Source organism: Phyllostomus hastatus, unplaced genomic scaffold (assembly GCF_019186645.2).
Source record: "Phyllostomus hastatus isolate PE091 unplaced genomic scaffold, TTU_PhHast_1.1 phas_contig_58, whole genome shotgun sequence".
NCBI classification, from domain to species: Eukaryota; Metazoa; Chordata; class Mammalia; order Chiroptera; family Phyllostomidae; genus Phyllostomus; species Phyllostomus hastatus.
Window position 1 is genome coordinate 23,465,938 of NW_025333916.1, and position 144,179 is coordinate 23,610,116.

General features: G+C 44.4%; 1 protein-coding gene and 1 non-coding gene across 5 annotated transcripts; both read right to left on the bottom strand.

Moving 5' to 3' along the window:
• Window positions 1-327: 327 nt before the first annotated feature.
• Window positions 328-94,223, bottom strand: MAP1B (microtubule associated protein 1B). 4 transcript variants are annotated; one of them, XM_045847741.1, is made up of 7 exons: window positions 93,965-94,223; window positions 85,911-86,012; window positions 26,304-26,386; window positions 23,726-23,866; window positions 9,298-15,805; window positions 6,134-6,372; window positions 328-4,872 (listed from the first exon to the last, which is right to left on the bottom strand). In XM_045847741.1, exons 1-7 carry the CDS (start codon window positions 94,146-94,148, stop codon window positions 4,717-4,719), a joined length of 7,413 nt encoding a protein of 2,470 aa, XP_045703697.1. In that variant the 5' UTR covers window positions 94,149-94,223; the 3' UTR covers window positions 328-4,716. The 4 variants fall into 4 exon arrangements, with proteins under 4 accessions (XP_045703697.1, XP_045703698.1, XP_045703699.1 ...); XM_045847742.1 differs by lacking the exons at window positions 85,911-86,012; window positions 93,965-94,223 and adding an exon at window positions 29,461-29,530; XM_045847743.1 differs by lacking the exons at window positions 85,911-86,012; window positions 93,965-94,223 and adding an exon at window positions 29,381-29,461.
• Window positions 94,224-101,861: 7,638 nt separating this feature from the next.
• On the bottom strand, window positions 101,862-101,971 carry LOC123825078. The gene has a single exon (XR_006786844.1). It is a non-coding gene; the product is annotated as a U6 spliceosomal RNA (small nuclear RNA).
• Between the last annotated feature and the right edge of the window lie 42,208 nt (window positions 101,972-144,179).

Below are 144,179 nucleotides of genomic sequence, written 5' to 3' on the forward strand. Positions count from 1 at the left end.
GCAGCCAGGTGTGGCAGAGCTCAGAGGGACACCTGGTTTGGGGTTCATGTTGTGGTTCATATAGGAAGCCCTTTCAATACCGCCCCTCCAACCACTCTGGTACATGTTATTTTTCTTTTTAAGCAATGTTCACTGTCTCTTTCCCTCACTTCCTAGTTTCTGTCCTAAGACCCCAAAGTCCTCTAGGGCTTCGTTATACAAGATAATGAGGTAGCAGTTAGAGAAATAGTATCAGGACCATCTCCAAGGTTTGCTACTTCCCCTGCACCCCATGGGCAGCAAATCCCAAATCAGTAACACAAAACATAAGACAGCACATACATGAACTTTTGCCACTTTTGTATTTTATTGTGGAACTGAGTTTTTTTTTCTTTTACATCAAATATCCTCAATGGAAGAGGGGATATTGCACACAAATATCATAAAAGCACTACATATTACTTTCACTGGAAACTAATTTTCTACATTAGATATGACTGGATAGGATAGAAGTGATGCAGGATTATAAGACATAATACCATACACAGCTGCAGACTGACACAAACACCGTTCAGAACAAGAGAGAGGAGTGGGAGGTGCCTCTCTGCTGGGCTCAAGGCCACTTCTTTCCAGGGCCGGAAAGAGAAGGCTGCATTCAGCGTGGTGAGCGCACTCAGACCTGCTGCAGGGTGTTCTAGAAAAGGCAACCTGGTCTTGATGTCTCATCTCGATGGTTCCTACTTGGGGAGCTCCAAACGAGTGCAGAGAAGCTATTTTTTTTCCCATTTTAGTTTTCGATGTTGCCTTTTAAATCAACTTAAGAAAGTCACAGAATTTTAAAACAGTAAATCATTTTTAATACCAGGTGAATAACCTAATTGCTTTCAAAGAAATGCTCATCCCTAGGCTGCTTTTGGTGTGTTGTTCAGTTGGGTAGAAGAGAAAAGCTTACAGTTCCTTTCAAATGGAAACAGGATCTTTTCTTCTAAATCTGAGCACAAAAAAAAAGGTTATTAATCTAACTCACAATATCATCACTGAGCAAGAACCTCCTGTGACTAAGAGAGGCAATTTCAGAATCACAGAACAGCTCCTGAGAGCTGGGATTTGGTAATTCAGGAAAAATGGAAGGTGGCAAAATTTCCAATTAGCAAATGATTTAATCTTATTAAGTGAGTATTGAAAAGCTCCTAAACTGCATAAGCTATTGGAGACACTTAAAACATTCATATACACTGGGGAAACCATTCACTATGATATGTAAGGTTAAGAAAAAAAATTTTTTTTAACTCCATGGAAATGGCATTTGGGGGAGGGGGGTTAGTTAGTCATTGTACCCAGTCCCACCACAAGACTGAGAAAGCATGCACAAGGGTTGGGTTTGAGAAAGGGGAGAGAATTAGTTCAAATTGAAAATGGAGGATAATCTCTAACATTTAGTCTCTGTAGAATTTTGCTTAAGAATACTACCAAAAAGGTCATGATCATGAATGCTATCTTGATGGAATCCCATCACTTAAACAGAGTGTAAATTCTTTCCACTCAAATATTCAATCTACGCAATTGGATTAAGTAACCGGTATGAATACAGCTCCTCGAAGTCTGTGTTAATCTTTAGCTCTCACCATGAATGCACACAGTACGTTGTGATGGCTGTTACTAAACTAATTGTGTGTTTATGGAACTAGTAAAATTAGGTTAGTCACCCAGGTAGAAAAGGTTTCTGGAAGGTCAGGAACAACCTGTAATGCAAATATTGGTTTTCCTGGTATCCTCAGGCTCTGTGGTTGTCACTGAGAACAGTGGATGGGGAAGAGGACTGATATGTTTCATAGGAAAAAGAGCCAGCTGACCAGTAACAGCTTTTGTATATTTTCCCTATTAAATCCAAAAGGAAGAGAAAGAAAGAAAGAAAGAAAGAAAGAAAGAAAGAAAGAAAGAAAGAAAGAAAGAAAGAAAGAAAGAAAGAAAGAAGAAAAGAAAGAGAAGAAAAGAAAAGAAGGAAGAAAGAAAGAAGTGGGATAGAATCATAATTGAAGACTGGCTATAATTCTCCTAAAATGTTTGCATTTTCTAAAAGCAAAAGAATATACATGTTAAATAAGTTGAATTTGAGGAATTGGAGAATAATTTCATCTTCTATCAAGGAAAAATCAACCAGAGGTCTGGATTTGGCAAAAAGACTGGAAATCTGTTTCTCTTTCCATGCATTATGTAGGCTAACTCAACAACCAATCATTAGATAATTATCTTGGGTATCTTAGGTTGTCTAATTAAATAAGTTTGAAGTAGACAAGTTTATACTCAATGAAATTCAATGTTGTCACAATGAGTTTTCATCATGTGATAATTTTTTGTACCCTTAATCAAAGTGTTGTTCTTAAGGACTTGAAAAAATGGAGTAATAAATAAAAGCTGAATTTCTAGAGAAACCTAAAAAAATAGAATATTAATTTTTTTTTAAAATTAAACATTTGAAAATGTAATTCACAGCATTAAATAGACTGCATAGGTCCTCAGTGAAGGGACCCCGAAGAAGCATTGGTTAAACCCTCATAGCAGTTAGCAGTGCAAAACATACACTTTATCAGACAAAAATAAACTAAAATGTTAACTTTGAAATAAATAACTAACACAGAAAATAAAATGAGGTCATTGTTCACTACTCCGTGGATCTTAGAGTCTGCAGGAAACGTGACGTGACAGCACAGCACAATCGTCACTGAGAAGTTTGCCACATCTGAACGCCAGGTGCACTGGTCTGTGGCTTGCGACTTGCCATAAATTTTGAATCATGATCTGGCTTCCCAGATTCATAGTTCAATGATGACAATGATGGGAATGGTATCTGAACTCTACATGATGAACAGTAGGAGTTGGAAATTCATTTTCTTTCAATGTATTATGTCTTTTATTTTTTTTTCCGGGGAAGAAATCCCAAAGCAAATTTTCACTAGGGTTCTTTGAACTTGACTTGGCCCTTTTACCTCATGGTTGAAGATCTTGAAAGAAGAATGTAGGATATCACTGGGTAATGTAAAGGCCTGGAAAAGTAGCCTACCACGCCATTCTCCCGCACTCTCAAATAGCACATACTCAGATTTTTACATTATGGGAATCAAGGGGTGGGAGGTATCAGTCTATTCCTGGTAGTTATGGGTTTTAATAAATATTATTACTGCATTATCAGACTTCAATCTCACCAGAACTTCAAAAAACATTATTCATTTTTTTGTCTTAGGAAACACTTAAAAAAAAAACTGTCACTTGAAAATTTTCTTTGCATTTTCCTGCAAATGAAAACATTTGTTAAAAAGTTCATCTATGAAAAGTTCTGACAAATCTAAAAAAAAATTCTTCTGTACACTTGTTCCCATAATTATACTGAAATTAATGGAAAATTTAAAAAAAGCCAATGTAAGACAAAGGAAGCTAAAGACTGTACACTTGCTGCGAACCTCTTCCACCATATGATTCACTGTTTTCCCAGTTCTGATCATAGAAGCCATTTCAATCTTGAACTTGCGGTAGTGAAGAAGCTATGAAAGGCTCAACTCGTTTGGCTGAGGGGCCAGAGGGGCACCAAGGTGGCACTCCGCAGGCATGACCCAGCATCAAACCGTTGCACCGTTCAGGTCGGCTTCCAGCACCCCACACGCGCACACACATGCTCCTGTAACTGGAGTAGCTATAATCCTACATGGATGTTTTATAAACTTGCTGTCTCACATTTAAAAATAATAAGTGCATCAAGAATCTTTGTACATTCAAGTCACTTTCTAAGGCAAATTGTCTACCATATGTACTCCCAACTGCTTTGGTATTTGCTTGTTGATTGGGGTGGACTTGGGTGTTTCCGCATGCAGGTTAATTGACTCAGAGTGGGCTAACTGGGTGCACAGATGCTGGGAGCATGCCTTAGATCAACCTACTCATGTGTTTGAAGAGTCTGAGAGTTCTGAATGGGGTTCAAACCACTTGTGTGTCCAGCCTACACTCACTATGTTATATGTCAATGTGCGGCCTTCACACTGAGGGCGCTTAATTAAGGCGTGAAAATCTCACACACCCTCATAATAAGTTTTGTTCTTTTTGTGTTCTTCCAGCCAATTTGTTTTAGAAAATGAAGACCTTTTTTGACAACTCAGACTGACACCAGTTGAAAACTTTGCCTGTGTGGACTACAGAATACAGATTGGCTGAGAAGATGCAGCCCAAATTATTGTTTCTTTTCTCTTCCTTACCCCACCCTGTTCTCTCCTTTTCTCTCTGGGTATCTCACCAGCGCTCTCTACCATTACATCTCCTTCTTTTGCGTTCGTCTTCCTTTTCATTCTCTCTTTCTCTCTCTCCTGTGTTCTCCCTCTTTGTGTGCGCACTCTCTCTGTCTCTCTCTCTCTTGCTTTCTCTCTCTCTCTCTATAAGACAAATGCCTCTACCTAGCAGAAGTCAGTTGGGTTTGCTAGTGCTTGTTTTCCAAATGGTCAGCAGAGATGAACTGGGGTAGGTCATTTTGCAGTAATTTGAACCCTATTGTGGGAATGCTGTTACTTCCCTTAGCAATCAGCAAAAACTGAGAAGTGTTAGTGACTCGCACCACCATGACAGAGTATAGCTTTTGGCAGGTGACAGTTCAGCAACTTATTTAGACTAATTGACTTTTTAGAAAAGGTAGTTTCAAATTGAAGAATTTCTGGAAACAAAGTTCAAAGCCTGTGGTGTGGCTGGCCTTGGTCTTTACAGTTCAATCTTGCATGCAGGGAAGGATTCATCTTGCATAACCACAGTGCTGCTGCTTGCCAGGACCATGATGTTGAGGTCTTGCTGTTTCTCGTGGGTCTCCTGGTACCATTCCCTCATCACCTCTGAGTCATGAGTCGGGATCAGAGTCACCTGCAGGGACGGAGAAAACAGCTGTTTAAGGGCAGAGCCAGAAATCAGATTAAAAAAAAAAGAACAACAATAAGGTATTAATTAGACAATTAGAAAGAAGAGTAAAGAATGGAAAATTTATCTTTTCCTCAAGAAATGGACAGGACTTTTCTTCAACTTATAATTTCTAGGAACCAGAATAAAACTGCAAAAAAAAAAATCAAGTGTTTTGCGGGGGCAAGTTGAAGACTGGAACCAGAAACAACCAATGACTAGTCAATTGGTTCATCCATATTCACCGTCAGTTCGGTCCTTTAGTTTTAACAGAAGTGCCTCAGTTAAGGTGGAATTTCTTGTATTTCCTTTAACACACCTGGTACATTTTGCATCAAGGACACTGCATATTTGACCCAAAGAGCACTGGTTATTAATGCAGCTCACAGCTCTCTAGTGTGTGTAATTCACATTCTGTTCTGAGCACAAAGATCTGTAGCTTTAATTTGTACATGTGGTTAGGGGTAGAGGAGCGGGGTGGATGGGCGGGTGGGTACTGGCTTGAATAGTAAAAATTCCATCCAGTATTCATTAAGAGTCCTCTGGGGCTTCTTGTGAGATTTCACATGATTAACAAGTCTTTCTACTTAGTGTTATGCAAGTACAGTTTACTAGGTGACTCTGCAGACAAACAGAACTTAGATAAGCAAGGATCACAGCCCAAGTAATGAGTGGCTGGTGGCCTGTCATGTTTGTGAGCTGGGGACATCCTCTTGGGGACCATCTTCAGTAATGCCCCTCCTGTAGAATTCCACATTGACAGTTAATATCTAAACAGCCATACTGCTAGCTTTGGTTTATTTGTGAAACAAAAAGGCGTAAAGGCAATCCCTTAGCAGCTCTCACACAGAAATATGAGAGCTTTCATATTTCATATGCCCTTCCTGCATATTGTCAAGAGTAAGCACATTGTCATGAATGTGTACTTTCATTTGTACACATTTATTCTTGATATATTAGCAGGAATGGCAGGTAATCTTGGGCTGCCTGAGGGTGGTAGAGTGGCTTTCCTCCCAGGCCATGGCTGTTATTAGTACCCAGAATGACATTTTAGGCTATCTCCTGTGTGTGAAATCCACTTTGTCCTCGAGGTATTTCACGTGTGACTGGCCCTCAGGCACCTCATGTGGATGCACAAGCACAAGGATGCCTCTGGAAGCACAATTCCTGCCCTCCACCTGCAGGCACGGCCCCCGGTGCAGTGCAGATATTGTCCTGGAGCTCTTACCTGCATGTTGCTGCCCCACTGGGCCTTCCCTTCCAACAAGGCATCCAGGACAGCCCGGCTGGGCTCCTCAGCAGCAGGGTCATTCCCACTCACCACATAGTAGGACGACCTTACTCTCTTGAAAAATTCAACATCGACATTCTTACTATTGCTGTGGTTGGGGATATAGCACAGGTCCAAGTACACAGGGGGGCCAGGAGGCACAGCTGAGGGTTTGGCCGTCTTGGTGGTTCCTGGTCCTTTGGTAAACGAACAAAGAGAAAGCCAGGGTCACAAGAATGCAAAGAGATGCCCAGCTCCAGTACACCTCCCTGCCCATCCACAAGAAGATCCACAGGACTTGCAAAGGAGAGATGGGACACTTCCCTCTGGTAGCGGGCATTTCACACCAGCGACTGAGAAGATGTAACGTTTGCTGTCTCACCAGAAGAAATGAGAATGGAATGGTTTCCCTCTGTAGACAACCAACCCATGAGGAAATAAGAAGAGTTTCAAGGCCTTTCCAAAAGATGGAACTAGATGACAATAATACTCCTAGTCAACTGCTAATATGCGTCTTAATTTGAAAAGTGATGTAAGAAACAGATTTTAAAAGTCAAAAGGAAGCATCTTCACTTGTAAACCATAGTTAAGTGATGCTAATAATCCATGTCAGAATCTCATTTGAGAGCAATGTTGCTCACAGCTGAGCATTATACCCTAATATTTGATCTAGAAACTGGTTCAGATCTGAACTTCATATGATTTCCAAGGCGTGTGGCACCTTAACCTCATTCACAAACTGATGGAAGGCTTCTTTCTCTCCTCAGCACAGTAGGCTGAAGGTGAAACACCTCTTGCTAGACAAGACTGTATACCAAACTGAAGTGAGAGGAAGGCTATGAAAGACGGTGCTTTCTCTCTGGCCAACCAGGACATACCAGACTGGAGAAAGGGGCGCCTGGTTGCCAAAATCCCTGGTCTAAATTAGAAGAAGCCTGGGCAAAGCAAAGATTCAGATGACCCCTAAGGTTTCTTGGCACCTTGTTTGGTGAGCTGACTTTCTGACTTGTTCTAGTTGAAGGTTTAAACTTTTTGAAACATTAATAGAACTAGCATTCTAAGGCAGTGGTTCTTCACACTGACTGCATAATGAGAATCTCTAAAACTTATTAGTACTTAATGCTTAATACTGATGCCCAGGCCCCACACCCCAGAGCTTCTGACTTAATGGGGTTGGGGCGGGGGCCTGGGCACCATCATCTTTTAAAAGCACCCCAGACAATTCTAATGTGCAGCTGGTTTTAGACCACTGCTGTTAAGTCATTTATGATAAAATACCAGCTGGATCCCGTATGCTAAATCCTATTTCCTTCTCCACAGGTTGTTTAAAGACTGGCATCCCAGAGTCAAAACCACCAGTGAACTCCCTCACCTGTCCAGTTTTTAGGGTCTGGGGGATTGATGAGAATCGGCCAAACTGATATTTAGATAATAAATATTATTATCTAATATTGACTCATAAAATGACTCATTTTACAAGTAGGTTAACCAGCCATTTGAATGAACTGAGCTGAAAGCCCTCAGATATCCATGTGTAGGCCTCCCAAAGAACTATGACTGACAGTAGAAGCTTGTGAGTTACGTTGTTTTAATCATTAAAAATGCCTGCAATTTTCCCTTATAAACTAAATCACTATCATCAACACCAACTGAGTATCTCTCATACAGAAGCATAAATTGAGGAAACTGCCAGAAGTTAACCCAGCTTTGTTTTAAAAATCAATTAATAGTACAATTCTGTCTTTTGAGAAATGTATTGGAAAAGCATCTTCTAAGTACATTCTAATTAATTCATCTTTATTTATTACTTTGCCTTAAAATTATTTCTTCAAATGACAAAAATGTTTTTAAAAAATCAATTATGTGGGCTAGAGTGTGTGTGTTTGGCAAGATGGGTAGCAAATTTCAGTTGGTTATTATCTCTTTGAATAAATTTCACATTTTCTCCCAAGTTCCATTAAGTCTAAGCATGAATGCAATTCTTCCATTTGCATGTAAAAAAAGGAAATCTGATGAGGAGCCTTGGTATTGATCTTCCATGTTGCTTACAGTAAAACTTTGCAGTTGTAATACTTAATAAAGTGCACTGAATTTGAGAGTCCCAAGGTCTATCTATCAAATTTTCCCTTATTGAACTTATTATTTTGCTTTATATATTTGAGTCAATTCATATTATTTTATGAACTATAGTCTAAAATCCTGGAATATCTACATAAAGCAAGTAAAATGTATTCATACAAATTCCTGTGATTGGTTTAAAGAAACAAAATAAATCTGGGCTGTCAGAGACCTGTTCCATCAAAACGCAGGTACTGCTGAGGATGTGATAAGTCTGGGAATTGGGACCAAAACAGGAATGATCAGGAGCTAGGGACATTGCTCCTGATGGGCGACTGCAATCTGAAATAGGATTCTGAGTCTGTTAGTGAGGCCGTGGGTTAAGAGGGGTGTGAGAAGAGGCTCCGATGCCCTTCTCTCAATTTGCTCAGAATACCCACTGGACAACTCAAATTACGGTATTTGTAGGCCAATTTAAAAAAAAAGCACAGAGCATTGCCTTTAATGGAGATATATAGCTCTAGCATGGTAACTTCTTAAAAATTAAAAATGTCATACTTTTTAATTTTAAAATGTTCTAATTTTATTTTTTAAAATTTTATTTAAAAAATGAAATCTAAATTTTGGGCCCTATAGTTGTCATTCCAGGGTTGGCTTGGCATTCTGGCTCTCCCCAGGCCTCTGGGAGCTCCTGGACTGTGTCACCTGAGCTTCGTTCTGGGGTCAGCGTGGCTGAAGCCACTGCCACACAGTCTTCCAAAGGAGCTTGAAACACGCCTCCTTGGTTCTGAAGATTTAGAACACAGCTGCAGTTGCTGTGTGCCGAATGGGCCCACCTAGGAACCTCATCTGGTGAATCAGAGCTGCTCTGGGCCACATGCTGAGCTATCCCCACGCCTGTGGACAACACTGAACTGAAACGGAAACCTTTTGGCAGAAGAGAATAGTAAAAGGAAGGGAGCGCACCAGGTGTGCCCTCTCAGTTCCCCGGGGCAAAGTCAAAAGGAAACTCAAAGGCTCCAGGTAAAAGTGTAACCGCTGTGGATACTGGCCCCAGCACCTACCTGCAGTTGCCGTCTTGACCGATTTGGATGTGGAGGCGTTGGTGGCGTTCTTGGTCTCCTTGTCTTTCTCTTCCCCACGTGCAGCTTTGACCTCAGGTGTGGTGGTAGGTTTTGTTGCTTTTTCCACAGACTCCTTCTTCTTAGGAGAAGCCACTCTGGACACCTTATCTGAGGATTCTTTCAAGCCCCCTGGTTTTGGTGAAGCAGCAGAGGGCTTGGACTTCCCATCGCTCTTTTTGACAGGTGAAGAGGATTTGGTCTTCGTACCTGGCTTTTTGGTTTTGGTCTTCTCTTTCAGGTCTTTCTTCAGAGCTTTGCCCAGGTTCTGCTCAATGGCCAAGGCCTCCGGGTCCATCATGGACACGTCAGGGTGACGTGGAGAAGGGCTGCGGTCCTGCATAGGGGCTGGAGGTGGGTCCATGTGTTTGTAGGTGACAGTTTTGTCTGTGGGGATGGTTTCAGATTCATCTTCAGAGTCGATGTTCGCATCGGCTGTGATGGAGGGGCACTCTTCAGTCTCTGGGGGAACATCGGAGTCAGTCTGCGATGGGGCCGACTCACTGACTGAGGTGGGAGGGGTTTCATCACATTGTCGCCCCTGTGGCTTACCTCCGGGAGGTGGTGGGGCTCCCCCAGACTGGGTGAGGGGCTTCTCAGACTCTTCAGTGGGCTCTTCACTGGCAAACCACTCAAGAGGATTGGGATTGATGAAGGAGGGTGACAGCTCTGTCTTGGGGTGCTTGTATTCACAGGAGGACACAAGGCATAAGTCGACATCCTGGCGAGCCTCTGAGGGGGACTTCTTCTCTGTGGTGTAGCCCTGGTCTGAAGACTCATAGGAATATGTAGACCCCTGGGGGGTTCTAGTGATTTTTTCTGCAGTCTCATAACAGTATGTGGAAGCATCGGGGCTTCGTGTCGTTTTTGTAGAAGTCTCATAGGTGTAACTTTCAGATTCAGGGTAACTGGCAATTTTCTCCGTGGTCTCATAAGAGTAGCTGGAGTCTCCAAGACCGCGGCCACCATCTTCAGAGTCGTCATAGCCGTTGCTGATGTCATCCAGCAATCTTCTAGACCTCTCGGTCTTCTCGTAGCTGTAACCACCCATTTCGGGGGTTCTTATCGTCTTCTCACGTATCTCATATGAGTACCCACCCTCTTCGGGGGTTCGTGTGGTCTTTTCAGTAATTTCATAGGCATAGCCACCATCTTCAGGGGTCTTGGTGGTTTTTTCAATGGTCTCATAGGAGTAGCCACTGTCACACGAGGATTTAGTGGCTCTTTCTGTCTTCTCATAGTAATAGCCACTAACATCCGGGGTTCGGGTGGTTTTCTCATATGACTCATAGTCATAACCTTCTTCTTCTGGGGACCTAGTTGTTTTCTCAGGCTTCTGATAGGCATAGCTAAAGTCACCAGGTGTCTTCCCTCCATTGTCCTTCTCCACACTAGATGTAGTCAAGTCTCTATTCAAGGCTAGATGGTGTTGCATTGTATCAAATAGCATAGAGGCACGGAAGCTGTAGGGCTCTGTGGATGCTGCTTCTGCTGGTGGAGGAGCAGAAGTGTGGCAAGCTGCTATGTTCTCTTTGACTGCAGAGGTAGAATCTGAAAAACTGGGTGAATATAAAGGAGAGGTCTCTCTTGGGGTGAGTGGAGAGATATCAGATTTTGGTGATAGTTTCTCTCCTTCCAGACTTCGTACTTTTTCAGAGGTGAGTGAGGCATATAAGGATATATCTCTGGGAGGAACAACATCGGATAGAGTATCTTCTTGGAGAGGAGAAGCTATCTGAGAAGGGGTATGTGCAGAAGAGGTGGATGGGGAGGCCTCGACCTGAGATACTGAGATGAGCTCAGAAAGATCATTATCTTGGGTGTAGGATGGCTCCTCCATGGGCGGTATCTTATGTGATAAACTAGAGTCCTGCATGTCAGAAGGACTGTAGTCCACCTCAGTTGGCCCGTTCTCAGTGATGTGAAGCACACTTGCACCCATCGTAGGGTGATCTGGAGACTGTCGACTAAAGTCCATAGCAAGGGAGTGCTCAGGGGATTCTTGACCAAATTCAATAGACATCGAGGATTGTTCAGATCTATGATCTTGAACTGGTGTCCTGGATTTGGCTGTTTTAGGGGAGAAGTCTGGTGGAGAAATTGACATTGGTCTTGGGCATTCTTCTTTCGATGGAGACATTTCTGTTTCCTGAAAAGTGGTAGGCGTTTGCACGACAGACACGGAAAGGGAGTCGTCTACTTCTGTGGAATGGGGGGAGCCAACCTCAGCATGCAGAGAAGGAGACACATCATCTGTTGTTGGCTCTGGAAATGAGCTTGTAGCCACAGAAGCTGTGGAGACTGAGGCCACACCCTCCATATGAGAATATGTGTCCTCTGCTACACCTTCATCAACAGGAGTAGCTGACTTGTCTGAAACAGTTCCTTCAGAGATGGACATCTTCGTGTCTTCTTTAAAAGATCCAAACTGACTGACATCTATTTGTGTAGGAGAAACATCTCCTCCCAACTTCCTTTCATCCAAAGCCAGTCCTGGCTGAGAACTCATGGCTTCGACATCGTCAGTTTTCTTTTGTTGACCAAATCCTTCCTTTATTGGTATAAAGTCTGTGCTTTTCCCGTCCTGTTTGTCTTGGAAAAGACCAGTGGAAGTCATGTCAGAAACTGGGCTTATTTGTTCTGGAAAGCCTTGTTTTCCATCTTTTCCTTCAAAGGGGCTTTCGGTACATCTACCAGGAGCCTTGTCATCGGCACTTAGAAAACTTTCGTATGCAGACTCGGATCCAATTAGGGGAGGGCTCCGTAGAGGAGACAAAACTTTTTCAATAGGAGACTCCGAGTCAGGAACAGGTTCATCCATGGGGCTTACGGAGGCCCTTTCATTCTCATCTTTGGCTTCACCGAATTCAAAGCTCGCTGGAACCGCTGATGATTTTCCGGTGACTTCTGTGGGGAGGTGACTAGACTTCTCCTCGGTGGGAGATTGGTAGTAAGGGGTGTGGCCAGCACTGCCAGTCACAGACTGAGATGGGGACACCACTTCCAGGGTCTTATCCTCAGGACTCGCGCAATGTTCCTCGACTATTTCCTGGGTCACCTCGGGAGACACTGGGGCTGCTTCTGCCTTTTCTGAGGCTTTAATCTCATTGGGTGTCAGAGAAAAGTTCACACTGCGTTCACCCAGGGGGGTCTTTTCTATGGGTGATGGTGGAGATGGACTCAGGGACGGGCTCTTGGATGGACTAAGTTTTTCATCTGAAACCGCTGTGACAGTGTCTTTGATCTCCAATGTGGCACTGGCTTTCCTGTCTTTCTCTTCCGTGCTGTAAGCATCACGTAACACAGATTTGCTAAATTTGTCTTCCTCCATGGATGACGGTGGTGAGATGGTGGAGGCTGAAGCATTGTAATCTTTCCCATCAGTGGCATCTGTTTTGGACCCTTCAGACAAGCCATTGAGTGACGTGACAGCAGGTTTGGCATATTCCTGAGAATACAGTGAAGACTCGTATTTGGTGATGTTTACAAATTCTTGGGATGGGGATTCTGTCTCTTCATTGTTGGTCTCATCACTCATCACATCGCGAGGAGTAGACATCTCATCCATTGGGGTGGGCTCACTGGATATCTCAATGGTAGACTGAGTGTAGCCAGATGTGGCAGTGAATTCTTCAGGCTGGTCTTCTCGATTCTCCTCATCAGAAGCAGTGGCCTCACTTTCCGAGCCTCCAGGTAAAGTTTCATCATGAATTGAAGATGCAGGTTCCCGGGCAGGAGACTGGGCTCCCAGTTGCTTGGGTGAAGTGGTGAGGAATCCGTACTGATCCTCAGCACCAATGGCCTCTGCAGCCTTGTCCACCACGGCCATCACATAATCTTCAGCCTCAGCTTTTTCAGGCTCATATTCTTCCTCTCTGGCATCCTCCGCTTTGTCCTCCTCATCACCCTCCTCCTCAGACTGTTCAGTTTCTCTCTCCACTGCCTCATCCATGTCTTCCTCTGCTCGGTCATCGCCACTGGCCACAGACTCCCTCTTCTCCTTGATGTGCACGTCGGCCTCGGCCTTGGCACTTTCCTCGTCCTCCGCGAGGCTGTGCTTGGAGGTGCTCACACATATGTTTTCTTCACCATCCTCTTCTGGCTCCTCAGCCTCCTCAGTTTCTGCCTTCTCTTCGTAGTCTCCGGTCTCTGAAGATTCTTCAAAACCTGCTCCTTCGTCTTCAAATTTTTCAATGTCATCCACCCCCTGCTTCTCAGCTGGCTCCAGCTCCTCGGGTGTTTGCTCACATTCACCCTCCCCTTCAGTGGTGGTGATTCCCTCATCCGGGGACTCGGCAGGGCCTTTGATGACTTCTGTCTCTTTCTGGATGACATAAGCTTCGACTGGCTCAGATGCCTTCAGTTTCTCTTCATCTTCAATCAGCTCCAGCTGAGGCTTGATGTCTTTTGCTACATCGACCTCTTCAGCCTTCAGCTCTTCAAAGTCCTTGGTTAGATCCTCAGGGGATGACATAAGGGACCTCTCAGCTTCCAGTTCTTTGGCAGGGCCAGTGGTTGCTATTCCAGCTGCTGCCACCGCAGCTGCTGCAGTGGCCACAGTGCCAATGGCTGCCGCTGCAGCCTCAGTTGCCTTGCCTTCCTTCTTTACGACTTTAATTTTTCCCTTCTCCTTTGGCTTTCCAGCAGCAGCAGAATCTTTCTTGACAGATTCTTCCTTCTTGGGTACTTTTGGTTTTAATGCAGCAGGTTTTTTTGCTTCGGATAGAGGAGTAGATGATTTCTTTGTGTCTTTAGGAAGTTTCTTAATTTCTTTTTTGGGTTCTTTTTCTTCCTTTTTCACTTCCTTCTTGTCTTCCTTCTTAACTTCCTTTTTGGCTTCCTTCAGTGGTGTTTCTTTCTTAACCTCCTTCTTGGATTCTTTTTTCTCTTCTTTCTTGATTTCTTTTTTGACTTCCTTTTTCACCTCTTCCTTTTTTGGTTTTTCCTCCTTCTTGATTGGTGTCTTGTCCTCCTTTTTCACCACTTCTTTCTTTGGCTTTTCCTTCTCCTCTTTCTTCTCTTCAGACTTTGCTTTTGTCTCCTTCTTCACCATCTTCTCCTTGGTGACTTTGGGTTTGACATCTGTGGCTTGCTTTTCAGCCGCCTCAGCTTTGACCGGAGTCTGTTCTTCTTTGCTGGGCGTTTCCTTTTCCGTCACTGGAGGTTTGCTCTCTGTTTTTACGGGCTTGTCTTTTTTCACGGTTACTTTTTCTTTGCTTTCAACCTTGGGTGGCTTTTCGACGTGGTTGGCTTTTGTGACCTCAGGGGTTTCTTCTTTAGACTCCTTTCTCACAGATTTGCTGGCAAGTGTTTTCGTGGCTGGTTTCAGGCTTTCTCGGCTATCAGCCCTCTGTTTCAGTTTTACCTGTTTCACAGCAGGAGTGGCCCCCTGGCCAGTTAGATCCTTCTGGGTGGCCAGCGGCTGTTTCAGGAAGTCTAAATGTTTGAGCTTCTCTAGTCCTTCCAGAATATTGTATTGGGTGCTGTTTCCAGGAAACAGGACTCGGATGATTTTCTCTGCAGGGTTTGCTGGATGCCACACGATCAAAGATGAGACAGAGGTTAAGTAGGAAATCGGAATATCTATTTCTTGACCATTAGGCAGGATCAGGTCAGCCTTGTCTTTGTTGGTGCCAGTCCACTGCTGCATAAAGTACTGCATTTCCTTGCTGCTCTTGACTGGATTAAGCACGTACATCTCAAGTTTACCAACTCCCATTTTCTGGAAAAGAATGACAGGATCGATAGTATTGCCCACACTTCTGAACAGAGGTTCTGGTTTCATGGACAATTTGTTTAGGTACTGGAGGGTGAAGCAAGCCTCTTCTATGCTTCTCTTCATCTTGATGTTTGGCTCTGGGTTTTTCAGATTTTCCGGGATGTTGAGAAACACAACTCCTAAGTCAGGGGAGATGAGGTTTTTCATCCAGTCGCTGTTGGTGGTGGAGCCCTGGGACTGTTCCTCCTCCAGCTCTGCGATCTTCCGCTGCAGCATGCTGTTTATTCCAGGCAGGTTGTCGTCCCCGACGTGGGTGAGCAGGATGGAGTCTACTCGGTCCAGGTGTCTGATGAGCTTCCAGAAGCAGGATTTTCTTTCTGACCCTCCATTGATGAGCATATTGAATCCGTTCACCGCAAACAAGGCAGAATCGCCCCTCCCTCCTGGAAAAATGTAGCAACAGGGCTTGGAGAGCTTTAGAAAGCCCCCCGATGTGGGAGGTTCCAGGATGTCAAAGGGAGAGGGGACTTCCACGGATTCGGAGAGATACTCAGTAAACTCGGAAAGTCCTTCCATTTCTGGCAATATAGAAGCTGAGTTGAGTTTAATATTGATGAAGTCTTGGAGGTTGTGTCTGTCAAGATTGGAGTTCTTCCAGTCCCCTTCTTCGGGGCAGAAGAGGGTTAAACTAGCTTTGTTGGCAGGATGGGTGGTACTCAGTAACTCCCCAATCTGGGATTTAAAAAATAATCACAAAGAAAGAAAAGGTTTAAGTGAATGTAATCACTGATTCATCATCTCCATCTATTAGTAGGTATCATGGGACCATTGGATGACAAACGGCTGATTTCAGAGATACTGGCAGGTACATAGCCTCTGTCCTGACCGCCCCCCACCCCACACACTACTCCTTTACACCTCAGCCATCACCCCAGCACCTCTCCATTCTCTGTTCTTGTCCAGCAGGAGAGCTGCAGAACTCTGCTCTAAGCCAGTAACCATTTGGAGGATCAGGGCCTGTGCCACGGCACTTATAAAATACTTTGAATAGTACCCCTAGGTACCTGCCATGCAAAAAATGCCCTTTAAAAAATATTAAATTGTCACAGGGGAAGGTGATGTGAGTCATTTTACCACTGATATAAAATGTTTTCTGTTATTCCACTGGGCCTGGCAAAAAGGCCTGGCTGATACACTGGAGGAATTTAGTACAAAAGGGCAGCTACCAAATAGTCACAGGGATGTAAATAAAGTACAGCATAGCAGTAGAGTCGACCAAACTGTAATAACTATGTATGTTGTCAGGTGGCCACTGGAAATACTGAGGGAGCACTTTGTAAAGTATGTGAGTGTCTAAGCACTCTGCTGTACACCTGGAACTAATACAAAATAATATTGAATGTAAACTGTAATTTAAAAATAAGTTTTTCCAAAAAAATAATAGTCAAGCATAAACCAGAAAAAAAATTGGTTCAGACATTGTTCAATACATTGCTCAGTACTTCCCATTGGACGGGAATGCAGAAGAGCAAACCAGGGCCAAAACAGACGGTGGCTCGTGGACAGTGCTATTTTTGTCTCACTCCACATGATGGCCACATGTTTCATGGTCTCAACAGTGAGGAAGAATCATGCCATCAACTCCAGGCTTCTTTTGGTCGCAGCAAATCTCATAAATCAACCCAGACATTCAACGGACCAGAGCTTTGTCCTTGATGGTAAAGGATGAAGGGGCAAAAGCAAAGACTTCGTGTGGTCCAGGCACCCCTGAGCCGGCAGGTCTCCACTCAACTTCTAGTTTTAGAGTGGCTTCCTCTGTCTCATACAGCCTTCGGCTACCAAACTCTGAGGCCACCAGTGCGTGTGCTAAGGGTCATCTATAGAATCTGAATTTTTCTACCTGAGATTGCAGGAAAACAGACATTTTTGTTTTGTTTGCCTATTTGTCCTACGTTTCATGTGAAGACTCACAAAACAGCAAAATAACAAGTCTTGGGTTTTACTGTTTCCTCTGACTTGACAATCTCCTAGAAAGGGGATAAGAATCAACTATTTTGGAAGCTAAGAAAACTGAAAAAGCAAATGGTAACCATCCCTGGGTAGTTGTTGCTCAAATTGTTTTCTGACCAAAGCAAACATGACCACTTAGCATGGTATGTTGTACAATAATTAGCACGGACCTTCATCACCACCACTATAGCGCATTTAGGGCTCTCTCAGTGTAAACTATTCATGTTGTATAATCCATTTTGGAGAAGAAATCTAGGACAACTCAACTGCCAAATTTTTAATAGCAAAATTTTTAATTTTAGTCTATTTTAATTTTTGAAATTCCGCCCCAAGGGGCATGGCAGCCAAGCGTGTGATCCCGCTGTGTGTGCTTAGTCACAGGCTCTTTATGTGGCAGGCGCAATCACCAGGTTCAAGGAGAAGGTGAAAAAATTGGAGGAATACCTCCCCACTTTCCATCTTTCCACCGGTATCCGAAGAGTTCTTTTGAAATGAAGAAAATGACCCCAAAAGAAAACAAGGTTGCAAAGAATTCTGAGGAAGTCAAGGTTAATAAAAAATAGCAAGGAGGCTGATGACTGGAAAATTATGATTTATGGGGAAAACAAAGAAAAAAGTCAGCATTGCCAGGCAGGTTTCTTCTCTGGGAGGGAAAACCTGGTCCCCCCAGATAAAGAGCAGCCAACTGTGCAGGATGAGACAATGCAGGGACAGGCTGGAGAGAGCCCTTCAAGAAGGAGAGATGAATGGAATGGAGAAGGGGAACAACTGCCACAGCCTTGCAGCCATAAAGAGGAAACAAACCTCCCCACTTAACCACCCCGCTGTCTCCAGGCCTCTACTCCCACACACACCCTAGACACTGATCACCTCAAGGGCACGGACTGGCTCTTACAAGTGTCCAGCCCGCAGTGGCACTTAATCAACATTCATTCAACGAACAGATGTGAACAATAAGGAGGATCTAACAAGGGAGCAGTGCCAAGGAAACTTGCAACTAAGTCTTAGACTTGGAAACTGGGGCTTCTAAAAATGTTTGGAAATTATCATCACACTAAATGGTAGCTATTTTAGCCCCTTAGACTAAAAGTTCCTAAATAGGAGGAAACACATCTTCTATATCTCTGTATCGTAGCTACCTCTGTTTCCCCAGCCTCCCACCAGGCTCCCTGACGTTTGCGGAACTGCACTGAACTTGATCAATTCAATACGTGCTGTCCTGCTAGAGTGGGCACTTGGGAAGTGACCTGCGCCTGCTCATACTTCTCAAGCACATGGATTGCTACCCTCCCCTATTCTTTTTTTTTTTAAGATTTTATTTATTTATTTTTGGAGAGGGAAGGGAAGGAGAGAGAGAGAGAGAGAAACATCAATGTGCGGTTGCTGGGGGTCATGGCCTGCAACCTAGGCATGTGCCCTGACTGGGAATCAAACCTGCGATGCCTGGTTCACAGCCTGTGCTCAATCCACTGAGCTACGCCAGCCAGGGCCTATTCTTACAAAGATGGAAAAAATATCGCTCCAGGCAAAGACAGCCTTTTTTGTCAATTTATTTTTCTAATTAAATGCAGTCAAACTGGAAGAGGAAGGAAGATAGGGGAAATAAATGGCTTTATTGCAGATACCATTAATGAAATAGGATTTGAATTTCTAAGCCACAGCCTACCAACTGCATTTCCTTTTTTGATTAGGTTACTCACTTGGCTAATGAGGGACTACAGTAAACAGCATTATCTCTGGGTTTTAGCAAGACATTGAGCAGGATCTCTGAACAGTGTGATAGCAGAAATGGGTTGGTATGTAGCAAACCACGTACACAGAGCTGCTTAGTGTCAGCCTGGGAAGGGGTCTATGGTGGGCTGCCTCAGGGTCATTTATGTCCTTGGACAAACAAAGACATGATTATTGAATCTGTGAAGGCATGAACACGAGAGGCACAGCAAAATGAAGACATTTACAAAAGCTCTGGACGTTGGGGTGACAACGGCTAAGGCGACTCTAACAGAAAGAACCAAGGGTAAGGCCCAGTGAACCAGCTGGGCAAAGGGCAGGACCTGGAGATGCGGCTCAACAACATCCATAGGAAAAACTCAGGGATTTTATTTGACATTCAAATGGATTTATCATAAAGCTAAAGAAGCTTCAACTTCAAGGTCCCTCACTGGCATGGGTGTCTCTCAAAGCCCTGCACTTAGCTGTGTATTAATAACTTTGTTTTCTTTTACTTAAAGGGAGCCCCCAAATTATGTAAATTATGGAGCTCCTCAAAGCCTGCATCCTCTCTCCACTGATATCTAATTGTGAATGGTAATAGTCAAAAGTTACTTTTAAACCTACTTAAGAAAACATAGTAATGAAAACTATAGAAATCATCGACTCTCACAGTCCTAACCTGGTCGATGATCCTGGAGTCTGGTGTCCAGTGTGAGTCACGACATTGTCAAGTAACTAGACCATAAACAAATAAGCGAATGTATTGAAATAAGTGTCCTTGCTGGCTCCTTTTTCTTGGCCTTAACCTTGAAATGCTAGACCCGAAGCCTTTCCTCTTCGAATACATTGCTCTTTCTAGACAACTTCATCTTGTTCTCATTTACACTAATATGATAGGATATATTGATTTGGAAGCTGATGACGGCTTCTGAATTAATATATCCAGCCAACCCTTAATTCCCTGAACCCTGGACCTGTATATCCAACTTGATATCTGGTAAGAAAAGCACTAAAGCACGACCAAGACTGAAGTCCTGAATTTTCCTCTCACCCATTCCATGTGCCCTTCCCACCAATGAAACACATCTAAAGGACAGTGACCAGGGACTGTAAGGAAGCTTTAACATCTTGGTCTATGAAGAACAGTGGGTGGAACTGAAAATAGTTAAACTGGAAGAAAAAAAAGTTGGCAGCATTAGGGAAGGGTACCTAAGACACTGTCAGGTGGGATGGAGATCACATTTCTTCCTTGAAGATACAATGAGACAAATAAGGAAAAATTTTCTAACAGAAAGACTAAAAAATGTCCCCAGGAAATGGTGATTTCAGCATCCTCAGATTTCAGGGAGGGATGGGTTTGCCAGATGACTGTTTTAACTCTAAATTCTAGTTTTGTAGATGACCTCCAGTGACTAAGATCCCCAAAAACCTAAAGCTCAAAATGCAGTGATAATTCTATTTTTAAGTTCATTTTTTTAAGATACTCTCATCCAAAAATGTATCATTTTTGTGTTTCAAAAGTTGTTTTCTAATTTCTCTGGAGTGATGAGTATGCACTGAGACAGGATAGTGAGAAGCTAGGAAAATTCCTCAGCGAGTAGAATGGGGAAACTGAGACAGATAGCCGAACACTATGGCCAATGGCCGAGCAATTTACAGCCAGGTGCAGATGGTCACCAGGCAACCTCCGCCCAAGGCCAGGCAGGGGGCAAAAGTGGGAAAGCAAGGACCTCACCTCCAGGGCAACCTCTCCTCCCCTGGGCCTTTCCTCCCTGGAGATAACATCTAGGCCTCAACTATATTTCCGCTCCAGGCCCAGAAAAGCAGCAAGATCAGATTATGCCAGAACTGCAATGACTAAAGACCCCCTGCCCTGTCACTGACCAATCAGGGGACACCATGACCCTAAAAGAGCACACCTGGAACACTGATGAATATTCTACTGAAACCCTCCCCTGAGACCTCCTCAAAGATTCCTGCCTGCAAAAGAGAAAGAAAAGCCCCAAGACATGGGACCCAGCGAGCTCTGCCTCTGGGCAGCAGCCTGCCCCATTCCCTTTCCCTTCTTCTTCCTCCACTTCTTTCCCCACAGGCACGTCCCCCCTAAACTCTAAGGCAGTGGGCAGCTGGCAGCTTGTCCCAGGCTGATCCCCTGAACCTGTCCCCAAGGCCCCCTTTTCTCTGACTTCCCAGTGAGCTCAGGCAGCCCAGCCCAGGCTCTCCTGTTGCTTCCTCTGTGCTAAGCCCTTCCTTGTTCCACCGCCCTCAGCTCTAATAAAGGTACCCTCACAGTCACCTGGACTCACGCTGTGAAATCTTTCCTACACAAAGTCAAGAACCCACACACTCCAGCTGGCCCTGGGCAGCCCCACTCAGGGCCAGGCCCCTGTCTGGTAACTCATATAAAGGACTGGATAAAAGGAACAAAACTGGACACCAAATGGCCTTTAAGGTCCCTTGGTTACCGAGTCACTCTGTACTCAAGCCCTTCTTCCAATGCAATCACTGGCGATCGTAGCTCTAAAAGGCTGGTAACTGTTGGCCGTGTCCAGCGATTTTCTACCCGTTTTAGCTGTGCAGCCCTTCTTCAAAGTCCACGATACCAAAGGGATAAAGACTGAGTTGGGCTGGTTGCGGCGAGAGGAAAAGAATGGTGAATCCGACCCAATGTTCTCCCCTTCTCTTGCCCCCCCCCGCCACAGATCTAGTCCAGCTGGGCGAACCCCAGAGATTCTTTCCCACATGTGTTGGATGGACATCACTTTCCCCAAAATATTTGGGTGGGGTTATGGGGTGGGCAGAGGAGACCGTGACAGAGTCTCTGGCCTACCCAGTACCAGGCTGAGTATAATGAAGGTACATGCTCTTCAGGGATCCACCCCAGGGATTGCAAGCTCTGAGGCATCTGCCCTTCTGCTTCAGTTATGTGCTCACGTGCTTCAGTTACGGCCAGTTCTCTTTCTTAGGGGTAAATTCCGATAGGCACACCATCCATTGAGCTAAAAGTCTACTTCCGTGGGCTAATAAAAAATTATTTAAGCACAATTTCACAACATTATGCCCTACTTAAATAGAGAGAGGGGTATTATTTGGAGTCTGGATGGATGAATTGTGATACCTCCTTATTTAAAATTTGGGCAATGACAAACCCTTTTCTTTATATTTATCCTCTGTTCGGTTTTACTGGGGGGTGGGGGTGGCAGAGGTGGAACAATGACATGGGACAGAAACTAGTCACTAGAAACTAACTGCAGAACTGCACAGGAATGTAGGGGAAGCAACCATGCATATAAATGAGCTGAGGGTTCAAGGCTGAACTCAGAGTCTACCAGCAGGCCAGCTAACCACCCACCAGTGTTACTAGGCCACAGGGCAATTTCCAGGCCTCTGCAGCTCTCTCCCTTCCCTGGGGAAAGGCGCTAATAGTGTGTGTGACCTCTGAGCTAGCAGATTAACCCCCACCTGCTCTCAGGCACAACATGCACATGGGGACACAAGATTTTGACTTTAAAGTGGTCACGCACCAATTTTCCGGGCAGTGGGTAGAGTGAGCATTGTAGTTCTACCTTGGGAATTTCAATGCCAATGGACAAAGGTTTCCTGGGCCTTCACAGTGTGAGGGCACAGTGGACTTGAGATGGAGGATGACAGGCCTTAGAGGAAGACAGACCCCGGCTCCGGAGAAGAAGGCCCTAGGGCCCCTTCTCACTGTGAGCAGCCAGGACCACATGTCTCAGGACCCAGGTGACAATGCTAAGTAGAACGTTCTTTTTTGCAGGTTTTCATCCCCGCACCTCCAGTGCGTGGAGAGTGAAACGTGGTGATGTCACCTGACCAGTTTTTTTTAGAAGCTTCCAGGTGAGCCGAAGGGAGCTGGGCAGTTTATTTACAGCTCTTGCCAGTGACGAAAGGTGCACAGAGACCTCTCGGGAAAGCACAGTCTGGGGAAGGTTACGTGCAGAAAGACAGATGGCCCTTCACAACACCCCTGAGACCGAGAGGCCGCCACCTCAGGAAGTCCCCAGGAAGATGGCTTTAAATAGATGTGGCGATGCGTCCTGTCGGCACCTCCCTCAGCCTCCCCATGGAAGTATGCTATCAGCTCCGGGCAGGCCCCAACCTGCCATGGGGACAGCCCTGAACTGCCTCTGTAACTACTACAAACAAATCACCAAAACGAAAGAGACACATTAGTTTGCAAAGAGAAGTTGCCCAGCCAGAATAAATTCTCAAGCAGAAATAACCAAATTAAAATCTTGATTCTGACATTCCCAAACACCACTACTGTCATCTAATTTTCAGCACTTCACACATATCATCCTCGATAAGATGAGTTCCTTAGAAACATGAATGATCCAGCTCAGTCCAGCTACTTGAACCCTCCTTTTGCTGGGGGCATGAATGCGAACCATGGATGCACTCCTTCTCCTGCAGGCATCCCTTCCTCGAGCCCTCTCTTTTTGGAGCTGTTCACACAGCCCAAGTTCAAACACTGGGACCAAACACGAGATCAGGAAAAGTATGCTCCAGTAATGAAAGAGAGAAGGGCGATTAAATCCAACCAAACCTCTAAGAGAATTTTAGAATATTCTTTCAGGAAACAGGAAACTTGAGTTTTCTTTTGGGCACTTCTTTCAAGTGTTTCCATCATTTTTGCCATCTGTAAAATGCTGACTGTTCCAACCCTCCTCCATCTATATCTTGGGCCATTAAAAATGCTTCCAATTAATTATAGATGAAGGCTCTGAATTCTTTTGGTGATGAGCCACAGAATTATAGTGTGCTGGGTCCCGGGTTTGCTCATTTCAAAGGCAGCGTGACATTCCCTCCCCTTCCTCCATCTCCCCCGAGCGCCTTCAAAGAGCAGCCTGAGGCTACGACAGTAACAATGCAACTGTAAAGCTTAGACACTCCCAGGCAGGAGCCCACCTCTTGATCTGTGAAAATCTCTATGAAGTTCTGGAAGGAGAAAGAGCCGGACTGCAGAATGAGCTCCCCAGTATTTTCAAAGCACTGGCCCGTCAGCACGAGCAGCTTGTGTCGGGCAGCATCCGTGATCATTAAGCGCACCTGAAACAAAGCACAGGGTACAGGACATGAGTCACAGCAGCACCACCACACTGCCCCCAGCACAGGGCGCGCCCTCGGAATGCCTGACGTTTATTACCAACAGAAATCACTCGTTCCCTGGTTATTCAGATTCCCCCTGGGGAAGGGGACAGAGCTGATGACTGTGGTCATCTGATTGCCCACGAAGGCCATTTTCCAAGTTTGGTTACAACCAAGAAAGTAGTGGAAGTTGCCTTTCTCCCTTTACTTTCCTTGTCTTTTTCAAAGCTGTCTCTGTAACTGGTGATCATTTGTTCCACAGCTGTGTCTGCTAGCAGCATGTGGGCTGGGACTTCATGAATATCTCACAGGCTGAGTCACAAAGTACAGTCCAGGTCCCCCCAGCTGCTGCCTCAGGAAACAGAGGTTTCCAACTAGGGTCCCCAGTCAGCCCCTCCCATCCAGGATCCATTTCCTTCCAAGACACACACCCAACACACAGCTCCAGTTGCAGCTACAATGGGATCAGCCACGTACCTAACACTGAACACGAACAAAAGGCTGCCCCTGAATGGGAATCTTTTCAGTAGAACTGTAAATGGTTTGCACTAAAGAACCCTGCAAACTTAACGTGGCAGGATGCCAGCCTGTCCTTAGCAGAAACCCTGCTCTAAGCACCAAGGTATTCATTCTGCCCCGGTTCCGCTCAGGGAGCACACAAACGTAAACAGGCGTGAGGATCCACCGCTCCAACCACCCCACCACCCAAGCAAGCAAACACACAGAGGCTGAAGTAGCTGTGCCAGCCCCACCTGCTGTAGAGGCAAAGCCTGGATTCCTTAAAGAAATTCCTTTTTTTTTTCTTTTTCATTTCTCGCAGCTGTTCTAGGCAGTCTGGCTGGATACATATTCATCCTCCCGCTTTCTTCACATCATATTTACTTCCTGATTCTGTTAGTCACAGAGACACGCTAGCCTATCACTTGCCTCAACTGAGTACCTTCAGGGACTGTCAGAGAGGTCGAGAGGTCCAGAGGTCCTGCTGATCTGAAGCAGGAGGAAGTGGGATCAAAACCGGCTACACAGCGACAGCCAAAAAGTGGAAGCAAACCCAGTGTCCATCAACTGATCAGCAGAGAAACAAAATGTGGTATATCTATATAATGGCAGCTTACTCTGCCATAAAAAAAAATAAAGTACTGATATGTGGATGCTACAATGTGGATGGATCCTGAAAACATTATGCTATGTAAATTAAGCCAGACACCAAGGGCCACATATTGTATGATTCCCATTACCTGAAATATTTAGAGCACGCAAATCCACAGAGACAAAAAGTAGGTTAGTGGTTGCCAGCTGCTGGGGGGAATGGGGAATAACTGCTAATAATTTTAGGGTTTTGGGGCGGGATGTTTTGTAATTAGTGGGGATAGCTGCACCAGTTTGTGAACATACTAAAATCCACTGAATTACATACTTTCAAAGCATGGATTTAGCGGTATGTGAGTGGTGTGGTATGTAAAATATCTCAATTTAACAAAAGAGGCTACAGTCACAGAGATGCCCAAAGCATGGGCAGAAGAGACTCTCTAGGTAAGGGAGGCCCCCAGGGACTGTGGCTACTTCAATGTCCAAGAAGCAACTCAGTCACAAAGGTGCTAAACTGTAATGAAGGAAAGGGTAAATGGAGATACACCATCTCATCTGGCCTGGGTCAGAGACTCCTGGCTTCAGCCAAGTCCCTACCTGACAGTGGACTCTGGATTACCCTGTTGCTCTCTCTGGCAAAAATCTCATTTGGTGGAAATAGTAACATTAGCAATAAGAACAGCCAACATTTACATTCAGTGGCTATGTGCCATGCTGTGGTCTAGGTACTTCATATTCCCAAGCACAACATGGAACATAAGAATTAAATGTAAGCGCTGTATGACCTCCATCTCACACAGGCAGAAATGGAGACAAAGAGACAGTAAACACCTTGCCCAAGGCCACCAGCTAATGAGAAGAACCCGGGCAGTTGGGCCCCAGAGGCCATGCCCCTGACCGCCATGCTATCCTGCATCCCACTGTGATCTGTTGGGCAGGATGGGTCTGATGGGGGCTTGCGTCTGAGATGCCCTTCCTTTCAAATTTGGGTCCTGGATGTCCCGGCCCAAGGGCTTGCATCTATATTTCCCCTGCTACTTCCTAGCAGAATCCAGCCCAAGAGAACACCTTCCACATACAGCCAAGATTTCTACCCACTAGCCTGGATAAAATATCCCAGTTCTGGAATATTCTTCCATTTTGTCCTTATTGGGAAGGGCAGTCTGGGCTGGTGCTGATAAAGAGAACAGCCACCGACTGGACCCAGCACCCTGGACCAAGAACCCTTCTCTCCCGAGCCCCTCTCCGCAGCTGGGTCCTGCCCACGGTGTGAGGCTCGGCCCGAGACGCGGCGGTGCTGCACACATACCTCGGTGCTGACTGCTTCATCTGAAGGGTTGATCAGGACCACTGTTTCTAAAACGTCACTTCGGTGATGAAGGATCTTTTGTCCTGCAGGCACAAAAACACAGACAAAAGAGGAGGCCTTTAGCTTTGCCAGATTAAACCCTCCCCGACAGCTTCTGGGGCAGCCGAGGCGTTTCTGCTTCTGCTGAGGCACCGGGCACCAGGACTCTCCACCTCATCTCGGGAAACACAACTGCTGTTACTAAGCAAGAGTGTGCAGAGCTCAACAGGTTTCTCCAGCAATCGGGTCCGTGTGGTCCGGGGCTCCTCACGCTCTCATAACCCCCTCGTTTCCACGGTCGATCTCCAGGCTGTCTGAGGGTTAATGGCGGCTTTCATCTGAGACAGGGGTGGAAGCCAGGAAAACTCCACGGGGCTCTTGACATTTCCTTTCTCATGGTAATCGGGGATGTTTCTCCCTATCAGCCTTTCTTCTGGTGAGAACGGTGCTGAGATTAATTAGGAGCCTTATTGTGAAATGAATGACATCCAGAAACCCAGCTAACAATTAGCCCAACAACCAGAATGGCTGTCTGAGGCAGGCTTACAGGCTGTCGGGGTATTCATTAATTCATTCACTTGCTCATAGAGAAGTGGAGAAACTGTGAGAAATGCAAGGTGGAGAACAACTCTCCTGCTGGACAGGGAGGCCAAACTGGCCCCTAAATACAAGCCAAGTGGAGGGAGAACAACAAAGCAAGGTGTGTGGGAAGGAAGAAGCCTGTCTAAGGAGGGCTGGGATTCTGCAGTGATTTTGGCTCCACGTCCCTGACTTCCCACGCCTTCAAGACTAGGGACATCCTGAGCCGAAAGCACCTCCAGATGCAGTGGACCAAGGCCTATGGATACCCCACAAAGGCTCCCCCCACCTGCTCAGACAATGAGAGGACAGGGATCAGGCGGTGTGTGGCCAGAGTGGGCGATACAGGCTCTGCGGGCGGACGGACAAAGAAGACGCGTGTGGGGGACGCCTGGTTGGGAGGGGAGATAAGAATGTGTCTGCTGATTGGAAGCACAATGGAACTGGGATAACGGGAGGAAATGGGATAGAACCTAAGGAAGACAGGCACCAAAGGAGAGAAACACAAAAAGACAGAATGACCAACGAGCAACTGTTTCCCAGGAAAATAGTTGGGCATTTCTTGAAAAAGCTAAAAGAGAATTACTACATGACCGAGCTATTCCACTCCTAGGCGGACTAAACGTGGGCACTTGAAGAGACATTCGCATGCCAGCATTCACTGCAGCACTTGTCACAACAGCCAAAAAGTGGAGACAACCCCATGCCCACCTATGGATGAAACAAACTGGTGTGCCCGTGCAGTGGGTGTCATTCAGACACGGAAAGGAGTGAAGTTCTGATACATACAACGGCACGGGTGAGCTCTTAAGGTATTATGCTAAGTGCGATGAGCCGGACATGGAAGGACAAACACCGTACAATTCCACTCCATGTAACATCTAGAACAGGCAAGGTCACAGAGTCAGAGAGCAGATGAGAAGGAATCAGAGGCTGGGAGGGAGGGAACAGAGGCTGGCCGCTCCGTGGGCACAGAGTTTCTGTCTGGGGCGCTGAAAATTCTGGAAATTGAGGTGATGGCTGTACAACACTGTACATGTAATTTATGCCCCTGAACTGTACACTTAAAAATGGCTCAAATGGCAAATTTTATGTTTTCTATATATTTTACCAGAACTTAAAAATTAATAATGTAATATACCAAAACCTATCGAATAGTCCACTTTCAATGGGTGAATTGTATGGCGTGTACATTGTAATCTCAATACAGAGGTTTAAAAAAAAAAAAGCAGTCCAGGCACACAGCTCAGGGCTTCTCTCCTTCACATCACCAAGGACCAGAACCGCTACAGCCCTGCCCCACGCTGAAATACCACCACTGCATCATCAAGCCTGTTCTCTTCCATTGTCTCACCTTTCCCAACAGCCAATGTTTACCAACAGACCCCACGTGAAACGTGGCAGAGGCCCAAACAAACATGAATGGTGCCGGGCACTGTTCTACGCACCGCACATGTACTGCCTCACTTACTCCCCGGAAGAGCTCAGTGGCTGAGGTACAATGTTCCCTTTTACTATGACAGCAGCGAAGTCGACCAAAGACCATTAACTAGCCCTAGGTCACACCACAAGTCAGAGCCAGGACTTGAACAAGGCTCACACATTAAATGCCAAAGAAGAGCTAGGGGAAAATCCAGAGGAATAAAATCAGAAATGTGCTTAAAGAAGCAAGAAGCCAGAAAACATCAGGAGAAGAATATTAACAAAACTAACAAAGCAAAAACAGAAGAAGAAAAGCACAGGTGGCAGAACACCCACATAAAAGAGAGTAAATTTAAGAGAAGGTGTGTGATTCTTTACTCCCAAGGCCTGAATATGAAGAAACCCCAAAACAAAATGACGACACTCCACTTGAGCAGGCGAAGGACCGAGCCTCGGGAAAAATAATTCAACTCAGCCAAAGGAAAAAATGTTCGTGTATGAATGCTGGAGTCTGTGGTTTGCTGAGCACCGCTTTTTGGCTTGGCTGTGTTTGCTTTTGACAACCATATACATTTAAAGCTCAAGCAAAAGAACATCAGATGAAATAAGCAAATGATAAAAGGACAACCAGCCAAACACAGAAAACAAACTGTCCCCTAAGTCCTTTTATTAGTAGCCTCTGGGAAACAAAGACTTCAGGGGCTTCGAGAGCACTAAGTTGAAATAAAATTAAACAAGAGCCTAAGACCAAGAAACAAATGGTCATTTCCTTGATCAAACTACTGGCCTGACTGTTTCTAGGCAGCCTAATGCCACAGTATGGCCGTCATCACTACTACGTTCTGTGGGAGCCCACAAAAACAGACTTGGCTCCTTCCCCAAGAGATGGTAAAGAAATCAGAGCCCCCTCTTCCCTGCATGGTCTGCACACTGCCCCAACCCCACTAACTGCATCCTTCCAGAGGCAGCACCTAAGCAACAGCCTGGCCAGCGCAGCGGGCCCTTCCCCAGACACGCCCTGGCAGGGGACTTCTTACCATCCACAAGAAGTTCCTTTTGTCTGTGGTTTCATCACTCACACAAACAAAACAAACGCCATGTGACAGCGGCCATGTACCTCTACTCCTTCCAAGTCAATTTTCAGACCTCTTTGCTCAGGAATTCAACTGAGGATGTTCTTCTTGTCCATCTTTGGAAATACTGACACAGCCGTGCACCAAGATGCTGGGGCTGCTCCTTCAACAAAGGCCTTTTGATAGGAATGGATTTGAATGAAGGAGGGGATTTAAAGAGAGAGAGAAACTTCAAGCTCTTGTCACAGCCAGGCCGTGGGCCAGATTCTTCTCCTGACGACGTAACCAGGGGCTGGGCCTGCCTGAGGGGCCCAAACGCCGGGCCCGTCCCTGGCGTCCCCGTGGGATGCCAGCTCTTCAGGCAGCAGGCTGCTCTGGGCCCTGGCTGCTGGGACGCTTACAAAGTTGCATATTTGGGGAATGTTTCACACTGGGACACAGGCCAGGCATTCTGAAGGAGAGGCCACCACCCTCGCCTGCAAAGGTCTCATTCAGTTGCTTCAGAAAATAAGTTCCCAGGACAGAAAGACAACACAGGGGCAGCCTCTCTCTCCACCATTATGGATTGCGGATTGCATTCTGCAGAATCAGCTCTCAGGGGAGGCATCAGGCAGCCCGATGAGTAGGTGCCTCCCCTCAGCTCTGGTCGGAGGGAAGCAAAAGCTGGGCTCTGAGATGGAATGACTGTCACGACTGCTTGGATAAGACAGTCTTTGAGGGCTCCCTACAAACTCGGTGTAATTGCGAAGGCTCCACCTTGGGGAGGGTCAGGGGGACTGTTATGTGACACAGAAAAAGGGGTCTTACTCCACCTTAGAAACAACAGACGGTGGTCTGGGGACCCCCTGAGGCAGCAGGGTCCTTGCAGACAATGAGACTTCTGTCTGCATATTCCCAAAGGCCATGCTTGAAATTCAAATAAGCCTGTGATTTTCAATTATTGCTGGGACTGTTTTCCTTTTTGAACGTTGCATCTATGCCTTTTAGGGTTGGGCTTGTCTGGGGACTTATGTTTTACTATACTATTCAGGTGACTTGAACATTGCTTGAAACAAAATGTTATCTGCTGGGTGTATAATTTGTAGGAACCTTATGGGCTCTCTTTTTCACAGAGTTTACTATTCATTTCTCTCTCTCTCTCTCTCTCTCTCTCTCCTGGTTTATGAAGAGGCTAACCACAGCTACATTCAAAGACCCAGTGCTGAGGCACAGCCACAACCAAACCTCCGTAAAACTGCACACAGCTGACTCTTCCCTCTGACACACACCAGCACCAGAACACGCTGCCTGGGAGGCTGTAACGTCTCTGCCGCGGCCGGAGAATGCCCGAGCCAGCCAGCCCAGCGAGGCAGCTGCTGAAGGAAGCAGCCTGGCACACAGGAGAGAGCGCTGGGCCTCGAGTGGCGACTGGGCTCAGAAAAAGGGAAAACCCCGGATGAAAATAGTAACTAATAATGCCGGAGCCTTTTAAAGTGTCTTTAAGTGAATGATAACTCTGTATGTCTTAAGGATAAATATTTAACTTCTGTTTCTATTAATGATCACAATCCAGACATTTATTTGTGGAACTCCCTTTTCCTGAAAAGTGAACACGGTGCAAACATAACCCAGAAGTAGAAGCTGAAGGATGAAGAAGATCTTTGATGTGCATTCGGTGTGGAGGGGGGGACGAGGAGGAGGGCCCCGCGCCGCTGACATGGATGGAGTGGGGACCAGAACCGAGGCAGGGCTGAGGCCTCCCGCGGAAGGGCCGCTGCACCCACCTATCTCCGCCCCTCCCTCCGCCAGCTCGCAACGCTGCTGCCCATCTTCACCCACCCCCTCCTCCAGCCCCTTGCCCAGGGGAAACCACAGAGGATTCTTTTCGGAAAAGGCATTTAACATTGTGGCTCAGCACTTGAAAACCTTGTAATGTGAAGAAGCAGAAATCTTAAGAGTTAAAGAAGTTTCTAGAGTTAGAAAGGGAAATGCATGGGGTAAAGAGGACTAGGATTATTTAGCTAAAAGTAAAGTAAAGGTAGATCAAGAAAGGCCAGAAGCACAAAATGTCCGGACATGAAAGTCTGTCTTCATTGGGAGGGGGGAGGAGGGAGGGTGGCAGGGAAGAAAAATGAGAGCAGTGAGAGTTCTTCAACTCTCCCTCTTCACCAAAGTGCCCGTGCAGAGGAAACAGCTCACCTCCAGCCCTACATGCAAAGAGCACTCCCCAGGCTAAAATTTAGATCAACAGATGAAGGCAAGAAATGAAAAGTGCTCAGTGCTGGAACTAAAATTAATTAGCAGCAACTCTCCCAGCAGCTTTTCATAATAGCGTTTTGTCTGGAATAACATCCAGGCTTCCTTTCTGCAGGAAAGCCCATAATCATGTCAAGCCAATGTGCTCAGAGGTGGGTGAAGCCCGAAGAGAAAGGATGCTGGTGTGGCGGGAGGAGAAACGCCAGCACCAGCAGTTTTCTGGTGATCCCCTCTTCTCCCAGAGCCCTCACAGATGTCCCCTCCGTCCCTCACAACCAATGCTGGGCGCAGGGCAGGCCCCAGGCCCAGCCCCCACCAGCAGGCCTCACAAGTAGCACCAAGGGCTGTTCCCAAGAGCCTTTATAATTCTTCCCTTCTCCTTCTACCCCACCTCATCATTTCTAAGCAAGAAAAACAGAAAAAGAGAGAAATGGGGGTAAAACTGGCTTGTACAAGGCCACAATTAGCAGGTCTTTCCCAGGTGCCCAGAGTATCCTAGCCTAACAGAAGCGACCTCTGGTTCCTTTGAACATGAGACCACCTCAAACCTGGGGGAGAATGTGACCATGAGGCAGGGCCAGACAACTTAGTCCCTGGTGCCTGCCGCTAAGGCACTCTTGAGAAAACACCGGGGCTGCAAGACTTGGTGTCTCCTGGTTACACAGGTCCCCAAAGGCTTGGTGTCAACAGAAAGCCAGCTGTTACCGGGAGACGGTGCGGCGTCCCCCTCCGGGAAGTCAAACTCCTAGCTGGAGGGGGTTTGACTTCCCATCACCCCTCACACATCAGAATCAACTCGTTATCTGCCACATCTCTCGGTCCTCTTGGCTCTCAGCCCGAGACTGGGATAAGGCGCCTTTCTAGGCTGTCAGAGGCAACAGGGAACTCGGGGAGGAAGATGGCAGAAATGCCCTGGTTTTCAGGTCACGCACATGCTGGGGCACCTTCCACATGCTTTGTGTTCTTCTACCTGGACCAGAATAACATCTAAGTGCCAGGTGAGTGCCTGGAGGTGGTGTGACAATGCCCAGTTCTTTGAACACCTGAGGCCTATCACAAGAACACGGCAGGACACCTGACTGGTGTGGCTCAGTTGGTTAGTGTCCTCGTCTTGTAAACCAAAACTTCACAGGTTTGGTCCCCAGTAGGGGCACATGCAAGAGGCAGCTGATGGATGTTTCTCTCCCCCACTTCCCCTCAAAACATGTCCACAGGTGACAATTAAAAAAAAAAAACCAGCAGGAAACCCTTCCCTGCGTAGACAGACTGCTTTAGACTGATCAGTGCATTTTGTCCCTTGGGTGCTACCTTGTTTAATCGTCCTGACATCCCTGTGAAGTGGTGGGGACAAGAACTATCGCCCCCTCTCCGTGGACCAAAGTTCTGAGATCTAGTGACGTGCTCAAGGCCTCATAGACGGGGTGAGAGAGCAGACGTGGCTCATGGCCAAGGCCATCATGCTATGCTTTTCTGTCTTTTCCTGACCCACCCTCATCCAAAACTAAGGTTTTCAAGGTGTGATGCCAAGACTCCCCTTTGTGAGAGGCACACATGCAGCCGGGGTCAGCCACTGGTCAGCCAGTGCCTGCTGAATCACTCGCTACCCCGTCCAGCGGGCACGCTGGCCTCCCACGCCCACCCCGAAGCCAATTCCCTCTTTGTTTCTGCTGAACAATCAGAGCCCAGTTCCCTCCCACTTTCCCCCTAATATTCCTGGAAATGGCGTATCTTTTCTGTTGGAGATAAACGCTTTTTTATTTCTGCATTTGTTTCATCCCTTGATGTATGTCCCTGTGTGCCACATCACTCTCCAATTTTCAGTGCTTGTTGTTTTAAGAGGATAAAAACTTGAGTTGCATTATAAACAAGTTCAGGAGACTCTGTGAATAATGTGTGTAATGTAATAACTCAATCACTGCTTGAGAGTTCAACTTTATTTTGTACCTTAGATATCTTTTTGTTACAGAGAATTTAGTTGTTACAGAATTTGAGCCTGTGAACTATTTTCCCTTTTTGTTGTCACTGCTTGGGTTTTTCAAGTGTCTGCTAGCTCTTCCACCCCATCCTTCTCTCAGTGTCTCTGCCACCCTCTAATTTACATTTCCCTGTCTTGCCCCCAAAAGCAAACAACTAAACACCCCAGACCTGTCCTCAATGTGTTCACTGCACACAGAGAGGAACCAAGCCTTCGGCTGCCAGGCAGGCTGGCTTTGCTCGAGGTGGTAGAAGGAGGCTCTTTTGCTTTCCACATCCCCCCTGCCCTACCGCTCACCCTGGGAGAACTGTGGGGGGTGGGAATGCCAGGTGACAACGGGTCTGAGGCCTTTTGCAGGGCTCTCATTGCACCCTCTTTATCCTCTCTTCTGGGTTTTTCTCCCACCTAATCTTATTCGGTAGGTTCTCCTCTTCCCTTTCCCTCTCCCTTTCTTAAAGTCCTCAGGGCAGAGGGATGACCATGCAGGCCATCACAGTTTGGAAGTGGAAGAGAGTGGGAAAAAGAAGTTTTGAGAAATGTTTTTTAATCTCACTGGTCTTCTCCTGCCTTTCTAAAAGATGCTGTATTTCCTGTTTGTTAAGACAATGTGAATTATTTACAAAGGACACAGTCTTCTGGAGTTTAATACAGGTAAATTAGTGCTACCTTCATACACTAGCGTCAAAATTAAAAAGTAAATACAAGGCTCTCCCTATGAAGAAAAGGAAGTTTAATGGGGGGCTGAGAGTTTTGACAGTTACCTCATTTGAGAAATGCAAGTGGGAAGTAGCATCTGATACACAGCAGGAGCTCAGTCCATATCTGATAAAGAAATGACTAATAAAAATGGCTAAGGTATATTAAATACTGGGCCCTGGGTCAGGCCCCAGCCCATGTTCTTAATGGACGATTATCACATTTATTCCACACATTAACCCCATGAGAAGAGCACTAGTCCCATTTCACAGGAGGAAAATGAAGCATAAGGCAGTTAGGCAACAGCCCGGGGGGCATGTAGTGGGGCTAGGATGGAAGCCGGGTGGTCAGTGCTCAGAGCCCCGGCTCTTAGCTAATAAGCCATTTTAAAAGGGAAGATGGTAGACAGATGAGGGTAAGTTCGATTTGGGGCACACTGTGTTGGAGGCCCCTGTGGGAGAGAAGCCGGTGGCTCTGTCCAATGGGCAGGCAGAAGTGTGGGCTGATGCCAGGGCAACAGGCCGGGCCAGAAGCTCCGCTCTGGGAGGCATCAGCGTGTTTTTAGGTGGTGCTCTAGGAGAACACAGGAAGAGCCTTTTGCTGAGAACAGTCTTGGGAAACACTGTTATTTAAGGATGGACAAAAGCCGGGAAAGCCCCTGAAGGTGACAGAGAAAAAGCAGAAGTGACGGAGCCACGCCTCCTGTGTGTACCTTCACCCCGCCCCCTGACGTGCTGCCTTGGAACGGCAGTGCTGTGCGGATTTGCAAACTTACACCACCTCCGCACACAGGAGGGTCCAGGCAGACTATTCCAAAGACATTGTATAATCCAATAATAATTCTTACCTGCTTTTCAAATTCAACCCCAAACCTACTCACTTTGACCTACATATCCCGCTGCTCTGAAACACTGCTTAGCCTGTGGACACGGCTTTATTTTCCGTCCGGGAGATGTCTGCCTGCTGGGAGAAAAGTACTAGAGACCGGCAGGTCTCAGAAAGTAACAAGCCCCACAATCCCTGGTCCCCGGAGCTCCTCACTAAAGTACGGATTGCAGGGTCACCCTCTGACCAGAAGGTCTGTTTGATTCAGGAGGCGGGGGTGGGGTCTGAGACTGCATTTCTGCAACCTCTCAGGCGATATTGATGCTTCTGGACCCTTCTTTGAAAAAACGAGACAGTGTGAATGATGAATACATTACCGATCAATAACAACACAGTAAGTCACCTTATTTCAAGTCATCCTCACAGTGTTTTTTATGTATCACCATCCTAATGTCTGAATCTACTGCTAGAATTATTTCCCTCAGGAACAATGTGGTCATTAAGGGCTCGAACAACTTTTCCCGCTAAGTATCGATTCTTGACTCATTTGACAGTTTTTTATCTGACATTTAATTTGCCATCAAACTCCTGCCATTGATCAAATCCAGAAAAATGGTTGACCTTTTTCCTTCATCCGTGACTGTTCAGAACCAAATCATCACACTATTCATCCTCAAAGCCAGCTAAAAATCAAATTAATCCTTTTGGCGCTGGCTATTGAAAAGAAAAAGGGAAATGCAAACAGCTGACATAACAAGTATTACACCTCGTATCTAATAAGTACCAACCCCCTGGAAGCCTTTAGCCCTAGGCCAGAGAAAAATGTCACGAGTCCCAAGGGGCAATGCTACCCAACAGTGGCCACGTCAGGCTGGGGCACAGCAACCAGCCTGGTGATCTGCCAGGAAGGGGTTTCCTAAGGTCGGGATTCTGACCTGGGAGGATGAGGCTCCAGGGACCCGAGATCTGGTCTTTGCTGAAGCGGTGCCTCGGCTGCCACCCTCTGTAACAAGTAATGGGAAGGTGGATGGCTACTCAGGTCCCGTGTTCCAGCTGGTATGAGTAAACCTGATATCCCTTCAGGTATTTGGCAAAAAGCCCTAGCTCAGCCCAAGGGAGCTGTGATTTTTACTGTTTGGTTTAGTTTCGTTTATTTATATACCGCCTCATTCAGCAGGGGGAGGTGGAGATGGCTCATTCGCACATGCTACCGGCACCAGCACATGTATGTTTCCACTTTCCACTGTGCCGAGTCCTCCAGTCACCGCTCGGTGCTTGGAGCACACCAGTCCTCACTGACCTGGGGCTTGCCTCTCCTAGTGCTGAAGAGCAATTCAACCCCCACCAGGACCCCGATTTCTCCTTACTTCCCCGGTCTTTGCTCAGTTATGTGCACTGTCTGCTGACCCAAAGTGACGTTCTACTTAGAGGCTGGCCGTCGAATCCAGAATACATTCTTTCCATTTTTGAGGTCTTTTCTTACAATTCATGGTTCCGAGCCAGTCTTTCACGTTCTCCACCGCAACCTGATCCCTTGCTGTCCTCTGACAAATGGCCCCAGAGGAACCAGCATCCTGGCTCACGTGTTTTCCTGCTTGGTAGGCTCCTTCTCTTATTCTAAGCAGAGAGGTGAGGCTCTCCAGCTTCTACTGCATCACCCTTCTCTACCCTCCATGACCCTCAAACAGGAGAAGGGTGCCATTGTTGAAGACTGGGGAAGATGAAGGAACACAAAGCTTTGGGTAGATATTTTCGCCCTACTGACTAAAAACTGAAGACCAGGCCACAAGGTCTGGCAGGCTAACTGCTCTGGCTGGTCTTCAAAGACTGCCACAGACCCCGAGCCCGTGCTTGGGCAGTTCCAGCTCCTCTCGGTGGGCACAGACGCAGGGAAATTCACCAGAACTTTCTCCAACCAAACTTCTCATCTCTCCTTCCTCAAGCAAATCCAAACCCTGCATTTCAGTAGTAAAATATTTATTAGAAGGGCAAAGTAAACTAGTTCAGTATTATCTGAGGAACACCATCCACAGAGCTGACCCTCTAACTATTTTTCATACTATTTCTTGTTTTTAGAGAGGAAAGAGGTATGGAACCCAGCTCACTGCTGACTCAGACCCAATGCAGACTTGCACTTCGAAGGAAGGATGCAGGCCCTTGGCGTTCGAGTCAGCCAAAGTGCTTTTCCATTTCACCTAATGACACTCAACTTCAATCAGTCATACTGTTACAAGTTTACATGAAGTAAACTGGTAATTTACAATAGTGATGTGTTCACTTAACTCACACTAAGTAACCTAAATTTTCAGTATCTCAGATATTCAAGTTGGCCTAAAGGTTTTTTTCACTAAAGGGTGTTGTTTGATGATACCATTTACTGTGCCATAAAATAAGGCATCATACTTAAATTGAATCCATTCCTTATAGGTCCAGCTCACATTTTTATTTCCTCTAGGGAAATTGCCCTGTCTACTTCAATTCTGAGTTGTCTTTTCCTCCAAAATTCTGATAGTGATTCATGGTCCCTATACCATATAACTCAATTAGCAGAAGTGCATAAAATTTATATGAGCTATTGCATCCAATTAAATTAGAATGTCTTAGTTACTTTCACATACAATATCTCATTTGAATTTTCTGTGAAATTGGCAATTTCTATGTAAATCTCACAGAACCTTCTACCTATAGGCATTCAGGTGCTGACGGTTTTACAAAATAGGACAACTGAAAATATAGATATCCACAGTTACACACAAACAGCCATTCAATTTCTAAGTAGGATTTAACATAATAGTGTGTACTGAAATTCAGCCTATAGCAATGAGCAAATCAGGTATCTGCTTTCAGGATCTGAAAAATACATGCTGGCGACATCACTATCAGGAAGCCTACTGCCATATATAAAGAAGCAGGAAACACTGTTTAGCTCTTTTTATGTAATTAGGGGGGAAAATGTCCACAAGTGTTAGGAGTTATGTTTGATTTTGCACAAGAACATTGAATTTGCCTCTGGTCATCCAGCATTTATTATTTTCATTTCGATTTTATACTTAATTACAAGGTCTTCACAAGGTCATTAGGAACGGGGTGCCCGGCACGTCCCCACACCACACTTGACCTCTCCTGGGAGACTGTGACTGAAGGACTGCATCTGCAGACTGAGGGACACTTAATGCCGGAAGCCAGGGAAAGGTGCAGAGCCATATATTTGATTAGTATTTGTGTAACAAGCAGAGATTTCAATCAAATCTGACTATGGGACGTTTTCAAGGCATTGATAAATGTGTTCTGAAACGTCTAGTGTAGCTCTCCTGAGGAAAAAAGTCCAAAATCTATGATGCAGAAGTGATTCAGATGAGCAGTCAGGTAAATTCCACCCTCTTTTATCTTCTACGAAAAACTGAAATTCCAGTTTAGAAGGAGTTTAGAGAGGAAGGCAAATAAACTGGGGACTCTGGAAAAACTTGCTCCAGTGAAAACCTCCAGATTTTAATTTCCATGGGAAGTAATAGAATCTCATAAGAAAATCAGCATGCATAAAACCACTTTCTATGTTCCTATCCTTCATTATTCTCTATTGGTTATTTTTTTATGTACTTATGCACTTAGGATACATGCAATTATCCATACGTCTGGCAAGCAAAATTGTTATGATGCATTATTCTGTGCTCTCTCACAAATAAAAGAATGTACATTGGGAGTATGTTTTGTTTCCCAGTAAAAATGCCAGCAGGTAAGGAAGGCAGCTCTGGAGAACCAACCGAAGCAGGCTCCGCTGTTGGAGTTCCGGAGTATTAGACAGAAAGGCAGAACACCCGATTCTGCTCCGGAAAGCAACACTGAACGCTTTCCCATTTATTTTGGAGCAGAGGCTGTCACTGGAGAAGCTAGAAAGATGAGACAGCACACTCAGGTTGTAGCAGGCACTCCCAACTCGATTAAATGCAGCTATCAGGCAAATGCAAGGAGAGGCAGGATTGGGACCCCCTGAGTCCTTGTCGGCAGGAGTCAAATGGGGATGGGAGCCACACGGAGGTGGGCTTGACGTGTTTTCTAAGGTCCAGTGTTCTAACAAGAGCAGAATCTAACCTTGTTCCTGACTGCCAGCTCCTTCAAGGACAAAAGGACCCCAAACCAAGGAAACTGTGATGTGGGTCCTGGGTCAGGTTTCAGAGAATCTTTTCTAAAAGAGTCTAGAACACTCTGCTATGATCCTAATCATGAGGCTGGCGTGCACATGGCCAGAGCTCGGAGTGTGCCGGTCATGAGCAGGTTCCTGGCTCTCTCCCCAGTTTGCTTTTGGGAATCTTCAGTACAAAGTTAAACTAGTTGCACAGCCAGGTATCAAAGGGTCTGCTGTACTCCAAAGAGTTATTGTGCAAACCACACTGAAGAAAAGGAGCACTGTCCATCCTGTCTTCAGGCAAATCCATCACAATCCTCTCTTTAAGGCCTGGCCTTTTTCCAGTGAAGAAGGTCCAGAAAGGGTAGGACACCTCCCTCTTCCACAGGACTATTCTTTTTAAAAAATATATACACACATATATTTAATTTTCATCTGAGGAGAGATAAGGGAAGGGCGAGAGAGAAAAACAGATTTGAGAGGGAAACATCGATTGGCTGCTTCCCTAAGTGCCCTGACCAGGGATCGAACCCACAACTCATGTGTATGTCCTGACCAGGAATCAAACAGGCAAACTTCCGGTGTGCAGGATGATGCTCCAACCAACCGAGCCACACCCGCCAGGGCACGGAACTATTCTTTATCAGGCTCTGGACATAGTTCCAGAAGCAGCTTCCTAACTGAATTCTGACCAAAATTCCAGCTCCAGAAGAAGTAGATGCTCTTTTTCTTACAACTTCAGGCTTCACAAAAAGAATCTGCCTTCAGACAGCTAGGACTTGGGTAGGAAACAGGCCAGGAGAGGATTTTACAATATGAAATAAGGACTTCCCTTTACTGGCACTTGATTATGTATTCAGTATCTTCTCTGTAGTGTGGCTAAATGTTTGCTCTGGGGCAAAACGTTATATAGGAAGCTTCAGACATCTGGAAAAGAAGCTTAAAATTTATATTACTTTTTTCTCATTATTTGTAAATGATATAAGCTGATGCTTTAATGTGTTTTTTTAAATACTGTTCTGGAAAATATCTGCATCACCTTTCTGTCAGATCCAGTCAAATTCATTATGAAATTTCCTAAGTATTTCATGTCTATAAAATTGCTTTAAAAATAAATTACATCTTTTTTAATTATAAAAAAATTAAGGGTTATCAGGATAACGACAAGAAATCCACTTAGCAATACTTCAACCCTTGGGATTTTGAAGTCAAAATCGCAGAACAAATATATTTTTCTTCCTTGGCCCATTTTTTTTCCAATATAAAATGTCTGCACACTTAGATAAGCTTCATCAGAGAAGCCATTATTTTAATATGTTAGTCTGTTTTTATTTGATTTAAACAACAGTCGCGCAAGAGTAGCTAATGGAAGGAGCCTGAGTTATATGATTTGACAGGTAAAGAAGATATGCTGAGCGAGTCTCTCCTGTGAATGGATAATTATGTTTAATGGGCCCAACTGTGTGCCCTCCTCAGCCTGCATCTGAGTCCTCCTGTGTCTGGTCCAGAAGAGCCCTCTCACCCTTTCTTATTAACATTTACTGGGAGCTCTGATAACTGTTCTGCAGTTTCATCTTGCTTACTTTGTAGTCTTTCCAGAGGTGGAATTTTGCTTCTAGTTAAAAAAAAATTGGGGGGGGGGGTAGGGGAGGTAGGAAATCAGACAGCTATAATAGCATAAACAATAAAGCATTTACAAAAATAAAATCAATACATTTAAATACATTTTTAAAATTCCACTAACCAATCTCAGACTAGGGGACAGATGCTGCAGAGAGCATCACACATCGGAAGCCACACCCTCTGCTCACTGCTTTTCTGGAAGGTTTGCATGGAAGAGAGAGGTGCTGATTGAGCTGAATGCTAAGCCATTTTGTAAATTCAGATCCCACATTTCCCTTTGTTTCTCCTCTCTTTTTGGTAATGGCCACATTTTGGCCTCTTCAGTTTCAGAGCTTTACTACAGAGCATTTCCCGTGGAGGAAAAAAGGAAATAGAGCAATTAGCATACATTATGTTGCTGCACCAAACCAGTCTACTCGCAAACACGTCTGTGTGACAGGCAAGTCGGCCCTGTTTTGTCTGGTTTCCTGGCCGGCCCCGCCCTGCTCACAGCCTGCAGTTTGCCAACTAGAGATGCTGCCCCTTCCCTTCCGCTGCTTTCCGCTTTCCCAGCCCCTGCGCAACCTGCCAGCTTTACTAGCTCAAAGAATTTAATGAGTTTTTAATTCAGTTTTGGCTCTGGAACCCAGCCAGCTGCTGCCGCCTGGGGCTTGCATCTCCCCTTACACATCATCAGAGAACAGCCATAAAGACAAGTCATGTCACTGCTGGACTTTTCCAGGAGGATTTGCTTGCCCTCCGGTTATCACAGGTCTTGTTGCCTGCAGACAATGGAGGAACTAAAGGCAGTCACCTCAGAGTGCCGCAGGCAGAATGAGAGAGGTTCCTCTGGGTGCTCGAAGCAGCTTCTAGGGAGTGAACACTGCTCTGTAATCACTGCGCCTCAGTCCAGCAGGAGAGAGAGACCACACTGAATGCACTTTGGGCCAAAATTACACGCATTTTTACACCTAGGTGCCCATCATATAGCAAGACCCTGGAATACTCTTTGCCACCACAATTCCAATGGCCACGGCTCTCCTCTCAGGCACTGGAAATGGATCCCCATGGTGTCCTCGCCTCCCTGGACGCATGTGTGGACCACGAAACAGAGGCGCTCCTGGTAGGGAGGCTCTGTAGGAGCCACAGCAGCTATTACTCTAGGAGAAGACGTTAAGAAAACTCTCTGAGACTTAAAGTGCTGGGACATACCTCCTAAATTATGCGCTTTTCCCTACATTAGCCAAACCAAGGATGTTTCAATCTGTTCTACCCAGCCTTTCTGGGTCTTTGCATATGCTGTTCCCTGTGTCTGGACACCTGCCCTGTCCTATGTACCTGGCTGCTCCCTATTGATCCTTCAGGTCCTGGTGCGACACATCACCTCTGCAGGGTCTTCCCAGAATGCCCTGTCCCCAGAGCAGCTGGTGCTCACTGCCATGGTCGCAAACACGGAGCTGCTGTGCACGGCCAGCGCTGAGGCCGCTCTGATGTCAGAACTCAGGTTTCAGGGTGGAATCTGTCATTTCCTTGCAAATGAACATTTGGCGTTTATTTATTATTCATCCGTGGAGATGGCTGAAAATGTCTCCCTCGTTGAAATTGTAGTTCGAGGTTTTGAGAAGCGCTCAGTAATATTGATCAAATGGGTGCAGAAGAGTTGAAAGGAGGCTTTGTAAATGCAGCAGACAGGAATAGAAACTGATTTAAACTTACAGTCAGATATTTTAAAATAGCTGCATCAATGTATCCCCCCAAGCTATGATTCTACCTACTCATAAATACCAAGAGCAAGATGTTAAAAATAGGTACCTGATTCAATCTAGTCATTAAATAAATGACTACATTTTACCTACAAATATGGGTTTTAAGTCCCATCAACTGATAATTTAAACCACTTAAGGGCCGAGGCACATTCCCAAAGACTGACTAAACAGGGATGGTTATCTCACGAGCCAGTGAGGCTCCCGCTGAGGAGGTGGACAGGAACCCAGGAGCTGGTGGCGCACCTGTCAGCAGCTGTAGAGCACTGGTTCCTTATCCTGGCTGAGCGGCAGAAGCACGGGGGGTGGGCATTAAAATTGCCCACGGCTGAGCCCGATCTAGACCTAAGGAATCGGAATCTCGAGAGTCAGGACTGAAGTCTGTGACTTAAACTCTGTTGATGATTCTGATCACTAGGCAGATTTGGGGACCTCTGTTCTACTGCTGGGTGACCTCCCTAAAAGCTTCTTGAGGGACCCCTTTCACACCTAAGTTTCAGTGATTTATAACTACATTTGACATTGTAATAACCAACTACATTGAGAAAACTCTTGTCAACATATCAACATAGTGATCTCTAGGATTTGAAATGTGAGGTAATCATAAGGGACTTTCACAAGTTAGAAAATAGGAAAAGAAAGAGGTGGTGTCCCAGAAGGAAAGAAAAAGATCTCCAGCCAGGAGGAAGCCAGGAGAAGGAAGAGGAAACAAATTATGAAAAGGAGCTGGAGGCCAAGGTGAGAACAAGAACAAACCACTGGGCAGAGTGGTCTTGCTTTACTTCATGACTGGGTGTAATTCAACCACCAAATACCAGCAGACGGTTGCCATGGGCATGTCACTCAGAACTGTTGTTGGTGGTCAGCAAAAAAAAAGACGGCCCCTGCCTTGTGGGTCCATACACACCGTGGCAGGACAGAAAGTGTGTAAGAGAGCACAGAAGACAGTCGTGGGGTGACAGGAGAGTGCAGGAAGTCTTCCCGGTGAGATGGCATCGTGAGGACGGTAGATAAAATGAGGCAAGAAGCCACACAACAGGGACGCCACAAGCCTGCGAAACAAGCTCTCAGGGAAGGCCCAGAGCCTGTAATCCAGGTTGACAGAAATGTGAATTTGGACGGATCTATTCCAAATGTTTCACAGACACAGCCATGAAGGTTCAGAAGGCTAAGTGGCCTATCCAAGTCACACACGATGGTGGCAGGAACAGGAGTAAGGCGTGGACAGCCAGACACGCAAGCCTCTTCCTCCCCAAAGGACCACCGCAGAGGCCGGGGTGGCTCCTAGAGGGCCTCGTGGCCTTGCAGCTCTGGGACCCAGAGGCCTGCACCCATGAAATGGTATCCTCTCAAGAGACAAAAAAGGCGTCTTTGATTCTTGATCTAGATATTGCTCAGATTCCTTATTAGAAGCCAAAGATGGGCTACAACAAAAGAAGTAGTTTAAACTTAATTCTTAGGTTCCTTATTTGGGTCAGTGATGGCAAAAATATGGAATCTCACCCATTTAGGCTAAAATTGTTGGCTTACAGCTGGTCACCCATTCTCCCTTCTTTTAGAAAAGGATTAGACTAGAAAACATAACTGTTTTATTCACCAAACAATTAGAGTAGAAGCAGGGAATTCTAACACAAAACGTCCAGTAAGTCACCTCTCTTTTAGCTCTTCTAGGTTTTGCTTTTACAGAGACCCCTCGTGGCTAACTCTAATGGATGGATAAAATGAAAACCCTTACCCTGACCAAAGTGGCCCAGTTGGTTGAGCGTCCCACAAAGCAGAAGGTCGCTGGTTCGATTCCCAGTCAGGGCACAGGGCCAGGTCCTTGGTTGGGGTTGTGGGAGAGGCAACCAATGGATGTTTCTCTCTCACATTGATGTTTTTCTCCCTCCCTCCCCACTCTCTAAAAATAAAATAAAATAAATGAATGAATAAATAAATAAATAAAATCTTAAAAAAAAAAGAAAATCCTCATACACCATACTGGAAGGCTCCACCTGGGCGGCATAATCACCGCTGGGCAACGCTCACTGTGCTGCAATAAATATTCCACCCCGTGCACTCATGAAAGGTCTCAAAGTACAGTGGAAAAAGTGTTTAATGATAACGATTTAATATTTCCAAACCCCCTACTGTGTTGGGTCCCTCACAATACATGTGAACAGCAAAGCCCGTGGGCTCTGCTGAGGTGACAGAACCTAAGGAAGGAGACGAAGATGATGTGAACAGCCTTACATTTCCTTAGAAAGAGCTCAAAGCACAGCCATAAAGCAAAACATGCCGCTTTAGGAAATCAGGCAGTACACTGTTTATAAAGAGTGATTTCCTTTAAGTTTTTTGTTAACTTTCTTTTTTCTAATGACATTTTTTTTTATTCCGCACCATTTTATTTTCATCTCTCCTCCAAGGACTAAGAGAAAAGTGGGGTGCAGGGGGGCGGTATAAGATGCCCTCCCCATTTTTCAAGTTAGTCACCACAGAAAGATCGCAGAGAACATGAAAAGGTCTTTAATTATGAGAGCTACGTTGACAATGACTTTCATAGGGAAAACAATCCTTCTGCCTCCAGTTTTGGTCCTTCCCTTTCTCCCCCGCTCAGACACTCAGCGTGTCAATCACACTGGATTTGCCAAGAGACACACCGTATCCTTGATGACGGAATGTTAGGTCTTAAACGCTGAAGAATCAGTCCAGTGCCTCAGCACCTGGGATGGCGTGATGTCGCCCACGGTGCTGCTGCCCAGACTTGAAGGCCCTTTTCATTCCTGCTGATAACTTAGTGCTAGTTCATCATAAGGCCTCTGCCCTGGTGACCTGTCAATTCTGGTTTGCCACACCTATTTTTTTTTTGCCACACCATCAGCAGAGCCTCAGGCATGAGCTGAGGGTGCAGAACTCACTAGAGGCAGAAAAGAAGGGCATAGGAAGCCAGGAACATCACCATTACTCTTCACTAACGGCGACTTATCCTGCCCGTTTGTCCGTCTGCCAGACTGCTGGCTGTGGCGGGTAAGAGAGTGTATTAGTTGAGAAGACTGTCAGAGAGAGAGAAGCGTTGTCAGTTAATCCATCCCTTCCCTGTAACACCAGTCCTGTGCTGGTGTCCAGAGGAACCACACAGCCACCACTTACTGACTGTTCATTGTATGTTCTTTGGGGATAAGATTAAATCTAACCCTCAACAAGAGCTGTATGATCAACTTCATTTTATGTTCAGAACTACAAGGAGAAACTGGGTACAGAGACATCAAGTGACTGGCCCAAAGCCATGGCTGGTGAGTGACAAAGCTGGGATTCACACCCAGATGCATCCAACACTGCAGTCCACCTCTCCTTGGCCCCCTTGGTACCGCCCTGGCCAAATCAGGGCTGTGCTCTTCCCTGTCCTCAGACCCAGACCTGAAATTCTTGAAGATGGAGATACCGAAGCCCAAGGAAGAAGCAGTATGTTCTCCCCAGGGCCACTGTGGTGCCAAGGCCCAGGAGCACAGTTCACTGTTCACAAGGTGAAAATGGTGTGCTCTGCAGATAAGACACCCAGGTATGTGCTCTGCAGCCTTACTGGTCTATGAAATCCCAGATCTTTCTGGGCCTAAGGCCAGACTCACTCATCCACCCAGGTACTACTTCAAGGCCCAGGACCGATGAACACTTACTGAATTCTGTGGTCAGTCTAGCATGCTCTTGAAGCTCTCCAGGGACAAAGACTCCACAACGGCCTCTAGCAAGTCACCCAGAGGATTCTGGCCCCTGAGGTGGAGAGGACAGGAGTCCTACTGTTTGCCTGTTCTTCACTTTCTGAAAATTAAGAGATTTCTTACAAGCCTTTCTGAGGCTGCCAATATATAATACTTGTCTCAAGGAATAGGACTAGCCCTGTTCTCTCTATAACAGACTTAAAAGAATATAGTCTAGAATAAAATGATTGCATTATGAGGCTACTGAATTGATATAAAAGAAGGCACCATGGAACATAGGCCACAAGAACATTTATAAACCCTCTTACATGAAGAGATTGCAAAACAAAACAAAACAGGGCTTATTTCTAAGCAGTGTAATCAGCCAGGCTATTCCCAGCCTACACTCAGTTTCTAGACAATAGTCATGGTTGCTAAAATAACTTCAGCTATTTCTAGTCTAGCAAAATAAATATTGGCTCCAAGAAAATTATAACTTGTAGTAAAAGACTAATACTATTGCTCTTGATTAAAGATGTTATATCCTTCCTTTTCAGAGTCTTTTCAAAAATAGCTGAGTCATGGCTGCAGAAAGTTTTTAGGGGGGGTCAGTTCTGAACTTGCCACTGACCACCCCCCTTTTCCCCTGTCTCTAATCCACAGTAACATCTTCTTCCCTCCTGCTTCCTGATTCTCATTCATGCTCAAGTGAAAATGGAAATACAAAGGAGATAAATGAATGGGTGAAACCTTCCCTTGCTCAGTTCAAAAACACATGTTTGCCCTCCTCCAGCAAATCTGGAACAGTCATCACATGCTGGCTCTAGAAGACACCACAGAGACTAAGGCAATAGAGAAGGAGCAATTCAGGTATAATTCTGATGGAGCCCCATCCTCTACTGAGTCAAAAGTATAATTTCATGTGGACAGAGAAAGGATGCACTTCTCAAGTTTAAACAACCACAAGTAAGGCCTGGATCTCACACTATTTGTGGAAAACTGTTTATGAATTTGGTATGAAACTGGAGGGCCTCTGAAATCCCTGCTGAAACTTAATAAACGTTCCTTTCTTTATTTCCATGACTCAATAACTAGATCCATCAATGTCAATGTTTAATGAACATTAAGGGTCTGGGAAGCACTTCTTCCTCCAGGCCATAAGCTAAATCACTGGAATAATGGTGTTTATCAACAATATAACACAATATGTCGACTTAAGCAAATAATTTCATATACACAGCCAAGCTAGGAAATGGCCTATTGTTAATTACTTGCCAGTCCTTAGGAAGTAAGCACTTAGTAATACTCTTCAAGGTGTTAACATATATCTTAACTGCCTTTCCAGGAGCTTCCAGATACTGAACACATTCTTTTTCCAGTTTTGATTGCATAGAGCTCCTTCTCTCCTAGAGGCAGTGAAAGAAGCTATGGAGACAGGCAGACCTGGATTCAAATCCCAATCCCGCAGTTTGCTGGTGATGACCTCGAGTAGATTATTTAATCTCTCTGACCCTCAGTCTCCTCATCAGTAAATGGGAATGACAGGACCCACACCTTGCAGAGCTGCAGTGAGGATCCAATGAGGTCTTGTTTGCAAGGAGCCTGGTGTGCAGATGCTCAGTAAATGGGTGTAGCTATAATGACTATAATAGTGAGACGTGGATACCTTGCCCAAATCCCTAACTTCCTGCACAATGAACCCTTTCAAAAACTGAAGTATAGACACTTATATAAAACCTCCCTGATCCAAATCCCTCTCCTCCTCTTGGACATGCCACCATGGTCTTCGTTCAATGTTGCCAGCAGCGCTTACTCCTAAACCACCCGCCGTAGAGTCCTAGAGCAGAGATAGCACAGTGCTTTGGACTACCTCAGTGGTAACTGCGGTCTTCCTTTCTCATGTCTGCGTGCAGCAGTTCAGATCTCAGCAGGAACTCACTGAAACTCTCAGCTGTCATTGCTTTACCAATCAGCACACTGGTAGCCCTGTCCAAATTAGTCATCTACGAGCCATAAAACCAAAACACCATTGAAAGCTTCCCCCATTCAGCCACATGACCTTTCCTTTGTGTTCCCATATCTCGAAGGGTATTTGGTCACATTTTCTAAAAACCTCTTTCTTCTCTGCAATTGCTTTAGTCATCTAAATAGTTGTGTGAAACTGGGACAACATTGAAGGTCCTTTTAGTTTTGCACCATTTTAGAATTTCCCACTATCCCTTACTAACACATCTATACCATAATAGAAATCAGAGGCAGAGTAATAAGAGCCAGCATTTGGTAACTGCCTTCTTTGAGATAGGCATTGTTGAAAACACCCTGCATACATTAGTTCCTTTGCCACGGTCACTTCCCATAGTCCAGAAGCAATTACTGGAAGGCTGGGATTTTGCTTCTCCAGCAACATCTATTAGAGGTTGGCCATGAATCTTATCAGGCAGGTATGGGCTACCTAGTCATTTTTCCCACTTTCAGGGACTGAGATAAGTAATTCCTTATAGGTTCTACTGCCCACTTGCCCCAGACCCTCCTCCCTTTCCTATAATCAAAGCTGTCCTTCCCAGTCAGTCCTGAGGGAGGGGGGAGGCTGTGAGAGCCCAAGCTGGCTGTCCCCAGGAACCCCACCTCCATCTTGTCCCTGGCTCCCACGTCTGCTGACCTGTGTTTGCTGCTATATGCATTTCAAATAAGTTAATAAAAGCAATGAACTAAATAATAAAATGGAGATTTGTGTCTAAAACAATGATAATAAAGGCCTCTGATTAACCCCACAGTACCACAGAAGAGCAACTCAGTTATACCACTAAAGGTGCTTTATACGCATACAGAGCCTCTCAGCTGATTGTCTCAGGATTTTTATAAATACTACCTTCTCATGCAGAGTGAAAATATCATCTTTGGGTAGGAAAACTAGGTCAAGATAGATATAAAAATGATTTGCATATGGTTACAATTAAAGTCAGTGAATCATTCACACATCTGTTTAACACGCATTGACTAAGCACTCGCTAAGCGCTGGTCCCTGGGCCTCCAGCCATTAGGGAGGTGTGGGGAGCTGACAATACATTGCTCCATTCATGTAACCGTACAGTGGTTAGGGGCTGCAAGGACTACAGGTCTGGTACATGATATGCTGCTTCTCAGCTCTGACTCACAAGCTCTCCCTGGGCCTCAGTTTCCTCATCTATAAAGTGGGGACAGAAGGGGAGGGAGTCGGGACTGGCTGCTCTTGAGAGTCCCTTTCTGCTCTGACACTCAAAAGTAACTCAGGTCCTCCGGTCTTGCTCTGTGTCCCTGTGTATCCGCACATAACGTTGTTTCCCATGTTGTGCATGGAACCCGAAGAACCATGCTGGAGTCCCTAAATCTTACCAGGTCCTGGTGTCCTGGTATACAAAATACAGACAATGACAATTCTTATCTATGGAGCTGATCCGGGACGGCAGGAGAACCGCATCAGAAAGCCGAAATTTAACAGCCATCTTCAGGACCAGGAATGGAAGGCTCACCCTTCTACGGTGCTCAGGCATCTCTCTTATTTTCAGCTTTGACTACGCAGTGAGCACACAGCGGCTTTTATTATGTGGCCACTTCACCCCACTATCCAGTTGCCTGTGTTTTTGTTAAGATTTTAAAATTTCCTGCCTTCATCTATTTTCTTTGTGGTCTCTAAGTAAATGCTCCATTTAGCCTGGCAGACTTCTGTTTTCTCTCTTAAAATGTATGATACCAGGGGCTTAAGAAATTCTGTATGAAGGTAGAATGACCAGCAAGGAGTGGTGGGCGTCTCGGGCAAAATCCGTTCCTTCCAGGCTGGCGCTCTTTCCCTGCCTGGAGTTGCAAGCGGGACGGCAAACGCCATGAAGAAAACTCAGTGTTTCAGGAGCAGAGGAAATAAAGGCAGGGGAGGGAGGGCAGAGGCGCAGCCTGGGGAGCTGGACGTGTGTTCAAAATGAAAATCTTACAATCCCCTCTAGTACTCTTCCTATCGGATGCTCTACCAAAAGCCTACTCAATAGTGTGGGGAAAACTGTGAAGAAATGAAGTGATTCAGGACATGTTTCAGAAACGGCCACCACAGATCAGAACACCACTGCTCTCTCCCAACACTGCTGATGCTGGGAACGCTCAGGCGTGGAGACCGTGAAGGTGGCCGTGGGACCCCGTGATGCAGGTCATTGCCCTCGGAAAGACTTGGCCACTCTGTCCTATTTACAGAGAGATTTTCATTTACTCCAGCGCATATTTTTGTTGTTCGTGTGTCTAACTGCCAGCAACTTCCAAGGACAAGAATACACAAAATCACAACCTCTTTGTTTTCGAGCCAACACGCTCTTACTAAACCATATTCTCAGTCACTGCTTTTGTTCAGTTGGTCCACAGCTCAGGAACCACCAATGGTTCCCCAGGTTCCTCAAGATTAGATCCAAGCTTCTCAGCCTAGAATTTAGGCCCTTTCATAAACTGGCTGTTCACTATATTCTGGGGGGGCAAGATGTACATAACACAGGATTACCACTTTTGAGCAGTTCACATTCTAGTTGGTGAGGCCAGATTTCTGTATATAAAATGTTTAGAAAATAATATGCACTAGTGTGTAAGCGAGTGCTAAGGCAGTGAAGGGACACAATGTGTACGGACATGGATTCACTTCCAATTCACAAGACTGTCCAGCCTTCCATTTCTACTCTTTTTAGAAAAAGGCCTCTCTCATTAGCCAACCTGGAGTCTAAAATAATCTTGGCTTTGGAGCATCCTGATAACATTAAAAAATTTCTAGCCCTGGCTGGTGTGGCTCAACAGGTTGAGCATCAGCCTATAAACCGAGGGGTCACAGGTTTCATTCCTGGTCAGGGCACATTCCCCTGTTGCGGGTTCAGTCCCTGTAGGGGTGTGTGCCAGACGCAGCCAATCGATGTTTCTCTCTCACATCGATGTTTCTCTACCTTTTTCTCTCCCTTGCCCTCTCTCTAAAATCAATCAATAAATGTTTTTTAAAAATCCAGTGCACCTGGATTTGTCAGGGCAAAAGTTCCCCAGCTAAAAGATTCCCAGTTTAGAAGCCACTCTCGAGATGGGTAGAGGCTGACAGGAGCAGTTAGGATGCCCGTTTACAGCGCATGGAGGAAGACACCAAGGGGAAGGAGTGGGAAAGCTCAATTCCTACTGGAATCCCCAGAACCAGTGGGTCTGGGGAACAGGGTTTCTGATGAACAAAAGCGGCTTCCAGTTCCCCAAGTGTGGTCACACAGAATGGTACACAGACTGGGACAACCGCTAGGCCTACAGGCCTTGTTCTACAATCACCTCTCCATCTGCTAGGGGCCCTGAGTTTACTTCCTCGGGAAAACCTTGCCTGGCAAAGATCAGGAGCTCAGCTGGGCAGGACGCTGGGCACAGCTGAGTGGGTAAGCCCCAGTGCTCCCACATTTCCCCCGACTGCCACCTGCCCGCGGCCATCTGCATTGGCCAAATTAACTAAAAGTTGTCAAACCTCCCCTCATGTTGGACAGACACTACCTCTGTGTTTGCTTACAAATAGAGAAAGTTGTTAACAGCAAACTGGAATGGGACCAGAAGCATTCAATAGGTCCAAAACTCATCAGCCTAACACGTACTTGGAGGAAAGTCCTCGAGTCTGGGTGGCCAGCCAGGGGCACTGAGTGGGAGCCATCTGGATTCCCTGGTCCTAAACCCCGTCCCTTCTAGTCATAAGAACACCTCATGTACACACTATTTCTAGAGAATCTGAGGGTGCCATGTCCATCGTGACAAACACACAAGTGTGAGCTAGGAATAGGAGGCAAGTAATAAAGTGGAAATAGAAGCAAAACAATGAAAGTAAAAATAATCCCATAACACTTGTTTTCTTTTTGCTGGTGTTCAAAAAACATGAGGGATTTGCAGGGCATTTAAATCAAGAACTGCTTTCTAACTCTAGTTCCAACCTGCAAGTTTTAGTCAGAAATTGTGTTTTGAAGATCATCTTGTCAACCAAAAGAAAAGAGGTTTTATTCGTTGTTTTTTGTTTGTTTGTGTTGTTTTTTTGCAATAGCACAAGGTCTGGGGAGGGAACTGGTACAGCACGCTGTCCGTAAGGGCCCACAGCTCAGCAGAGCTCACCCCCGGTATGTCCACGGAGGGAAAGGAGTCCCTCCTCTCCCCTTGACTCACAACCAACCCAGGGAATATAAAAGGGAAAGCAGACTAATTTGGACATCTTCAAGGATTTATATTCCTAATACAAAATACAAAATACAAAATACCAAAATACAATACTATTGCATCTAACAAGTATTTCCAGATTGGAGCCCATTAAAAGACCTTCACACGACCAAACTTCACTGAGCGGTTCTTGCCAAGTGAGAGGTGGTCCCCACAAACTTGAGAAACAGTTTCCAGTGGGGAAGATGACAAGGGCTGGCACATCCACAGCCCTCCCAGCCCCTCACGTGAGCACCCGGCTGTGGTGGGCAGCAGAGCCTGTTGCCCTGTAACACAGCAAAGCTAACATGTGGCCTCATGTGTGCAAAAGGGAAGGAAAGAAAGACCAATCTGTGCAAAAAGATTCAGCAAATACGTCTCTGAGGTGAATGCAAGGTAACTCAGCAAATACTTGTCTATCGTCTGGTCAGAATTCATAAAGCCAGACGACAGACCTAGCCATAGAGCAATTTCCTGAGTGCGTTTTGTTTCCTTATACATACTCCTGGGACCCTAGACATCCTTCTTCTCAGACTTCAGACGGCCTCGGTTCCCCTGTGGCTGCTCTTGTGGAGCCGTGTTGCTGCTTCCTGTTGCATCAGGCCGGCCAGCAGCCGGGGCCGCGTGGCAACCACATTGATTCCAAAAGCCTAGCTATACAATGCTCTCACTCAAAATGGTATTTTTCACCAAGAACTCTATACATATATAAAAAACCCAGTTGATTTATAAGAAAGGCCATAAAAGACAGCATGGGTATCTAACGTTTTCCTGTAAATCTAAAACTATTCAAAAATGAAAGATATGTCGAAGTGATTAAACACACACTCAGTCTAGACAGGTTATTTCCTACCTGAAAGGCAAGGGAGGGAGTTGTGAAGACCAGAGAGGGACAGAACCAGGACCCTGGGGTCAGGCCAGCCCATGCTGCGGGTCTGGGAGCCCAGCTGCAGGAGCAGCCAGACCACACCCCATTCTGTCTCACAGAGACGGTTTTTCTTAACCTTTAACGAACTAAGGAAGTATCAAAGAATGCATGCCTCTTATGGATGACACAAAGGAAGCAGCAGCTAGCACTCACCTATAACCGCCTTCCCCCAAAACAATCATTACTATTCACCTTCCACCATATTTCTCCTTTTGTCTCCACACATGCATCTTTCACAGAGTTGAGGGCATACTGCAAACACAACTGTGTGGTCCTGCTTTCTTCACCTAAAGGCCTACCATAAATGACTTCCCCGCGCCAACCCCAAACGCTGCAAACACAGAGTTTAACGGCTGCCCGCCTCCCCTGTGTACCGGGTCTGCAGTCCCCCACCCAGACAGCGAGAGCTGGCATGAGGGCACAACGAGGTTATGGCTGTCTGGTTGATGCCACAGGATGGCTTAAGGGAAAAAACCAGCTCTGTAGCCACTTCTCTCTGGGCTTCCGTTACTCCTCACTGGTAAACTAGGCAGAGGAAATTGTTCCAAGAATGTTTCATAATACTGACATAAAATCTTAAATGGATTCTAAATCAGTAATTAGTGTATAACAGTGATTTTCAACACCTTTCATCTCAGGGCACACATTTACTCGAATTCTACGACACACCAAAAAGTATATTTTTTGCTGATCTGACTAAAAATAGGTATAATTTTGATTCATTCACACTGGACAGGTATTTTTTTGTTTGCTGTTGTCATTTTTTTTTATTTGACAGTCTAGGGGAAGAGAGGTCAGTGCCCCTGACTAAACAGTCGGGTATTGCACATTTTAAAAATTCTTGCAGCATACTGGTTGAAAATCACTGGTGAATACTAAAAATAGCAGACATCAAGATCTAGAAAACTATGGTGTTGTCTTAACAGGCCACACTGCTTGTGTTGAACACTAAGTCAATGTATTCATTTTTGTAAAAATTAAGTGGGAATAAATACAGCCCAATATTAAGACTGAGTGAACACTTAGGATGTAAAAGATGCAGGAATAGCCCAGGCCTAGGTTCTACTCGGGAAGATGGGATCCCACATGATACTCTCAGTCAGACACACACACACACACACACACACACACACACACACACACAGCCAAATCCTCACATAAACCTAATCCTGCTAGGATTTTCCTCCCCATGTAGCACTCAAGTGGCTACAATATTCAGGAAGAAAAGCCAAACATACTCAGAAATATTAGCTCTCAAAAATAAATTTAAATTACTATTTGAATTTCATTTTCCTCATTCCTCTGTTCTGGCAACTGGGTGTATCCAGAAGTATAAGACTTTCCTTTTGCTCGGTCTCCTGTCCTCACCCCTATCCCATTTTCAGTCCTAGCCCACTTGTCTCCATGGTTCTGAATAAAAGTACAAGGGAGTTAACAGGAGAGGACAGAGGCATCCCCACTGGGCAAAGACTCTGTCCATGGGGCGTCCTAGAAGGCTTTCAACAATCCGTTGGGAAAATCAGGATCTCCAATCTTAGGAAGCTGCATCAGTCTTACTAATGAGCTAACAGTGTTTTCAACAAAGGCAACAAACCACCAAACGCTTCTTGTCCTGTGTAGTGTTCATCAGATATACGAGGTCTGTCTGGAAAAAATTCAGTCATTGTTAATATAATGAGAACTGTTTGCACAGCACCAATGTAACCTGGCAGCCAAGGACAGTGGACTGGAATGTGCATGCATGAACAATGACGACTTCACTGTACTGGTCAGTGGGGGCAGTAGACACCATTGAAGGAGCACGTGTACTGTGTGGCCATTGCTTTCAACATGACTGAGCAAGTAGAGCAATGAATCTGCATCAGATTTTGCATTAACCTTGAGCATTCCTCCACAGAAACTATTTGGATGATTTAGAAGGCCACAGCTATGGGCAACTGGTGATTGGCAGTTTTATCACAACAATGCACCTGCTCATGCATCATGTCTCATACAGAGTTTTTTGGTGAAACATCAAATCACCCAGGTGCCTCAGCTCCCCTACAGCCCAGATTTGGTGCCCTGTGACTTCTGGCTTTGCCCAAAACAAAAATCACCTTTGAAAGGGAAGAGATTTCACACCGTCAATGAGATGCAGAAAAACATGATGGCAATTGGGAGAACTATGTGAGGTTCCCAAGGTACCTGCTTTGAAGGGGGCTGAGGCGTCCTTGTCCTATGTACGATGTTTCTTGTATGTATCTTCTTTAATAAATGTCTCTATTTTTCATTTTACACGGCTGGATACTTTCTGGACATACCTCGTATGTTGAGAATATATAGTGAAACAAATGTCAAGTTTGAAATAAGAGAAATTAGATTCTACTTATCACCTCTTCTATATCTCAACATGGTTTAGTAGTACATTTTTCCAATAGGAGATAACTCATTTGGTGAGAAACAAGACATTTCTTCCAAGTTAATTTGAAGGAACAGTGATGCTAAAGACCTTAGGGTTCATCTACTACATTCTTGACTCTGTAGCCTTCTCCAGTCCAGAAAGAGCTGCAAACGAGCAGGATAACACTGAGGGCAGGCGGCTGGTCCTCTCTTTCCTAGAAGCTGCCAGCAAAGGCCTCCCTTCGTGTGTGCCCTTCTTCTGCAGGACTCCCCACTGGTCTCTGCGAATGGAGCGTTTGGGGTGTCCTCTGAGTTCTCAGGGGACAGGAAGGAGGGAGGACTGACTTTCGGGAGCCCTGTGCAGCCTCAGGGTGAAAGAGAAAATCCCATGGAATGAAACTTCAGAAGTGGCTTAACTAAGCTGGATGTGTTCTTTGGTTCCACAGCAGCATCGTGAAAGAAATGTTTTATGAAATAATTTGTGTTTAAAAAATCTTTATACCTCTGGCAACTACCATCAAATTTATTTATAATTAATATGGATCATTTGCTATAAACTGGGTGACAGCTTTACCACCAACTGTTCTTATGTTTAAGGAAACCTTCCATCTCCCTAATGTGGGTGATGTCCCCTCATCTGCAGCCGAGGGGAACGCTGGAAGCCGCTGCCCCAAGCCCACTTTGTGCAGACTCCTTCAACTTCTCACATCAACTTCCCCTTCGGGTCTGGGAAGGAGGCCTTGCTCTTCAGTCTATAAATCTGTCAGCGAACACAGAGAACTGGATCCTCCTCGGGCTTACTTTGTAGTTGGCAGCGTCTCCCAGGCAACGGCCACCAACCCCAGCCCATTGAATAGTCACCCATTTCCTCCCTTGACATCTCCCCCGAGTCCTCCCCTCCCAGCCGGCCAGCCACACCACACCACTCATCTTCTCTCCGCGGTGGGAGGGGAAGAGGGGCAGTGCTAGGGAGGACACGTGAGTCCAGCCAATTCATCACCCAGCCGGTGTCCTCTGGGGTCCTCACCCTGGGCTTCCAAGGATGGAGCAGCTATGCCAGGGGTCTGCCTTTCCCTCCCAGACATCTCCCCCCATTTCTTTTTTAATCACTGGAAGGGATTCCTGCAGTCATATAACCTGGAATATAAATAGTACAGAGCAGGTGATAGGTTTTTTTCAAGATCTTGGCCCAGGTACAAAGACATGCCTTCCTCTGATACAGCTTTTTTGGGAAAGGTGCCAGCAGTAGTATTGATTCTAGGCCTTTTCTCTTTTTTTTTGTTGCCGTTAAAGACTTTTTTGTTTGTTTGTTTGTTTTTATGGTTTACATTCAATATTATTTTGTGTTAGTTTCAGGTGTACAGCATGGTGGTTGGGAAATCATATACTTTACAAAGTGTTCCCCCTGATATTTCCAGTACTCACCTGGCACCATACAGAGCTGTTACTGTATTTTTATGCTGTACTACATTATTCTTCTTTATTAAATTTATGGGGGTGACATTGGATGCTGAGACTACATAGGTTTCAAGTGTACACTTCTATCACATGCGATCTGCATACTGCACTGTGCGTCCCCCACCCAGTCAAAGGCACAAGTTGTGAAGTGTATGACTGTCGAACTACTATGCTGTACACATTACTCTTTTTTTTAAAGAACATTTTGAGAAAAGACATCTTCCATCAGCTGTGTGTGACAGTATCCTTTAGCACTTCCCATTGACAGTCAGGCTCTGCTTTCAGAAAAGGTTTTAGGTGCCCCAGAAAAGGGCCGATGCTACATGTCAAAAGCAAGTTCTTCCTTGTGCTTGGATTCCATCTGCCCTGGACCGACAGGGTCCTCAGAAACTCTGCCTGGGAACAGTAGCTCTTTAACTAAGGAACGCCTTCCACTGGTAATTGAGGGTCCTTAGAGCAGAATAGCAGGTCTGGAGCCTGGCTGCTGGCGTCAGCCCCACCTCCACCACTCACCAGCTGTGTGACACAGGGCAGGCTGCTTAACCACTCTGTGCCTCCATTTCCTCATGGTTACATGGGGATAACAACAGTACCTTCCCTCCTGGAAGGCTGTGAGGATTATAGTAGTTAGGACATGTAATGTCCTTAGAACAGTGCCTGGCACACGATGAACATTCTGAAAGTGTTGGCTATTGAATGTTACTATTATTAGCTCTCATCAAGAATGCAGATCCAGGCAGGCAGGCTTCATGGAGGGACAGAGAACAGCCCAGACTCAAAAGTCACTGGCTCCAACGAAAGCAAGGATTCTTCTCTAGAATGTGATTCATCAGAGAAATCCCTAGGAAGGTGGCCTCCCTGAAATTATTTTTAGATTTAATAAAAAGAAGCAATCTAGTCCAAATTAGATGAGCTGGTGACTGAGATCCAGCCCTGGGGCACTATTCAGAGTTTTGGCTCTGGTATCGTGCTGAGCTAGAATAAATGGATTTAAATGAGCTAATGCAAAATCTAGTCCTTCTCTCTGCCTCGAGTCTTGCCAGAGCTTCTAAAACAGCTCAACCGAACAAGCTTCTTTCTTGTAACACAGACTATCTCCTTCAAAAAGAAGAGTGTACATTTAGTTTATGTAGCTCTTCCCAGTACGTCCCTGACTTGGCCCATCCCTTTATCCAGCTCAGCCTTTCAGGGAGGATTCCTGGCAAATAGCCCATGTTTCTGGGTCTGACGTTACTCCTGAATGGAAATTAATGGATCTGGCTGGTTCATTACTAGATCCATGCGGAACAATACAGTATCATGCTTCATGCATAATAAATAAATGACATCCCTAAAACAATAGGGATAACTATATCTGCCATCTAGAACAAGACCTTCTAAGTGCTCCACTGGGCAGCCCCATAATCAGCTAGTGATTTAGAATAACTCTATTTCCCACTGCTAACGCCTCGAGCTTGTTTTAAGGAAATCCACTAACATGTCATTGTCTCTTGGAGGGGATGCTTGGAGACTGAACGTAATAAGGTCAGGTGAAATCAGGCTTCTTCTGAGTTGTGCAACATTCCCCTTCCAAATCTTGCTGATTATACAAACACTGAATAATTACTACTGAAGCATGCACTCTATTTCATCAGAATGACAAAGCGTTCTCATTGGCACCCCGTTCCCTCTGCTAATGAAAAGCCCCAAGCAGTTAAGACCGCCATCCATCAAGAGACAAAAAGCACTCATTCACAGTAATGACAGGTGCACGACAATGGAAATGGGTCTTTTCTTTTTATGTCTGTGGGCTGCTGCCAAAGATGAAAATCATCCTGTGTTTAATATCACTCTCTCGCTTCCTGTTCCTCTGAGGTTCAGTATTTTCTTTCGGCAGAGAAATAAAAAGGTTGATGCGAGAGATCCCAAATTCTCAGGAGGCTCCTTCTATAATTTCACACTGTGTTGGCGAATACTTTCCACTGGGGTTTCCATCACTTTCTTTCAAGGCCAATGCCCTCGCCTTGAACAGTCCAGGGGGGCAAATCTGCACCAGGGTAGTTCTCAACAAATATTAACACTCTGAACGGAGTGGGGTGTCTGTCCCCCCACAGCTGTACAGAACGTGACCTGCACTGACACAGAGAGCAATTCACGGGCAGCAGCAGGGACAGGCCGGGACGGGCCCTCCTTGAAAGTCACGCACAAGGGCAACAGTCTTCAGCAGCTCAGATGGCCACGAGAAAAGAGGGATTTTGTGTTCCAGCTGTAAGGAGGAGTGTATGCCAGTGCCTCTCCCACACAGCCTCTCCTCACACATTTCTGGCTACGGCCGAGGCTACCTCTCAGGAGCAAGATGCGGCTCTTTCTCCCCCCCGCCCCAAGCACCCTAAAAAGCACTGCCTGAAAGTCCAAGCACAGCACATCATGTGTTCAGAAGTTCCTTATCCAGTAGTCTCAATGGTAAGATATTCAGCCCAGAATCCAGTTTTAAAAAGGTGGGGGAGGCCCCCAAAACCGATACCACTAAGTCAAATAGGCTGAGGTCGAATAGGCTTAGTTGCTGAGTTTTGAATCTATTGCAGATTCAAAAGAACAAGGTAGAAGGTACTGGTTTGCACAGTGTTCCCCCCAAATTCATGTTCTGCCCAGAACCTCAGAAGGTGACCTTATTTGGAAACAGGGTCTTTGCAGACATAATTAGTTCTAATGAAGTCATGTCAGATTAGGGTGGGCCCTAATCCAATGACTAATGTCCTTATAAGAACAGAAAACAGAGACAGAAAGAACAGACCATGTGGCGACACAGGCAGATTTTGGAGCGATAAACCAAGATAAGCCAGATATTGGGAGTCTACAAGCCAAGGAACGCCCAGGACTGCCGGCAGCCACCAGGAGAGCTAGGAGAGAAGCGAGGAACAGACCCTGCCTCGGAGCCACCAGAAGCAATCAGCCGAGCTGTGGTGTCTGGATTTCAGACTTCCAGCCTCCAGACGTGCGAAAGAACAGTTTCTGTTGTTATAAAGCCACCTGGTCTGTAATTCTTTCCTACAGCAACTCTAGGAAATGAACATGAAAGTCTATTTAGAAACAACTGAAGGTAATTTAGAAAGAAACAACCTACAGCACTATACCAAGAGAGCAAACCAAAAGGACATTTGTTTTCCAAAAGACATATCAACTAAAAAACCGAAGCCAGGACCAACAGGACACTGAAGACATAGTGACACAATCCAATTGTGGGCGGTCACCACGGTCACCTTGAGCTGATTTTTGAAAGGCTGGACTCTGTTCCGAGTGTTCAGATGAGGCCTCACTGCACTGCCCCACCCCACAGCCCTAGTAAGGAAATGTGCTTGTTTGCCTCTCGGTTTGCACTAAACGTTCTCTTTTATAGTTAGCATCTCAACATGGCAGTGTATTCTTTTGTTACTGAATTCTCAGGTCCAGTGTTTTTTTCTTTTTTTCCCTGGGAATCCTGGTCAAACTATACAGCTTCTCTATGGTTTGTATAAAGATTTTCTACACTTGGTCAACAGTTCTTTCCATAGCAACTGCACAAACACACACACACACCCCTTACAGACACAGAATTCCTCCCTTATAACCCTTAACATATTGACACCTGAGCAATACAGCTTTACACTCTGGACTTCACACGAAAACCAGAGCATCTTATTTCTCGAGGATGAACTGTGCAGTTGGGCTTAGAATTATTTATCATGTCTTCAAATCACTTAAAAACTCTATGCCTCCCTCCATACCTCCCCCCATCTGTTAAGTAAAAAATAGAAAATAAAAACCATAAGTTAAAAAGGTTTAAATACAGACTATAAAAATGGCCCATAATAGTTCTAATTCAGTCTTTGGTGCTCTACCTGAACACCATGTGCTGCAGACCATTTACTGGGGTTTGGGTTTTTTTCACTGGAACTTATACTGGTAAATTTCTCTCGTTCCACTTGAGGAGCTTTATTTTCCCCCTGAGAAGTCCCTTTTTCTTTATTTCAAGTCTCTTTAGCTTGAACAGCACTAAGTCTCCTCAAATAATCACTGAAGATGAGAAGTGCACTTTATGTAGCTTCTTTTAGGATGCTCTTTTTAAGGTTTGATAGTATATTTGTTTTCATGTTACTATTTCTCAATCAGCTCCCATGCCCTGGTTTGGACACGCAGTTTCCAACTGTGGATGGGCAGTGTCTCCCCTGGCCATGCAGTTCAGGGTGAAGAGCTCGGAGGCTCTGCAGGAAGCCTGCGCCTCATCCTTGTCTTTCAAAGAAGATGCAGGTGTGGAAAAGCAGGCCCCGCCAACAGATGGGTGGACCCCATCTGCACCGTAGGCAGCACCCAAATCTCCCCCCCCCGCCCCCCCACCCCGCTTTAGGAGGGACTTAAATCACTCCCTGCCACCTTGGCTTTAAAAGAGGTCCAATTTGCCCTCTACCCTCTGCCATCTTAGAGGAGGTGGGAGGGCTGAGGGGTCACATGTGGGCACAGAGAGGATGGCCCAGCACCTCAGCCAGTCCCTGCTGCTGCCACTCACTCTTCCAGGCACGGAGCCAAGGTGGAAAGGGTTAGCAAACTGTCGCTGGTTGAGGTTCCACGTGTCCCCTTTGCTTTTGTACTGTCAGCACTTTAGGATTTAGGGCTGGGGGCTATGTTCCAGAAGCAATAAAAACTACCCATCTGCAGACGCAAGTGGCAGGCTTTCCGGCCCTGCAGCCTCTCAGCAGCCCACGCTGGGAGACTCGGGCAGACAGTGTCTCATGGGGAGGGCTTCCTCCTCCTAAACACTAAGCACTGGAGACACAGGGGGAGGTCGGCCAGGACTGAAGCAAATGCTGGATTTGCTCTCACCCCCACAGCAACCCAGGAGGATGGTCGAAATGACGGGAAGGGGTATTTTCTTTTTTGATCAAACCTCTTAGTAATACGATAGGATTGGTTAGGCTTTTCTTTCTTTTCTCTCTCTCTTTTTTTAAACCATAATCCTCTTACAAACCAAACATAAAATAGAGTCTCAGAACCTCTCCATATAAGGAGTTTCCAGACAGGCTGATTCTACCCGTAGTTCCTCGGATTCAATGGAGAAAGTCATTCTAGGGCCCTTTCAAGCTTTCTGAGTCATGCAATGAGGGGGGCTGAGAGGACAGCTCACACAGGAAAGGGCTTAACCTTTCTCAGCCCCAGACTGGCCGTGAGGGAGAAGGGTCACTCTGGCTACTGGTTCCTGCTCCGAGTGTTAATGATTTCAAGAGACTCACTCAGCCTGAAGCAGAGCCAGTCTGCGGTAGAATGCCCAGCACAAAGGCTCTGAATTCAGGTCTTTTCATCTATTTCTAACTGGGCATCAGAAGCCATGAAACACTGGCTTTAGAAATGAAAGGCCTGTGGCTACCAAGGCCTGCTGGAGGAGCTCCTACCACTTAAATCCTGGAGCCCATGGTGACAAGTGTTCAGCTCTGCAGGTCGTGCTCCGAGGTTACGTCATAGTCACTGGTGCCACAGGCAGATCAAAGGCAGAGGAGAGGAAAAAGCAAGAAGAAACAAGGAAAGAAGCAAAAGCAAGAGAAGAGCGAGGTGCAGGAACAGAGTGCGGGGAGGTCACGGTGCCAGTGAAGCCCGCGGGTGCTGGGTGCTCCACCCTTCACCGCCCAGGGTGATGTTCTGGCAGACACAGACCCCAGAAGAAGCACACGCCATCATGCTGACTGTGAGAGGCAGTGGGCATCTCCAGGAACGAATGATGGAGTGGTCCAGAAGGCGGGCGGGGGTCGGACAGTGCACTCTCCCCCACCCCAGGGGCTGCTGCCTGGAGCTGGTTTACTGTGTGCTTATCCTTCCAATCCCAAGGGAGAAAATGTCGTAACACATTGCAGGTAATAAGGACAGGTATTGTTTTGGGAAACTTTCGTTTCCTTTTTATATATATGCATGGGTCACCATATACCTTTTATATTGTGGTTAAGATAAGTTTAAAAAACATTCCTGTACCCTGTATCTTTAAATATAGCTTTGCCTTCAGGTTAGACAATAAAACCTCCTGCACTGGGCCCTTCTCATGCACCAGCGCACTGGATGCAAACCCGCTGCCCCTCAATTCTCGATTCTGAAACCACCCCTATCACTGATGGAGTGAAAATTAACTTGACAATAACTACAAACTTGAATTTTAATGTAGGAAAAAATATATTGTTAAAGCATATACCAGCTTTGTTCATATTCTGGGACATACCGCTGCTTTCATTTTGTGATCTCCCGGAGAATTGAACTGCCTTTCTTACTTACCCTCAGATGCAGTCCTTTTCCAGGACTTACGTCATGGTAATTTACTATTGACAAAGTGACAGGACCAGGATGACATCAGATGCATCCGATCCAAGGGTGTGGCCCAGAAGGAGCCTCCATCTGCCTCAGCATTGGCCAGACACCATAAGAGACTCACCTCTCACTTTGTGGGGCTCAAACCTGCCTCAGAATGCCAAACTTCAAAGAGAGAATAAACATCCAGCCCTGGAAGAAAACTTAGACTGCAAAAAGTTTGGTGACATGCCCAAGGTTAAGTACAAAACGTATTAGCAGAGCAGCCAGAATGACAACCCACGCTTCCAAGTCCAGCCCCAGTGCGATGCTCTCTGATACAGATTAAATATGGAGGAGGCACACACTGGCCGCAGAGGTTTCAGAGCTGGAGGTGAGAGGTCAGTGAGTTCTCATCTCTGTGGGCTGTTTTACGCATCTCCTCTAACCCCCTCAACTCAAACTGACATCTGTGGCTTTCCGTGCCGTGTCGTTGTTCTACTCCATACCAGCTGGAGGTTTCCGAGGTTGTATTTATGGGAGCCTTCCAACCTCTGACTCAGAGGAGCTCCATTTTCCCCAGACATATAACTTACTTTTGCATCTCATTTCCATGAGAAATACAAAAGCAGCAGTGATTCATGTCTCCAATGCTAGGCTCACCAATTTTGAAAATGCTTTTATCTGACTGTAAAATAAAATGGGTCTACTGTATAAAATGTAAAAAAATAAATAAATAAGGAAAAAGATTACACAGAAAATTAAAATAACTTATTACTCAGTAATAACCCAGATTAAAATACAGGTGTATTTTGTCTGTTAATATACAAAATTCTTCTGATACAAAATTGTGATTAAAATGAAGTGGAAAAAATACTCTCATACATCCTGCCCTTTTCACTGAATATTACACATCAGTAAAGATTCTTTAAACATATGGTTGATAATGTGGGCCAAATATTACATCTTATTGACGAAGCATTACTCATCACATCATTCACTATTATTGAGGATTCTGTTTTTCTAGCTTTTCACATGTGCAAGTAATGTGGCAGGAAGCTTTTACATAGTTGTTTGTGCATATTTTTGCTTATTTCCATAGAATAGATTCTCAGTAGGGAATTGCTGGGTCAAAGTGTGTAAGCATTGTTAAGATTCTTCATAAACAGCAAAAAACCCTATTTTAGAAAGGTTGTTTATATCCAAACAGCAGAATATCTTGTCCTCTGCCAGTGACAAGTAGTATAATTTTTAAAGTCTTATTTACATGTAAAAATTTGTATCTGGTGTTCATTTACATTTTTTAATTGACAGGTTAAACATTTTTCTATGTTTTAGTTTACTGGCCATCTTTTAGTCTCTCACTCTCCCCCAGGCCCCTTCCCACCCCATCCGTGTGTGTCTGTGTGTCTGTGTGTCTGTGACTGCATGTATGTGTGTGTGTTCCAACCTGGACCCATTTCTCTACCGAAATGTTACAGTTTTACTTATTTATGTGTAAGGGTTCTTTATATAATAAGGATACGAAACTTTTGACTAGGCAAACACTTTGAGAATCACTTTTGATTATATGACAATGTAAAGTGACAAGGTGCATTGGTTTTTATACTGTCTCCAACACAGCAATAACTCAAAGCACCTGCTAATAAAAAAACAAAACAGATCAAAATAGACGGAAAACTTCAAATTTCCAAGATAGTATGCAGAGATAATACTTCCTCCATGCTGATATACACGTGGATCCTGTGACTAAGAATCTCTGTTCACATTTAAATATGTATAAGATTATGTTTCTTAAATGGACAAAAGAGCTTTGACTCATATTAGAAATTATTATAATAAAAGTTGAGTTCTGAATCATTGCAAAGCCATTTCTGGTGCCAATTCTGTACACAGGTATGCGTGTCCCGTCATAAAGAATCGTAACAACTGAAAACTCAAATTTAACCATCAGATGAATGAACTTATTTTTACAAAAAGCATTTTTTCAAAAGAAATAAACATCACACCAGAGTTTTTCCTACACACTAGTATGCTCTAAGTTGTAGATCATTTAAAATCGATAGAGCCTTGATGTGGCCAGGTAAATTAAGGGTAGCTGCTGCCACTGAATTTGGCTGAAGATGTGTGTAACCAGCTGCAGATCAGAAGGTTTTCATGCAGTGCAACCAGAAAATGTGCTTTAGTGTGTGGCTCACATAAAGCGACAGGGGTGAAACACACTTTTCCCAATATGCCCCTAGTACACTGAGCTAGGAAACACAATGCACTCGAAGGTTCTACACAAACAGGCTGTCAAGATGATCAACTGGGTATAGCAACCAGGCCAATGGGTCATTGATTGCACTCATATTCATGGAGGTCAACAGCCGAGCTACAGCATCTATCACCAATTGGTCCGACATCCCTAGGAAGATAAATGGAAGAAGTGCTTTGTAAAAAGCCACCCTAATGAAAGAAGTGAACAGACTTATGGTGCTGTGAATTATTACTCAGCTCTTGAGAGTTCTGAGGTAAACAAAACTGTCAATCACTACAATAACCCTGCTGATTTGTGCACCATAAACACGCACTTCAGTAACAGTGAGACCATGGGGTCCATTGGGTGGAAGAAGGAGCAGAAATCTGAACCTCTCTACAACCTGTAATGACCAAATATAAAACACTCAAACTGAGCTCGTAAATTTTAATAAATTTTTATATTGTCCTTGCCCACACCTCCAAAAAAGAAGATTCGCATATTGTTCACTCATCTTAGCATACTCCTTGCTGATGCACTTGGACTCAGTAGGCAAAAGCTTTGAAGTTTGTGGTTGACAGTCAGGGGAGAATGTAAAACAACTCAAGAACATACTCTAGTTGGAGGGGACAGGAAGAGATGGCCAACAATTAAGTAGAGAGAACAAAAAATGAGCCCAGCTCTGAGTTGAGACAGGATCTGACAGAGGATAGCAGTAAAACAATTATGGCCTCCAATGAAAAGCAGATGAGAATGGCTCCCTTTTCCCACCATCCAGTCTGTGAGATACTGGCACGGATTGGTGGAGAACAGATATTAAAATTATTTCAGATGAACAAACCCACTGGTGAAGACAAGTTATGGTTGACTCAGCCACCTGGGGAAAGAGCATCTGGCCGTCTACCAGGTAGCAATTTCAGCTTCCAAAAGCAATTGCTGATTTCCTGTTTGTAGTGTTTCTATAAATTCCATCCACATTTAGGGAACTCGTGTTAAGAGCGCTGTCCTGTGCTGCAGATAACCTGGGAAGTGCTGGGGGTGGGTGTGGAGGACACAATGACAATGTTCCATAAACTCAGGAGGGAACTTGGGAAACTCAAAGAGAACGCGTGCGCACAGGTATGTCTAGTGAGTAACTGGCACTTGCCACAGCAGGTAGGTGCTCAGCACAAGTTAGTGCCTCCCCCCTCCTTCTCGTTCCACTGGAAGGCAACAGGACAGGTGATTCAGATGACCCAGTCCTTTCTAGAACACTCACACAGAGCTTGGTACATCCACGTTTCCTTCCAACCAGACAGCAGAACACACTGACCTTGAACTGCAACTGCAGACTTTTGGTCAAATTCAGTTATGCTATACCTGAAAACCAAGTGTGAGGTGGTATCTTATTTCTAAATAGCATTCTAATAAACAACAATCCACTAGGAAATTGGACCTGAAAATTTGGGTGAGGAAAGAGAAATAGCTCACTGCCTACCTTTCAAGGCAAAACAAAAATGAAAATGGAAAGGCCCAAGGGCAACCTGGGTAAAAACTCATCACCTGGCAAGAGGACCTGAGCTGGACTGGAGCCACCCTTCCTCACAGGACAACTCTGTTCCAAAGAAACTGGATGCTAAGAAAATTCTGATGTCCAAACACAGAAAACTGAGAAACAAGGGTTTGAAATCTCCCAAGAAAAATCTGTGAGGACTTTTAAATAAATTCTTCTAATGCCCTGGCAAAATTATAAAAGACTGAAAGTCCAGAGCCTATCTAATCCAGAGAGCCTCAATCTTGTAGCTGCGAGGACCACTCCCCAGGGAGAGAATCTAGACTGGCAAGAGTCAGTTCCCTTAGCTGTGTCTGCAAGACAATGACAGAAATGGGAGAGAAAAAGGGAAAAGAGGAGGTTGCTACTTTTGCTCACTGGAGTAACAATAATAAGGTCCCTTCAGAACAGTAGCCTGTTTCCTGCTAGTGTTTTTGGAGATGAAAACCAACAATAGGTACCAGGCACAACCTATGATCCGTGGGCACTATACAGATGGAGAAACGGAGGCTCAGAGCAATTCAGGTGCCCAAGGTCACAGAACTAACTAAAAGCTACAGTGAGAATTTAAACCCAGCTTTTCTCAGGCAGAGCTACTGGTAGATTGCTCCGCAGGAGGACAGGACTCCTTTTCCCCCAAGTCTGATCGTGGTATTCTTCCTGTTTATTTGTGTTGGAAGCGTTGGAAAGGATCGATATAAATCATGTTCTTCCATGGACTCAGCTCTGAGCTTGCAGCACCTTCAACATCAGGCTGCTCTCTCTCCCTGATGTATTATTGCTATTTTTATTATTTTTGTATGGGAAGGGAACTAAGAGCTCTGCCCGGAGATGTGACGAATGAGAGGTTGAGGCACACTCCATCAACGCCATCGTGAAAAAGGAAACCGTTTCCGAGGCAGGCAGGTCCTTTCACCCAGCAGCAGCCGCAGTCTCTGCTTCCCTTTCTCAGGGACACTGTCTGCAGCAGGGCCCAGGCACTGCGGGTCTCGAGAAGAAGGATATTCTGCTTTTGTAAGGAAAGGAGATTTCCCAGGCACACTTTGTGTCCCAGACTCTCACTGATTGAGAGAGTGGCGCTGCAGAGCACATTTCCACTCAGACAGTCAGCACACGTCTGCTTCTACGTTCTCAAGTTTATCTTCCTTTTTTCCCCTTTAAAAAAGTTCTCTGGAGTAAGACAACAGTTAACAAAATGAAGTAAAACCAAATTCTTCTTAATGAAAATGAACGTGCCAATAGGATTTCTCTCTGCGTGCTAATTGCTGTTTGACATGCAGTGACATCATTCCCCAGAAGCTGGGGACAAATGCAGCGACCACTGTAATGACAGGCTTACTGTGCAGGAGGAGGGAAGGGGCGCAGCAAGCCCTTCCCACTGGGCACTCCCGGGAAAGACAGTTGGACCCACCGAAGCAGTGGTGGAGTCCGGCTGTGACGATCTTGAAAGAAGCTGAAATCAAAGCACTGACTTAGCCAGAGTCAGGCTTGATTTTCTGATGCAAACTTTATATCCCCAAGTGACCATTTAAATAAAATTGCATTTTTCTTATTCATCTGAGTTAAACTGCTGTGTCACAAAAGACAATATGTACACACTTAAACTCTCACAAACATGCAGAAACGAAACATAAAAAAGGAAGCTATAATTCATAAGGTTTTTACCCAGTGACAATACAAATGAACGTGGCACTTCCTTTAGCAGAACCTAGAAGTTGGGGAAAGGATTATGTACAGTACCCTAAAGAAGAGAGGGATTTATATAAACATTTGACATGTGTAAAGTTCTGATTAGATAAAGAGAAATGGAACTTCAGATACCAAAAAAAAGCCTGACAATGCTATAAAGAAATCGTGAGTCTGAACAAATTATTGTTGAGGAACAGTGTAGGTTTTCTAAAGCAGCAGCAGTTAGACGGGTCATTTGAAAACTACAACAAGACGAATCAGCTCTTCCTGCTTTAGCTACCATTCCTTATGCATTTCCTCAAACAGGAGGTTAAAAATCTTAATCATTATCCAAACTTTTCTTGGAAAAAAAAAGCATTTTATCTAAAAATCTTTTTACAAGAAGATAATGTACTTGGTAAACTATTGGTTTATAGTACAAAATATCTGCACATTATTTACAGTAAGAATGGTACACTTTACCACGGAACCAATAAAGCTGACCAGAGAATGTGTGTTTTTCAAATGACCTGTGTGATTCTCTCTTAAATACACGATTTTGAAGTGTATCCAAGATGCCCAAATGGCACTATATTCTGTAAGTATTACTGATTGTCACAAATAAAGCTGACATTTCATTAGGACTTTGAAGTGGAATTAGGAAGGCTGGTGGGTTGATAGGGCGGCAGAACAGAAGAGAAAGCCTAATATATCCTTATCTGAATTTATGAATTTCTGAAATAGTCATAAAAATACAGAAAACCAGAAAAACTGGCCATAGTGATTTAAAGCAAAGAGGCAGTCACATGCCAAGTGGAGGGTGGAGGAGTGCAGCAGGGGGAGGAAGAACCGCCCCAAAGAGAACTGAAATACGCACTCTCGAACACCTGGACAATGTGCTCCACCCCAGAACAGTACATATGTGAACAACAGCTAACATGTGTAGAGCACTGAACATGTTCTAGCCACCCTCTCAATGCTTTCTATGTCCCATAGCCATGTAGGTTTACAGATGAGGAAACCGAGGCACAGAGAACTTGAGCACGAGGTGAATAAAGCTTATATTTGAACTTAAGCACTTTAGCTCTTGAGTCCCCACGCTTCACCATTCTGCCAGATGTAAAGAAGGCTGGAACGGTTTCAACTCACTCTTCAAAAACCTGCCCCTAAGTCCAGGAGGATGTAAAGACCAGGAAAAGAGGTCTCAGTCCTTCACTGACTCTTGGTTCCCAGCGCTCGTCGCCCCTCCTCCAGCACCTCACCTTCAGGACCCGCAGAGGCTGGGGATGCAGGAAAATCCCAGTCCTGCCTTACAGCCTGAGCACACTGGTTTCTCAGGAAAGCACTGCTAAGGAGAAGAGGAGAAGAACCCAGAGAAGAGGGCATGCTAGTATGTGGTCTTCTCACATCTCATCTGTGTGAAGAACTCCAGGTCCCACTGAATTCCCTCTCAGAGGCAGAAAGTCAGACAGCATCCCACACCAGATGAACGCCTACTGGACCATGGACACAGGGTGGGGGACGTGAACCTGAATCTGACTTCCAGGTTTTTGTTACGGAAGGGTGGAAGTGCCAGCCCCCACGTGAGCTGGGAAAGGCACTGACGAGTCTCTTCAACCCTATCCGTTAGCAAATGCTGAGCCTGGACAGACCTCTCCTTGTACAAGGAGAAAACAAACCCAAAGTGGGACCTCTGAAAAGGTTTTGCAGCACAAGACAAAAATGAGCATTCTCTTGAGGCTTGGTCAAAAACTTATCTCTAAAAATGACTTTTCACGGGGAATAAAATAAAATCATAAGAAATGAGACTTGTTATCCACAGGAGGTGGCAGACGTGGTCGGCGTCCACGGCATCAAAGACCAGAACGGACACAGCAGAACATGTGCCACACAGGACAGATGCGAGGTGCTCACCAGAACACAGGGAAGACGTGAAGGACAGCACGACGAGACAGAGGATGAGTCTGAAACAAGTCTGAGTAAGAGAATTACACCTCTTTTGAAGGCTGAAATCAGAGCCATAAGAATAGAAACAATGAAAAGGACATATATGGGAAAGAGCTTTGCTGTCCGAGAAAGGACCAAGGTCTGCAGACTGAAAGTGTGCAGAACATGACAGGAAGAAAATTAATGAGAAGTATTTCTACCTCTGCACTTCTTTACAATATACTTTAATTTCAGATAAGAATCAGGAGAATAGACTAGATTTGGGAGCAAACAATTGACCGAGAAATTTCACCTGCATGCAACTAAATTTTTAGCACCTTTACGTAAAATTCAATATAGAACAGAAAAGTCAGTTTTGTGTCAGATTTAATTGGCAAATCCAGGTTTTATTTTTTCCAGTAAAAGGCACAGGTTTCAAACAATACATGGACTATCTGCTTCAGTCATATCCTACAAAAATAAAGTATTTTTCTGTACAAAAGTTGAGATTTTTAGATACATCACCAAGTCGGGCCAAAAATATCAATTGCCAGGGAAGAGGAGGAGTGGACATTTAAACTGGAAGGTAAATGACAGATGGCAAGTGATGAGAGATGTGATGCGAGAAAGCTGCTTATAGGCCTGGCCGAGGGGCTCAGTTGATTGGACCATCATCCTGTACACCAACAAGGTTGCAGGTTCGATTCCCAGTCAGGGAGGCAACCAATCGATGTTTCTCTCTCCTACTGATGTTTCTTTCTCTCTCTCTGTCTCCTTTCCCCCTCTCTAAAATCAATAAAAACATATCCTCAGGTGAAGATAAAAAAAAGCTGCTTATAAATTGTCTAAAAAAAGATGACATCTGTAAGAGATGACTAGCCTAATGGAGCCGTGACACCTACCAGGTGAGTATCTCTGAAGCAGACACAGGGAAGTTGCTGGGAAGGAGGAACTGAACCTCTAAGCACCATGTACATAGGGCATGTTCCAGAGGGACTCAGGAACCACAGTTAGATTATGACAGAAACCTTTGAATTCTGATCCAGACACTTTGGTTGCTTCACCTCTCTATCATCGGGATTGTTGTAGCCCAGAAACTCTGTAATTAATCCCATGCCTTTAAGAGGCCAATGAAAATTCAGATAGTGCCCTTTTACTTTCATTCTTAACTCACAGCAAAGTAGTGGAATCCTTACAAGAATGATGACATCTCCATAGAGATATTTCTAAATCATGTCTATTTCATTGTTCCTATTTCCTAAGATGTGTGCTACTGTAACCTCACTTTGATCCCTGTGAAATTCAAGAAAGATCTGTGTAGTCTAGAACCTGTGAAACAAAGCTAAATTGCTACTGTTACATTAAAAAAGGAAACATATATAGTGTCCAATGTTTTAAATATAAAATAAAAAACTTGCATTACAAATCTCAGCTTTAAAGCTCTCTCACTTTCCCCCTTACTAAGTTAGTTTCCTCCTTTATGTCCTTATATAGCTCCATACTCTCCTCCCTAGTACTCTCTTCCCTAGTACTTAGCACAGATTGTGAGACATATTTGTGTGACAGTTTGATTAATGTCTGCCTCCTTACCTTGACTGAGTGTTCCATAGGAGACCATGTAGGGACTGTAGATTATTTATTTTGCTTATTACTGTTAACCTCAGTATTTGACACAGTAGCAGATCCAGTAAGACAGACAATACGTATTTGTTTAATGAGAAGACTGAGTGTATGTGTTTTAATTCATTGTTCAGCCAAGCAAGTAATTTTATCCTAAGAATTCCAAAAATCTTTACATAGATAATTCATCTTAGCTTTGCATATTAGCTATGCTTATCAACTTTGCACAAAAAACCCGTTTAAAAAATACTAGAATGACTTCTTTCATTATGGGTTGATATTATATCACAGAATATCAAATATAAAAGGAAACTTAGAGATAATAACACTGTAGTTCACAAATAGTAAATAGTTTGTCCACAATAGCACAAATCTAAGCAGTAGAATGGGGATTAGAGCATAGATTTTCTACCTCCACCCTCATCCCCCAAAAGTTCTGTTCACTGCTTCTCAACACACTGGCTCTTAACCAGAACTTCCAGGTTGCCAAGCCCCTGAAAGTTTAATCAATAGTTTGTAAAGAAACATTTTGCCACATCTCAAAGTTTAAAGAAAATTTGTAATAAAAAACATTGTTTGCAATATAACCACTGCAAATTTTTTAAGTTGTTATGCATCGTTTTAAAAAACATTTTGTTCATTTACTTTTAGAGAGGGGAAGGGAGGGAGAAAGAGAAACAGCAATGTGTGGTTGCCTCTTGTGCGCCCCCTACCACACATGGCCCCCTGGGTGGGGGCCTGGCCTGCAACCCAGGCATGTACCCTAGACTGGAAATTGAACCAGTGACCCTTTGGTTTCCAGGCCAGCACTCAATCCACTGAGCCACACCAGCCAGGGCTTATTTTTAAACATAAGAGCTAATTATACTTTCTCAAACCCATACCTCATCATTCATTGTCATATGTGTACTGGGGCCTGGTGCCAGGCACTGTTCTAAGACTCCTTCCCAAAGAACATGAGCCTAAGGCCTCCTTAGTTCTGTGGTTAAGACTGATTTTTTTTTCTTATCATTCAGTTGCAATAAGGAAAAAGCCATTTCTGAAAAGTCAAATTCCTGAAAGACTAAAAAACCTAGCCCTGTGATTTAAGCTCTTCCTTTGGTCTCCACTTTTCTCATTTGAAGCAGATTTTGGTTTGGTTGCTTGTTTTTACTTTTCCTTCTTTTTAAGTTGTAAGTTAGAAACTTTGGGGGGCCAAGAGCAACTATTTTCACATTTTTGATGACTCTGTTTACGAAGCACAGAAAATCCATGCTCTGGCTAAAGGATTCTAGTAACAGAAATTTCTGTGTGATGATGGAATCATATTTCTGGGCAACCCTGGAGTGAGTCAATCTGCCAAATTATTCCATTTATATTTACATGCTGGAATGTTATTCCAAAGGCTCCAAATAGTCTATGTTCTACATATAAAACAATAAAACAAAAATAAGACACAGTATAATATGCATAACTAGTACATAATGTAATGATTCTTTAAAGCAGACTCCAATATCATTAAATAACCCAAACCACCTTCATTTGCAGAAAAGAAGGCTATGATCGAAGAGAATAGAGAGGGCATATTAGGAAAAAGGGGGAAGACGAAGAAAAAAGAAACAGAAAGGAGATACCGTAGCCGACATCATGTGCGGGGGGGGAAAGGCACAGGTAATGCAGATGAGAAAACAGGGGAAGGGAAGGAGGCCCACCCACATGCAATGGCCTTCTTCATCATGAAACATTTACGTGGATGTTCTAATGCTTCTTTAAAAGGGAAGATGGTTTTGCAATAATATAAAAGCTAAGTCATTCCCACACATATAATTACACATGGGCACGTAAATGTCAACAGAATTTTAGCCGTACAACCTGTCTCTTCCTAGGATGTAAAGTTGTCCTGGACAACCGTAAAGTACAGACAATATATCTTTAAAAACAATCTCAATTCTCATCTCTTTTATCACTTGGTTAGGTTTTTTGTTTATTAGCTTATTAGGAGGTAAGACGATGCATGGAAACAACTATCTACTTAATGGTTGGGCCTTAGGAGTGGAGTGCACTGGTTGTACATGCAACAGGACAATTAAGTGGGCTAATGCATATTTGAGAAACATTTGAGATTTTTTTCAAAGCTATCTAGAGAATTGCCATTATTACCTTATCCACACTTCTCCTTCTCTATAGCATTCCTGAGTTCTTTTGCAGTATCTAGAATAAATGACTCATTTTCAAAAGCAGTATAATATCTTATGCGAGATATCCACTGTTCTAGGTAGGAATAACAATCATATTAAAATTGAGATGGCCATTTAGCCAACCCCAATATAAAGACTTTGCTCACAAAAGTCTCGGGAATAAGGACTCGCTTCATTCTAATCATCAAGCCCCATTTCTGACAGCGTAGTCACCACTAGCCTTCATAATGAGGACCCGGGGCACAGGGACCTAAATTAGATAGTTCTGAGTCTGGGTTCCAAGAAGGTGGCAAAATGCCTTCTCTTGTGTGGGTTCATCTGTCTTGGCCTGTGTGCCAATAAAATGCCAATATTCACCCAAGGAGTGCAACACCTCCTTTTTAAAAACTCCCTTTGAAAACATCACTCAACTTGGGAAGAAGAAAGAATAACAGATTTCTAAGTGCATGTTTTCTACAAATAGTTTAAATATATCCTGGGCTAACATATAAATTTGGTTTAGCAATTATAAGTCAATTCTAGATAAATTGGAGGTGTTTATAAAACAGAAAGGACTATATCATTGAATTCTAAAACTTCAAAAAATAATAAGCCCACAAGAATTACTGGCAACTCTTTATGAACTAGAATATTTGACTAACAAGCCCACCATACTTCCCATCCATACAGCTATTATTGTTAATGTTATTATTGTGCATAGATTACTTCATTTGGGTTTTTAGAACATTCTGTGAGGTTTGATGTAAAAATAATATTACATGTAGGTTTTAGTGAGTGAATTAAACACTTTTTGCACACATGATTAAATTAGGGAATAGGGCAAGCCGAAATTGTTAAAAGTATTAGACGACAACAACCATATGATGTATTAGCATAAAAATCACTTTTCCTTCTGGACAGTCACGACTCTCTGGTGATGATTGCCTTCATGCAAGCCACACACCATCAGCAGTGACATGATTTGCGCACTTCTCCCCAAGGGAGGTCATATCAGCATGTTCTGACTTGTTACTTGGTGTTGTGCTAATTGAGGGCTCACGTGACGAGATGTGCATAGCTGATCACGCGTATCAAAATGCAGGCCATTCTCAATGAGCCGTAGTGAACGCTGTCCCCGGCACTTTGAACACGTCAACCTGGACGTGCTCCCCAGAACTCAGGAGATTTCATCTTCGGCCTCTTCCTAAAGATCTGTGACTAAGGAGCTGATCCGTGGCTCGGCACAGTGCCAAACATCAATGTGGAAGTTCTAATGATAATGGGAAAAAAATGCAGCTATTTCCTGTTTGGCATGATGTAGATAAAACACTCAGGAATTGGACTTTTCAAGTGCTTTCCATGCAGGTGTTTGGCACTGTGCAACCGCCATTAAGTTCTGTCTGCTTTGGTTCTTCTGCAAGGTAAAGACAGAAGGAAGAAGCTGAGGGCCAGGAATTTCCAAACTAGGAAATCAGCCCGAGTGTCATAAAGCTGAGCATACTCCCCTAAAATTAATAATCCTATCAGATGGAATTGGCAGATTTTCTAAACTAAATTCTTTCATTGGTATTTTAAAACCAGGATGGAACACCATTTTAAGCTAAACAGAATAGGACAAGTTTCCTTCTGTGTCAGCGATGAGGCAGTTTAGTAGGAATTCATGTTCGTATGGAAAATACTACAATAAATTAATAATAATACCAGAAGAAACTCTGTGTTTTGCGTACTCACTACTGTAAACCCACTTTTGCACCACCCTGTATAAGCACTGGAAGAGACTCAGAGTTTGTTTAGTTCATCCGTTTCCAAACTGTGCTGTAGAGAAGGCCAGATCCCTGGGACAAAGTCGTGGTAGAAGTGACTCGGCAAATAGGTTAAGAAAATTTATGGTTACACAAAATTAAATAAGTTTATTTCTATGCAGTTGCTTACTTTATGACTCCCGAAAGAGTCAGATCTAGTATGCCTTAGTTACTAGATTCATTTCACAATCGAATTCTTTCCCACTGACTATCTATTAATATTTTACAGGACTAATAGCTAGCAAAACAAAGTTTCAGGTACCCTGATCTAGTCCAAGCCCTTTATTCTGCAGAAACAGAAGGCCTCCCAGCAACTGTTCAGGGGGCCGCAGGGGGAAACAATAGCCCTGGGGGGCCAGAGCTGCTGCATTGGGTCAGGCTTCCAGGAGGGTCCGGGGAAGGAGCTCACGACACCGGTCCCCTCCCTGCTTCCCCTGATACAGGAACAGCGGAGTCAGAGCTCTCCAAGTGTCCACTCCATTCTAGCCTTGAGGCAGTGAACCAATTGCTTCAGATTTATTTCCATAACGCCTTTCCCGTTCACAATCTCTCCCTCGTGTCTTCTGAGTCTGCCAGTGGACAGTGTTCCAGCACTCAGAGATGAAGACAATTTTGAAATCAAGCCTGTGCATTCATTTCAGCGGTCTTGTTCTCCTAGGCTTTCAGGAGGAATAAATCCTTAAAACAGTAATTCAGTCTCCTCACAATTAAATTAAAGAGTTTAACTTAAAATGTAGTTCCAAACTAGGGAATAATTAATTCAATTTATACCCAAAATTCCTTGGTCACAAAGAGAATCTAGTGCATTAGATTTGTTGTAGTTCTGCTTAATGTGTGTAGATAATATGATTTTAGTGAATTTTTTTATGCGTGTGCATTTTTACAATATCCTGAAAAACAGAATTTACAGAAGTATTCCCCCTACAAAATTCTCATTTGGCACGTATACTAACTTGCTCTGTTAGTTATCTTGTTTCCATGCCCAGTTGTAAACAGCTCTCAGGCCAGGGTTACTTATGTTTCTCCCAATGGCCAGGAGAGCTTGGACGGGAACTGTCTTGCTACAGGAACTACTACAAAAATATTTAATGACAAACTAGGGCTGATCCTAGGGCACCTTCTAAAATGATATACCGTATACTGTGAAAAGATTCTCTCCTACCAAATGGATTAGAAGATAAGGTATCCCTTCCTTTGTCCTCCTCATTCTAATTTTTCTCCCCCCTCCCACAAACCTCGTCAAAATTTCGGGGTAACAGCCTAGACGGCAGCAAACTGCGCACAGCGGCTCCGGATCTCTGCAACACAGAGGGTGCGGGGGTCCTGAGTGCAGAATCTATCCCATCCCTACTTTTACTGCTGTCACAGGACCTTCCCTCATGTGACATTTCCAATGACTGACGTTTCCGGAGCCCAGTCGCCTCTGGTTTAGGGAGTAGTCTCCTTGGGGCAGGTAGCTAGACCGTGGGTGCTGCTGCCCCAGGACACCCTAGGCTCCTTCCCCAGACCGGTCCTGTGAGGCGCAAACTAGGAAGTCTGTGAATTTGGTTCAGAATGCTCCTCAGTGGCTCCTTCCTCAGAGCCCCCAGTGAAACCTGTTTGATTAAGAAAGGGCCGGCTTAAGGACTTTCCAAACCAAGGCAGTCCTCAGGGTGTTTTTACCCTAACCCCTCGGGCAGTTACACCCACAAGGCAAGGTTTAGAGGCAAGCCCAGTTTGAGTCTCTAAACTGAGGCATGATAAAATTGTGGACAGGGGTCACACCCGCTAAAATACAGTCTTCCCTAGGCTTTTTTTTTTTAGTTGTTTTTCATTCAATAATTTTATTTTTAAATCGTGTGTAGACTCTCTTGCTGCATTTGCTGTAAGCAGTTAACTCACTAGTCCTGAGTAGAGGCAACCCTTGAACACAGGTAAGACTAGTTCATTAAAACAACATTATTTTTGCCTTGTGTTTATGTTAATTTCCCAGTCCCTGTGGTCACTTTTCAGTGCACTTCCCCAGGGGGCCCTTCTTTCTCTCTCACACTTCTCCAGGACCACAGAAATCTGACTTCCCAGGCAATAGAAATCACCCGTGGACCACAACAGGGAAAACAAAGGCGTAAGCCCTGGAGTATGACGTTTGGGGAGACTTGCCGGTTGCCTGGGTAGCATTTAATGAGTCCTGGGTTGCAGCTGGGGGTGGGGGTGCTGGTACCTGGGTAACCTTTGTCACCGGCACTAACTCTGTGGCTGAACAATCAAAATGAAACGCTGGTTGTGCTCGCCATTCTCACCCCTTCTTTTCTTCCAGAATCTGAGTAAATCTCTCCCTCTCCCTCTCTCCCTCTCTCTCCCTCTCTCTCCCTCTCTCTCTCTCTCTCTCTCTCTCTCTCTCTCACACACACTCACACACACACACACACACACACACAACCATTTGTAAATTAAGAAAAACACTCTTTGTTAGTGTTTTTATAGCTGTGAATGACATTTTTCCAACTAGATTATAAACAGTGGGGACACCTCATTCTTCTTTCTACCCTTTTATACTTCCTTGCTTATTAACAAGCACTCAGAAGTAGTACTTGACATTTAAAAAAATAAATCTGTTAGTTTATGCTTTATTCCTCATCGTCCACCATTATTGCTAGCATGCTTTCATAAATGCTGAACAAAATGTCCCAGAAAGATGTAAGAGCAGGCAGTGAAGAGTAAAGGGACTATAGTTGCTCGGTGGTTTGCCGATATTAAGGGCTTAAAAACAAACAGACAACAAAAACTCTACTAGCAGAGACCACGGCTCTCTCTGGTCTTTGCGATGAAGACAAAGGCTGTCCTTGGCTGGCAGTGCCAGCAGCTGCTCTGGAATGCACTCAGTTGGATGTAATGGTGGGTACTGACATTTCCCCAAATGGCTATTGGGCCCAGGCAAACAATTTTCCGCCACCTTCCTGCCTGTGCGTGTCTGTGTTGAGTGGTGCCACGGTGCCCATTAGGATCCGCTAGAGAGCCATTACAGTCAGTAGAGTAAAACATCCTTTTTACTCAAAAAAAAAAAAAAGTGAAAGGAATCGGTATTTCTAGGGTGCTCTGAAAGAGCCATCAACACCCCCAAGGAATGAAGGTGGCCGGCATGGCACCAAAGCACCACGTTATTCCTGTCAGTGGCCAAGCCTGCAGCAAAAATACGTTAGTGTGTGAGGATCTATAAAGAATTCCCCCGTTTCAAAGTTGTGCAAAATGCAAACCTCGTAGACTTTAAAATTCCAGTTATTCTCTTTGGAAAGTTAGGCCTTTTCATCGATTCAAAGGAATTCCAGTGGAGGCAACCAGACAGGGGACTGCTGCAGCTGAATGGGAGCCCTGGGCGGGAGGGGCTGCTGAGCACCCCACCAACTGCAACCCACCGGCTGGGGAGGCTGAGGGCAGAGGGCAAGGGGAAGAAAGGCGAGTGATTTGCATTACAACGGGAGTCTCCTTCCCAGGCCAGCGGCATTGGCCTCAATGGATGTTAAACAGAGGTCTGGTTACTTCAACAAAAAGAAGGCTTTTCTTCTAACAACCTCAGACGGCGACGAAGTGAGTGAAGATGAGCCGAGACACGCTGGCATGGGGGCAAGTGCCCTGTACCCGTGTGTGTGCACCTGGGAGACAACGGAGGGATAAGGTTCCTTTTGGAATCTCAGGTTCCTCGGGGGTTAAGTCAGCCTCTCGAATGCAAGTGAACGTGTATTTGTGTGCTTTATTGTTTAAAGGTCGGGAGCTGGGCTGGAAACACACTCATTACTCCCTGTCATAGAGCAGTTGACGCATTCTAGGCACATACAATTAGGCTATAATTCTGTACTACAACAGACTAAACACACACGTCTAGACAGAGAAAGGAGATGACCAAAAATATCTTAGACCTTTGCTAAAGGCGTTTTTTGCATTTTCTTATCATTCTACTTGGCAAAAATTGCCTCATTAATGTCAAACGGAGTAGAGGATTCGCATGACTTAAATTCAAGGGTCTTGATTTTAATTCTCCATCAAAAGCCAGTCTCCAGGCCAGCTATTTTTAGCAGTCACTCAGCACAAATCTGACACACTCAGCTGTGGTTTGTTTATCTTTGAGAGAAAAGGCCTGGGTTCTTAAACAGAACCACCCATACACACATTACAAAATCAATCACACTGCATGAAGGTTTGTGTGAATGCGATGTAGGAGTTATAAAACTAGTGACAAAACGTAAACACGCCAAGGTCTTACTATTTATTCAGCTGACTAAGAAAACAAACCACAAGAAATCTCCATGTCTTAGAACTGGCAAAGTCTACAGTCACCTGCTGACTGGAGAGAGCAGAAGAAAGAATCGTGTAGCAAGTAGAATGGAGGGGAAGAAGTGGCCCCTGGAAGAGGAGCAGAATATGTGACCCCAAAACATGCCACTTTGGCATGTGGATTTTTTTTTTTTTTAGCTGAAGGCAAGACCCAGCAGACTGTAGAAAAACTTCTACTTCTCCATTAACTACCTAGAAGAATTTAATCAGGGGGCCTGACTCACAGAAAGAGCTATGAACAAAGATAACTTTTGCATGAACAGCCTACCTGTATGGCAAGGCAAACATCTAATCATCAAACACCTGCTCTTCTTATTGTCCCACAAATTACCCTCCTCCCCTGGAAGCTCCAGGTCTTTATTACATTCCTTAGCTCAGGGTGGCATAAAACCCTCAGCTGCCCAACCTGCCCTTCCTTGGGTCTCATTGTCTTTGTGAGGTTTTTCTCCTGTGAATCAGTCTGAAGTCAATTTAATTACTAGACCAGCTAACAGAACCTGGAAAGGTAAATAAAAATATTTTCCTCCCCCACAGATGAAACGAGAAAGCAGAGTAGCACCCTCACCCACATCAGCATCCTTCCATGGGCCTAAGGGACCATTCTGCAAATGGTCTCCAGCGCTGCCCTCGGTTCTGCTAGGCCGGCACCGTAATGTGTCGCCGTCTGTCTGTTCGCACACCCAAAGGGCCTGCCCAAACTCACTCATGAGATGTTGCTGTCACGAGAAGCACACATGATCACAGCTGTGTTCCTTCTGATAATGCCAAAGGCAGTTGTTTCTCTGAGAAACATCTTTACTACGAATTGTAATACCATTACAAAAAGGAAGTAAGCCAATATCTAAAGCCAGTATTTCTCACAGATAATAATAATCACCAAATATACAAGTCAAATAGGTTTTCAGCAAGGGAGACAATTTTCGCACTAGCTTATGTTTATTATTTTTTATGTTTATATTTTTATTATTATGTTTATTATTTTATAAAAACATGCTACTATAGAAACAGGACAAGTACTGTTTCAGGAGCCTTACACGCGTTAATTCATTTGACCCTCATGAAAATTCTATAAGGTAGAAGTGATTGTCCCTGTTTTATAAATTTAGGCATAAAAATGTGAAGTGACTTGTCCAAGATCCTATAGCAGATAACCATCAGAGCTAGGATCCAGAATCCACACTTTTTTGAAAAGGTTTTATTTATTTATTTCTAGAGAAAGGAGAAGGGAGAAAGAATGAGAAAAACATCCATGTGAGAAACATGTACACCCCAACCAGGGGCTGAACCCATAACCCAGGAATGTGCCCTAACCGGGAATCGAACTGGTGACATTTTGCTTGGTGGTATGATGCCAACCAACTGACCCACCCCAGTCAGGGCCAGAATCCACACTCGTGATCAGTATGATATGTTGCTGATGAGGATTTGGGTTCTCAAAATCTTTAAATTTTTTTAATAGGCAGAAGTGACACAATGATGGGGAAAAAAAGAAAATTAATTTTCCTCCTGACATCCCTTGTCCCGGGAACGGTTCATATGTATTTATTTGTTGTTTTGAAATGATGTCTGTCTAACACTGATGATCATGGAGCACTTCCTACAACATACCCTCCTCTCTTCCATGTACGTAGATCTAAAGTTGAATTAGGGAAAGAAGCAACTAGGAATGGACAAATAGGCATGGTAAGCCTATTTCTACTCTTGTGGTGAGACTTATAAAAAATGTTTTTCATCCAGCATGACTGAGATACAAAAAAAACATGCTATACTATAGAAATAACTTTAGGATAGTATTTGAATTCATAAATATCAATGAACATAAGGCTGTTACTCTAATTTGAAAAGGCACAACTGTTCAACATTCATTCGAGTGATGAAGCCTGAGGAGGTCGGTGAGAGAACCTAATGTTTTCTCTGCAGATTACTGGTCTGGCTGGAGCCCCGCTTAGATGTGGCTGGGAACGGTTTTATATCAGGGCAAATGGGCAGGGACCTGCTCTGGGCACACAGCGGCTGTCTATGGAAGGATCTTCAGGGAAGGCAATGCCGCAACAGCTTTCAGAGAGAGGGAGACAGCCCAGATGACCGACCAGGCCAGGAATCACAGCATGCGGGCGGCGGGCTGGGGCTCAGTGAACCCAGGGCTCACATTCTCAAGACCTGGGGCACATACAACCTCACTATCCACACGAGACAACCCCCACCTTATGCAGAGAAGCATCCGAGTCCAGGTTCCTGCTTAAAGGATATTTGTTCAAGATGACTAACTAAGCCTTTCAGGGTGGGCCTGAATAAGACCTGCATTCCTGGAGAAAAAAGCACACTGAACCTCAAAACCACATTTAAAAATTGGTACCAAGGCACAAATCTGGTTGTGCAGCCTGCAGGAGCCATTAGCTGACTTTGAGGTTATCACTAGTCTTTTGTAAGTAATCTCCAGACACACCGCCCAGCGAAGCACTGACACCACTAGATAGGTGACCTGCCCTGATCGTAGGTGACAGCAGGAAAAAGAGGGAGAATGGTACACTGGGCTACAGTGGTGGTTTGGAGAGGGGGAACTTGACCTTCCTAGTCCACTACAGTAATGTAGGTCTTTGGTCCAAATGTAGTTCACGTGTTAGCCATCCTCGCAGTCTTTCATTTCGCAACACACAGCTGTCACCCTACACAGTCAATCCAAGTATGAGTGAACGCACCGGGAATCATAGGCTTCGCTCCCTGCCCCCCAAAAAGCAGTCTTACAAACTGTCATAGTGAGAAAGCCAGAACAACCTACAAAAGATAAAAGCTTGAATTTACACTTTGAAACACACTTGTTGGAAAAGGTTACTTCCCTTATTTTTCTTTTTGTAAGATGGGTTTAAAAGTTATGGAGATATGCAAGACATAAAAATACAGCAGAGCAACGAGAAACACAACCACATACTGTACCTTTGCTTCAGCAAATCACGTGCTGTGTGGCCATCTCGACATCGTTCTCTGTTTCTCAGTACACAGGCTTTGCACGTGGCTCTGCAGCACGTTTGACTTTTAAGGAGCCCGTTCTTGCTCTGTTTTTCTTAGCGCACAGACTTGAGTCCACGCTTGAAGGCCCCAATTCATTTACTAACTCGAATATATGGGATTTTATTCTAATATCAAACTCAAACAGAAGGACGGGACTGCCTCGCGGGCATACTGCTGCAGCCAAGGGTGATTCCTGAAGGCACTGACATGCCATGTACAAGTGGTTTCCAGCCTTGGTGCGGACAAGGCCAGCCAATGTGCTGCAGCGGTCAGTCAAAGAAGGCTGCACCCCACCCCCGATTTTATATCAATGCCCACAAAGTTAGCAATCATTTTGCTGTATGATTGAAGACAGAAAGAGTATCCTCTGCTCTATTTTATGTAAAATTTAAGTGATATTCAAGAAATAAAGTGTAATACAGTATTTATGACTCATCGATGGCAGAGCTTTGGAGAAAAACGTCCCAGGTTTGGAGTCTTTATGGGCCCATAACTCTGCTCGTCATCTCAAATGTGACCAGCTGGGAGAAATACGGGTCCCTGTTTACAAGGGGAAGACCAGATGGGTGAGTCTGATGACGACATCCCCAGGCCTAGGGGCCAGCAGTGAGGCAGGACAGTAAGAGGCCGGGAAAATTCCTTGCCAGGCAGAGTGGAGAAACTGAGACAGGCTGCTGAACAGGTGGCCAAGCAATTTACAGCCAGCTAAAAAATCAAAAGATCTCATCTTCCCTAACCAAGGACATTAGGAGCAAACGGTTTACACCTTTTAAACTGTGCCAGGACAGACCCACCTGGGTCCGGGTCCCCTTCCGGTGACAGCATTTAAAGGTGAAACTGACCAGAGAATGACCCTGACCCCTCTGTACGCTCATTTTGATGCATTAGCATATCAAAGGACACACCTGGAAAGCTGATGAGTATTCTATTGAGATCCTCCCCCGAGACCTCCCCTAAAATTCCCCACATTTAGAAAACAGATAAAAACCTTTAAGACAAAGAACCTGGAGCATGGTCTCCCTAAGGCATGCCCATGTCTTCCCCCCACTTCTTCCCAAAGGCTCGTGTTTTTGCTTTCTTTCTCCTAAGCTCTAAAGGTTCCCAGGAGATGTGAAACCAGGGGAGCAGCAGGCAGTGGCAGCTCGTCCCGGGCTAAGCCCTTGAACCTGCCTCCAGGAGCCTTCCTTTTGCCTCCGTTGCTGATTTCCTGAGGCCACACAGCCCAGCTGGCTCACTCCTTCTGCCTCTGTGACTTACTTTCCGAAGGGCCAAGGCAGCTCCACCTAGGTTCACTCCTGTGGCTACGATCTTGCTTCTTCTATCTTAAGCCCTTCCTGTTTTCCACTGTCCCCAGTTTTAATAAATGCACTCTCACAGCCACCTGGACTCATGCCGGGAAATCTTTCCTGCATGAAGAACCCACACACTCCAGGCCTCAGTGGGGCAGACTGCTGCGGCCTGGTCCCTTCCAGTGATAAGGGCACGGTCCCTCATGAGGCGTCTGGGTCGTGGGAGCCTCTTCACATTCAGGACACATTGTGGTGTTCTTACCTTTAATTTTTCTGCAGTATTCTTTTTCATCTCTGAAAGAAAGGCTATTTTAACAGCAGTTGGAATTTCAGACTTTTTTTTTTTACCAACACTAAGAAAAGGAGGTGACATTGCAAGGATGAAGTGATGATGTAAATCTCACTTGGAAATGCAAATGTTCCTTTTTTTCTTGGGAGGGAGGGGCATTGTGAGATTCTGGAGGCATCTGATTTATATTCATAACTTCATTTGAGTAAAATTAACATTTAAATAGTTTGCAATCCCTTAAAGTCAGAGTATATAGAGACAACAACAACAAAATTATCCCAGAACCTAAACACCTCTCACTAAGAATCCACAAAATATGAAAGCCACACAGCGACAACTTAGAGTTGACTTTCTTAAAACATGGCTTCTGGCTACCCTAGTAAATACTAACAAATACAAAGAATCCTTCAGCAATAAGAAAGTCTTTTTGATGCTCCAGGCATAGCTTTCCAGTCAATGGTCTATTCTCCCATCCCGTCAAATTCTAAGTTGACCAAAACTGAACCCAAGCCTCACCTGGGACCTCAGGAGAGAATCTTGCAGAGTGTCGAGATACAAAAAGCTTCAGTTCTTGGTCTAAGTTGCATTCAATCAGGTTTGTGTCCCATGATCGGATTCCTAAGGAGGGAAAGGAAGACAGTTGACAGACTTCCAGTCAGTCATTTCAGAGTGGTTTGGGAAACATCAGTGACATTTCCCAGGCTTTAAGGGAGGATGTGGAAACTCCTTTTCTGAAGAGCTCGGTGGTGAGCAGGGATGCCCACAGGATGGGAGGCCTGGGGGGGGGGTCTCTCCACCAGGCCACAAGGGAGGCATAAGTGGCCATGTGGACTAAACTTCCGCCCCTCATAAAGCATAAATGCAGCTTTTCTGGGAGAGTCAAAGAAAACAGTTATTAGGAAAATGACAGGCTTTCCCTCCAGGGAGGGAACAGAAAGGACAGAAAGATGGTGAGTTCTGAAGCTGTCCAGAGGCCGCCAGGCCATCCGGCTTGTCCATGGTCCACGTGTAAGTAGCAAGAGAATGTAGAATGAGGGTGGGAAGGCCAGGCACATGGGGGCTGACGCTCGAGCCCAGGCCTTCGCCTGGAGTAGTGCCCCTACACAGTTGGTGTGGACGCAGTTTCTTTCCTTTACCCGTCCCACTTTTTGACCTTGGTTTCTCAACCCCTGCATATCAATCCAAATGTGTGTGATCTTTGATAAAAAGGCTGGATCTCAGTCTTCAAGGCTTGGCCCTTCAGCCCTCCCAGGCACTGGTTTTACCTGACTAGCTTGGCAGGCATCTCTTTCATTCACAATTGTTAGCTGTGCTGAATTTTCTTATCCAGAGGCAAAGAAATATGGCAACTTTTTATATTTTATGAACTTTCTACAGAGTTGCAAGGTGCACACCGTTTATTCCCACAGAAGTTCAGGCTTCCACTCACTAGGCTGGAAGCTGGGGCGAGAGGAACACCAGGGCAAGGACCCCATATACCCTGCCTCCCTACCTCCTCCACCCTGCCCCTCTGCCCTCTGCCCTCCCAGAGGAGAGGGCTGCAGTGGAACCCGGAGGACTTCACGGAAGGGAGATCTGGGGAGCCAGCCCAGGCAATCGGGCAACCACAAAACTTTGGAGTGTGGAGTATGTCTTTTTATATGTTTTTAAACACATGGCCACAGCAGAGCCAGTATATAGTGTCCATAACTGTCCCTTTGCATGGAGCATCCACAATGGCCAGGAACAAATCTCTGGAACAACAATCATTTATCACAAAGCTACTAAGGTTAGGGACTTGAACCTACAGGTATAGCTCAGCTGGTAAACTATCATTTTTGCTGGTCGTTAGTCCAAGCACAGACTTGGTAGCATGTACAACGGGGTGTTATTTCACACACCTCTAAAGCCTAAATGCATATCCAAGTTTACTTCCACTTCTCTCTTGTTCAGGCTTCCTATCTTGCAAAGAATTAAGGTAGATTAGATAGATAGATAGATAGAAAGAAAGAAAGACACATGTTACAAAAAGATTCTAGGAACTCAGTTGACTGTACATCAAAAACACCTTTTCAACCATGAAGGATATTTTCCAAGAGATGTATACCACTAAATGGAGGCAGAAACTTCTCCTGCAATCCATGGGAAGAATTCAGGTGTGAAAGAGTTAACATTCCTAAAGAGAGGCTAAATTATAAGGGAGAGTTTTATGGGTCTCCCTGGAAACATTAACAGTCTCAGTTTGCATTTGTGCTAATGGAGTATTTAAATTTTAACAAGAAAGGCATGTTGAGATTTTGTGGATCTTTCTAGTGCAGAAATGATAAATGGGATCTTTTTGTTTCACAGAAAGCTTGACAGGTTGAGAGGTCTGAATTCATTAGAATATTTTACCTCAACCTATATGCTCTATATTCCCATCCAGTGTGGAAAGTCGTGGCGCTCCTGTCTGCACTGCGTAATTAGGGCTGCTGGGTGGGTTCTCTGCACTCCAGGTCTGAGCTCCACTTTGTCTTCGGGCTTGTCAAGGTGGGTCAGTAAGTTAATAATGAGACGTGTGCATTTAAATTAAATTCATACCATTTTTCTGCCTTTGTTCCGAATAATGTTCAAATTGCCACATCATTTGAATGACTTTATCGAGGGTTATACATGGCCCTGCTCGTACGTTGTCGTTTGCCATTTTTCCCTCGCCTTCAATTAACCTGTCACGACATGTGCAGTTAAATGCTTGCTCTGTACCTCACAAACTCCTGGTTGTGTGATTTGTAATTTAGCAAAGGAGAAAGTATGAAATAGCAGAAAAAATACTGAGTAATTTTGAAATTACACTAGTAAACAGCTGATAAAAATATGTCTTGGTTTTATATACCCAATGAAACTAAAAAAATTAAAGTGCTCTTTTCAAGGAAGCAATTTTTAGCCAAATTATTTCTTAACAATGCATAATCACTACTACCACTTATAAAATAAAGGTTATAATGGACTTACTGGTTATTTTAGTTAGAAAAGAAATTTTTGGAACCAGGCCACTTTCTATACCAATTTTAGAAATAAAATACTTTGTAATTATTTTGTGCCTCCTACTGGGTAACATTAGTAAAGGGAAACAGTACTTCTCAATGAAGGGTGATGCTGCATTCAGCAGGTTTGTGTATCTCCCCTTTATGTCTAAGAGGAAGCCATCAGTGGGCACTCTAGAATTCTTAGGACAAAAACAAACAAACAAACAAAAAACCTTCTTTGCCCCTTCCCACATTCTCCCCTCTGAATTCATGGCTGGAGAGGGCAGTGGGGTGTTAGCTTTCAGAAAACAGGTCACTCTGAAGAGGCTTTCAGAAGCAGGTCATCCAGTCTTCAATAGGTTGTACAGAAGCCAGGGTAAATTCATGGTCCTTTTTCTGACTTACCCCTGCCCCCCAATAAACAGCAAGTTAAGCTCTTCCTCATGGCTTTGATTCTCCAGCACTCTATGAAGACTGTGCCTTTTACTGGCTTACCCAGGTGGGGGCAAAACAGAACAGCTCCACCAATTGGAGGAGATAAACCTCTACTTCTTGAACTTCTGGACCCAAAGGCCATCAGTCACCCCTGGGCAGCTGGCCTGCAGCCAGGCATCTTGAGAACCCTCCCACCCAATCTGGGGCTGTCCCCCAACCCCGGAAAGGAGTGCCCTTACTCTGTCAGCCCGTTTCCCAGCCAAGGAGACCAAGGATACCAAAAGGGTCTCTCCCCTCAGGTCTCTGACCCCAGGGGAGTAGTGCACAAAGGGGAGGCTAGAATGCACAGGAAGTTTTTGGTGGAAAAAGGAGAAAATGTAGTATATGTGTGTGGGGGGGGGGGGGTCACCACAGGAGAAGTCAAGATAAATGAATGAGGAGCTGGGGTGCCCAGCTTTACACAGGTGAGATCTGACCAAGTTTACCAATCATGCAAGCATTTTGCAGGATTATTTAATGAAACCAACAATTTTTTAAAAAAATCACCTTCCATTTAAAGGCTAAAATCTGTATTTCTAAAAGAGAAAGCAGACTGAAGAATGCAGAGCACACTGGCCATGGGTTTTCCATGTTGGCACGGCACGTGGCTTCTCTCTGGCAGCTCTTTGGGCCTTCGACAAGCTGCTCCCCGCCCCCCATGAGCTTCAGTTGCTCCCTCTGAGAAACTGGCTTTTTAATATTTTGTACAAGTGCCTAAATGATCATCCTATACCCATGAGGTTCTGTTTGTAAAACCACGTGAAAAAGTGATCTGAAGTCAAATTAGTATCATCAACTGAAGAAAGAATTAAAACAAAGGAACTGCTAAGTTCAAGGTTTTATTTCTCAGAGAAAAGTTTCCCTATGTTTTTTCCTTGACCTAACCTTCGATTTACATTCTTCCTTTTTTTTAAAGCCAACAACTTGGCATTCATAATATATATGCTATGTATAATGCTGACAATATCTTACATACACAGCTCATCATTTCAAATCATTGCTGATGAATAACTTAGGTCTTGGATAGCATTTCATATTAGAAACAAACAAAAGAAGAGATTTATAATAATTTCTTTATTGTAAAGCTTATTTTTAAAATAAGCATTTAGAGAAGATTAACAATGAATCATTAATTCAATGACCTTACATTTGGGGACTGGCTTATATTTCAGCATGGACCATAGGACCCTTAGATAATACTGATTAAGCAGTGCAAGCAGAAATCCATCTGCCTTTTGACTTGGTAAAGTATACGGATGACTACAAATTTAACTCTCTAACATTTATTTTAATCACCACCATGTGTTGATTTTTTTCCTGTTGAAATAAAAAGAAAACCAAAACCCAAACTTTCCTGGGTTCTTAATTCTCTTAGCCATCTTAGACTGCAAATATTCAATAAAGTGACCACAGAAAGTTACAATATATTCAGCTAAACTTACATCTAAAAATCCAGGGCAGTAGTTGTGATACACATGTATCTTTCTATGAACAAATCTTGCTGATTCCCAATGTTACCTAGAGGAAAGTTGTACTCTTTAACAGTAATTGAAAGCCTAACATGGACACTTAGTATCCCTTTAACACAATAAAATGAAGCAATGAAAATTCCCCTCACAAAGTTCTAGGACTCGGTTTGCAAGGCATGGGTCCATGTAGTCCACATCCTAAAACAAACTGGCGAGTGGGGGCTCTGCTCATAATGGGTGGCTGTGATGTCCACATTGGCGGGGGGGTATCAGGAAGGGGGCAAAGGAGGTTCCAAGGACCAGGAGTTGGTGGTAATGACACTGGTTTGGCATAAAGTCCTGCATAACTAACTAAATAAATCTACACCAGTCTGAGGAAAGACTCTTGTTTCAAACTTAAAAAGAAATGACTAAACCCTACATTTCGCTTTTTGAAGTTGAGGAAATGCACTCATTTTCTCTTGCTTGGTTTCAAGAAGCATTTCCAAAGCATCTATATTGGGATGTTTCAGGCTTGGTGATTTACTGCATTACCACCATCTTCCTACAGATTGATTTTCTAGGCTTCCTAAATAATTGGATGGCAAAAACCCAAGTCACCAGGGTCTCCAAACCCACAGAGCATCATCAGCTGAGGTAGGAGGGCAGGTTAGGAAGTAAGAGTAACAGATGCAGAACTGCTTTCCCGGCCTGCAGCACACAATCAGAGCCCGAGCCCCTGGAGCATCTCCATCTTGCTTCACTCAGTGTGGCCCACAGGCGCCAGCAGCCACAGCGGAGGTACCAGAGTGACCTCTGGAGGAGGCCCTGCTGGGACCTGAAGGCAGAGGCGGCAGCAGCGCGTCAGGAATGGGGAAACAGAGCCAGCCTGCCGTGTTGCTAAGTCATCGCACAGTCTGGAAAGCTGTGGGACCACTTAGCACTGGAAGGCTCTGCAGCTTTAGCTGCATCCGAGACCCCAGGACTCTAGAGAGCAATCTCCAGAGGAAAAGCAGCATCTGTTACTGAGTGTAAGGAAGTGGCTCTGTTCACTCACTTGGTTGATTCTTAATGGGATCGATACAGCCATTTCAGTTTCATGCAAAAACCTGATGCAAATTAGGGAATGAAAACTAGGAAGGCATGGTGATTAGAAAGGGAACGCGAGGGGGCTTCTGGGATTCCAGTAGTATCAGGGTCTAGTTCTGGGGAACATGGGTGTGTTCCTTTTGTGAAAATTTACTGAGTTCCTCATCTATGATTCTTGCCTTTTCCTCTCTATCTACTACTTTATTAAAATGCTTAAAAATTTAAAAAATGTCAGGAAGACAAATCTGAACTTTATCACTAAGTGCTAGCAATGTAAAAAAGAGTAAGGACAGAGAGCTCCTCACGCTAGTCCTTGAACGCATCTGTTTATCCTCAGACGGAAGCTTGAAGGAACCCCTTGAGGAATGGGGGTACTGGAAGCACGACCCGCAGGGTAACAAAGCAGGAAGATAATGACAGTGGGAAGGTGATTTCTGAACCACCTCGCAGCAAGGGGTGCAGCCCACAAGTAGATGACTGTACAAAGACAAGCTCTGAAAATTGCTGCTTGATATTAGCAGCAATATTGCTGCTCTGATATTAGCCTGCTCTGCACTAACATAACGACAGGGCCGACACACCAGTGATGCTGCAGGGGCGGTGTTTCTGTCACTTATAAGTGCTGTGACCTTGAGCTGGTCTCCTCATCTTTCCTGCCTCCCTAGGCCCTCATCTCTAAAATGGGGCTGAAAGCCCCTCTCATGGTACCACACCGTGGTGGTTATAAAAATGTTATAGATAGAAAAGCACCTCCTAATGTATTGTTATTCCCTGCCAATGGTGCTGACAAAAAAAAAAATAAAGCCAAAGTCATTGATTCATATCAAGCCACACCTAAAGTCAGTACTTGTGAAATTTTCCAAGGAGAATATGTGCAAATACAATAAATTAGGACAGATTAAGTTAAAGGCCTATAGTTTGAAAATAAGTGTTACTGAGATGCTCTAGTAAGGCATTTCACTATCGAAATCTTTTATTCTTGATTTTTCTCCTGAATAAAATAGTCTTCACACTGCCCACATTATTATTATTATTATTATTATTATTATTATTATTATTATTATTATTTAGCTTAGCTTAAAGGGGAAAATCTGTGCTTCAAAGTTAAACAAAAGAACCAGGTCTGCAACTCCAGTCCACACCCTGCAGCCTTTTGTTCTGGGGACAAGCTGCCGTTTGCGAATGCAGAGGCAAATGAGTGACAAGCGTTTACTTTCTCATCTAAAATAAGGTTTTCCTTTAGTCCTTTTTGGTGGGCGGGGGACGAGGGGGAAACGAAGGCTGCGTGAACGCCCTTTGTCCGCCTCGGGCCGCCGTAGAGACCGCACTGCGGACTGCACCACGCCCACCCGCGGGTGTCTCCTGGCAGAAAGGCTTCAGCACCACCCCAGGAGAGCCGCGGGCTGGGGCTGCAGGGGGACCTGGACACCTCTGTCGGGGGCGAGGGGTGGTCTGGGACAGCGAGGGTGAAGGGAAAGGCAGAGACCAGGGCTGTCCAAACGGTGACTTCGAGCGCAACGAAGCTGAGCTGAGGAAGAGGAGGGGGCACGCAGCACCCCCAAGCCCGAGGCCCAGGCGGGGTGCGCCCAGTGGGGGCGCCGCAGTGCGGAGGCAGGTGGAGGCACTGCCGCAGCCCTGGTGGGGCTGGGGCGGGTCGATCCTCTGACCCGAGGCTGCTCGGGCGCGACCCTCCCGGCCCCGCCCAGGGTCCCGGGCGAACCGCTATTCGGCCTCTGCAGAGCGCGCTCTCAGTGCGCGCACGGGCAGAGGCGCGGGCCCTGCCCATCCACCCTCTATCTGACCACCCGCCCCCCGCCCCCGGGAACCCATCACTCCCGAAGCTGAGACTTTTAAAAGAAGAAGCCCCACCCCACAACTTGGGGTCCCATTGTCCTTTCTCAAAGCTGTAACCAAGGTCCCAGGGGCGGTAGCGAGGCAGGCACGGTCCGGGAACCAAGTGCAGGCGGCTCTCCATCTGCGTCCCGGGGGAGGGGGGAGGGGGGTACGGGCGTGGCCCTAGGACTAGCCTAGTCATTCCCAGGAAAGAAAAGATCCGAAGGTTCAAACCAGGAAAGGCATTTCTCAAGGGCTGAAATGGCTGAGGTGGTGAGGATGATTCCCACGCGGGCCTTGGCACATGGTGCTTCAGCCTCGGGTCTGATGGGGAGGAGGGGTGTCTATTATTTCGTGGGGGTGAGGAGGGGGCTGAAAGCAGCGGCTGCATAAGACACCCCCTCCCTTTTTGCTTCCTGCGACTGCGGCTTTATTGTGGCTTCTACTCCTCTGACACCTGCATTTCATTCAGCGGGAGAGATTGGTGGCTAGCTCGGATCTGCAGAGCCAGCCTGGTGACAGATCCTTCAAGGTTAGGATAGACTCTCCTAATGCGGATCTCAGTCAAATTCCCATTTTTCTATGAAATCACCTCAGAAAACAGCCCATACCGTGTATGGGAGGTGGTGGGGAGGGGTGGGTGTGGGGCGAGCCTGCAGAAAAAGGTGGCTGTTGCGCCCTGGGTGGGGTCGCGTTGGTGCGTCTGCCGGAGTGCGTCCCCTGGGGGCGCAGGGCCTCTTACCGAGCTCGATGTTGCCTATGGCGCGTCGCAGGTGCTCCTCGGTCACTATCTCGCCGACGACCACCAGCAGGTAGAACTTGCTGTCGAGGAAGCGATGCGACAAGCTGGGCGAAGTTGACGCCGCTGGGTTGGCGATGCTGCCGGACAGCTCAGGCTCCGCGGCTTCCACGACCACGGTCGCCATCCTGCCGGCTCGCTAAGCCTCAGCGAGGTGTCCCGCTCCAGCCGCTCCTCTCTTCTGCCGCAGGAGAAAGGATTATCTCCGAAGGTGCTGTCTCTGCTCCGCCCCCTGCGTCCCCCCTCCTCCCGGCGCTGCGCGCCGCCTCCCCCTCCGCCCTCTCCTAGAGCGCGCGGAGGAGAGGAGTGGGGAGTGAGAACGGGCGGGGTGGTGCCGCTTTTATATGGAGACTAGGCAAGGAGCCGGGGAGGAGGAGGAAGAGGAGGAGGAAAGGACCACCCGGCACATCCTCACGCGGTGGCTGCCTCCTCTCTTCCAGCCGTTGGCCCAGGGCTGATGTCATCTGCAGCAAATCATCTCACTCGGGCCCGGAAGCTGGAGGGACGAGGTGTGCGGACAATGGTCAGGGCAGGGCCGACAGTCAAAGGGTTGGGGAACCCTGAGGCCGGGGCTGCAGTGGTGAAAACACTCCAGCCTACATCCTCACATACCCACTGACCGCTCCAGCCCCGACCCGGCTTGTGCAGGAGCACGGGATGGGTTTCCACTTGCAGAATGGGGATGTTTCCCTCGTCCGAGGGGCGCAAGTCAGGCCTCTGCCTTGTCGCCTGCGATGAAGCCAGGTTCTCAGGAGCTATGCCAGCCTAGCCGGCATCAAGTTCAGGGCAGCCCGCCCAGGAAGACAGAACCTGCTTTTACTTTGGCTTTGTGGAATTAAGAAGACATACAGTACTTAGCAATACTAATCAACTTCATTTAAAGAACACATTTAAAAAATGCAAAACCTAAACCTATTGTTTAGGCTTTGGACCCTACTCCACAAGACCCAGTGATGAAAAAGTACTGGCTTTGTAGTATTCATAGGAAATGAGAGGAATACAGATGCATTAGCCTACATGCGGATTTATTTTCTTAATAATATGCTGAAGAGACAGTATCAGACTTAGCAAAGAATAAAGAGAAGATACTGCCTCTACCCAGCAAGATTACAGTGACTGTCATGTACTTTTCAGTTCCTCAGGGAACACACAAGCAAAATTATTTCATGTGACAATGATGTCTTTTGAAATATATGAAGCATTGGGAATTTTTATTGCCTTTGTCTATGTTTGAAGAACTCATAAAAGTGTTTAAGGCAGCCCATCTACAACCATTTCTCACAAACATACTGAATATGGCTTCCGTCCCAGAAAAGGGATGGTGGTGGAAAGGCAGGAACAAAATGTGCAAACATGGCACCATCAGAAAGGACTGGTGGGGGGGTGGGGGGGGGTTGGTTAGAGGCTTAGGAAAGAGGAATGGAGGGAAATCAGAGCAGTTAATACAGTTTTAATACTGGAATGAAGGTTAGTCTTAAAAAATCACCTGGATATGCTAAGATTTCCAAAATAGGTTGTTGCCTTAGGTATTAACAGCCCTGGCTCATTGGTGATGTATTTTTAGCCCCTAGCTCTTCCCTGAAACCCTGGCATGGAAGACATATGGGCAGCCAAAGGCTGTGGCCCCATCCTGCATGCATGCGAGTCTGATCAGTGGGGAATAAAGATAACCATCTGGCCTGCAGCGCTCGGTATCGGGCCAGGCTCACTGGTGAGGTGCATTCACCAGTGAACAGTGACACGGAGTTTCCAAGGGAAGTAACAGATTCTGTCTTGGTCAAGAGAAGGCATTCGGTTGCTGTTAGAGAGATGGGGCCAGCACCAAAGTCCCCGCCTGGGGGAGAAGGTACGGTGAGGAACACTGGTTTCCGAAAGTCAGCCATCAGAGCCCAGTGTCGCCCAGTGATTATCCTCCATTTCTCTGGACCACCATCACTTTTATTTATTTTTAATTAAATATTTATTTATTTTCAGAGAGAAGGGAAGGGAGTGAGAGGGAGGGAGAGAAACATCAGTTTCCTCTCATGGTTGCTTCTGACACACTCCCCAACCAGCGGACCAGGCCTGCCACCCAGGCACATGCCCGACCTGGAATCGAGCCAGCAACCTTTCGCTTTGCAGGAGGACGCACCACCCAGTCAGGGCGCCATCACTTTTATTTATGTAACAGTTTCCTTTAGCTCTAGTTCTTTTACTTAATTTTATTTTTAAGTGACATTCTTTGTTACTGTATAAATGGAAACACCGATATCACTTGTAAATAGAAAGGATCCTTAAGATTGAGCACATCCTGCTATACACCACTGCTATTTGTGCCCGACTCGGACCCCAGGTGTACTCTCTAGGTTACAAATGGAGACCAGCAGTGGTTAGAGAGGTGTTAAGGACATACTAGCACCCAACTGATTTGTTCTCCAGGCCGTAAGGGAAGGTTGAATGAAAACGACCACAGAGCTCTCTTACTGGGTGGGGAAGTGCAATAAATGCCATGACCATGAACCACCTAACTCGTCACACACGTGTTGAAAAAAGAGGCATTACGGGAGAACACAAACTAGAGCCGCTGACTGCTACTGCACAGCCTTGTAACTCTGGACTGGCGACTTACCCTTCTTGACCTTCAGTCTCTTTATCTATGTGCTGGGAAGAATAATAACTTTGTAACTGTGTAAGAAGGGAGTAAATGACATACCGTGTTTTGCTGCATATAATGCGCACCTACATTTTTGACCCAAACTTTCAGGGAAAAAATCTTTGTTTTAATTTTTTAATTCATTCATTCATTCATTCGTTCATTCATTTATTTATATTTAGATACTTGTTTTTTATATTATAAAGGAATTTTCAAGTCCACTGAGATGCTTTTGCACTTTGTGTAACACGGGCTTTTCAGTGATCAGAAACAAGCAAAGCTGTTTTTTCTTAAGTACCTAGTCCTACTCATGCAATGTGCATCCTAATTTTTCCCTCAGAAATGTGGGCACAAAAGTGCACATTATACATGGCAAAATATGGTCATGAATATAAGTACTTTGTGCAGTGAGAGGAATAGAGTAAGCACTCAAAGCGGGGCTGAGGAGCAGACATATTTGTCCCAGTGTCCTAGCCGATGGATTAAAAGCAGTGTCACAACAGGTGCAGGTGACATCAAGTTGGGTTCAAATGCCAACACCTCTGAAACAAGAAGGGAATATTAAGTGATACTAAAAGCGAGAAAAGGAGTACTCCCATCCCAATCTGAGGAAGAAAAAATACAGTTCTAGGAGCAGGAAGGGGAAAACTAACAGAGTCGCGCAAAAGTAGGCTTACAGTTGCTCATGGGAAAAATAATACAGCAACTAATAACTAACAATGTGAGAATGAACTCTGTGTCTCTCATGCTCACAATTACACACTCACTTTGGCCTGCCCCGCATGCCTTGGTTTCCGCATCAGTGTGGAGGAGACAGGCGCCCACCTCACCGACAGGTGGACAGTGTACGCCTGTGCCGTGCTTAGCACAGCGCCTGGCATGTAATGAGCACTCACTGGAACTTAGTTGTTTTTGTTGCTGTTAATTATTACTTAGCATTTTACTATGGAAAGTTTCAGGCACACATAAAAGTAGAGAGAATGATAAAGTAGAAAGAATTATACTGTTCTCTCAGGCACCCATCATCCACCACCAAGTGATTCCTTACCATTTGCTTGTTGAAATCAACATTCAAATGAGGTCCATCTGTTTTAGATGATTAATATGTCTTAAATCTCTTTTAATCTATGGGTTCCATCTGATTTTTATTTTGCTTGCAACTTTTTTAAAAAGATTTTTTATTTATTTATTTTTAGAGAGGGGAAGGGAGGAAGAAAGAGAGAGAGAAACATCAATGTGTGGTTGCCTCTCACATGGCCCCCACTGGGGACGTGGCCCCCACTGGGGACATGGCCTGCAACCCAGGCATGTGCCCTGACTAGGAATCGAACCTGCAATGCTTTGGTTCGCAGCCTGCACTCAGTCCACTGAGCTATGCCAGCCAGGGCTTTGCTTGCAACTTTTTGATGAATAGTAAAAACATTTGTTCTTCAGAATTTCTCAAATTCTGAATTTTGCTCATTGTACCTTTGTTGTATTATATAACATGTTCTTCCATCTCCTGAATTTTCTGTGTAATGATAGTTGGATCTATAGTCTTGTTCAGATACAGGTTTGATTTTTTTCATTTTTGGTAAATTTGCTTCTTAGATGATATCATTTTCTTCCATCAGGAGGCACATGAAGACCCTGGTTGAACTCATTCTGAGCTCTTCTCAGCCATTGATGATCATTACCTAGATTTATTATTTAATTAAGGGTTGGAAAGTAATAATTTTCTAATTTTATTATTCTTCCTTCATCTGACACCTGAACATATCTGTTAGGAGAAATATCTCCCTGTCACTTGGTTAGCCTAAGGTATATAGTTTATGCACGAAAGAAAGAGTAAATACATGATTTTTTCTCCTTATTTACTAATTTTCAAAATAATGAATTAATTCCTTAATATCCTCTAAAGGTGATTACTATATTATATTATTAAAAATACAACAGGAAGTCATGTTCATGTTATTTTAATTTTTCTGTCTTTGGCCAGTGGTATCATCAGATGTTGCTGGCTCACCTTGTACACATCTGGCCTCAGAACCTGGAATTAGCCACTTCTCCAACCCTGGCTCCTGAAGTGGGACATGGTGTTTAGAGACCATAATCTGGATATCAGAAGTGATTTGTTACTCTCTTGGTCATTGTTTCTAGATATTTTCAGTGGACAGGAATAGGAAATAATTGTTTTTCAAGATGAAATACAATTATGAGTTCACTATTGCCGACACAGGATGAGGACTACAGGGGTTTTGCTTAACCTTTAAGCCTACAACAGTGTTTCCTTAGTCTCATGCCAAGATTTCCGGTTCTGCAAGACAACCACGGTGATAGAAGAGAAGAGCAGATAATTTCTTGTTTTCTGTATCCAACAATTATACACATATTGTACTTACAGGAGTCCCAGGTAAAAATACAACATTTTTACAAACAATAGAGTTACTAAAAGTAGTTTATGATTACTTTTGTTCCTCAAATGTATCACACCAGAGAACAAAATTCCCAGTTGCCAAAGACCAAAATGCTCACTTTAATTTTATCCCACAAGCCATGCATAAACATCTCAGAATAACAATAAAAATGCTACTGGTAGCAATAGGGTAACTGAAAGCAGTTTAGAAATTTTTTGCTGCAATTTTCTTTATCACATATATCCCAAGGGATGCAATTTTAGAGTCACTTCAATTAACTCCTTTTTTTATGATAATGCCACTAACTCAACACCTAATTAGGTTTATTTGTTTTGTTTCATTTTCAGTTTTTATGAATATTGATTTTTTATACTTAATTTTGCTTTGTAACTATGTAAACTATGTGGTTTCCCAGGCAAATCTACAAAATGATTGCATTCAAAGACCTTCAGTCTCTATCCCCTTCTCTTCCACCCTGTTCCCTGGCTGTTCCTATAAATAACTCTTCCCTCCCTCCTCGCCCTTGGCTTACTTCGCCTTCCATTTTAAAAATGTTTATCTTTTAGATAGCAGCAAATACACACAATTTTTCTACTTTGCTTTTTTGAGGTAACAAATATCCTGGAGATAACATCATAATTACATGAAGTTAATATTAATATTCTCCATTCATATTATCTCTATTTACTGCTATTTACTTCATCAGTCCATTGTTGATTGCAGTTATTGTTGAGTTATTCAGTTCAATTTTGATTATGAACTCGAAGTGGTTGTAGCCATTGTTTTCCCTGTACAGCAGCCCAAGCCCTCTGCTGGCATCAGCACGTCCGCACTCCATGCATGCTTCACTCGGTGCGTGGAGGGCGATCTTTTCTGGCCTGGTTATGTCCTCTCACCCCTATTTGATCCCTTCAGAGGCTTCCCATTGCTCTTAGGATGAAGATTAAACTCTTTAGGCCAGGGGTGTCAAACTTATTTTCACCGGGGGCCACATCAGCCTCACAGTTGCCTTCAAAGGGCCGAATGTCATTTTAGGACTGTATACATGTAACTACTTCTTAACAGTTACGGAAGAGCTCTGCACTGCCACCGGGTAGAAACAAGGTACCAGGCCAGATAAAACCAAGTGGAGGGCCGGATTTGGCCCCCAGGCCTTGTGTTTGCCACCTGTGCCTTAGGGTAACCTGCACGGTTCCACAAAGTCTGGCCCTGTTTGTCTCTCCAGCTCTATCTAGCGCTCCAGTCAATTTTACTTTGCAGCGTCAGCCACACTGACCTTCTGTCAGGCCGTGCTCTTCCCAATGCAAGACCTCTTCCCACTCTCATGCTTACTGGTTAGCCTCACCTGTTAATGACATCTGCTTGTCTGCAGAGAGCATCTCACCATTCTTCCTTAGGGGAAGCCCTCTCTGTCCTTCCTCACCATGTCAGTTAACCTCTTCAGATATTCAATTTTAGCCCCTTGTCCAGGTCTTATTTGTCGCACATTGGCATTGCTGCAATATTATATGTTACATGTAATCATTAAAATTTGCCTATCTTCCCTGGACTCTCTGCTCTGTGGAGGCAGGAACCACGTCTCTCCACCCACACTCATGCCCACTCACCAGCCCACCTGAGGATTCCCAAAGCACACAGCCTGTGCTCAATAAAAGCATGTCAATGGCTACATGAATGGCTTCTATAAGCCAGGTTGCTATGCTAGGTGCTTTATGTATAGGGCTTCACGGAGTTCCCTTAAACTTCCTAAGAAGTGGGTATTATTATCTTTTTTATGGCTTTAAGGTATCTTAAATTTTTGGTCTTGGTAATTTGTATTCTCTGTCTTGTAGTTGTTATTCAATCTTGTTTGGGCTTTACCAATTTTAATAATGTTTACCAAAAAGTACATTTGGCATTACTGATAGTTTTCTATTCTACATATATGTATGTATTTTTTATTGACTCTGTTCTTATACTACTTCATTCCTCTGATTTTTTTACATTCAATATTATTTGATATTAGTTTCAGGTGTCCGGCATAGTGGTTAGAGCACAGGTGGCAAACACAAGGCCCGCGGGCCAAATCCGGCCCAGCACCTTGTTTTATCCAGCCCGGCACCCTGTTTCTACCTGGGGGCAGCGCTGAGCTCTCACTTCACAGTTACGGAGTAGCTACCTTTACACAGTCCTAAAATTATACTTGACCCTTTGAAAGCAACCGCAAGGCTGATGTGGCCCCTGGTGAAAATGAGTTTCACACCCCTGGTCTAGAGTATTAGAGAAGATTTTAAAAGTGTAATCTATATGCTAGGTCATGGTGGGTGCATTAATTTTCTACAGGCATAAGATAAGTGGGTCTCACTCTCAGTAGTGGCTCTTTAGGTCAGTGGTATCCTTCATAGCCAGAGAAAAATGCTTCATTCTTACTTCTGTGTGTTCATTCTTTTTTAAAGTATATTTTATTGATTATGCTATTACAGTTGTCCCATTCTTTTTCCTATTCTGCCCCCTGCCTCACACCTCCCCCACTAGGATTCTGCCCCATTAGCTCATGTCCATGGGTCATACATGTAGGTTCTTTGGCTTCTCCATTTCCTATATTATTCTTAGCCTCCTCCTGTCTATTTTGTGTCTACCAATTATGTTTATATTTCCCTGTACCTTTTCCCCCCACTCTCTCCCCTCCCCCTCCCTGCTGACAACCTCCATGTGATCTCCATTTCTGTGATTCTGTTCCTGTTCTAGTTGTTTGCTTAGTGTATGTGTGTGTGTGTGTGTGTGTGTTTTGGATTCAGTTGTTGATAGTTGAGTTTGTTGTCATTTTACTGTTAAAAACATGGAATGCTTCACAAATTTGCGTATCATCCTTGCTCAGGGGCCATGTTAATCTTTTCCGTATCGTCCCAGTTTTTAGTGTATGTTCTGCCAAATGAAGCAAACACTGTTTAATCATTCCTGATTCAGAAAGTGCCTCTTCTCTTCTTTTGTTGGAACATGGGAGAAAATATCACACCAGGCAGCCATTCGGCTGAGATCAGATTTTGTCTAGCTGTGTGAGCTGGGTCCATCCATCACCACCTTCCAACAGCAGCCAAACAAACAAAACCTTATAAATGTGTAGAGCAGAAAACCAGAGTTGCTCCTTCCCCACCCCTAATTCTACTCCTCTTTCTAGAGGTAACTACTATTATATTCTGTGTGTGTACTCTGTGTATATATACACAGCTATACCCTGCATTTATGCGTATAGCTTCCCCCTATACACAGAGTAGTTTACATTCTGTACTTCAGTGGCATTTTCCCTTTATCTTTTCTGCAAATATGTAGAAATCTACCATAGCTTTTAGACTACTGCCCAATATACCATAGAATGAATTTACCATAGTTCTTGTATCTTTTTCTCATTGGTGATCCCTTAAAAGGTCTTTTCTCCCCATTATAAATAATGTTGCAATGATCATGCTTGTAAGTGCTAAGTGTGTCTGTGTGCATGTATGTATCTCTGAGGACAGGTGACCAGCAGCTGGTAGATAGATGGAAGGTGATACATAATTTTAACACTTACTGACTCCTGCCGAATTACCGTACAAAGATAATTTAACAATTTATGTTCCCGCTACATTATTTCCTATTTCCCCACACCATAGTATAAATCTTTGTAACTTTTGCTCATCAAACAGAGAAACATATTTGTTATTTAAAATTGAGCACTTTTACTTGCTTTTATTTCTTTTTTAACTAACAGCATTTTTTTCTTAACATAATCTTCTTTTTCTATTGGACTTGGTGTTATGTGTGTTGGTTCCAGGAGCTCCTCTCTTTCTCTGTCTCTCAGGAATACAACTCTGTGTACAGGTTTATGGTGGACACATATTTCCACCTCTCCTGGTTAAATTCCTAGGAGTGGAACTAATGGGTCGTATAGTAACTCTATGTTTACCTTTTTTGAGAAACTGCCATAGATCTATTCATATAATCTGGATAGTAAGCCTTTGTTATCAGTATATGGTGCTCCATTGTTTAGTTTGTGTCCATTCATGATGTCTTTGACCATCTAGAACATTAAATAAGTATCTTATAAGGTTAAATCAATCTTCTTAATTTATAAATTTTGGGGGGTTGTCTTGCTTAGGAAGGATCTCTTACCCAAAACCTTAAAACTATTCTAACAATTTTACAATTTTGTTCAAGTGAGAGAGTATTTAATTAAGAAGATCAATAAAGGTTCATACAGGAAGAAATATTTGAAATTTTCCTGGAAAAACTTTTTTTTCAGTAAGCAGAGGTGGAGAAAGGGCAATCTACTCAAAGAGAACAGCTTAAGCAAAAACACCAGAAGGACTACACTGTTTGTTCTTGAAAGCAGCTAGTAGCTTACTTCTCCCGTCTTTGAAACACAAAGACGGTCCGTGAACATGCTGGTCTGTGCCTTGGTTTTGTCGCCTAAGATACCTTAGAAACGTTTCCATGCTGTCATAGAGAGCATCTCCCTTCCTCTTGACCTAGGGATTGAGTCCCATTGTGGGCAAATATAATAACTTCTCCGTCTGCTATTTTTCTCATTGCTCTATGGACGATCACTTTCAATCTTTTGATCGTATAAACAATGCCACAGAAAATAAGGTTCTATATATGTCATTTCCTGTGGGGTGGAAACCAGCCATAGGATGAATTCCTAGCACAATTACTGAGTCAAAGAATATGCATGTTTGTAGTTTTGATAGAGGTTGAAAGTTTACCCCCTGCAGGTCTTGTGTACCCATGGGTACTTCTACCAGCAGCAGATGACAAGACTTCTGACTCCTCACAATACAAATGTTTTCAAACTTCATGAGTTTTGATTTTGAGTTTTGATTTTTTAATTTTAGCTGCATTTCCCTTACTATAAATAAGTGAGGCTGGCCAGCTCATCTACATTTCTTTTTCTGTCAACTTTTTATATTTTTTGCCTATTTTCCCATTGGGGAGCTAGTGGTTATCTTTAATTGATTTGAAAGTATCCTTTATACATTGAAACTTAGCCTTCTTCTGTGATATGACTTATAAATATTTTTTTCTCAGTGGGCACATGTTTTTCCACTTTATGAACTAGATTTTTCTCTGAGAGATACTTTTTTTCATGTAGTTAAATTTAACTATTGTTTCATTTGTGGTTTATGGATCCTGTATTATATTTAGAAAGGTCTTTGTCATCCTGAGATTATATAAGAAAAATTCTCCCAGAGTGTATCTGGTACTTTTAAGCTTCATGTTTCATATTTCAGATTTATCCAAAGGATGACTATTAGATATGGATCCACTTATTTTTTCCATTCCACAGCTCTCTGCTGATGGATTTTGCAGAATTTTTTAATGACTTGGTAACTTATCTCTCTCCCCTGTTGATTTTGTAATGTGTCCGAGCAGAAGCTTTGATTTCATGTGTGCATTCCCTTACCAACTCTGCCCTTAAATCCACTTCAACTTCAGCCCCAAACTTTATCCAGGGTCCACAAAATTAAACAATTCTCACTTTTGCATTTCCTGACAGCTGGGGAAGTAAGATTCCACCTGAGTTGAGGCAAGGGATCCCCAGGGAGTGGCTGAAAATGAGCCTGGGGCGTTTTCAACCAGTGCTTTTTTATTAAGCTCAGGCTCTCACCAAGTACAAGTTCCAAGTGAGTCATGCCGACACAGGTAGAGGATGGTGTCCTGAGGGGAAGAGAACCATAGTGGGAACAGCCGAACATGCTTGGATCTGGGGTGTCTCGGCCGGCACTGCAGGTGAGCAGCCCCTGCCACAGCAAACAGCAAAGCAAATAACAAGCCTGCTCTGGCAAGGCGGGAAGCAACTGGCGTAAATGAAGGCTGCCTTCCCAGGCCACCGACAGCCCCTGGGGACAGTATTTTCTGAATGGGCAACCATTGTGCAGTCCAGCCAGCTCACAGGAAGGGGAGCCAACCCTCAATAGTGGAGGTGCTCTGGGCTGAGGGCGAGGGGTCCCAGGTCAGGACTCTGGAGCAGACATCTGGAGGGCTGGCACCAGCCCCAGGAGAAGTGGCTCACGGGTCCTCTGTTGAGCACTAGCGGTAACAGCTGAGCACCTGCAGCCTGCCACACTCTTCTAGGTCCCAGGAGGGCACAGGGAGTTGGTTCCTGGCTCAAGTTAGTCAGGAGGGTAACATATGCACACGCAAATATGGTGCAAGGTGGCAGAAAGGAATGGCCTAGAGGGTTAGCGTTGCTCAAAGGGGTGTGGAAGGAGAAGCAGGTGCATCCAGCCTGGAAGACCAGGAACACCCACACAGAGGGAGGAGGTGACAAGGAAGCCTCCAGCAGCCTGTGAGCGTGCTCAGCACTGGGTGAGGGGAGGACCTGCAGGCCGTTTCATGAGGCCATTAGGAAGAAAGCAGGTGGAGTGATGGGGTAGACGCAGTGATGGCCCTGACTTCAGTCACACCTGACCCCTGAGGTCTGTGAGTATGCTACCTTTCCTGGCAAAGGGGACGTTGCACGTGGGATTAAGTCACGGATTCTGAGATGGGGAGATTACCTGAATGGGCCCAAGATAATCACAAGGGTCCTTTTACGAGGGACACAGGAGTGTCTGAATTAGAGGAGATGTGATGATGAAAGAGAAATGTGATGACAGGAGAGGAAGAGAGAGACGGAGAGAGACTGAAATTTGGAGGTTCACTGCTCGCTCTGAAGACGGAGGAAGAGGACCCCCAGCCAAGAAATGGGAGTGGTGGCTAGAAACTGGAAAAGGCAAAGAAGTGGATTCCGCCCCACCCCTGGCCCTGGACCCTCCAGAAAGAATCAAACCCTGCTGACACCTCGATTTTAGGACTTCTGGCCCCTGGAACTGTAAACTAATACATTTGTGTTGTTTTAAGCCATCAAATTTATGGTGATCTTTTAACACTTTGGAAGATACTATTTCTCGGGTAATTCCTCCGGGGAAGTTGCCATATAGCCTGGCATTTTGGGTGGCTGTGCCCAATCCCGCCCCCCATTCCGGGCTGGGCTATGGGGAGAACTGGGCTGGGACAGACGGAGGGTCTGAGGGTCGGGACTGCTGGTGAAGCTGCCCGACTCCACTCGGCACTTCTCACCTGCGTGCTTCTCACAGAGCACCGCCAGGGTACGTGGTATTCCCCCTCTCGTGGCTGGGGCTGGGCAAGAACTTCTGAAAGCCACTGGGATTTAAAATAGTAATACAGTCAGAGTCACCCGTTATAAAACTGGGGCCATGGTCAGCAAGTATTTGATTTCTCATTTGATGGTATTTCAAGTTCTGCCATTTCTGGAAGGAGCTTGGTTCTCTTTAGAATTCTACAGTTGCTTATGGATTAGTTACATCAGCGATAGATTCTTTTTGTGTGTACATGTGAGCATGTCTACAAGGTGGTAGGAGAAAGGAAAATCATATACAGAGGAGAAGAAAGGTTTCCAAGCTGCAATACCAGCGCACGAAGAGATGACTGTGTATTTGGTCACCTGTGCACTTGCTCTGTTGGCACATCCTGAAGGAGCACCTGCCGTGTACCAGCTGCTGTTGCAGTTCCTGGTGCTGCCATGATGAGAAAAACTCTGTCCCTACCCTCAAAGAGCATACTTTTCAGAGGAGAGAAGTGCAGATAGGGAAAACCAGAGAAAGTGGAAAATGGCATTTTAAACATTCTTTGGACAAGAATAAAAGAAGGTTCACTGGACAAAATGCAACGGAAAGGATCATGAAGTGACACAGTCCCACGTGGCCTGAGGTGGCATCTTGAATGCCCTTGAACCACCGTTCCTCCACCCATGCCAGGGAGTGAGGAGCTGGCCACCAGTGGCCATGGCGTCAGAAAGCCTGAACTGGCACTAAAGAGTGTTCAGCATCTGCCGGAACTGAGGGAGCGTGGGATGAAGACCAGGCTCACAACAGTGTCCGTGTGACCGGGCGTCTATACTACCCTCCCAGTTCGCCCTAACCCTAACCCTAACCTTAACCCTTCAGAAACATTGTGTCTCTGAATCCTCATGCTTCCATTTTCCAGAAAACAAACCAGCAGGGGAAGGTTGTGACAACTGCCCCTAACAGATATTATGACAGCCTTGAGGAAACATGACTAAATTGCCATTTCTCATCCTTCTAAACCATATGCCTTCCTGTGGTAAATATAAAAATCGACTGCCTTGTAAACACTGGCAACTTCAAAATACATTAATCATCAGGATTTAAAACAAACCAAAGCAAAGGGAAACTGTAAAAGCAGGTCCGGACTGGCACTGGAAAGGCGTCTTACTTTCATCGTGACAGCAGCGTGACGCCGCAGCGCGCAGTGTGCCATGTGGGGAGGGTGCTGCTTGGGTTGCTTGAACATGAAGGCCACTGTCCTTACCCTTGAGACACCTACACGCCCCCCCACTCCAATCCACCACTGTCCTCACTGCCGCCCCAGGGGGTAGGGGGTGGCGATGATCCCAGGAAGTGGTTACTGACAGCGAGGAAGTACTGAATTTGTGTACCTGACTTCTCATCCTGAATAATAATGATTAAATATTCAATCAACATATCTGATGGAAAAAAGTCATGCTACCCAAACATAAAGGATAGGAAACGAGTGTAAGGGCAGCAAGAGGAGCCACCTCTGGAGTATTAACTGTGCACCCCTGGCTTTTCTAGGGCACTCTCGGTGCTCTCAGAGCTTCCCAGAGAACATGTCTTTTTATAGACACTGAGTAAATTTTTTAAAACTTTTCTTGAAGTTGGGGTTTCCTGTTCTTTGCTCTTTTCTGTCCGTCCTACCTCCCCCCACTCACTGTGAGACAGTGAAAACTCCAGAGCACGTACTGCCGGCAATTCTGAGTCTTGAATGGAAGTCGGCATTTTCTGCCCTTTTACCTGCATCCCAGCTCTTCCCAGTGACACTGCTCATGTGCAGGGCCCTACTCTCCCTGAATCAGGCTATGGGATCGGCAGGGGTGCCAGTTCCATCAAGAGCCTGTCAGGGGGCAGCTGCCCCAGGAAGGCTGGGCTGCCTGCCTCAGCCCGCACTGATGCCTTTCTCCCGGGCACCGATCAGGCCCCAGCCTCTCTCCTTCTGCAGCCTCTCGTGCCCACGGGGAGTCCCTGATGTCCTTTCGAATCTCTTTCTCGCCAGCCTTGAGCCCTAAGCACATTTTCTGAAATGACCTCCTTTCTCAACATTCTGCTGTGATTCTGAAGTTAGCCTGAGTCCCCTCCCCTCTGAATATCCCTTTGCCCTGTGCCCCGGGAGCTAAGCCAGCTGGCCAAGCCAATGCTTGGACTGCACTGCTGATTCCCGATCCCCCGCCCTCAGGACTTTTGCCTCTGTTCATGTTTTTATCCTTATTTTATTTGACTTCTGATAAAACTTTCCCTGACCTCACCCTTACCCACTCTCCCTCAACTTTGGGAGGGAATTAATTTTATTTCATAATGTCTTTCAAATACAGTTACAATCTAATCACAGAAAAATTTGCATCATTAATAGAGTGAACAGCAAGGTAAATGTTGCCAGAAGTGTCTCTGTTATCCCAGGGTAGGAAATGTAGTCTTTGGAAGGGAGTAACCAACCTCTGCAGCTGATTGGTCGCAAACAGAGGCTCTGAGTTCGTTCTGATTCTTGGACTCAGCAGCAGACATGGCCATGGGCCAGTTGCTAAACCCCTCTGTGCCTTATTTTTCTTATCTCCAAAGTGGGGTGACAGTGGTACTTATTTCACACATGCACTGAATGACATTGAAAAACAACTAAGGCACATAGCACAGTTGATGTCAATCACAGTTGCAGGAGATGCCTAGAACGTCTCTTCTGTTAGCTCAGCATCTTCCTTCCGCAAGCCTTGGGCAGTAGGGGCTGGCTTCCCTTAACCTCATTTTTCCCTGGACTGGATCCAGTACCTGATGTGACTAAGTCCCCACTACGCTTTGATGATGGGGTCATCGTGGAAGTGTGCATGCGGCTTTAGAGTCTCCCTGTCACCCAGCCTGTACTTGGAGGTTGTTTCTAGATTGCATAACCCAGCCAGCTGCAGGGAGAGGAAGTGAAGTCCACTTTTCCAAGCCTCTGTGTTGGTCACAGTTCAGCAGAGCCTGACCAATTTGATCAATTTCAAGCCACTTAGGTTTCTTATGGATTCTATATTTGGATCTTTCATTACACTCTGCATACTGTGGTCAGCACGGATTTTCTCCCCAAAATAACCGTGACTTACCCGTGTTCCATTTTTCCACATCCCCATTTTCGACCTTCAGCGTTGTTTGTTTTCACTTTCTCGGCGTGCTAAGTAGCACAGGAATTCAGTCCAAAGGATCTGCTATTTTTCAGGGACAGTCTGCACCCCAAAGAAAAGCAAAAAGTATCTTTTGCCTCTAGGGTTTATTTATACTCTAAATAGAACTCCATTTTTAGAAAATGTCTTCTGCTTGAACCTAAGTGTTCTGTCTAAAATAACCTTACCTATTGCTGATTTTCCTAGGCTCCTGAAAAGCTATTTAAAAGCCTGTCCGCCCCTGTTAGTGTACAAGCTTCAGGAGGCCCAAGCAGAATGAGGGAGCGTCTGAGAACCAGATCTGCCTAATTCAGTGTGTCTCCCAGGTACCTGAGTACCTGCCTCCGAGGAGGCTCTCAAATGTTTGTTGAATAGATGTGTGCAATGTTAAAGATTGATCTTTCTATTTTAAAAAATACCCTCTGCTTGAGTATTTTTATTACTTAGTCCTCTGACAACCCTGCGAACTAAGTGAAGAGGAAGTTTTTTTAGATGAATCCGGCGGGGCCAGAGACAGTCAATGCTTCCGTGGGGAGCTTCATGCTTGTTCGATTTCTTGATTTCTAGATGCATTTTCACTGGTGAAATTATTCAGTGCAGAAATGTTAGAAGCTATAAATATTCAAGTCCAGAGGAATTAAAAATCTCACACTGAGTAAGTAAAGCCCCCACTGGAAAGCTGATAGATTCCTTAGGAAAAAATTAGAAGATGCAAGAAAAGATGATTAAATCTGAGCTAATAATATGTTGGACATTTTTATAGAAACAGTCTGTGTGCACGGCGAAGGAGTTCACCAATTTTATTAACCTTATTATTCAGTGTGTTGAGTTTACAAAAATGTAGAATGCTGATAACAGTAATTAAGCAGGGAAGCGTGGCAGAGCAGAGTGTGTAGGTAAGCCGGGCGGCATCAGGCTGAGTGGGTTCAGCCACCTGGCGGGGCCGGTTTCCCGGGAGGGAAGGAGGGAAGGAAGTGGAACAGAGGGGGATGATTTGATTTGCTTCCAGCCATGGAGTTATCTCTTTTCATGTATCTTGTCTCCAACCTACAGCCTTAATGACTGCTTAGTTTTAATTACATTGAAAGACATCCTGGACTGGCCATTTCCTTGGGCTCAGTAATTGACCAAGTGGACTAGAGTGTGGCTGTGCGGTGGGTTTCCCAGGACACTCATCTTCTGTTTCACTCTCGACAGAGGACCCCTGGGCTCCCTCCACCAGAAAGCAAAACAGACCAGAGTGGTGAGAATGTAGGAGAACCCACCCTGGGGTCTGATTTCATTCCTTCCTGTTGTGTTCCCTAAAGTGTATTTTACAGAACACTTACCCCAAAAGGTTCTCCATGAAAGGAAGTCTTCAGAGAGCCAATGATCTGTGCTGAGAAATAGACCAGTGCACAGGGTAATAAAAAACCTTGGAGGAAATACAAAGTGGGGGTTTGGAGATGTGAGAAGGCACGCACTATTTGGAGTCTAAGAAAAGGCAGCATTGAGAAAAGCTTTGAAAGGTGCACGTTTTCAAACGATTGAGATGGGACATGTAGGGAGGGAGTTGAAGGCACAGGGACACTTGGAAGCAAGTAGCCACACGTAGAGGCCAATGTAGACGTCATGCGGGGGACAGTGCACGAGGGCCGCAGACGGGGATGCTGCAGCCCCAGCACAGCAATGCTTGCGTGCCAGATTGAGACAGTTGGCTGGATTCTGTGGTTACTGGTCAGCCACTGAAGGCTTTTGAGTAGGGGAGTGATTTAATGGGAGCCCTGCTCTGGAAGGATGGGAAGCTATGACAGCTATGATGAGGATATGTCAGAACAGATAAAGGGGGAGAAGGATGCCAGATAAACTTTTATTTGAGTAGAAGTCAAAGGGAAGGGTAATGAGTCCCTAAGTAGAGGGCACTAATAACCCATTGGTGGCTCCCCGGGCCCAAGGCTCCCCATGGTTTGCCTGCTACCTGTCTCTCTGTCTCTCCAGCCAAATATCTCACTATCCTTTTGTCTCGTATAAGTTTACACTCCTTGAACATGTTAGGCCCTCTCTCACCTCCAAACCTTTGCATTCTCTGACCCCCTCCCCTAAAATAATGATGAAGATGATGATGAGCGTGATAGCTGGCACTTACACAGTGCTTCCTATGTGCCTGTCACTGTTCCAAGTGGTTTCTTTTCCAGAGAAATCTTCATGTTTGGGATGGTGCTGTGCCTTCTTTCACCTTCCAGTGAGGGGCTGGTGCCGAAATTGAGATGGCAAGGATGGGGTTTCTAGCCATGCTAATATTTTTGAGGGGTACAGCTTATTGTAACTGAAGTTTATTAGAAAGTTAAAAGACTGCTATTCTGTTTTTTTGGGTGTATGTTTCTGTGTCTGTCTATTTTTAGAAAAAGTACAATACTAAAAATGACCAGGAAATGATGTCACCGTGTTGTGAAAATCCTAAATGCCTTGTCTTTAGCTACTTTGTTCACCTTCATCTGTATCTGCAGCATATAGAACAGTGCCTGGCTCATAGTGAGAGCATGTGCATCTGTTGAATGCTTGAAAAGCTGAATGAGTGAGGGAATTAATAAATTAATGAAATTTCTGTAGAGTTACACTGTGGCTCCCGAGTCAGCTCCTACCCTTTAGGCCTGCCTCTTTTTCTTTCCTCCTCAACCCCACCAAGACCACAGCTCCCCACTCACAATGTCGTCTTTTGTCCTGTGGTCTTCTCTGAGGGTCACAGAGAATACGGCAGGATGAGGGTAGTGACCTCAGGACAGCATCACCGTTGGCACCTCCTCCCTGTGCCTGGACCTCCTCGCCCAGGATGTGGTGGGACAGGTGAAACACCCCAGAGGACGGACCCTGACAGAGAGGGTGTGGGGCAGTGGGAAAGAGCAGTGCTTGACACGACGTCACCAGCTCTTGCTGTGGAAGGCAATCCTAAGAGTCTAATTCTAAGATGCTCTAATGGAGACTTGAATGAGGGGATGCAGCATCTGCTGTCCTGGGTTTTGGGGACAGAGGCCTGAAGGCCACTCTCTTCTTTGTAACCAGCCCAGAGTTTCAGATGTCAAGTGTTTTACCAGGGGATGGCGAGAGACAGGTCAGCAAAGACACTTGGAGTTGAAGTGTGTGGCTGTGGAAGAGTGTGACCGCGGGGGCGAGGGGACGAGAGGGGCTTAGAGATGGAACCAAGGCATGTGGGGGAGAGAAGCTCTCAACTCTTGTTCACCTTCCTGCCAAGATCTGCCAAACGGTGGGCACACATCCTTCCGTGAACAGGAGAATTTTAACTCAGAGGGAGCCTGTTTCACTATATATTTCTATTTTACTCCCCCAAATTAGAGTTATGATTATAGGGAATCTGAAAGGACAGTTTTATTTCCAGTGCTGGATGGGGAGAAATATGATAATGACTGGAAGTAAAAGATGGGAAAAGGTTAGTGAATTCAAAGGAGTATTTCTTACATGGGAATAAAAAATGTAAGTTTTGACATGGCACTAATTTACTTGGTCACTTTAGTAAAATGGAAAATAGTAAATAACCACATTCAGAGAAAACCAGCTTTAATATTTTTTATATATATCCTCACTAACTTGTGTGTTACAGCATGTTGCATACATATTTGTTATGCTATTTTTTAATAGAATTTTCCATTTGGAAAATAGAATCATGTTTATATGCTATAGTAGATATAGATTTTGTGGATCTGAAGCTTATAAAATTTGGAGGTTTTCTTTAATAAAATGTTTCAAAATTCTGAATATAAACATATGTACAGGGCCTTGAAAGAGGCCAAATGAGTGAAGAGTTCCAAAGTTTAAGCTTCCTTATCATCTCAATAAGTTCCCCTCTGTATGCCCTGGTTTGATTTCTTCCCCCTCACCTGACAATACCTGGCCAACATCCATAAACTACTTTCTCACGTCCCCAGCGAGGCCACAAGGAATAGCTCAGTTCAGTAAGCACACACTGAACACCTAGTGTGTGGGGCTGCAGTGCAAGGAAGCTGGGTGCCTGGCCTCAGCTCCTCTCTGTGAAGGAACCACGGCAGACAGGCAATGCGGCCTCTCGGCTGGTGTCTCCCGATGGCCTGCACACAATCTAAAAGCAAGTCCTGTGAGGGCCACTGCACTGCATGTTCTCACTCAGAACCCAACCTAACAGCTCATCCTGATCATTTATTTCCAGGTGAGCCCTCCACACTGTACACAGAATGTGGCCCACCTGCTGCCACTTCCCACAGCCGCATTGTCTTTTCCCCGCTGTAGCACAGGTTCCGAGAGCCTTTGTTCTCATGATATGGCTGATGGAGCATGGTCCTAGGGTCTATCAAAAATAGATGTTATTATAATAGTCAGTGACATAAATAATATAGTTTTGAAAAGGGAGCAAATGGATTTGAAAGCTATAATCAAATACAGTTCAAATATTGTTTAAAGTGAATCACTATAGCTTCAGTTTGAACCTTTTAAGGTCCAAATTAGAAGGCAATTAATCTTTTTCTACTGCATTTGAAATGCACACCACCAGGCAAAGGGACCGTTACCCTAGTCAAGTGCGATGGTGGAACAGAGCAGACGCCAGATGCATTTTCTGTTTTAATGCATTAAGTGTAGTGCTTTAAAAGCAAATGTTAAAATGACCCTCATTTAAGCACACGTGGACAAGTATCTACATTATTATCAAATACCATTTATTAATGTTGCACATGCACTTTTTAAAATGCTGGAAAAGTAGGTGAAGCCTTGTTTGCAACCACCCAGTGCATTATGTCCTGCTGTGGAGGATTCTGGGAGCCGAGTTCTCAGCCATCTCTTCAGCTGATACTATTCAAAAGGAACTCTCAGTGAACCTGTCTCTCAGGTAGTATTCAAACGGCCATATGATGAGAACTTATCTCATGTTTGAATACCTCCAAATAGACAGATTCTCAGATGGCCTCAGTGACTAGTCCTGATTTCAATAGACAAACCATAGGAAATTATCAGTCAATATTAGGAGCAATCTTAAAAGGAATAATAGTGCATTCACTACATGGAATACTATGCAGCCATACAAAAGAAAAAGGCACTGTATGTACTGATATTGAAAGAGCTCTAAAATATACTATAAAACAACAAAAAGCAAGGTGCTGAATATAATGGGCTACTGTTTGTGGGGGAGTGGGAGCAGATGTCCATTTGCTTGCGCATGCGTAAAATATCCCTGGAAAGACACATGGGAGAGGAAACTCAGGGGCTAAAGAACCGGGAAGGGTGGGAGAATTTCCACTGTATAAACTTTGAATTTTGGCTCATGTGACTGTATTACTTGTTCGAAAGTTAAATTAAAAATAAAAGTCTAATTAATCACTTATGAAAACCTACATTTCTTATACTGTAATTCAAAGCTGGTTTCTGGGCTTGAAAGTCTGATGTGTCTACATGTTCTCTGCGCCTTCCCTTAGAAAAACAGACCAGTGGTGCAACATTCCCTCTTGAGTTTCCTCCACAAAGACGGTCTTCGAGAAGTTTCTCTCTGGTAACAAAGTTAACAGGAAGGGAATTTAGGGTGCATAGTATCTTGGTCCTTAAAAAAGGAACCTTTGTTTTCTGGAGAATTTATTCAGTTTTCCCTGCAGAAGGGAAGATGGTGAATGCAGGCTTGTCAGGAACTTATTGGGTTGGCCAAAAAGTCTGTATGGGTTGTTTTTTTTTTTCATAAAATAAAAAACATATTTTTCATTTTCACCAATAACTTTATTGATTTGGATATTTCGAGTATGTCAGCTGTCTTCTACTAATGGCTTCTAGTGGGTAGGGGCCAGGGGTGCTGCTAAACATCGTCCAATGCGTAAGACAGACCCACAGCATAGAATTATTTGGCCAAAATGTCAATAGTACCAAGAAACTTCACAAAACACTTTTGACACATTTGATCAGTCACAGCACCTTTCCCATAAACTACACAAATCTTTTTTTAATTTCAGTTATGTGTTTACTTTTCTTGAAATAATAAAGCATGACATGCCAAAAATGTTGCATATTTTCTTCCATTTTCAATATTAAAATGTCTGCACAAAAAGTCACCAATTCTGATAAGTTGTTGTTTTTTTAAGATTTTATTTATTTATCTTTAGAGAGGGAAGAGAGGGAGAAAGAGAGAGAGAGAGAGAAACATCAATGTGCAGTTGCTGGGGGATGTGGCCTGCAACCCAGGCATGTGCCCCGACTGGGAATCGAACCTGCAATGCTTTGGTTCGCAGCCCATGCTCAATCCACTGAGCTACGCCAGCCAGGGCAATTTTTTTAAATGCATGCTTATATGACAGTTGTCACAATACAACCTAACAAAATTGTTTCAAATTAAATTAAAGACAACTAAGTGCTATGAACTTTTGGGCCAACCCAATAATATAAGGTACCAGCAATAGACGTCAAGCCAGATACACAAATCACTTTTATGAGCTGCTGTAGTGACGGGCAGCCCCCTTCCACACACAGCACTCACACACACACATACATGCTGCCCCAGAGATGGCAGGGGCAGGGCAGTGCTCAGGCAGCTGCCCTCTGACCCCTCCAGGAGGGCTGTGGAGTAACTCCATCTGAACCGGTGAGTGGGGCTGGTCAGCGCTTGTGGGCAGGAGTCGGTGTCCTCGAAGGAGACAGGGCAGGAGGAGGCCAGTGCCGCAGCTTACGTAGCCCTGATGCCGAGCACTGTCGTTTCAAAATTTTAAATCTCTACACAGCAGATGCAAGCGATAAACTTTTTTAAAAAATCTGAGATCTTGGATATGAAAAAAGTCCCACCAAAAAATACTAAAACAGGACTGCAATCATCTTATCAGTTCAGAGAATGGTCTCCCTGAGGTTAAGTAAAAGAGCTTCATCATTGCTCCTCTTCTGTTTTTGTGGGTGCGGTGCTGACGCTTGGTTCTTGTGACCTCTTATCCACCTAAATAAATAGCGAAAGATGACCATGTCGATGGAAAATAAAAGACATTCCAGTCCATCAATAACGGCACAGTGATAAAAACAGGCACTGAGTAGCCACGGCTAGAATGTGCGCCCAGAGGTCGGTGCTGGGGGAGGAAGCGGGCTCTGTGGCCGACAGCTCCTTCGAGGTGGCCGTCCTCTGAAGAGCCCTGCAGACCCACGGCCCTTCTAAACGGCCCCTCAATTTCAAAGCATCTCAGGAGCGCTCCCAAGCTCAAAGATGATGCCTGCGCTGGGCAATAAAAAAGAAAAAGACCCCCCTGCTCCCTCTCCCCAACACCCCAGTGTCCACTGCTGACCTAGACCTCTGATCACCAGATGCTGACACCAGCGCAGAAACTGATGTTCGTGGCCCGTAGGTCTCTGTCATTTCTTTCAGTGACAATTTACGCACCAGCCCTAAAATGTTGAAGTGGAGAAGGCTGAAGATCAAGCCAAGGCCTTGCAGGGGCGCGGGGAGTGAAAGTTGAGGAAGAAAAAAGAAAAGTTCCAATATTCTGCATAGCACGAGCATCAGGCTTCTATTTGTGTCTCAGCCACTTCTTGAGCGAATCGCCCCATTTCCATACTTCAGGCTGCTCACTGGTGAAGGGAGGTAAAAATAATCCATGTCCCAGGGCAGTTGTGAGGAGTAAATGAGACAATCAATGCCTATAAAATGCATAGTCATTTATGGCACAAAGAAAATGCTCAAAAACTGGGAGCTATGATTAGTATGCTTGAGGAAGAAGCAAAGTGTAAAAAGTTCTTAGGAGCTTTTCCTTGGAAGAAACCAGTTACATCAGAGATGGCATCACATTTTATTTTCCCAAGGGCAGACCGGGAAACCAAATGGAAAAGCCGGCAAGAGGATGATTGTGCTGCTCTGATAGTGCCACCGGCTCTCGGCAAGGCTGTCCCCCCCACGCAGGCTGTAACTCCTGTGGGCCCTCTCTCCGCACTTGATACACGCCACCCCCCTTGTTTATCTGCCGCTCTCCGACAGGCTGTCGTCTAGGTTATTCCAGAGTTGATTTGTATCCAACATGACTGTAATCGACACAGTTATCACACCATAAAAGCCGAGGTCACCGGAAGGTGAAGATGGGCTAAAGAACCTATTACGTTCAATGAAAATAAGATGAATAAATCATCTTGATTTAAAATAAAAAGGTTATGGGAAAACACATAAACTCAGGTCACGCCTCACTTTTTCGTGGCATTTGATGACGGGCTCCCCTTCCTTGAGGCACAGGGGCGCTCCTTGCCCGAAGCAGGGATCCTCTTCTGTCTTGCATAGCAGCAGTGGAGAGCGCTGTACCGGGAGAATACTTAGGGAACCATGTAATACACGCCATGAGAACATGACGGGTTACAGTCACAGTGTTTCTTAAGAGGCAGACGGTTGCTGCTGTCAGCTTTACGGGCGCAAGGTTCTTTTCCCCTCTGAGAGAAGTGAAGACGTGGTCCAGGATGGGTTTGTTGTCCTTGCTCCCGTGCAGACAGGCACCCGACCAGAAAGGGAGATGGTTGTTTGGACAATGTAAAGGCTCTCTAAGGAAACTGGCAGCAGTAATTTTAAGATCACCAGCTCTTCCACAACTACTTTGTATTTTGAGCACCCCAGCTCTCCTTAGCGTGATGGAACTGGCGTCCTGCAGACAACACCCAGCCTGGGTCCGCAGACACAGAAGCCCAGTGTCCGGGTGAACGTGGCAGAGCTCGGGCTGGTCTGGACGGCGAAGACAGGCAAACCAGCTCGAACAGGGCTAACTGGCTCGTGAGACACGCAGATTTTCTGAATTGCCTAGAACAGTCCGAATTGGGCTGGGATCATCGAGGCCCAGTCTTTGCCTTTCTGTTGCCTCTGTCCCAGAATTCCTGCCAACTCCAGTCTCTCTCTAACAAGGTGATCTGCACAGAACAGTCCCTTTCATTAGTAAATAGCAGCAATGTAGGGAATAACACCTTATTATTCTTTCTTATCATATCTTACATTTTATTGTAAGGTAGAATACTTACTATATATGAGAGAGATTTAAATATATCTCTATTACATGTTACATATAACACATTAGTTAATCATGAATCTTATATTTTAGTAGTCTTTCATTATAAACTAAGCACTTTCACATGTATTTGTGAAAGACTTCAGAAGCATATCATTATCTGTGCTGTTATTGCCCCTAAATATTTATGTGCACTGCCACAGTTCCATGGTGTCTAGACAGTCTTGTAGTTTGTTTGGAAAGCTGTTTTACATGAATACAACAGAAGGCCAATATAACAAGGTAACCAGACTGGAGTGCGCCTCTGATCAGCCATGCCCCAGAAAGATAACCATTACATAAGTAAGCATTTCACACTAGTGTTAGTTCTACCTTCTTACTCTGGAATTGCATAGGGCTGCTTCAGCGTTTTGGCTTTCTGCAGCACTTTCTGTTGAATAGCTCAGCAAGGAGTTCAGATTGTGGACTCTTTTTAAGGGTCAATGTTTGCTGCAATCCCCCTGACTCCAGCCTTCTGGCTTATGGGGACTTTGGGTAAAGTCTCTAGTCCTGGGGTAGCCAGATAGTGCTATCTTTCCTCATAGTTGGGGATTCATCTTTATTCGTTGGCTTTGAAAGGATTTTCATTTCTTTGTGCCATTGTGCTCCAGGACCTAGGGTTGCCTTTGGCAACAGGGACTGAACATTCCTCTTTCCTTATTAAGGATGCAGGTGAGAAAAATGACAAGCTGGACAATTTTATCTGTGTGACTAGACATCTGACAAAATGTCTGTCTTTGTGCATTTGCATTGGTGCAGGGGTTTTCTTACAAATGTAAGGTCCTTAAGGGTGGACAGAATCTCTGGCTATAATGTAGTTATTATTTCTGCATAAATGATCTCAGCTAGCAAAATTTGGTGAACTGTCTCTAATTTTGAGGAGAGGTATTCCTGCAAATATTCTGGCAGGAATGTATTAGTAAAAAATGTATTAGTTTTCCATTTTCAGCGAGCATGTGTTCCTATTTTATTCATGGCTCTTAAAGGGCCACAGAAAATTTTAACCTCAAGCAAAGAGCCACGCCTCCCTGTGCAATTCAGGGAAGACAGTGTATGTAGCATAACCCTCCACTCTGCTCGCCACCATGAAGGGTCCCCTGCATGGGGAGGTGGCAGCAACACCAGGAAGAGGAATTCAAGTTTGCCCAAGTCATTATTAATTACAATAGCGCTCTTCCCTCATTTAAGAAAATGATAACCCAAAATAAAAAACCTAATGACAAAAACTGATGTTGCAAAACAAGTAAGTGATATTACATTACCACTGTATTTTTCATTTCGCAAAAAAAATTGGCATCTGGATCTCTTACAGTGTGCTCTTCCTATACAAGGAAAACCACATTTAATTTTTAAAAGATATTTTACACAAAATGCGATTGGAGGTTATACTGTCTAAAGTTTGAAATATATATACTCATATGTATGTTATATATATGTTTAATGTGTATATTGAGAGGTGACATTTTTATTATTTATGCGACACTGCACACGAAGCATTATTCCAAATTTTAAATAACATAGTTTACCATCTCTATAGCTGTATTGGGTGCGTGATGCAGAATAACATCCCATGTTCTAGTAAGGTGACCCTCCTGCTGACATTAGGCAAAGTCTACTTAACCTCTACACCACAACTGACATACCGAATGGATCTGCACTGAGCATTAGTACTCTGCTAACGATGTCCTCAACCGCACATGGTATCGATCTGCTTGGGTTCCAGCTCACTAACCCCAGCTGCTCCCAGCATCCAGGAGAAGATGCTGATTAAGCAAAGAAGGAACAGGCAAAGGGAGCCATTTTTTTCCTGTTCACTCGGGATGACTTAGGTGACCCTCAACAACAGCGTCTACAAAAATTGCACAGCAAACCTGCCTGGGGGAGAGTATTGGAAAAGTGAATGCTGGATAGCACCTTGGCTGGGGCATGGGGCCACAGTGTTAGCCCCTGACCCAGGCCCTTCATTTACCTCTGGTGGCTCTTACGACAGAGCTTCCCAGAGGAAGTCTGTTGCTATGGTTGTTTGTATCTTTGTCTCTCCATGAGAAACTTTTGGAGGGCAGGCATTCTGAAGACCTCCGTTAGCATCTCTCAGGGCCCCATCTGCAGATGGATAGGACCCACCAACCCGCTGAGTTGTTGTGATGATTAAATAAAATAACGTCTGTGAAGTGTTCGGTGTGATGCCTGGCATGGAGTTACCATTCATACATATTCTCTGTTGCTGCTGCTTTGACCCTCGGCCTCTGAGCTGATGATGCAGGGTGACATCCAGAGCTGATAATGCAGGGCGACACCTAGAGCTGATGGGGGCCCCAGGGAATAGAGGAAATGAAAGCTTCTCAGACCCCCTTGCTGATTTGCCTCTGTTTCTCTATAAAGGGGTGGGAGAATGTGGGGTCTCCTTTCCAATTAGACTAGAAGCCTCCAAGGGCTAGAATATCTGGAGTTTTTTCCCCCAAGGTCCTGCACTCACAATCTGCCACGGTAGGCTTTACTGTCTCATACCTCAAAATTTTTTTTTGTATGTTTTGAGCTGGGTATTTAGTCTTTGAGCAGTTTTGCATAGAACAGCATTAAGGGGTGGGGGGGGGGGTAGGGAATAAACACATACATACTCGTGTTCCCAAGCAGTTAACTGGGTTGTGAAAATGGATATGAGCAAACTCAGAAATATGATGCATTTTCTGCTTAAAATGAGACTGATACCTTTATTTAACATTGCAAACACTGCACTGTTGTTCAGTTATTGGGAAGCCTAGAAATGTGCATCTAAAACTAGAACCAAGGTGTATTTGATTATTACTATCTATAGCCTTTGTAAATATGAATGTTTTCTTTCCCTCCAAGTGGTTAAATCTGGAGAGATGCTGAGATTGAGGAGCGCCACGTCTTATTGGTGTGACAGGCTCTAGCTCAAGAGGTGTTTAAGACACTGATGGATTAAGAGCACATTTCTTTAACTGTTCACAGCAGATCAAACAACTGATTGTCTTCTTTAGCCTCCTTAAAAAAAGTGTGAAATCCAAAGTTAAAGTCCTAAAGTCCAAAGGACTGACATGGATGCCTTGATTCACAACTGGTGGTTTCTGCCTCTGCTCAGGTCAGGGGGCTTTTAGCTCTCTCCCTCAGAAGCTGGAGTGGGGGGTGTTTCTCCTACCATCTGTGCATCTTGGTTTCATGTCTTTCTCCTATTTCTCTTCTTACTTAGAACCCATCTAGTAAACTCCATCTCTGTGACCCAGACAGCATTATTTGAAGCCATAGTTCAGCTTCCTAGAGCAGGAGAGAATGAGTGGGGGTGTTTACATCCTAATGATGCTCCATTAGTCAGACATTCGATCCAGTGCTTTCCAGATAAGGGTATGTGCTGAGACCCTTGTATAGGAATGTTTGGATGTGTGGTGGTGTTTTGGGTCACCTTCTGACCAGGGCATCTTTTGTGTAAAAAAGCCAGGGGTGGCCAACCTCTTGCAATGCATGGGCAGTCCACATAACAAAGGGCTGTCCCAATGCCAGTAGCATCCCCATTGCTTCTGGAGTCTTCTAGACTCTCTCTAAGTCACCCTTCTTTCAGTCACAGGCCTCTCGTCCTTTAGCTGAGACTGACCACTAAGACCACTGACCCCTCTCTTCAGTATCTCCCTCCCAGCACTATTTCCACCAGAGGCCTAGGGTGAGCTCCCTGTGCGGTAGTGTTAACTGTGTACGTAATTTCAGCACCCAGTTTGGGCAAGATCTAACCATAATGCTGGCCCTCTTGCTGAGGACATTATCATTTATGGCCACAGAATGAAAACAGGACTAAGGATGGGTGCCTGACTCTAGTATCTGAGTCCCCAATCCCTTTCTGCTGGTGCTGTTTCCTCTAACCCCTGATCTCTGACCCCTGGCCACAACCCACTGCCTGACCAGCAGCTTGCTTCTTTCTGACTTAGCTGATGGTTACATCTGCTCCAGCCTTAGCATGAATCTCACTTCTGGACCCTAGTTCCTAAGCCTAGTGGTGGGGTGCCCTTTTCTCTAGCAGTGGAGAATTTTCCTGCCTAGACTCTAAATCTACCATTCTGAGTTTGGGTGAGAAATGCTTCCCTGATACAGTTACCTCTGAGTGGAAGGGTTACAGTTGGTTTTTGTTTTCTTCTAGTTACATGATTCTAATTTTATTTTTTTAACAGTGGGTACACATAGTGTTGTATCCTCTCCCCTTTGTCTTTTATTTATTTTTTATTTAATTACATACGGCATATATGAATACATTTTTGTTGTTTAAAAAAACAACACAGGTATTTAGAGTAAAAACAATCATCCCACTTCCCCCAATCCCCATTCAATCTATCCTCCCCAGAATTTGTTATCAGTTGGTATGTATCATTCCATGACTTTTCTATGCATTTACCCATAAATATATGCATACATCAGTTACAAACTCAGAAAAAAATAAAGGTAAGAAATGGTTATTTCTTGACAATCATGTGGTTCACCATCTCTTTTGTCTTTTTTTATCCTCATCTGAGGACATGCTTATTGATTTTAGAGAGGGAAGGGCTGGGAGAGAGAGAAACATCGATTGGTTGCCTCTTCTACGTGCCCCAAACTGGGGACCAAGCTATAACTTAGGCATGTGGTTTGACCAGGAATCAAACCTGAGACCTTCTACTTTACAGGACAACATTCCAACTAACTGAACCACACTGGCCAGGGCTGCTTCACCATCTTGGTTAGTCTCCATTATCACCCTTTTGTCCTGAGGTTCCTTCTCTCCCAGTTCAAGTTCATACTGTCTACTTTGGGCCTGATTGCCCTTCTCTGGATCTATTCTCCTGGCCACCCTCCATCCTAGCCTCTGCTTCTCTCTGAAGTCTTTTCAGCTTTTCACAGCCTCAGTCCTCTGCTATACTGGCACATTTGATTGATCGCTCCCTGTCCATGTCACTACCAGGTTCCTTTCTAAGGAGGGGGTCAGGTGTCAGATGTTCTAGTATTAGACAGTAGCATACAGGTAGGTAGGCCCTATCTTCCTCTGGGTATCTCAGTATTATACATTATAAAATAATTAAAACAATATGTATTTCATCACATACTCTCTGTATCATCGTGCTTCAATCTTAACAAGTTTCAGGGGAGATGAAAGACATTTTTATAATTTACAAATAATAAAACTATGTGGTCAGTTTTCCATCCCCAAGGCAGACCTTGTCCCCTTAGACACATAGTTGAGCATCTGATATGTGGAAAAATCCAACTGAGAGCAACAGCTAAAAATAGAATTCAGAGAAGCAATGAGTCATGGCCTAAATGAACAAACACATTAAACAATATATTAAATAGAACAAACTTGCCAAAGGAACATTGAGGCTGTCTTAAGGTAACCTTCTGCGTCTCAAGATCTAGCTGTTAAAGGGGCTCGGAGATATTGAGGATCATGAACACTTTTTCAATAACATTATTTACATGTTTTTCCCCCTTAAAAGATGTGATCTGCCTCCCTGCCTCAACACACACACTTATTTTAGTCCTAAAATAAAGATTGGTTCAGACTAATGTTTTTTGGTCCTTAAATGACCACAAACCTATCTCAGAGATAGATAAACACCCTGGCTCTATGGGTTTAGCAAGACAGTGACATCTATGCTAATCCCTGATCAGCCAGGTGCTTGCCCCCTGGGTGACCTTCCAGTAAGACCAGCCTCCCTTCTCTTCCTGTTCTCCAGTTACTTTGAGACAGTAACATTAGCATGATCCTTTGCTCTCCCAGGCTGCCGCTGTGGGGTAGGCTAACAAATGAAAGCATGGGAAAGCCGTTTGCAAAAAGGAAGCCCTTAGTGATACAGTTAGGACTGGAAGAGACAGGTCAGCTCAGACAGGAAGCTCTAAATCCTGCCTCTGGCTCCATCCCCAGTCACAGCCCAGTCACCCAGAGCTGGGTATCAGGCTCTGTGCTTGCAGTTGGGGGAGGAAAAAAAGCCAAAATAGTCCATCTAGCTGAGCAGACCTGACTAAATCATGTGAAAAATCAGACAATGGTACTAGAAAATAAAGAGTGTCACAGGGTGTAATTTCTGTGCTTGGAGTTTAGAATATCTCCCGCGCAAGATTTCCCACCTCCCAGGCCCTGTGGCTTCTCTGACAGCAATGCTCATTTCCCAGGGCAGCACTGATCCCAGCTCACCTGGACTGCCATCATCTCATACACGCTTGTCTTCCCGTCTTGTGGGAGAGAGAGTCTCCACAGGCATGCTAGTCTCGAGCAATTCAGAGACGTTAATGGTTTCTCTCTCTCTGTTTTGAAATGTAATGTGTATACCATACAATTCACTCATTTAAAGTGTACAATTCAATGGTTTTTAGTGTATTCGCAGAGTTGCAAAACCATTACCACAATGAATTTTTGAACATTTTCATCACTCCCAGAAGAAACGCTGTAGCCTTTAGCTTTTAATCCCAATCTTTCCTGCCCTAGGCAACCACTAATCTCCTTTCTGTCCCTATGGATTTCCCTATTCTGGAAATTTCATATAATAGGAACTGCACAATATGTGGTCCTTTGCATCTGGCTTTTTTCATAGCATAATGATTTTGAGGTTCATTTATGTTGTAGCATGTATCAATACTTCATTCTTTTTTATGGCAAATAATATTTTATTGCATAGACATGCAACATTTTATCTATTCATTCACACGATTACATTTACTTCCTGGCTATTAGGATAATGCCACTCTAAACATTTGCATGCAAATAGACACATATTTTAATTTCTCTTGGAGTATGTAGCTGTTACCGAACTCTAGGGATTCACTACCTGGGGTTCTCTATCCCAAAACAAGACATGGGTGATGCAGTTAGTTTTATTTACTGGCAAAAGTAAAGGAGACAGGGGATTCACACCTAAAGCTCTGTCTCTCAAAAGAGGGGCCTAGCCCTTGCTTATATACACTATTTGGTCAATTACACACTGATTTCATTTGGATACACTTACTGGATTGAGTTCTTGTCAAGCTCATCCTGTCTGTAGCTGGTCTGCAAAACATTACTGTGTTACATTTTAGCATTTAGCAAAAATAGCATTTGGTAAGAATGGCCCAGACCTTGAGACCCTTGCCCTATCTATCATAGCTGGAAGTGGAATTTCTGTCCAATGGTGACTCCGTGTTTAACCTTTGAGGGACTGTCAGCCTGTTCTTCAAAGTGGCTGCCCCGTGTTGTGCTCCCAGCAGCTGTGGAGGAAAGCTCCGATTTCTCCACGTCCTTGCTAATGATTGTCGTTATCTGACTTGTTGATTCTAGCCATCCTAGTGAGTGTGAAGTAGTATCTCATGGTGGTTTTGATTTACAGTTCCCTGATGGCTTATGATGTTGGGCATCTTTTCATATGTTTAATGGCCATTTGTATATCTTCTTGGGAGAAATGCTTTTCAAATCCTTTGCCTTATTTATTTTTTAGTTATTGAGCTATAGGAGTTCTTTATTTTTCTATATAAGTTTCTTATCAGGTAGATGATTTGCAAATATTTCAGGGAGTTGTCTTTTTACTTTCTTGATAATACCCTTTGAAGCACAAAAGTTTTTAATTTTGATGACATTCAATTTGTCTGGTTTTTTTTCCTTTTTGTTGCATGTACATTTGATGTCATATTGTAAAACTCCACTGCCAAATTCAAGGTTATGGAATTTACCTTTATGTTTTCTCCTAAGAGTTTTACAGTTTTAGCTCTTACATTTAGATCTTTGATCCACTTTGAGTTAATTTTTGTATGTGATTATAATGATCTCTTAACACATGACTGTTAACTGTTCATTTATTATATAACCAAAAAAAATTCAAGCTGAATTCTATCATCCATTAATCATTCAATGAGTATTTATTAAGGGCTTCTATTTGCCAAGTAATTGAGACCCAAGAGTGGGTAAAACAGTTGCACCTTGCTCGTACTCTGTTCTAAATGCAGAGGGAGAGACAGAGAGTAGCGCCATCTCACACACAGCACTAAGCACTACGAAGAGAAAGTGCAAGGTGGTTTAAAGGGTTCAGCCTAGGGACCCATCGAGTCTGTAAGTGAGGGAAGGCAGTGAATGGGGGGGGAGGGAGAAGAGGGAGGTAGGCAACTGTAGAGTGAAGGTGGGAAAGAATGTTCTTATCAAAAGAAACAACACAGAGAGTGAGAGAGGGGGGTGGGAAGAGACAAAATTAGAGATGTTGACAGGGGGTAGAACAAGCAAGAATGTTTATTAAACACTGCCCATAGGCCCAAGTGTTGTAAGCTCTTTTATATGCTGTATTCTTTCAATAGGTTCATTATGCATTTCTTGAATGAGGAAAATAGCTCAGGGAGGTTAGGTGACTGCAGGATCGGGACACAAACCCAGGGCTATGTAAGTCTACGCCCTGCCCTGCCCTTATGGGTCTGCTATATTACCTCTGCTCCAAACTGGAGTCAGGAACCTCTGAGGTTGAGGTTTTGGAAGAGCAGCCCTCATTGAGATATTTCAGTAGAGAATCCTGATGCACTAGTCTGGGAGAAAGAGACTAGGGTGCATACAAATAAGGCTGGAGTCTCCTGGCCATGAAAGTATGAAAATGACAGTTGCTGGGAAAAGCCTAGTCACCCTCAACTGTCACTTTTATGCACAGAAGACATATTCTAGGTCAAAGCCCTCTGGATCCTCTGTACGCAGCTTGGTGGTCACAGTACCTCCCTGGGGGTGTTGATGTGAGATCATTCTCTTCTTACCCTAAGGAATTCAAAATCTGCACTGAAACAGTGAACCACCTCAGGATGGTTCATGCCTTGCCCACAGAGGCTGATTCTTCTGATTAAAGAAAACCATTAAACTGTTTGATTGTCCTCCCCTCCCCAAAGGCACCTCAGCCTTTTAAAGAGCAGGGTTGCCCATGCAGGCACAGTGGGTCTGAACTCTGCAGGGCCTGGAGAAGACTGATATAGCAGGAAACTCTACACTCAGATGAAATTTCCCACCTGACTACCCAGAAGCAAGCAGGCTGGTGTGGCTGTGCAGCCATTAGGGCAGCCAAATGCCCACCTTCTCTGCAAGTTGCAGGCTTTTAGCTTTCGGATTCTGTCCAGCTGGAAGCTCAGGCAGGGATGATAAAGCAGAGCCACAGCAAAGCTTTATGAAAAGCAATCTGTTAAAAGCAGACAGGACGGTCGCTTGTCTCAGACTACAATGCTTCTTGAGGTTTCTGTGCACCTCTCCCAGCTCTCCTCTGCTTATCTGTGAGCCTGAAAAGGAGACTAGGGATCGACTGGCCTCAGCAATGAACGTTTTGCTCTTTGAGTGTGTGGCTGAAGGCAAGGACACTTGCTGCTCATGTAACTGGGCCTTACTACCTCATTCCTTGAGTCCAACTCTTATCCTTAGTTTATGCTTTATTCTATTTTGCATTACCAAAGGCAGTGTCACAATCTCAAAATGCCAACAAGGGCCAGGCAAGTTCCATAGGTGATTGAAATGGGCTATGAGTTAGGCAAGAGGAAGCAGTATGAACTGAAGAAAAAAAAAGAAACCTTCCGGGGAACAGGCAGTTCCCTCTCTAGAAGGGGCAGCAGCTGCTCACTCCCGGTTCATTGTTGCCATGCAAAACTGGGACCAGTGTTGGTGGATCTTACCATGTTGTCCTTTTTTTTTCCAGGACAATCAGAAATCCTGAATTTTATTGGACATTCCTGTATTCTAAAGCAATGTGGGGACCAGGCACATTGAAGAGTAGAACCAGCTTCATAGGCTGCCAGCTTGCAACCTCTGCAAAAGAGCATGGGCCTTGAAGGCACAAATTCAGGATCCAATGAACTAAATTGGCATTGTGTGCTAACAGAAGACCTTCACTAATTATCTAATCTTTTATTATCATCATCAATTAAAAATTTACCCATTGAGAATTAAATGTGCTTAGCTTCTATGTATAGTAAACTCTCAAAGACTATTTCCGGTCTACCTTGATTTCCTTTGAAAAGATAATTCACTATCCTTGAAGAGCAGGTTTGCAAAGACGCCTAGTGCTGAAAACTGCCTAGCAACAGGCCCTGCTGGGAGTGGTGAAGCTGCAAGCTCAGTGGAGCAGCTACTGGCTTTCCTGCAGCCCATCCACGACTAGAAACCCAGCCCCTCCCCCACCAGGCATGCCCAGAAACTATAGATCCTGCCTTAATTACCAGCAATTAAGCTGGCTTCAGCCTGCAATACAGGATCAGGCCCCGCACAGTGGCCTCCTGAGGCCCTTACAGGAACAAGACACAGCCCTTCCGGAGCCTCCTCCACCCCCAACCATTTATTTAGCCCCTGCCTTCCCATCTCCCCCACCGAAACCTCCCTGCGATCAGGAACACCCTGAGCCAGAGAAATCTGAAAGCCTGGGTAAGGGCCCTGCCTTAGCTGCATTCTAAACCTCCACATCCAGACAGGAGTTCATCCACAAGGGCAAACCACAGCTCTTGAGATTCTCTTTGGATTACATAACAAAAGGTGGAGGCCCCTGTTTTCACCAGTACATTTTCTTCATTTGCTAAAATACATTTGTAAGAGGGAATTTTAGTACAAGCAGGAAGGAAGTAATACATTCACTCCTGTGTGTGTGGAGGTGGGGGAGGTTGTTGAGAAAAGAAAAATTAAAGATCTAGCATGAGAGAAAAGCAGAGTAGCAATGGCAAGTGTATTTCTTTAGGGGAAGACCTTCTCTGTAGAATTTGAGTGAGACAGTTCTGGGGGTGTGAATGGAGAGGAAGCTGAGTCATCAAGAGAGTTCTACAGACACACCCTCCCTGGTCTCACTGTGCAGACCTTAAATGGCGTATTGATGAGAACCTCAAGACTCAGTCTTGGAGATAGACTTTGACAAAAGTGCCTTCTGGATCTGAAGTGCTCTCAGACACAGGCATGTAGGGGATGCTCGAATAAAGAAAGCCAGTTTTCCCCTCCTTGTGGAGCTCTGCAACTGACTCAGGCAGAAACAGCAAGGAAAGTCCTCTTTCCCTGCTTAGAAAAGCCTTCTTTCCCTGCTTTTGTCTGCATCCTGAGCCTCCAGGCTGCTCTTCCTAGCCCCTGGGGAGACTAGGCATGTGGCCCACACCTGCTCTTGGCCCCGGGGCCCTGAGGCCAGATGAAGTTGGTGCTCAGGGCAGCTGAGCCGCCTCCATCTGAGACCCGAGGTTACAATGAGCCTCTGGGAGGGGGAGGCAGGAACTTTCTTGCTCTCCACTGCACAGATGGCTTTGTTCTATTTACAGATCAGGAGTCAGTGGCATTTTGCAATTCACTAGTTCAGTAGTTATTAATGTCTGTCAGCCCAGTTAAAAAACACACTTAATTAGAATTTAACAAAGTTTTGACATGAATATTTAATGTAGCTTCCTCACATATATAACTCTTATCTTGTAGGCACATCTGTATTTACCTAAATAATCCAGGCAAGGAAAGCACCCACCAGCTTAATTGGTGTGATTATCTATGTCAGCAGACTCTTGTTCTTTCTTTTTATTTGTAAAAATTATTCAGATTATATAGCCTGAGCTCTTACTTTACTGAATGTCTGCACAACTGATCACTGGGTGCTTTACCCCCCTGTCCTGCAGTCTCTTTAATTGTATTATACCAAATGGCAGATCTGTAGCCTCACAGAGCATAAACTCAACTACATGTGGACAAAAATAACATGTAAATGCATACCAAGCTCTTTCAAGTCCCAATCTTTTAGAAATTATGATAGACCCCAATTAGAAGCTCGACAAAATTAATAAAAAGTAGTGATCATTTGCAGAGACCTGGGAAGTTGGGGTAACACTGGCAGCTCTGTGACACTTACAGATATAAAATCCAGATTGGGGGTGTGAGGGGTAAACTCATTGCACAAGAAAATTCATGTGCAAACCCAAGCATGTTTCTGAGAAGCCTTTTTCACTGGGATGGTAGATGGGGCCCCATCATGAGACAGAATTAACTGGTGGAAAGGTCTGTCAGAAATGTTAGGAACAGTCCCATTGGGCCAGCCCTCTCTCATTTTATCCCACCCCAGGTTACAGCGGGTCCTGGACCTTTGCTAGTTATGAAAAACCGGCTTGCTCTCTATTTCTGTTTCCTCAGTTGGAAAATTAAGGAATTGGACTAGATACTTCCTGAAATTCTTTCCAGTTGTAATACCCTAAATTCTAGAACATCCTGTCTTTATTTTTTTTAAACTTCCCAAACCTCCCCATCTATACCCCCTGTGATTGTACAAGTCCAGGAGCCTCCATTTATGAGTCATCCAGCTCAGAGGACACGATCCCTTAGCCGTTGGCGTTTCAGCACCACGGAGAGCGACACGGCGCTAACCTACCCCACCCCCCTGGACTGTCAAACCCCTACGTCGAAAATAACATATATTACACATACCCAATTACATCAGGACCCTCAAGCATTAATATATTAGACATTTTGTTATATATAATTTATATTGTATATAGTATTGCATATCATACTGTATCTAATTATAAGTATTATATATTATATAATATAATACAACGTGGGACAAAATTAGCATTACAGGTGTGAGTATGCAAAACAGTTTATTCTTGTATTATTATTTGTTAATTATTGTATTATTTTTCATACAAACAACTGTAAATCTACTTCTACCCCACCCTGTGTAATGGTTAATAATTTTCTTTGGAAATGTATGACATTACATTATGTTATAGATCCATGAAAAACCATTAATAGAAATAAAGTCATTTTAATAACTACATCCACTCTATTTGCTCCCTTAACCTTAACTCAGTCATCACATAACAGAAACATTTTCTTGTGTAGCCAAGCTCCTATTCCGTTGCAGAATATTAGAGGCCAGTGGGTGTAAGCTTCTCCCAACATAGGAAACTCTTCTGCAGCATCTCTGATGCATGGCTCTCAGGCTTCTTCCTGATTAGTTCCAGGCACAGAAAGCTTAGTATCTCACTGGAGATTATAAAAACTCTGTTAGAAAGGTCTTTGTTATTCAGGTGAAAGCTACTTGTTGATAACAATTCTACTTCATTTATGTCCAGAATATGACCGCTTCTCACCCCTCCACCACTAGCCTCTGGTTCTAGTCACCAACCTGTTTCACCTTGATTGCTGCAATAGCCTCTTAATGGGTCTTTCTGCAGCTGCCTTGGCCCTTTGCCGTCTATTCTTCACAAAGGATCCCTTTTAAAAGAAGTAATCCTTTAAAAATCTAAGTCATACTCACCTCACTTTACTGCTTTATACCTTCCCATGGCTCATCATTTTTCTCAAAGTAAAAGTTGAATTCCTATAATCACCTAAAAACCCTTTCATGGCTTGCCTGTCCCCCGTTATCCATTTCTGACCTCATTCCCTACCTCTCTGTCCTGCATTCACTCTGTTCCAGCCACGCTGGCCTTTTTTGCTGTCTCTTGAAAGCAAGCACAGTCCTGCATCAGGTATTCTGCATTTGCTCTTTCCTGTGACAAGAGTGCTCTTCCCTCAGATATCTGCAAGGCTTGTTTTCTCATCTCTTTCTAGTCTTTGCCCAAATGCCACCTTAACATCAAGGTCTTCCCCAACCACCCCATTTAAGCCTCCACATACTCTCCCTATCCTTACTGTACTCTTGGTCAATTATTGATAAATGCTGGTAAATATTTAGCAACCCATTTTGGGTCAGGGTCCTGATTTGTAACATTTGCTGATTTTTATGATGTAAATACTTCCACCATGGCCAACTTCAAGCTGGCAATGTGAAGTTGGAAGTGGAAGGCAAAGCTGGGAATGGCGAGAGCCAGCTCTCATCACCGAGTATATGCCAGCCCAGTGCACTACTGCAGGTAAAAAAGGGACAGAAGATGCTGCATTCTCCTGGGGGCTGAGTGCAACAGTGGCCATGCGGGTGGTTCAGGAAAACCCCAAAGGAAGGGAAAACGTGTGGAGAAGGAATTTTGCTGTTGTAAAGGGAAACATTCAGCTTTGCATACCTTTTCCCAGCTGCTTTTAGAATAGGTAAACCTGGATGTCTGTTCAGTTTTTGGATGACACATGTTAGAAGTCAAAACCCTCGCCTACCTTCTGAATCCAGGGGACCACAGTTCTCTTCATCTTTGATCTCTTGTTCTTCTTTGCCTAACACCTGCACACCCAGCAGTGCTGACCCTGCAGGATGAGAGGAACATCATGTCCTGCAGGATTAATTTACCTTCACAGCCTGTGAGGACATGGAAATACCCACAGAAAGTGGAGTTTATCAAGAACTATCTGGTTTTCCCTGCCTTCCATACTCCTCCTGCCTTTGAGGGCTCTGGGAGCCACTGAGTCAATGTTCTCCATGGACTTATCTTACAAATAAGTTATAAGAGACACAAGTATTTTTTTATTGTCCAATGGAAAAAAACCAAAATGACAAGCTCTGTTGGCTTTTCTAGGGAATTAGAAATATATTTGTTCTTTCTTCTCACTCTGATCAAGACAGTCCATTTTTATGTGTGACCTGTTTTGTTTTTGATGAATAACACTGCTCAGCTGACCAGACAAGGAACTGCTAAATACATTAGTTTGGGTATGCCAAGGAACAGACATCAAGATTAGATATGCAAGAGATTTCTTGGAGGGTAGAGCAGGAAAGGCAAGGAGAGCTTTCAGACTGCAGTAGAGGTGTGTCACCTGTGGAAGGAGAGAGGGTAAGAATAGTTCAGAGTACAGTGGAGTTTCAAGAAAGATTTAAGCCTACAGGGAGTCTGTGATGCAACGTCGTCCCTAGAGGAGTCTGCCTCTCACAGAATGAGCCTACTATAGTACCCTGGAACAGCTGGGGGTAAGCATGGCCTTGGTGTGAGTGTAGTGGTCAGTCCAGGGGGGCAACAGCTGGAGATAGATATCAGTCTTTCATAGCAGGAGACTTGAGCAGTGTATTTTCCTGGCCACCAAAATAGGTCACTCTGTTGACCTTGAGGAAGTCTCTTGCCTGCTCCAAGTCTCCATGTCCATCACTGCAAACTCTGTCCTGGGCTATTAGTTGTTTCTGAGAAGCCATCTCCCCTGGAGCTTTCAGCAGCAGCCCTGATGAAATGGTCACATCTGATGCCTCTCAGAAGAAGCACCAACTCCCCTCTCTTCTCCATACTCCATTTAGCCAGCCAGAAGTTTTATTCTTTGTGTCTCACCACATTCTCTGGTATTCTGAGTGGGTGGAAGTGCCAACTGCAATGAACGGCTACCCTAGTCTTTTCCAATAATTTGAAGTCAGTGCTGCTACAAAGTCTTCTGAGTGAGCAGGGGTATGTGGGTGACCTTATAAGCCAAAGAACAGCACTTCATCAAGTGGCATTAGTTCCCAGAATCCACCCTTGCCTTGCCTCATGTTTGGTAAAGAATTTATTTTAAAAATATCCCCTCCAGAGGAACAAATACAGCTTTTGTATGATACCACCTCAACCATCTCAGAAATTCTGGAGCCTGGAATATTAAAAGTTAGAACCAATCATTGTTTTTAGAAGAAGGGCTTCTATGAGTGGATTCCTCATCCCCTTAGTTCCAAGGTAACATTACTTGTATCTGTTTTTAGCTTTGCTTAGATTGTCTTACAAAAACAATGCTATCCTACATTCCCCTGGTTGTGGTCAGACATGCTACCCATGTCTGCCTCTTCTTCCAAGCCTGATACTAGCATGAAGAGTCAGGCTGCAGAAGTCAGAGATGGGCTCCACACTGTGGTGACAGTGTTCACCTTGATCATGGACATTTTTCTAGAAAAGAATTATTGAAGGACAATCATGGGGGCATGTAGAAAAAACAATTAGTCATCATTCAGAAACAGATGGGTTCAGTATGTCAGTCTGTAAATTACTAAAAAAAATTATTTATCTTGTCTCTAGGATTACGATCAAAACAGACATGGTTTTTACCACACTGGCTCTCACTGTCTGATGGGGGAGGGAGACAATAGCACAAACAAGCAGTCTGAGCTAATCCAGTGCCTTTTCCAGACTTCTGGTTTAGGCAATTTTGCTGTTCACAGGTTTGACAAAGTGTCTTACAATGTTCTGGAGGACAAAATGGCATGTGGGCTGGATTCTAGTATAGTCTTATTTCATACTTGAGTCAAAAAAATGTATTGTTCAAGAACAGAAGTGAGGACATGTGGGCCAAGACAAGATTTCTTGGGGGAAACTTGGCGAGTCTGGGAAAGGAAAACCAGCATAACTCAGCATCATTCTGTGAAGGCCCAAAGCTGCTGCACCCAGAGCCTGAGTACAGGGCATGAAGGGTTAATGGCAAACCAAGTTGCTGCAGCCAGGGACAGCTGGCCCAGGGGGATTGCTAGTGCCACCTAGGAAATGCCAGCGACTCCATTAGTTGTGGCCTGATCCACGACCATGGACTGTTTAAGTCACTGTCTAATTAGAGGGTTGCTATCTAAACACACACTGAATATTTTTTAAATTCTACTTTCTTGGCAGAACAACAAAAGGAAGAGATCACACAATATTGTGCATGCCTAGATTAAAGTAACAAACAACAATCAAGATTTCACAAAAAATTATTTGTTATCATTAACAATTAAAATTAGATCCAAATGCTTTTATTTTATTTAGAACAAAAACAAGAAAAATATTGAGCTGGGCAATATTGAGGGCTTAATATGTACCTATTGCTTAATAAGCATGGACTCCTGTAAGACTCAAGGTCAATGCTACTATCCACATTTTGCAAGGAAGACACTGTGTGCTGACCAAGGCCAGGACGTGCTAAGTCAGAATATGAACCCAGATCTGCCTGGCTCCAGAGCTTACTCTGATGTCACTAAACAACACTGCTTCTTGCAGGTAATTTTTTTCTTATAAATAATGACATACACAACATCAACTTTTAAAAATGAGAAGTTGTTTTAATAAACTGTGTAGTATAGCAAACATTGTCACATATTTTCATCAAGTCTATCCTTTTTATTTTTAGCATTATAAAAAATTCTGTTTTTAAAGCTACCTTGCAGAAAAGTAGTGACAAATAGCACCTCCATGATTAGTAATAGTCTGATACACTCAACACAGTTAAACCCACTAATTGCCTTATAGAGCAGTCCCGCATTACCACAGGGATATGTTCCAAGACTGTCAATGGATGCCGGAAACTGCATCAGTTGGGACGGTACCGAACCCAATATGTACTATGTTATTTCCTGTATATACATACCTATGACAAAGTTTAACTTATAAATTAGCCACAGTAAGAGATTAACACCAATAACTAATAATAAAATAGAAAACAAAATAATACACTGTTACAAAAGTTCTATGAATGTGGGCTCTTTCTCTCTCTCTAAATATCTCATTGCACTGTACTCATGCTTCTTCTTGTGAAGATGGGAGATGACGCAATGCCTAGTGAGAACGGTGTGCAATTTAAAACTTACGAATTTTGTATTTCTGGAATTTTCCATTCCATATTTTTGGACCTCATTTGACTGCGGATAACTGAAAGTGAAACCAGGTAAAGGGAAACTGTGAATAAGGGAGGACTACTGTGTTGGATACTTAGTCTCAATTTTTTAAGAAATCTAAGTCCATGGTTATTTATTTTTTTTCTTTGTAAAATTTTGCTTTTTTGTTGATTTGATTCAGAAAGAATTTAAGAACAAGACCTGGCTCTTCATTTAAGACTTCCTTCCTTAGGGTCTGACCCACAGGAAGTGAGTTGTTGTGATCTACACACTCAGTGCACAACAGCTCACGGCGCTCCATCATTGCTGTTCACCCAGAGGTCTCTGTCCCTGAATCCTTCTGCTTGGGGGAGACAATATGCTTAGATCCATTTCAGAGATCACAATTTTTTAAAACCAGTTACAAAAATCCTTCCCTTTTCTCAGATACTCGCTCTTCCAACCTCATTGCAGCCAGCAACCCAGTTTTCACCAATGAGATAGATGAATGGAGTATGCTAGTGGGGTTAGTACAGACTTAATTTTCAGATAAGAGGACAGACACAAGAAGAAAAGTTTCCTGGAGCTGTGCCCTGTCTCCCTTCTCTTGCTCCTCATGTGAACACATTGCCTGGAAAGGCAACCTCGTGTCGTGTGCCCATGAGACAACATGCTGGAGATGCCTGGGCAGAAAACCAGAAAGACCCAGGCCCTTGGCCTGGTCCCTGTGCAGCTGAACCAAACCTACCACTGCCTACCCCTTGAGTACTTACTGATCATGTAAGAAAGCCCAATTTTTAATTGCCTCAGGTAATGTTAACCAACTGAGTTTTCTACTTCTTTGTATTAAAAACCTTCTTAATTATTGCACATTACAAATATCTGTTAAATGTAATGTAAGAGACTAGGGGCCCCAATGACACGTGTCCAAGCAATGTTCACCTTGGTCAGTGCTGCTAAGATTAGAAGTCACATGCTCTCACATTGGTGATTTCTTCACATTGTTGTGTATGAAAGACCACTTCCTAAATGTTGGTCATCACATTGTAATGGGAACAGCTATATAAATACACTTAGCATTTTTCATATGTATTCAATATGAAATACATTTTAGAAGAAAGCCTAGTGCTGGCATGGATTTATTCCTCCTGTGGGCACCTGGAGGCTCCTGCAAGGGGAAAGGCTGCCCCAGCAAGCTCCTCCCCTCTGCCCACTCAAAGCCGTCCCCATGACTACAGCTCAGGGGATGGGCGTGCTCGCTGATCACCGAGAATGTAGCTGGGGTGGAGTGCTTATTAAAGGAACCCAGACATGTTCAGAAACACAGTTCCTGAAGGTTGGACTTAAGGACTAACCGCGAAGCAATCACAGACATGATGATTGTTTAATTAAAGCTGCCACAACAGCTCAGACTGGTGCTTTAGACCTGGACCGGCGTGCCCAGGAGGGTGGGTGATGCAGACTCGGGATGATGAAAGGACTGGGGCACAGGATGCTTCCTCGCTCACCCCAGGGAAGGCTTGCAGTGATTCCCTTGTGAAAAACGGTTACACTTAACATCTGAGCCGAACGACTTGTTACTTGCTATTAGACACAATTATGCTTAGTAACTTCTGAGCAAAACTACATGCGCTTCCTTTTTCATAGTATGAGGTTAGTCATTTTCAATGAATCATCTTTTCAGCTTTGTAAACTTTCAAGTGAAAGAGGCTTGAGGGTGACATCAGGAATAGGTAGACCCAGTTGGTGATTTTAGTCAAAATTCTCATTCCTAGAGTGCACCCTAATAGCAGAAACACCACCTTCTGCCCCATCCTGCTTCATAGGCTATTGCTTATAAAGCACCTCACAGGGCCTGCTCATGGTAAACACCACAGACAATAGCTTTTTCTTCCTGCCCAGAAGGGATTCATTCTCAGCACTGCTTTTATTTCCCACAAATAACTATCATGGTCATTGACAAGGAGGGTGATAGTCACACTGTGTTCACCTCTGGTGAGACCAGAACTTAAAGCCGGCAGCACACTGTAAGACAGACACTAACAAACTTCTCCCCACCAAGACTGAAAAGTCCTGTCTTCTGAGGAATTTCTGATGTACCAGGGATGTTTAGTCTGCATTAAAGAAGCTTTGGAAGAACTGCGTTTGATAGATGTCTTGACCTGTATGAAGGGCTGCCGTGTTGAAGGAGACTTTGATTCTGTCCAGCCCCAGAGGATGGACATAGGATCAATGATTGAAATCATGACAGAAATTATTTTTTATGTCTACCTGCTTGAGCTGTGTGGTTCTCAGGAATTCTAGGCTAACTTGAGATAGTACTGACACTCCTAGTGTCATGCTAGGATAGTACTGTTGGTTTGAAAATTTAAAAGACCCATACACCTGTTTTAGCCCAAATCAGACCATGGAGACTTCATGAAGATCTTAGAAGCTACAAAATTGAGCCCTGCTCCCATTTAGTCCCTGTCCTCACAATGAAATATGACGGAAGGGTCAGGAGGTGTCTCTAATCCTAGCTTGTCTGAGACTTTGTCTCAACCCTCGATGTTGAAAGATTTATAACTCCAGCACAAGGCTCAGTATTATACTTTGAAGAAGCAAAAACCCAAACCTTACATATGCTCGGACAGGCTCCTAAGAGGAAGGGTCTGCTGGAAATAACAATGTTATTCTAAAGCAACTTGTTGGGAATAATAAAAAAAAACTAGGCAAGCCATTATGTAAATAAGAGGCTGCTCAGAACAATTCAAAACCGCCTGCCTTGAAGGAATAATGTCAGTGGAGGGGAGATGAAAGTCATCCTCCAGCCTGAGTTACTATCCCTCCTTGTTAATACCAGGCCTGTGTGACTGTTGATGCTATTTCCCAGCACACTAGGGGAGGGCACTCTTTCCACTGCTTCACCACTAGGTGTTCTTCATCCTTGAAACCCCACAATCTCTAACACCCATCATGCCACCAATGCCCCTCTGGGCTTCAAGGGATAGTCATGGGCTCACAATGACAGAGAAAGAGGTAATGCTCTCATGAGGATGGGATGGGATAGTGCTGGGGGAGATGACCCCTCTTCCTGATCTCTGGCCAGTTGACTTGAGACAACCAGGTATCTGTCCACTTGGTCACTTCTGGGAGCAGCATCTGAGCACAACTCTGGCCGCCTGCAATGAAAAGCAAGGTGAAACCTCTACCCTAAGGAAAAGTCCAGGAATTTATTTAACATTATAATGAATATAACCTCATGCACAGAGTCCTTAAAATATAATAAATAGTAGTAGTAGTAATAGTAATAATAATAGAGACCACAGTCTCTAGTAATAGATAGTAATTTTTTAATTAACAACTTTGTTGAAGTATAATCTGCATACCATAAAGCCACCCATTGTAAATCTACAATTTAGTCATTCTCAGTAAGGTTCCAGTCATGCAGCCATCACTACAATCTAATTTTATGTCATTTCCACTGCCCTCCAAAGAAGTCTCGTGTCCATTTACAGTCACTCCCCATTCCTACCCTCAGCCCTAGGCAACTTCTAATCTACTTTCTGTCTCTAGGGTTTGTCTGTTATGGACACTTTATGTAAATGGAATTACAGAATATGTGTATGATTTCTTTCCCTGAGTAAAATTTTTGAGGTTCATCCATGTTATAGCATGTATCAATACTCATTTCTTTTTATTGCTAAATAATGTTCCATTGTGTGGATATACCACATTTGTTTATCCATCCGTGAGTTGATGGACATTTGGACTGTTTTCATTTTTTACCTGTTGTGAATAATGATGCTATGAACATTCATGTCAAAAAGTTAAATTATAAGGTTTATCTAAAATGTCATCCTATCTCTTTTATCCATGGGCTAAAAAAAAATTGTTGCAAAGATCCAGAACTTCCACCTGATTGCCACCACTTGAGTCTATTTTCTTCTCTGTATCTTCCTTCTCGCCTTTGCCCATGCAGCAGCCAGCACCAAACTGCTTGCTCGTTCTCCAGAAGGCTATGTGGAATCCTCCAGCGCACCTACTTTCAATATCTTATTTCAGACCGAGTTCCAACTCTCAGAAAGTTCTAATAACTTCTTTTCATGCTCTCCTAAGATCTTCAACCAACCCCCTCAGCCCTGCTCTTGTGAAGTATAGAACAAAGGTCTGTTTCCAAGACAAAAAAAAACCCCACAAAATAAGGTCTGGTTCTTAGTGACTTTTAGACGCAAAAATCAGATTCCAGAGAGGGGCAGCCCTTAGGTAAAACCAGGCACACCTTCTCTAACAGTTTGCTTTTTTTTTTTAAATCCTCACCTGAGGGTATTTTTATTGACTTTTTAGAGAGAGAGTCATTGATGAGAGAGAGAATAACATCCTGGTCCTATGTGCCCTGATCAGGGATAGAACCCACAACTAGGTATGTGCCCTACCTGCAACTTTTCAGTGTATGAGACCAACTGAACTCCCCGCTAGAGATCTAACAGTATTCTTTTCAGCTAATTCAGTAACTTGGATTATCCCAGCACTCATGGTTGACAGCTAAAGATTTGATTCTACTTTGGGGGGAAAATACTCATTTAAACATGTAGTAACTTTAAAACTGAGCAATATTTCTATAAAAATAGTGTGGAAAATTCCCACTTTTATCCAGATCTCAAAAAATAATACACAGTCACACCTTGTATTTGCTACAAAGAAAGTAAGATTTCCATTTATTCTAACAAAGACTCAGTTCATAATGCATGTCAAACTGGTAAGCTTCACATCTTTGACATTTCAAGAAATTGGCCTACAATAGCTAAAGGAAAGACCAACTTCTTTATTTCATGCCTTGGCATGTACACAAATACATACACAAAAAGTGTTAAGTCACTGACCTTTTTCTCAGAGAAGGATTCCTTAAAATTCCCTAAATCAAACAACCGGTTCAGCCTGCAGACTCAAGGATAATTCTTCAGGGCCCCCCCATATGTAAAAGGAAGAAGTTGGACACATTTACAGGCATAGCTTCAAGTGTGGAGGGAAAAAAAGCCTGTGCCTAAGGCCCAAGCCAGGATGTTTTCTCCCAGGTCACCCTTGCCCACTTTGGATTTCCATTCCCAGCAGTCAACGGGTACGTTCCAGAAGGCAAGTTTTCCAGCAACTCTCCAGAGCCCAGTCTCTCCCATGAAAAATGTGTGGTGTCCCCAAAGCCCTTATTTCTTTAATTAACTCATTCAAGACATGAGGTTGGTTCCTCTTAGTCAGTTTCTCCTTTCCAATATTTCTGGGAGTAGACATTTTTGTGAGTACTGCCAAGGGAGAGAACAATCTAACCATACACCAATCAGCAGTGCCCTTTTAGTAAAATCGGGTCCCCGGGAGCTAGTGAACTTCCTATCAGTGGTGTGTTATTCATGGAGGGAAAGGATGAACCTCAAGCAGCCTCTGCAGATGCAGCACAGGGAATTGTGGGGCTTGCTGATGTCAAAGGTTTTCTGAAACCTCATGCCTCCATAATAACCTCTAGTCTCAAGTGGAAAAACAAGACAGATGCAAACAATCAATATGTTGATCCACTTTTCATTCACTCTCTGGGTTCTTTGGGAATGTATTCTCTCTTTCCTCAGTTTCATTGATTGTGCAATTCTGGTTCCTTTGGGAAGTCTCCCAGTTCATCAAACCCTGTTAGCAATTTCTTATAAATACACTGCAATTGCAACTAAAAATATTGACAGAACAATTTTTGTCCAAACCCCCTGAACAGGCCTGCTTTGTGTTGCCCGGTGAATAGAACTTGCTCCAGGAAGATGCAGGCGGCAGTGCTTTCTTTTGCCTTCAGGAACTCAAGGCAGTTTCAGTTCTAGCCCAGGGAGCTTTACTGTTCTCTGAGCTAATGGTGCTTCAGAAAAGGAGTTCTGAGGATCTGCTTTGTAAAGGATCTTTTAAAGCTTTTCGGCTATAGTCGATGACTGACTGAAATTCAAACGTAACTTTGATCTCATTCCATTAAAAGGCCTTTTTGAAGATTACCATCTGATTGCCTGAGATTAAAACACATTGATTGTCCCCAAACTGAGATTGGGAAGGCCTTGTGGATGGGGCTGCAGCCTTTGGGGAAGAGTGTGAAGAACCCCTGCTTTGTGTCTTTTTCAGTTGTCACATGCCCCATTTTAGGCAAAGGAGGAGAGTGGCCTGGAAAACGTGACTTTCTCCCCTAAGGGCCTCCCGTTTTCCTTCAGCTCTGCTCCTCTGGGTCTTTCAGAGGAGTCCCTGGGCTGGCCTGAGCCAGGCCTCCAGCCCTCCTGAGCAAAGGCATTTTCAGTGAGTATTGGCTTGGACAATAGGCCAAAGAGCCTATTTATTTTGTGTGATGAGATGGAGGAAGGAACAGGGGCATCCTAATCCATTTTTTAAATAAGCATTTGGGTTTTTGTTTTCCCAGGAGATATGACTGGAGAGGGCAGGTTAATCTTAAAACAAGAGTGATTTAGATGAAGTGTTAAGAAGATCTTTCAGATGCATGGTGTTGAACTGCTCCCCCACAAAGTGCAGACTTCCTAGGAAGAGTAGATGCAGTTCAGTGCTGTTTGGAGGTGGGAACTATATCACCATTTAGGTTTGCTTCAGGCTTTAGAGCTATATAATTTATTTCTGGCTATGGTTTCTAGTTTTGGAGCAGTAGAAAGATTTGATTTCAAATACAGGTAGAAAAACTGAGTGGGGGTGAGCCTCTGGGGCCGGAATTCTTAAAGTGAGGTCCCTGGGCTCTAACCGATTGGCATCAGAAGCCTATGAACTCCCTGAAATTGTGTCTCCATGGATTTTGTGGGGAGAGCATTCATAGTTGCCATCGACTTCTCAAGAGAGTCCAGGATGAAAAAAACAAAAAGAAAACCAATAAAAAATCCTTGCTCCAAAAGAAGAGTTCATTCAGTGAAGAAGGCAATTTAACACTGATCCTGGCTGTTCCTTCAAGAACCTTTGCAGTGCTCTGGGAAGATGAAGACAATGGCCGGGGAGGGTGGGACAGAGCCCTCTTCATTGATGGAGGGTTAATGTGCCGGTGCCTCCACCCTATTCACTCATTCATTCATTTAACAAATATTTATTGAGCACCTACTATGTGCCAGGCACTGTTCCAGGCACTGCAGATGTAGCAGTGAACAAAATAACAATTCCTGCATTTGAGAAATGTACATTTGGGGAGGTGGCAGATAATAAGTAATAAACACAAAATAAATATATTATAGAGTGGAGTCAGCTAAGGGGGGCTCACCGTATGGAGGGGAGGGTCAGGATGATGGAAGGTGGGTAATGGGTACAATTACACAGGGCGAATGTCTAAGAGAAGGTGTTAATCAAAACCTTGAAGGAGCTGAAGGAATTAGCCTTGCAGATGTCTTGTGTCTAAGGGCAGAATGTCCCAGCAGTGGACCCAGGAGCATGTCCCTAAGATGGGAGGGAACGGGAATGTTTGACGAACAGCAGAGAGGCCAGTGGGGCTGAAGCAGGGGCAGCACATGGGAGAGGAAGTAGAAGCAGTAACTGGGGGGAGGGGAGGCAGAACCGGTAGGGCCCAATGGTCCATTCCAGGAACTTCGGCTTTTACTCTGAGGGAAATGGATATTCGTTCATCGAAGGGCTTTGAGGAGAAGAGATATCATCATCTGATTTATACTTTAATAGGATCAATCTGGCTATTGTGTGGAGAACAGACTATAGGGAGCAAAGGTAGGAACAGGGAGACTAGTAAGAAGTGATCTAGGTGAGACCCTGGTGCGGCAGTGTAAGTGGTGAGAAGAGACAGGACTGTGTGTGCATGTTGAAGGAAGAGCTAGTAACATTTCTTTATGGGGTGGGCGTAAGTCGTGTATCCACACGTCCAAGCTTCTCCTCCTTCATGCCTCCTCATCACTGGGCTGAGCAGACGGCCTCTCAGCCCTTTCTCTGTCCCAGGGCGGCCCACAGTCCATACCTGTTCGGTCTAGCACAGTAGCCGCCAGACACCTATGGCTACTGAGCACTTAAAGTGGCTAGTCTAAACTGAGGTGTAAATTGCACACTAGATCTTTTGAAGATTCAGTACAAAATAAGTATTTCATTAGTAATTTTTAAAATACTGTACATGTTGAAATGATATTTTGGATATATTGGGTTAAACAAAATATATTATTAAAATCAGTTCTATATCTTTTTACTTTCTTAATATAGCCAGTAGAAAACTTAAAATTACCTGTGCAGCTTGCATCATATTTGATATTCCAACGGGAGGTGTCCAAGTTGTCTAGAAGGAATGTCAGGGTCCAATGGCTACATTTGGATCCAGAGTCCCTCTAGGCTCATTGTTTTAAAAAATGAAGAAGGTGATTTGAAATGTCTGCCTTAGAGTGATAGAGGGCCATAAATTTCCAAAATATTTCTTTTGTAAAACCTCATATTATGCTTTTTAAAATAAAAATAAACAAGTCTTTTGCTCATGTGCAGAAATCCTGAGGTTGATCCATCCAAACCTGAACAAC

Bases quoted from the DNA above. Each gene is read 5' to 3' on its own strand.
- MAP1B (XM_045847741.1), bottom strand. From the start codon at position 94,148: ATGGCGACCGTGGTCGTGGAAGCCGCGGAGCCTGAGCTGTCCGGCAGC. The intron at 23,867-26,303 runs GTATGTGTGCAG...GCTTTGTTTCAG, and splicing joins ATGAAGCAGTCAGCACCGAG to GTGCGCTTAATGATCACGGA. The intron at 4,873-6,133 runs GTAAGAGCTCCA...CCGTCCCTGCAG, and splicing joins AGTGGGGCAGCAACATGCAG to GTGACTCTGATCCCGACTCA.